At 42.1% G+C, this 144179-nt stretch overlaps 1 protein-coding gene across 1 annotated transcript; it reads left to right on the plus strand.

The window, feature by feature from the left end:
• The first annotated feature begins 29466 nt into the window (after positions 1–29466).
• On the plus strand, positions 29467–106069 carry OTOP1 (otopetrin 1). Its single transcript, XM_075194659.1, has 6 exons — positions 29467–29806; positions 34284–34420; positions 88487–88545; positions 95414–95544; positions 98366–99297; positions 105517–106069. The coding sequence occupies exons 1-6, from the start codon at positions 29467–29469 to the stop codon at positions 105685–105687; spliced, it is 1770 nt and encodes a 589-aa protein (XP_075050760.1). The 3' UTR covers positions 105688–106069.
• Positions 106070–144179: the final 38110 nt, after the last annotated feature.

The following is a 144179-nucleotide window of genomic DNA, read 5'->3' on the forward strand; positions in this document are numbered from 1 at the left end:
AGGATTGGAAAACTTGGCATAATGGATGGTGCAAGATACAGACAATTTTTATTCCAATAGGAGAATGACATAAAACATATAGCAACTGCTACAGAAAAATGTTTTATATCCAAAAAATAATGTCCTGGAGTGGCTCAGTTAAGCCCCAAACCTCAAGCCCATCAAATATTGTGGAAGGGTTTGAAAATTGCTTTTCACCACAGTCCACATTCAGCCTTATGGATCTCTAGCAGTATTACAAAGAAGAATGGCCAACTAAAAATTACAGTATTAAGGTGTGCAAAGCTACTAGAGACTATCCACAGGGACCCACAACTGTTATTTTATTTCTAATTAAGAATAAGTTTTAGAGTTTTTATTTGATTATTTTGTATTATTTGGTGGGAACCTTCCCGAATAAATCCAATTTGATTCCATGATGTAAGAAAACAAAATAAGGAAATTGCCAAGGTGTGAATAACTTTATAGACACTGTATCTCATGTACATTTATGGTTTACACTAGCATATGCTGTTAGACCATGAACACCACGAAAGTTGTGTTTTTATTTGACATTACAGAGTATTTTGTGTTGGTGAATGGTAAGAATTCCCCAAATAAATCCATTTTAATTCCATGATATGCGAAAATAAAATGTGGAACAAATACCAAAGGTTTGAATACTTTTTATAGCCCTTGTACTTTTGTAAAACACACCATTACAATACTCTAGCTTTTATTTTTGTATAAAGAATCCCATTTAACAATTTATTCCTTCATTCTAAGTGGGATATAACCTATTGGCATATTATGAGCTCTCATCTATTCAGGAATAAAAATAAATATTGCAATATTACTGTTAGCGAAGTAATGGATTTGGACTGTCTTTCAATTTTAAACTTAATTCTATGTTATTGTTATGCAACTGGTCGCTTAAATGATAGTCGATCCAATGAGGCTATTGGCTACCTGATAATATTGTGACAAGAGACAGACAGATACGATTTAGTTCTATCTAATGCAAGCAACTAATTCTGCAGAGCTGTACAGAGAATACACTCACATGAGTCCCTGCGCCAATGAAGTTTACAGTCTAAATTCCCTAATATACACACAGACTGATGTCAATTTGATAGCAGTCAATCAACCTACCGGTTTTTGGAGTGTTGGCGGAAACTCACGCAAACACAGGGAGAACATACAAACTCCACACAGCTAAGGGCATGATTGGGAATTGAACTCATGACTCCAGGGCCGTGAGGCAGAAGTGCTAACCACTAAACCACCGTGCTGCCCACAGACATTCTCCAGACATAACGAGCTTGATGTACTATAACAACCAAGATTAGGACTTGGATGTAAAGTCTTTCAGCTTGTGGTCTGTCCCTGAATAATTCGATAATTCGACTATATGATATCTCTTGGTAATGTTGTTATGAAGGTATACTCGAAAATTGGTATTAGTCTTATTGTGTTTTCAGAACCACATTATAGTTAAATGAATTAATCAGAAGTTGAAATTCATATTTATTTCTAAAATGTGGGTGCAACAAATTTTGCAAATTGGACCTGATTCAAGAAAAAGTTGATGGATAAAAAAGCCTCCTGAAAATCTCTGGATCAGGGACAACTGAAAAGGATTGTTCACATCACAGTGCAATGGTCACTAATACATCCAATGATTGTAGAAAAGACTGTTAAATGCTGGAAACCATGACTGCGCTTCACTATTATTAAATGAACATCCTTCCTTTTCTGTTTCTGAAGAAGGCTTTGTATTGGATCCCTCTTAAATTTGTTTTCAAATGCCGAGCGATTGACTGTATGGCTATTAATGTGTCCCTGACCATTAGTCGTACACTTCGTGATTATCACTAACTCAGAATAGCTTTGTGAGTGGTTGTTTTTGGCATCTTGCTCGCTGCAAGACACAGAGACACTTGTTCCCCATGTTCGCAGATAAGTGAATCCTCGGAAAAAAACCAAAAAACAAACAAACATGTTTTTGCTCTAGAAATCTGAAGAAGTCCATTGTGCAAAAGTGAAAACATCACATCTAGGTCTAAGAGCCTACTACCCTTTTCATAAAATAAAATGTTTCATTACTACTCAATTTAGTCTCATTCATGGTTTAAATTAATCATGAGAGAGAAGCTATTATTTTTTATTTATGAGGCGCCGCAAAGCCATACAGATTAGAACAATGGGTATAGATTAACAGAATGATAAATGCATGGATGCAGTTAACAGAACAAATTGAATGGCGTACAAAAAAACTATTCTGCGTACTACCAAATGGACAGAGAGAGGATGACTGAGAGTTTGGAGACATGAAACATTATAGAACTATGCTTTTGAGAGCTTACATTCTAACGGGAGGGGTAATAAGAGACAACAGGAGGAAATAGGAACGATGGGCATGCTGGGGTTCATTATGGTGCAGAGGTCTATAAGATACTGAGGCCATGATGGAGCAGGGGAGTAAGTGGTAGAGGTCCTGGAGGTCCAGATGGTGCAGAAGGCTGTTTGGGCAACATCCAGGATGGTGCAGGGGCCTAGAAGGTGCGCTCAAATACTTTGCTGTCTACAAAGCTCACTGGGCTTGATTCATTAAGGAAAGTAAAGCAAACAAATGAGTAACTTTTCACCTTGGCAAAACCATGTTGCTTTGGAGGGGGAGTTAAATTTAAAATGTGATGGCAGATCTATAGTTGGTGTAGAGCATGTCCTAGATCAACTTTAAATGTCAGTGTAATAATAAAGCTATCAAGTATTTGTGTCCTACATGAAAAAACAGCCAGTATTTAACTTATGTGCAAAATAATAAACTAATTTGCACCCCTCAAATTGCAACATTTTTTTGCCAAGGTGCAAGTTAATGAATCAGGCCCACTGTGTATAACATTGTGTACATTTGTCACTTTACACAGAGTTTCGATTGTTTACATCTTGAAATATTTGTCCTAAGCAGGTTAATTGCAATGAATAGTTTTGGAGATGAACACATTGTTTTAAATTTGTCTTAAGCTGGGTACACACTACAGAAATTGCGACCAACTTTTTATGCCAAACGATTTTACATGCGATCGATGTTCCGATCGCTCGGGCCATGGACTGCATACACACTAGCCTTGTTTTGGACAATAAAGGGAAGAGTGGACGTCCCTTTAGCGACTTTTTACAGCCATGTTGTCGTGAGCAATGACTGTAATTTCGTACTCACTGTTGTGGATCGGTCGGAAGTTTATACACACTACACAGCGGAAACGAGATTGGAACGAAAATATTAAACGGTACGACCAACCAAATGAGGCGACAATCATCCATTTGGGCAGACTTTCCACCATCGTGTCACTACACACACTGACCCGACTTTTGAACGAGCGGTCGTATGTCGGCTGGTTGAGCCGATTATTGGACGAAAACCGTGTAGTGTGTACCCAGCTTTACAGCTCACACAGGCTTTCAGCTGTCTGTTTTTCACTGAAATAATGACGACAGTAGGTGTGGTTCCAGATTATCAGAATCCACTTTATCCTTATTGAGGGAGCAAATTGCCAGCCATAAATGCTTCCTTTTTACTTAAAAGAATGAATTGCCACAGAAGTCGTGGTTCCCAACTATCGAAATATACTTTATCTTAATAGAGAGAAAAATTTACAGTGTCAGAAATGCCTGTATTTTCACTGAAATAAATTATAACAGTAAGTGTGGCTATAAATGATCTGACAGTTTTCTGTTTATCAACTCTTAACTCTTAAAAATGTCTTTTTACGAGGTCACCTCATGTCTACGATTCCAGCAGATGGATTTCTATATTTTGCACAGAGTGTATTTCACCCCGGATAGATTACACAAGTAGGGGTGCCATAATCGCTCCCACTGTCCTAAATGTAATGCCCCCTCTGGCATATGCTTTGGTTATGTCCTGTAGTGCACGCCTTTTGGAGATCAGTATGGTGTTGCATCGCCTCTGATTACCACTGCTTTGTGTCCACGGACCTGTTTCTTTGGGCTTACGCTGGAGGAACACTTTAGTAAACAACTGTTTAAGTTTGTATTCAAGTTAACCTCACTGGCCAAGGTGATTATAGCACAGGGGTGGATGGGGCCAGAACCTCCTGGTGTACACACCTGGATTGTCCTAGTAAGTGACGTCTGGAATATCATAGGGTTTGGCATCCATCCCTGGTACAAGTCTAATTTTGTCATTCATCCCTATTAAGATAATGCTGACTTTAGGGTGAGAGTGGGAGTTCTATGGGATGCCCCCACTGATATTTCCCCTGCCTGCTTCAGAGACGTTCTCCAGTCCTACGCAGCGCTACTATGTTATATAGGAGGCAAACTGCTTAGTTGACTGATACGACCTATGAGATACCACGTTTGGCTCTATGGTTGTTGTTCAAGATATTGGTTTGGAATTTTGATCTGATTTAAAGTCAATGGACCTGATTCAGTATGCAAAGTAAGGCAAACAAGTTTTCTCCATGTTACAGTGCAAGGGGTGCAGATTAGTTTATTATTTTGCACATAAGATAAATACTGGCTGTTTTTTCATGTAACACACAAATACTTGATAGCTTTATTTGTACACTGAAATTTTAAGTTGATCTAGGACATGCCCTACCCTAACTATAAACCTGCCATTATTTTTTAAATTTACCTCCCCATGGTTTTGCATTCGTTATTCTATGTTCACTCGGTTTAGGATATAGATAGGTTACCTAACTAACTAAACAAGATCAACCTTAGTGTTTGTATGTTTGTGTCTGTAACAAAAAAATCAATAACAATACTTTACTTATTTTTTTCTTTATAATTTTTTAAAAAATGCCTTTTTACTCTGAAAACTCACAATATATGGTTTACTACTGCTGACGGGAAAATACTTGAAATTGGATGAAACACTACAATAAGAAACCTTCTAAGTCAGAATAGAGTTTTGATAGATATGAATCAAAAACAAGGAAGCATGGCCCGGTTCTATCATGTTCTGAAGACCAGTGCATTGGGCACTTTATCTTTACCTATGTTATATTATGACACTATCACTACTTTTTGTTAAGTGCATGGCAAGAAGAATAGGGCAAGTCTTAATGTCACCACTGTATGTTGCGTACTTGCCTCTTGTTGTTCAACCCGCTAAGCCAGGTGAAGAAGAAGATCCCGGGCAGATGGTTCCCCAGATTCCTTCATAGTCATGGCCAGAGTATATTGTCACAACTGTATGTTGCAGACCTGCTAGTGTTGACGCTACTTGGAGGAAGGTGCGGAATCTAACGTGCCCCTGGTATTCACCAGGGACCCCCAAGGAGGTATGGACTTAGCCGCAGGAGACACATCATCATCATCATCATCAACATTTATTTATATAGCGCCAGCAAATTCCGTAGCGCTTTACAATTGGGAACAAACATTGATAAAACAATACTGGGTAATACATACAGACAGAGAGGTAAGAGAACCCTGCTCGCAAGCTTACAATCTATAGGACAGTGGGAGTTAGAAACACATGGGCATGTGCTACATCATCTTGCACAATGGACCAGCTAGAACGCAAAGGTAAAAGTATCGAGTGGACTGTGTGTGTTGCAATGTTGGTCAGAGGGTTGTTGTCTTGCGTTAGCTGTGTAGAGGATGGTAATAGGGTAATCTAGGGAAATTAAGATGGTGGTTGAGGAATATCATAACCTTGTCTGAAGAGGTGGGTTTTCAGTGAACGCTTGAAGGTTTGAAGACTAGAGGAAAGTCTTACTGTGCAAGGGAGGGAATTCCACAAAGTGGGTGCAGACCGGAAAAATCCTGTAACCGAGAATGGGAGGATGTGATGAGAGTGGAGGAGAGACTTAGATCTTGTGCAGAACGGAAGTGTCGAGTGGGGAGATATTTCGAGACCAGTGAGGAAATGTATGTCGGTGCAATTTTGTTGATGGCCTTGTATGTTGTTAGAATAATTTTATATTGGATTCGTTGAAATACAGGTCGTGGTCCTTCTCCAAGTCAGATAGCGAGGCACGAGGAGAGAGTGGACAAACAAGCCAGGTCGGTAACGGTGCTGGCAATCAAAGTACACAAGGAGTATCCAGAGGAATAGTAAGACAAGCCGGATCGGTAACAGTCTGGCAATGGGGTACAATAGGGAAATCCAAAGGGGTAATCAAACGGTCAAGGTATAAAGTGCACAGGCAGAAGGCAGAAGAGTCAAGACAAGGCAAAAGATACTGGAACACTGGAGGCAGGAATAGACCTGATACTCTGGCACTGGGAGACAGTCAGGATATGCCTCATAAAGACTGAGCAGCCAATGGGGAGAGAGTGGGCGGCGTCGTTGTCATCTGCCACCTTCGGAGGTTGAGAGTAGGGATGTGCACCGGCCACTTTTGGTGTCTCGTGTTTTGTGTTTTGTATTCGGATTTGCTTGAGGTTTTGGGTTCGGATTTGTTTTGCAAAACACCTGACGAAAGGTTTTGGTTCGGATTTATTTTGAAAAAAACATAAAAAGTGCTAAAAACCAGTTTTGTGGGTTTTTTTTCACTCCTACGCTATTATTAACCTCAATAACACTCAATAACAATCATTTCCACTAATTTCCAGTCTATTCTGAACACCTCACAATATTGTTTTTAGGCCAAAAGGTTGCACCGAGGTAGCTTGAGCACATAATGCCAAAAAAAAGAGGTACAAGATGGAATTGTTCTGGGCCCTCCCTCCCACCCCTCGCGAGATTCGATGCGAGACTTGGACGACAGAGACTCGTTTTCATTTTTTTGTCCGCCGGAAATATCCGAACAGTGCTCGGATCCCGTTCGGATCCGCACTGTTCGGGTGGGCTCGGATTAGCGGAATCCGAGCCCGCTCATCTCTAGTTGAGAGTAGCGTCCCGTTGCCTGGCAATGGGACGCGCATGCGCAGCTGGCCGGGCAGCCGGAAGTGCTGCGTCTGGTTGCCTGGCAACCAGACGCATGGGGAGACAGAGCAGGCGACTGTCTCGGAGAGACCGCGGGACGGCGCCTGACATTTAACAGCGGTTAAATAATGTAAGTTTTAATTAGAGATGAACAAAATTTCCAAAACTATTTTACAAAATATTTCCCTCGTTCCACATTTCCTGCAGAGTTTTGCTTGTGGCATTTGGCAGTAAGTGCTCCTATCCCTATCCCAAACATACCACGCACACAGCAGAATGAATTTATCATCATCTTCCTTCATTCATTCATTCATAAAAGAATAAAGACAGACAACACTGCATCACTTCATACAAAGATTGTGTGATAATACTCAGAAGATTAAGTCATATTCTACAACCTTTTAAAAAATCTCCAGGAACACAAAGAAGAGGAGAGAGGAGCATCATCCAGGAGGCCAGCTGCCATTGTTATTTTAAAATTAATACTAGCCTGGTTAATGTCAATGGCCAAGTGCAAAATGTGTGCAAAGCGTTTATGTAAGGTTGTCATGGAACAAACGTGAGAACGTCTCCTGATACAGCACATGAAACAACATCATATTCTAAGTTGGGAGAGAGATACTGGTGGAATACCTTCATTGAATGAAAAGGATATCAGTTCAGATGTCAGGGCAAAAAAATAGAGAAATAAATTGCAAGTCTCCATCATTTGTTATAGATGCAAAAATTACACCAATACACACCTAACTCTACCACCTTTGAATACCCAATTAGCCAAACCATTCATGGTTGCTGTATCTTTTTCATTTTCTGTATTGAATCAGTGCTCAAATTGGGGCGATATGTTCCGTTATGCCATACCAGTACTTCTTCGCCCAACTTCCTTATACCACCAGTCCTGTAAAGAAACATTTGGTGCCGCAGCCGCAGCAGAGCCCACCTCTCTTCTCACTGACTGCCGGGCGTCACGTCATCACGGCACAGAGAGGAGCCAGAAGACTGAAGAAGAGGAAGAGAAGAAGACAGGAGAAAATACGGTCATAGAAAGGTAGGTAAAGAATTAAAAAGGAGCAGCAGTGTAATGAAGGAGGGCATGCAGGTGGATGAAAGAAGGGTTCATAGTGTAATAAAGTGGGCAGTGATAAAGTGCAAACGTGTGATGAAGGAGGGGGCAGTGTGATGAAAGAGGAGGCACAATGTGATGAAGGAGGGGGTGTAGTGATGATTGAGGGAGCACAGTGTAATAAATGAGGAGCACAGTGATAAAGGGGCAAATGTTGATGAAGGAGGGGGCATAGTGTGATGAAAGAGGGGCAAAAGTGTGAATTCACTATTGAGAGGTAATAATAGGAGCAGGAACAGGAATAGATAGAGAGGATCAGGAGCTAGAGAAGCAGGATGTAAGACACAGGGGAGAACAGGGAGGGGAATGCCAGCACTGAAGATAGGGGCACTTAGGAGCAGAGAAAGGATACAGATAAGGGAAAGATAAAAGGTAACATGTAAGATATAATGGAGATATTTAGGATAGTTTTATCATAATACGGAGATATGGAGTAAAATGTACGTATACAAAGGAGCCTGGAGGGACACAGAGAAAAGGTAATTTGACACAGGAGAGGTGGAGGACACAGGGTGGACAGTCTTTCATAATTTAAAATGTTTTTATGTTATATAGTGTTAAAATGCATCTAAAATTAATTTCACTCTATTAAAACCCTGAAACCTTTGGTGGGCCAATGCGGCCCCCAGACTCCCAGACGTTCATTTCATGTGAAAGTTCCATCCCAGCACTTCTAAATTTCCACTTTGACCAATGGTATTGATGGCATCTGATGAGCTGGGATCGAAAAAACTTAGTTGACATTATTTTTCCAGTAAAGCAGTACCCTCTTTGTATTCTGATACTACTAACTCACACCAAAGTCTTAAAATGTATTGCAATTTGTGGCACTAGCATTCCTGGTTTGTAATATAGAATATAGCTTTAATACAGAGTACAACTTAAATAGCATTAATAATGTATTTTAGTTTATTGTATTATATTATATTATATTATATTATATTATAGCATAACAATTTTATGTTTAGTAGAATAAGATAATATATAATATTCTATAGTAAAAATAAAATATGATGTATAATAATACAAAATGGTATATAATAGTATAAAAATATCACTGTATAATATTTATAGCGGCATAGGTAGAGATAGGTGTAAATTAGGATGTTAGATATGTTATTTACATGATGTAACCAAAAAAAATCTCAATAGTTCATACAATGTGGTCACATCCAAATTTTCAGTTCTTAATAAGAACTTCTTATACACTTATTTAATATTTGTGGTAGATCACAATACTTTATAGTTCTTTTTGTTAAAAAAAAGGGTCTTGTGGAGAAACTTCTATTGTAGCTCCCCTTCTCTTCTAATTATCCAAGTTATGTCAGGTGATTGTCTAGGTGTCTAACTGCTATTGCTTGTGGTGCAATTACCTTTAATAGCTGTGTGCAGGTAAGACTTAATCCAAATAAAAAACATAGTAATCATCATGTTACTTTTTATAGCATAGCGTGCAATTTATGTTCCTTGTATCATTGGCCAGAAGGGGAAGGCTTTGGTGTGAGTTGGTCAGCTTAGCATGTATTGCAATATCTGGAGCGTAAGCCATTGTCTCTACAACTATAGAATTGTAAACTATCCATGATAGTGATATGCATGTTTCCTTCCAAAATGATGCCAGATATGTTTGTGAAGCTGTTTCTCTATTGCTAAATAAATGTTTCCTTACAGTATACAAAGTAAAATACCATAAGAGGATTAAGATTGCATTGATTATGAGCAAACAACTACCCAGACAAAATTACAACATGTGCTGTAGACGATTTAATATCAATAGCAATTTGTAGTCAGAATCAAGGTAAGTAAAGGAATTCTAGCATAGCAAATTACTATATTTCCTGTGTTAAGCAATACATTCCTGTTGACTCCCCACCCTCCTTATTGGACCATGTCTCTAGCTGCTGGTGTGACTAATATGAATTTGATCTAGTAAGGTTGTTTGTTATTGCTAGGATCATTTTTTAAAAGTTTTTTTTGTAAAAAACTTTTAAATTCTTTATTTGCATATTTCACAATCTTAAGCACCCCTCCTGCTGTTAATGTATTATTGTAGTCACTCCTGCTGATTTTACAACTTAACACCCCCCCCCGCACTATCTTTTTAAGTTCTGATTTTGGTAATAAACAAAATAATCAGTCCTGTCACTAGTACAAATAGAGCCCAGAGCCCAAAAACTCATACTTGCCAACTCTCCCGGATTGTCCGGCAGACTCCCGAAATTCGGGTCGGTCTCACGGACTCCCGGGAGAGCAGGCAAGTATCCCGCATCCCGCAACTACCTAGCCTAAATGATGCGATTCGCAGTGAATCGTGTCATTTTGGCCCCGCCCCCCTGCGACAAAACAGCATTTTCATCGAAGGGGTGACAATGACGCGTTTGGCCGTGCCCCACCCTCTAGCCACGCCCTGTCCTGGACTACACTTGCTGAAAGTAGGCAAGTATGCAATAACTTTATCAAAGTATAGAATATTTGACATAATCTTTTCTGAGAATCACCTTGCTGGCGGACAAGCATGTATAGCCACCAGAATTTGAAGCTAGCCACCTGGCTATGAAATGCAGCACAACTACTGGCTAAGAATTGTAGCAAAAACTAGTTTCCCAATCAGTCAAGGTTTTAAGGATATATGTTCTTGAGTACAGGTGAGATATTCAGTGCACGAGTCAACTTGATGGCTCACGCCACCTAATCACAACCATAATAGCTAACTTTCTTTGAGGGGGTGGGGGGGAGTTTAACTTTTGAAATAAAGAAAAAGTTTAATTTTGTCTTGATTAGTAGTACACGATAAGAAATTGACCAAAAAACAAAAATATACTAAAGAAAAAAATATCACAATAAAAATAAGAAAAAGGAAATTTGTGCCGTCATTGAACAGATGCCCACATGCTGCTGGCTGCAGGGTCTGTAACAGGAAAGCCAAAACCAGGTGGTACATACATCAGTGCATTAAGCCTCATATGAATGAGTCAATATTACTTCTCTGTGTTAGCTGTTCAGAGACTCTGTATTCACAAACCCTATTAAGCTATTTATTTTGGCATCAGCAATGCACGAGAGTCCTTCTAAACGATCCTTAGAGGTTTATATGATAGATTTGTTCATTTTCTATGCTTGGGCTATCTTATTTAATAGTTTACTTTGACCCTTCCTTCTACAACCTGAAAAGGACCCAGCTTGCAGGCCAAAATCTTCCTTTCTCAAGGTTGGGAAAAGTATCATTGCTCTGTCTTTTGTTAGGAAGCATAACTTACAGTTTTCCTATTATAATGTGATCAGTGTTGGACTGGGGCATGAAGGGCCCACCGGGGGACTGCAACGCTAGGGGCCCACCAGTGGGGGTGTAGCCGGCCATCATAGAGGCGGGACCAGACACTAGAGGGGGAGTGGTCAGCTCACGAAGGACAGCTAGTACCATAGTGTAGTATATAAAGAATGCAGTGTGTATATAGAGTACACAGTCTTGACCTGCCCCTTAGATTGGGTAGAACAGTCACCAAAAATTGGGATTGTTCCAGTAAATTAGGCTTGGCTAACCTGTGGCACTCCAGGTGTTGTGAAACTACAAGCCCCAGCATGCTTTGCCAATATATAGCAGCTTATTGCTGGAAGGGTATGCTGGAACTTGTAGTTTCACAACACTTGGAGTGTCACAGGTTAGCTAAGCTTGCACTAGACTCAGAACATTTGACAGACTGTCCTACCTGTTGTTGTCACTTTTACCACCTGTGGCTTCTGGTTTCTTTAGTTGCGGCTTGTCTGTATCCTGGAATGTTGAGGGTCCTATTTGGAAAAAATAATGGATAGATTTAGAAAACACCAACCATCCCCGCTATTAAATCAACAGCACCCACATTTAATAAATAGGCCTCTCTCCAGCCCCAACATTAAAGTAATAGTACTCACATTTGATAAATAGATCTATTTCCCTCCAACCGACCCCAACATTAAATTAATACTATTCCCATTTAATAAATAAACCTATTACCCTCCCTCCAAACAGCCCCAGCAAAAAATTAATAGCATTTACATTTAATACATCTATTTTCCACATTAAATATTAATATTCACATTTAATAGATAGTCCTCCTCCCCACACTCAGCCCTACATTCAATTATAGACCCAAACCACCCCAGCATTAAATTAAAGGTCCCATCACCCCCTCCCTATAGTGTTCTCTGTACAGCCCCCCTCCCTATAGTTTAGCAAAGGCATCCTCCTCTAATTATAGTTTAGCATAGGCAGCCCCCTCCTCACTATAGTTTAGTATAGATAGGCAGCCCCCCTATGCCACATAGTAGTGCCCCTAAAACAATATTATGCCACACAGTAGTGCCCCAAACAATGTTACTCCACACAATAGTGCCCCAAATAATGTTATGCCACACAGTAGTACCCGAAATTCATATATGCCACGTAATACTGTCCCCAATTCATATTATGCCCACAATAGTGTCCCCAATTCAAATTATACCCTCAATAGTGCCCCCCAATTCACATATGCCATGGAATAGTGCTCTCTCAATTCGCGCACACACTAATATATATATATATATATATATCTATATTCTCTGCAGTAAGCCTCTGCTTACCCAGTAGCTAGAGAACAGATGGAGGATATATATATAAGAAAAATTCTGTGTCAAGTGAAAGTCCTGGAATTTGGAGGATATTAAAAGACATATCCAATAATATTAAATAAAAATAAGAAAATCTACTTACCCATATTTTGATTGATGCAGCCTCTGCTCTTTAGTCCTTCAGCGGCGGCGGGAGCATAAGACAGTCAGCTGACAGGAGGAGGAGAGGGCAGGTCACATGATCGCAGCTGCGATCGCATTTGAAAGATGACTGCAGCCAGTCATCTGTAGCAGCAGGGACGCCGATCACCAGGTGAGCTGACCTCCCCCTTTGATCCAGAACGTGGCTGCCGGCTGGATGACAGGATACGTATGTTCAGCAGCCATTCATTAATTCCTGGTTTAAGTTAAATATTCTACGAGTATTTATTATTCCGCTCACGCTCAGACAGTTTGTGTGTAACACACTTACTGACAAGAAGTCTGATTTGCGTAGGGGGAACTGTTCCCTGTGGTCAAACCTTATCTGGAAATAGCTGACAAGAATCCCTGGACCTGGTCTCCCAGCAGGCACACGCTCCTCTGTCTAACACGCTGGCAGGATCTGGGCACACGTACTGCGTGTAACACGGGTGATATCAGGATGGTGATTGGGGAACTCTCCACACCAGGCCGGCAGTGAGAATGATTACAAAGGTTTATAACAAGCAGACGAGATGAACTCTGTACACACAGCAGCAGGGACGCCGGGGAGAGCAGCAGGGATACCGAACATGTGAGCTGAATGGGCTCCGCCCACTTCTAGAAGGGGGTGTGGCCGTAAGGCAGAGGGGCCTACCGGTAATTTTTCCAGTAGTCCTGTGGGCCAGTCCGACACTGAATGTGATTACTGGGCAGCATTGACCTTGTCCATATGCCCTCTCAAAATCAGAATCATGTAATTCATTCTATTTCTAGGTCTGATTAAATCTCCAAATTAGACCATCTTTTTGTTGGTGAAGTGCAGCTCTGCACACACCTTTCAAGTCTATACACTCCCCACATTACTTTTGGAAGCCAACAATGAATTTTTTTCTGGAATGCCATCTATTAAAACAAATTGATTAACTCTCTAACAATTGCTTTATTGGAAATATTTCTCCAGGGACAGGCCTCTGGGTATTTGATAGTGTAGTCAAATACAACTAGTACATACTGGAATACTAGCGTAGACCTTTGTAAAGACCCAACCAAATACCTTTCTTTGCAAAAAGTCTGATCAATGATAAATAGTGGTGTTTGTTTTCTCTCTACTTGTACTCCATTCACAACTGCAACCTCAGCATAAGCCTCCTGAAACTGGTTCATTTGCCCGTGTATATGCACAATTTCTTGCCGACACCTTAAGATCAAGGAAGTAACCGCATCATTATGTTTCTTGCTGTAGGTTATGTTCCTGACTCGGAAACTAACTGCTTACAATGATTGTATAGTAGCTTGGTTGTTTGTTCTTGCATTCCTTGTAACAAATAACCCTGGGACATCACTTTTTAATATTCATGTTTGCTTATCGAACCTCTTTAGCCTGCAGCTGTTACAGGATTTTATCAGGAAGCTCAAAAATGAATATAACTGGAAATGTTTCAATTAGCTCATTGCTATAAATTTTTTGTCACAGTATTGGCAATATCAGTTTTATATCAGAGTGGGTGGATAGTAACTAGAGATGCTCAGGCTCGGTTTACCGAGAACCAAATATACCCGAACTTAGCAGATCCGAGTACCGAGCCGAGCCGCTCGGTACCTTCGCGTTTTTTCGGATTTGAAAACAAGGCAAAATGTCATTGTGACATCGTCAGATCTCGGATCTCGCGATTTTTGGATTCTATTTTAAGATCCACAATTACGGTGGGTGGGAGGGAGGGCGGGCCCCCATTTTTCTTTTCTGCCACTGCTGGGTGCCAATGTGTCCTAGATGTGCCGTGTGTTTGTGTCATTGCTCTGTCGCTTACCATCCAGCCAGGTCGCTGCAGTATTTGTCCGAAAGTGTATGAAGATAATATTGTGACCTGTGAGGTGGTCAAAATTGACTGCAAATGACTTAAAATTAGTATTATTGAGGTTAATAATAATGTAGGAACAAAAAAAGAGCAACATTATGTGATTTTAGCATATTTTATGATTTTTTCTAAAAAATCCAAAACCAAAATACACTAGGACGGTTTTACCAAAACCAAAACACGAAGCTAATCCAGATCCAAAACCAAAACCAGTTCACGCGGGTCAGTGAGCAGCTCTAATAATAACCCACTTTTACTTGTACAAACATCAGACCTACTTTTCCTTACCGTATCATATTCTCAGAATTTTAGTTTTTTTTGTCAGTAAAGATAGTTGTACTACTTGTGTAAATAAAAACTTTTACACTTTTACCATAAACCACAAAATCTATGACATATATATATTAATTCACAAGTCTTGTTAATCAGTCTTAAACACCAAGGGGTAAATGTATCAAGCTGAGAGTCTTACGGCGGGACTGAAAAGTGGAGATGTTGCCTATAGCAACCAATCAGATTCTAGCTATCATTTTGTAGAATGTCCTAAATAAATGATAACTAGAACCTGATTGGTTTTTCAAACCCGCTGGAAAACTCTCAGCTTGATACATTTACCCCCAGGTATCATAAATACTCCTGAGTGTGTTCTCATGGAGGTGCCTGTGAGGGGACGAATTCTAAAACCTTATGGATACACAAGATTGTAACCAACACTGTAGGTCTGTTTTCAGGGATCTTACATGTGATGTTTCTTAGATACTGTATTATAATTTTCACTTTAATTTTAAGATTTTATGCCACAGGTTTTATACTGCCAGTACAGGTGCACATATATACTTACCAAATTTTCTTAGTGAAAGAATTATGATAAACTAACAGCATCACACAAATACCAGGCCTGATCCATCAAGGCACCTATCTCATACTTGCCAACTCTCCCGGAAAGTCCGGGAGACTCTCGAAATTCGGGTCAGTCTCCCGGGCTCCCGTGAGAGCTGGCATTTCTCCCACATCCCAGAATTCCCTTGTTAAAATGACGCGATTCACAGAGAATCGCGATTCAAGGCGCCCCGCCCCTTCCCGTCCACTAGTTACTCCCCTCTCCCGGACGTCGCCTACTGAAAGTAGGCAAGTATGACCTATCTGCAGGTTTTGAGCATGTCCGAAACCGGAACATACACCAGTAAACGCAGCCCTGTCCACTCTGTCTTCTAACACAAAGGACACAAAGGACTTTAGCCTATGATTTCAGGCAGTGAACGGGGTGGGGAAAGGGCATTTTGCCATAGTCAATGTACAGTAAGTGCGTGCCAAACTCAAGTGCACACAGCAATGTCTGAATCAAGCTCTGAGCGTCTTAAAGTTACTTGTTTTTCTGCCGTATCTCTTGCTCCAGTTACAGGGCCAGTCTAAGTTTAGTTCAATAGTGATGACAGTCTCATGTGCATGCTATAACATGTGTTTGCAATAAGAAGCAACAGCATACTAATAAATGTCGGCGCAAGGGGAAGGGTTTGGAGACAGAGGGAGACAAACAATATACAAATGTTGTATTTCCAAACTAAATAAGTCCTACCCCACTTCTTATGGGGAATGTTTCTGACGTTACCAGTTCAAAATCACAGTTCTATCAGGGTGTATGATGGTGCCCTTGATCACTTCTTAAGAAATGTTGTAGTTCCTCCTCAACCCGATTAGCATATATGCGGGGAAAGAAGAGAAAAAAATCCGCTCATAGCGTAAAAACGTATTCTACATTTATTAAAATAACATTAAAAACACTCACATTGAGCAGCGATATCTGTTCCCATAAAGGTATCTTTGTATATCAACCCTCAGAGTCCCACAGGAGAACGCGATTAAACAGTTCCTCGTGTCTTGAGTAACTCCAGCCGTCCTTAGTCTCAGAGTGCCGTAAAGAACCCTGTGACGTCCGGAGGGCGTGGTTACTCCGTGGATGTTTCCAATTGTCCCAACGCGTTTCGTCACAGATTGTGACTTCATCAGGGGTGTGTCTAGGGTCAGACTTTCCTCCTTTAAATACTGCTAGTCTTCCAATGGGGATGCCGTTCAGAGATGCAGAACGGTTACAATGATATCCGCTATGCCGGTTTCTGATGTTGTAATCAATGGAAAGGCAGACTTCACAGGACTATCAGCATGATTTTACAAAGCGGGCAGTTCCACGGTTTGCATACTCCAAATGCATGATGTACGATATTCAGACACTGTTCTTGGATATAATGAAATGCACATAAACATTTGAAGCCCATTTTGCCCTTATTAAAGCTGAGTATGTCACAATTGTTTTCAGTCCCCCACAACCTAAGTCTAAATGTATACAGTGTGAGTGAATGAACTTAAATTTAACCTTTTATTCCTTACTAGAGGAAAGAGGCAAGCTCAAAATCAATATTTAATCCTGAAGGTGTCAATGTCTTCAATCTGTATATCCACTTCGCTTCCTCACAATTAATTCTCTTGATAGAATCCCCTCCCCTCCAGTCCTCCTTTACCTCACAAATAGCAACAAATGTGATGCCTGATGGATTTTGTCCATGTTTTTCTTTGAAGTGTTTTGATAGGCTGTGTGTTTCTATACCCAACTTGATGTTACGAATGTGTTCTGTAATCCTGACCTTGAGTTGTCTCACCGTCCGCCCCACGTACTGTAACCCACACGGGCAGGTAATCAAATACACTATTCCCTTTGAGTCGCAGGTAAGTTTACTTTTAATATGGAACATTTCATGAGTGGTATTAGATTTAAATGTTTGTATACCTTTAGTGGTCTTGATTTTTGCAGTTCTACATGGGAGACATCTAGTACAGTAATAGAAATTGTTTTTTGTAGTTTCTTTCGTAAGCCAGTTTGCCTTCCTTTCTAATTTTTGAGGTAAATAACTATGTACTAGCTTGTTTTTGAGATTTGGTGCTCTCCTAAACGTAATCTGTGGATTTTTTGGTAGTAATTTACCTAGGATCTCATCCTGCAGGAGCAAGTGCCAATGTTTCCTCAGTAATCTCCTGACTTGCGGAGCAGAGTCCGAGTATTGAGTGATAAATGAGAAGTTTCTCACTTTGGATTCATCCTGTGGTTTATTTTTATATACAAGGAGTTCTCCTCTATTTTTACTACTGGTGTTTTCTATGATCTTGTCTATTCCACTTAGATCGTATCCCCTTTCTATGAACCTAGTTTTCAAGATTTCGCTTTGATCTTTAAAAGTCTCTAAACTAGAACAATTTCTTCTTAGCCTAAGAAATTGGCCGGACGGAATATTTTGTAACCATTTACAATAATGGTTGCTGGTTATGTCAATGAAACTGTTGCAGTCCACTAGTTTAAAATGTGTGCTTGTTACTATCCTGTTTTCTTTAATGGATATGTCCAAATCAAGAAAAGTTACTTGGTTTTTGCTTATACTAGTGGTGAATGACAGGTTGCGGTTGTTATCATTCATGTCCGAAATAAATTTACGTAGAGACTCTTCACTTCCCCTCCAAATGAAGAGGATATCATCTATGAACCTCCGCCACAGGACCAAGTTCGCCACCAGAGTTGGATTCGCCCATACACATTCCTCCTCCCACCTGCTCATGAATATGTTGGCATAACTGGGTGCGAACTTGGTTCCCATGGCGGTGCCCCTAACCTGTAAATAGTGTTCATTCTCGAACCAAAAATGGTTATGAGTTAGAATGAAATAGATACTTTGGATCATGAATTCAATTTGTTTGGATGTCATGGATCCCTCCTCCTCCAGGGCAATTCTAATGCTCTCTATTCCTTGATCATGATCTATGCAAGTGTATAGGGTCTTTACATCACTAGTTACTAACCAGAATTTGTCTTCCCAAATGATTCCATCCAATATATTTAGAATCTCCATGGTATCCCTAATGTAGGATTTTTGCTTTTGTACTATGCTTTGTAGAAAAGAGTCTATGTATTCAGACAGTGATGATGTGAGTGAATTGATTCCCGAAATAATAGGGCGGCCTGGTGGTTTACTAGCATTTTTGTGTATCTTGGGAAGATAATAGAACAGAGGAAGTTTGGGATGGGTAATGTTGATATACTTAAACTCATCCCCATTTAGTATGCCATCATCAAATCCTGATTTTAGGATCTGAATGAATTCTTTCTGAAATTTATGAATAGGGTTGCTCTCCAGCTTCCTATACGTAGTGGTGTCCTCAAGGAGGTGGTATGATTCCTCCAAATAGTCCTCTTTATTCAGAACAACCAACCCACCTCCTTTATCCGCTGGCTTGATTACAATAGATGGGTCTTGAGTAAGTGCATCTAATGATCTTCTCTCTCTAAAGGTTAGATTGCTTTTATTCCCCCTCTTATTAATTTCTACCTTCCTCAAATCTTCCTCAATGTTTTTCTGAAAAGTGGTGATATAATTGCCCTTGATGTAGGATGGGTAAAATGTGGATTTTGGTTTTAATCCTGAATGTTTAAAAATATCCCCATTGACTTTCGGTTCATACGAAACACCCTCTCTCATGAAGAATTTTTTCAAAGTTATTTTTCGTATATATTTTTGTAAATCAATATATGTATTGAACTTATCCATCCTATTGGAGGGTGCAAATTTTAAACCCTTCCGTAAGAGGGTGAGATCACTAACTGATAGATGTTTATTGCTTAAATTGAAGATTCCTGCTGGGGAATCCTCTTTTTGATTAGTCAGATCTGATTTCTGATTCTTTTTAGATGTCCCTCCCCCTCTCCTTCCTCTTCTGACGAGGACCCCCTTCTTCTTTTCATTATTGTTGTGACTTGTGGTGATGTATTTTCTATCTCTTCCACCTCTAAAAAATGTTGTGTAGTGGGGGGTGTATCATTAATATCTTGAACATTCCCTTCTAGATTCATTTGATTATTTCCCGCATCTTCCAGATCTGGAGTGCCACTATTTTGTCCTTCTTCATGTACTGGTGCTCCAGTTGATTGTTCTATCCCTGATCTACTAATACCTAATTGTTCCGATACTACAAGTATTTTCTCCATATCCTCTCTCCCTCTATCAAAAGATTCTTTTGCTATTTGTGAATATTCCTCCATCTGTATATCAATGGCTGTCAGGGATCCTTTGTTACTCTGTGAATGTGTATTCTCCTCATGTAGAAGCTTCATATATTGTTGATATGTGAGGTCCAGTTGTTCATAGACCTTCCTATATTCCCCTTGATTGGGAGCTAACACGAGATTTAATGTTTTATTAGATCTAATTCCTTGTGAGTGATCGAATTGATCCCTTTTCACTTTCCTTGTTTTGACTGTAATAATGTCTGACTCAATTTTCATCAGTCTTTGACTTGCTACTTACTCAAGCTTTATAAAGTGTGGATGATTTTTGTATTCCTCCATCTTCCCATAGAGATCTTTGATTTGAGTATCTAATGTATCTAGCTCTTCCCTCCTCTTCTCAATTATCAATTCCATAAGTAAATGTGAACAGTTATCTAATATACTGTTCCATTTCTCCATGAATTCATGGTTGTCTGTGTTATGTGTCGGTTTTTTTAAAATCCTCAGACCTCTTGGGATGATGTTTCTATTCCTATATACCTGTAATGTGTTTGCGTCCCACCATGTTTTTGCTTCTTTATATAAAATTTTCTCTAATTGTAAAAAGTTCTCACAAAAAGACATCTCATCCATACCCAGTACTTGTGTGCTTGAAATCTTATTGAACACTGAATGGGCTAACGTGCTCCTTCTTTCCCTAATACTTGATATGCTTTCTGACATGGTGACTATGTATGGGAGACAATACAAATTGTAGATAGGGGCTGCAAGACCAAATAGAGGCTAAAACAATAAAACCAAACACATACGTTATGATCTGCGCACTCCAAGGATTGGGGGAAAGGGGAAAGGGATGCTGCCACTACTCCAAGTGAAGAATAGCCTCTACTTCACAATACAATGCAATTTCAATATAGACAGAATTCATGATCCAAAGTATCTATTTCATTCTAACTCATAACCATTTTTGGTTCGAGAATGAACACTATTTACAGGTTAGGGGCACCGCCATGGGAACCAAGTTCGCACCCAGTTATGCCAACATATTCATGAGCAGGTGGGAGGAGGAATGTGTATGGGCGAATCCAACTCTGGTGGCGAACTTGGTCCTGTGGCGGAGGTTCATAGATGATATCCTCTTCATTTGGAGGGGAAGTGAAGAGTCTCTACGTAAATTTATTTCGGACATAAATGATAACAACCGCAACCTGTCATTCACCACTAGTATAAGCAAAAACCAAGTAACTTTTCTTGATTTGGACATATCCATTAAAGAAAACAGGATAGTAACAAGCACACATTTTAAACTAGTGGACTGCAACAGTTTCATTGACATAACCAGCAACCATTATTGTAAATGGTTACAAAATATTCCGTCCGGCCAATTTCTTAGGCTAAGAAGAAATTGTTCTAGTTTAGAGACTTTTAAAGATCAAAGCGAAATCTTGAAAACTAGGTTCATAGAAAGGGGATACGATCTAAGTGGAATAGACAAGATCATAGAAAACACCAGTAGTAAAAATAGAGGAGAACTCCTTGTATATAAAAATAAACCACAGGATGAATCCAAAGTGAGAAACTTCTCATTTATCACTCAATACTCGGACTCTGCTCCGCAAGTCAGGAGATTACTGAGGAAACATTGGCACTTGCTCCTGCAGGATGAGATCCTAGGTAAATTACTACCAAAAAATCCACAGATTACGTTTAGGAGAGCACCAAATCTCAAAAACAAGCTAGTACATAGTTATTTACCTCAAAAATTAGAAAGGAAGGCAAACTGGCTTACGAAAGAAACTACAAAAAACAATTTCTATTACTGTACTAGATGTCTCCCATGTAGAACTGCAAAAATCAAGACCACTAAAGGTATACAAACATTTAAATCTAATACCACTCATGAAATGTTCCATATTAAAAGTAAACTTACCTGCGACTCAAAGGGAATAGTGTATTTGATTACCTGCCCGTGTGGGTTACAGTACGTGGGGCGGACGGTGAGACAACTCAAGGTCAGGATTACAGAACACATTCGTAACATCAAGTTGGGTATAGAAACACACAGCCTATCAAAACACTTCAAAGAAAAACATGGACAAAATCCATCAGGCATCACATTTGTTGCTATTTGTGAGGTAAAGGAGGACTGGAGGGGAGGGGATTCTATCAAGAGAATTAATTGTGAGGAAGCGAAGTGGATATACAGATTGAAGACATTGACACCTTCAGGATTAAATATTGATTTTGAGCTTGCCTCTTTCCTCTAGTAAGGAATAAAAGGTTAAATTTAAGTTCATTCACTCACACTGTATACATTTAGACTTAGGTTGTGGGGGACTGAAAACAATTGTGACATACTCAGCTTTAATAAGGGCAAAATGGGCTTCAAATGTTTATGTGCATTTCATTATATCCAAGAACAGTGTCTGAATATCGTACATCATGCATTTGGAGTATGCAAACCGTGGAACTGCCCGCTTTGTAAAATCATGCTGATAGTCCTGTTAAGTCTGCCTTTCCATTGATTACAACATCAGAAACCGGCATAGCGGATATCATTGTAACCGTTCTGCATCTCTGAACGGCATCCCCATTGGAAGACTAGCAGTATTTAAAGGAGGAAAGTCTGACCCTAGACACACCCCTGATGAAGTCACAATCTGTGACGAAACGCGTTGGGACAATTGGAAACATCCACGGAGTAACCACGCCCTCCGGACGTCACAGGGTTCTTTACGGCACTCTGAGACTAAGGACGGCTGGAGTTACTCAAGACACGAGGAACTGTTTAATCGCGTTCTCCTGTGGGACTCTGAGGGTTGATATACAAAGATACCTTTATGGGAACAGATATCGCTGCTCAATGTGAGTGTTTTTAATGTTATTTTAATAAATGTAGAATACGTTTTTACGCTATGAGCGGATTTTTTTCTCTTCTTTCCCCGCATATATGCTAATCGGGTTGAGGAGGAACTACAACATTTCTTAAGAAGTGATCAAGGGCACCATCATACACCCTGATAGAACTGTGATTTTGAACTGGTAACGTCAGAAACATTCCCCATAAGAAGTGGGGTAGGACTTATTTAGTTTGGAAATACAACATTTGTATATTGTTTGTCTCCCTCTGTCTCCAAACCCTTCCCCTTGCGCCGACTTCTGTCTATATTGAAATTGCATTGTATTGTGAAGTAGAGGCTATTCTTCACTTGGAGTAGTGGCAGCATCCCTTTCCCCTTTCCCCCAATCCTTGGAGTGCGCAGATCATAACGTATGTGTTTGATACTAATAAATGTATTTCATGAGAAAGAAAATGTTTACTGTTTGATCCAATTGAATTAACTTCCGATCTTTTCCAGAAGATGGCTAGGAAAGCTTCAATATTCCATATCAATTAAAAGGGCAGAGTCCGGAATTGGACAATGTACTCTCCTACTGTGGAAGATCCTGGGTGGAGCCGTAAAATGGAGGATGCCGCTGATGCAACATCTTTCCTCTTCATCAAGGCATTGATAAATGCTGTAGAGTCTTGGGGGAGAGGGCCGCATTGCTCTCAGGGCCTAACCAAAAAGGAGCGAGATGATATACTCTACCGTGGTCCTCCCAGAAAAAAATCGCCAGGGAATAGTTCAAAGTGAATAGAGACCTAATCGAGGAATTTCTGGCAGCCACTGTGGTCCCCTCCATATACTATAGGGTTGGCGATTTGTAAGTGTCTGGACCCTTTCCTGGGCACCAGAGGCGTAGGGGTGGCAGGTGAGACTATGATATTGCCAGAGGGTATGGAAAGGAACTAGTGGAATTAATGTATGCAATGCGACAAATCCTGCAGATGTAGCACTATCTGCGTTTGGTTATTTGTTTGGTTGTCCACCTTCTATTGAGATCTTGCAGGAGATCCATTGTGGATGGAGTTCCCGTCGTAGTCATGGCCTGAGTATTCTGTGGGAACTTGAGCTTTTGTATCTACAGAGGAACCACACCAGAGGATGTATGATTACAATACAAAGAGAGTTTGTCCCACCAGAATACAGTAAGGTGTATTCTGGCGGGACATGCAAAATGTACCCTAAGCAAAATGCTTAGGGTACAGGTGAGTGTACGAAGTGTGGAGGTTTGGTGACGTACAACGGATTACACAGAGTTTGTAGACACTGCCTGGGCAATGAAAAGCGCACACTAAGGTGCACAAAGGGGTTGCCACTGCCTGAACAGCACATAGTGTGCAATAAGGTACACAAATGTGTTGGCACTGTTAAGGCAGTAAACCAATGAATACAGTGGAGTATAATGCAGTGACATGGTAGACCAGAGATAGACAGCAAGTCTAGTGTAGGACACACACAGATGACAATGACTAGCAGGCGGGATTGTCACAAGCAAATACACTGGTGCAGAGTCTAAGACCCTCACCAGACTTCACCAGGGATCACCACCAGAGCATATGGACTTCGTTCAGTGAGGACCCAGGTCGTGGCCCAGTGTAGTTGGTTCCCTCCGTGAAAGCAGCAGAGCTAAAACAATGCAGATGGAAATGAAGGTATTTGTGTAATGCTGTCAGGGAGACTGGACCTAGGAGATGAAGAAACATGAAGACCTGCTATATTTCCAAGTATAGTCCTAGAACGGGAGTATCAATGTTGCACACAATTAATACTCAGGCACTAAGGAGTGCACTGAGCAAGTTCTTTTGATTGATGGTTCCCTGCATGTGTCATCAGTACTGGAGGTTAGTGTTAACACCTCAGATAGCTGTTATGTCATTTGTAGTCTGAACTTGATCCCAGCTGTTTGGTTAAGGATTCTAACTGGGAAGGCCAGCAATCAGTGCTCTGAGTGTTGGGAGCCAGTGATGTCTAAAACTGCTGGTATTGACACCTAGTCATTCACTCTCTTTGCTCTTCCGCACGTTTCCTGACTCCTTCGCTACTTTATGAGTTTCAGCTCTTGTGAGTGACAGGAGGATCGCCCCACCATGTGACACAGGGCCCACAATGGAAGGGGAGAGCACACTGCACTCTCACCTCCTCTGTTGTGCTGCGTGACCTCTGGTGTTGTGCAGAGGAGGTCATGTGACATGAAAGTTGACTGTTCCATCTATTGTGGCAGAGCTATGGTTTTGTTTATGTTATTAAAAATATTAGCCGTTCTGGGTGTAATCAATTTACCAATCTACTAGATATATATCTCTTGCTCCCAGCTCATTGAGCAGTCTGGTATGGGACCCAGGCTTCATTATGTTGTGTATCCTGAGGCTCCACAGATATTAGTTATTCAACTAACAACGGAGTATAAAATAAGTGCAGGATATTCATATTAACCATTGTGTTTAGCCTATTTTGGCACTTTTTGGGCTGGTCACTTTCGAACATTACCCACACAAATTATAGCTTGTTTTTTTCGAAAGACGTATTGTCTCCTATAAAGGAAAGGGAACAGTTATTAGTAATGAGTAACTAAACATACAAACAATTAGGGAGATCTTTTAACATTATATGGTGCTATTGTAATACTACAATATTTGAACATTTATTCTACAAGTACACCATAGTGCAAAGAGTGTGAAGATTTTGCAAAGGTGGTAGATCTACCATTTATGACTACAGTGTAAACCAATGTATTTGGGACAGCAAAGGGTTACTTGTAAATAATGATGTGATAGAAAATAGTACCTAATAGCAGCGTGTCACCATGTCGCCTTGCACTTCCTTGTCTCTTGCACAATCTACACCACATGCCTTGCAGATTTTGTACTTTCCTTGTACATTATACTTACAACTAGCATAGATCTATTAATACTCATCCCCAAGTTTCTGTAAAATGGTACAAAAATATATGAAAGTAAGCATGACATGAAATTTAAGAAACATTAAATGATAAAAAAAAAAAAACATTACAAATGTATGACACTACATAGGCATACATAATATTCGACATAGACAAGACTTTTAAAAGCTTTTAAAGCACACAACCCAATGCAAATGTATGCAGGAATATACAACATGCACGTAATATTTAAAAACAGACAAACATTGTTCATACTCATGAGTTATAAATGGTAAAAATATATGAAAATAATTTGAAAAGCAAAGACAATTCCAACATTCACACAAGTATACAGTGCTTGTAAAATATCCAAGAATTCACCTACCTCTTTGGCATATAACACAGTGGTGCACACAGGGGGGGTTTCTGAGTCTCCAGAAACCCCCCCCCCCTGCGCTAACTAAGTGGCCACCATATCGGCACTGTCCTATACAGCAGCCGCGGCGCTGTCAAAGAAGCGTCCGCGGCAGTGCTGTATTGTATACAGCACCGCCGTGGGCGCTTCTTTGACAGCGCCGCGGCTGCTGTATAGGACAGCGCTGCCGAAACGGAGCCCGTGCATGCGCAGCAGCTCTCTCTCGTGTTTTGTTTTTTGTTTTTTTTTGGGTCAGGGGGGGAACCCCCCCCCCCCCCCTGACAATCCTGCGTGCGCCCCTGTAACAATTCTATAATCCTCCACAAACAATGATATAAACAATCCGTTTGGTGAAATGGCACCATACTAATCTCACTCTGGCAGTCTTGTTGTACAGCTAGATGAGTGTGTGCAGGCGTGCAGGTGAATAGTTCATTCTCCCATTAGATGGCGAGGATGTGAATGCTGTGTTTGGTCATCGCTATCATCCGTGAGTTAGACTTGACCTTGAGCAGGTGCAAACCTTAACGTCTGAAAAGCAGCATACTTCTGTGGGCATGGCGGCCGCACAACCAATCGCGGCTCCCGGGCCGCGAGCCAATCACGGCTCCCGGGCCGCGAGCCAATCACGGCTCCCGGCCGGGATGACGTCATCGGGGACGCGACCCGCCGGAGGATATAGGAAGCGCCCACGTGGGTGCAAGGAGATTCGGTGGTCGGCAGAGCTGCTGAGAGAAAGCCCTGCAGCGGCTAGGACAGAATCCAGCAGAGCAGCGGTAGAAGTAGCAGCAGGATCAGCAGCCACAGCGCCAGCCGGAATAGCAGCAGCAGCAGACATCTCCAGCAGGAGTCCAGACAGAGAGCCTTTGTCAGGGCTATGAGCTAACCTGTCTGGGGAAGGTGGAGCAGCACAGAGCACAAAGGACCAGGGAAACAGCGGTGAGTCCGGGGGCGGCCAGCAGTAGGAGGACCGAAGAGGAGCTACGCTGACGTCGCGAGTGGAGGATCCAGACCAGGTAAGACCCCAGTGGGGACCACCTCTTCCGGGCCCACGCCCACATTCTATCACTCTCTCTTCACCCGGGCCCAAGGCCTTCTCCCTTCGGGCATTAGGTCCGCCCTCCAACTAGGTAACCCTCAGTAGGGGAAGATAGCCAAGCTGGGTGTCCCCATCAAGGCCCTAGGTCCCCTCAGGTGTTAGGCCTTAAAAGGTGAAAGCCTGCCTTCCTTCCCCCCCCTCCCCCCTTGCTCAGTACCCTCCGTTTGGTAGAGTAGGGTAGGACCTTCCACGTGGTGTACCTGTTAGTTTGATATTGGACATTGTATGGTTGCATTGAGGAATTGTACACTGCATTGATATTGTTTTGTTGTGTTGGGGGAATTGTACACTGCATTGATATTGTATTGTTGTATTGGGGAATTACACTGTTGTGTTCGGGAGTGCATGGTGAAGTAGGTGGCGCCTCCGTCCGTACACTGGCCCGTGGGTTGTAGGAGTGTGTTGTGTTCTTTCCGTAGGGGTCGGAAGGCGGTGTGTCGGAATTAATCGCTGGGTGGCGCTTGACTCATCTCCTGGCCGTGCATACGGCTTGGAAGGGGCAATTGGGGCGAGTCTCGTACCACTCCAGGGAGACGGACTGCGTAGGGTCTCCCAAGCCGGTAAGTACTGTCTACCCCCTTCCCATCCCCCCTCCGTGTAGACTCGAGGTAGGACGGGCCCTTGGGTGGCGGTGTGGCACGACTCCTTCGCGGGCTGAGGGAGATCAGGATTTCCCTCAGCGCCTTGGGAGTAGTGTAGCACAGCCCTTCTGAGTTCCGGGGGCGGTCAGGGCATTCCGCGGTTCCACTGGGGCAGTACAGCCCTGCCCCTGTGAGTTCCGGGGTCTGTCACAGTCGTCCACGGTTCCATTGGGGTGTCTGGTCTGGGCTCCGGCAAGGTTGCCGTGCGGTCCCAGAGCAGACGGTGTCTCGGGAGGTAAGACGGAGTCCGCCCGCATGCCGGCAGGATACTGACGGTTCCGGGTGGGGACTGTGATACCCCGCGGCGCACTGCCGGCAGAGTGAGTCTTGTTCCTACGGTCGGGTGGCCCTCCCCAGTAGTGAGTAGGGAGTTCGGGCGAGAACGTTCTCTACCCCGAACTCTTGTAGCCCGCGTGGCTTGGCCAGAATAAAACGGGGGGTCGCCAAGCGGGACTGAGCAACCCTTGGTTCCGGGGCGACATTCCGGACAGCCCCTTCCTTCACCCGTTGTATTCGTGCCTCTGTTCCTCTCACCTTGCAGGGGACCGTGACTGTCACGGAAGTCTCCACCCCTTGATGGGCCCCGCCCATATCGACCCTCAGGATCAGGTGAGAACCTTTCCTCTTGTTTCAGGGGACTCTCCGAGGCGTTCCTCAGGAGTGTCGCCCTCACATTTCTGCGTGCGCCATGAATCGAGCGTATCTGCGTGGGAATGTTTTTACTGTAAATTGACTTCGTGCCTCCGCCCCTTACCCTCCCTGTTCCGCCCCTGAAATTGCAAGCTGCCCTAAGTGTCCTTTGTGCTGGAAGCTGAATCGGACATTGCTGCGTTCTCTGCGGCGTATGGTGCGGTTCTGTGCATGTGCAGAGGATTTTGAGCATAATACGCAACGCATCGCCATGTACGCTCCTTAATGAATCAGTTCCGCAGTGTTTATCTGTGTGTTTTTTTTCTCGTTTTTTTTTTGCAAATTTACCTTTCATAATGATCTTGTCATTCAACACTTGACGGCGTCTGTTTTAGCTGGTAAATGTGTGAATTGTCTCCCTACTAATTGATGTCATCATCCTGCTACTTATGGGCTCACAGTGACAGTGACAAGTTCTTCCAAGACTGTGAGGTCCTGCAGCTCAGCTGGGAGAGACTACTTCCTTGACTCACTGCACTGAGGTGTTGCTGTGGAAATTCTATCCACCTGCAGGCTGGATCTCTCTGACGTCTACAACAAAACCATCCCTATAAGAGCGATCAAAGACGGAGCCTGGGACAAAAAAAATCCCGTCTGAGAAAATTAGACACACCACTCGTGCTTCAAGTTGCACAGAGATCAGTCATTGTTCAGGGAGAACTTGTGGATGTGGTAAGGCACTAGTCAATGCATTGATGTTAGATTTCTGCCTGAAAAGAGATGTGAGGATTTTCTTATTACTGCATTTCACTTGTTAAATCTTTGTAAGAATATTTTTATTAGTGTGTAACACATTTAATTCAAAATAACAGTACTGTTGGTTTACTATAGTGAATGATTTATTTTTCCTTGCATTAATGCGTGAAAGTAATTTTCCAAGTAAAACTTCAGCAATTTAAACGTGATAACAGTTGTATCGGAAATCATTGCAAACTGTCAAAGTTCTGAGGTCCTTTGAATTTATTTGCTAGTTTTATTTAAACAGTATAACTTTCTCTCATCTGCTATATGGATAAGAAGGCACCAGCTGAATCCTCCTATTTGTCATAGCACAAACATATTTAAGTATCTTAATGGAGGAACAATAACGCAAAATATTTATAGTAGTGGCTACATGACCTTTGCTAATTTTCTTCAATATTTTTTATTTATTGTATTCCAGAAAAAGAAAATATGGCTGATGAAAACAAATTAGATATACTGTCTTCATCAGATGAAATGCAAAAACCGGAAGGGAAGAAAATCCATCTCAATTTAATTCACAACTATCCTCAGAAAAACGCAGAGATTCTCAGCAGCCAGTATGGGTTCAATATCTTCCTGGCTGGGCTGTTGCTGATGTTTGCTTGGGCGATCCACGCTGTTGGGATTACAGACAGAGACCTGCTCTCCTATCTGATCACACTGATGCTCATTCAGTTGGTGTGGATGCTTTGGTACATTTTTGGGAGTTACACACAGAGAAGGACCATCATAGACAAAGATACCGATGCTGGGGCCAGATGGCTCAGATGTAAGTACGTTAACGCGTCTCATTACAATGTACTGATAGTTGTTCCAAGGCTCATCCTCATACACACAGCTAAAGTGGTCTTATTTTACTTTGCGTAGAATGTTGATGGCAACTTTTACAAAATACATTGTTCTAGCCTTAGGACTTCCCGCTGTGCTTTTCAGCCATATATTTATATCATTAGAGTGATTTATTTTGCTTGTCCCTGTATTGTATCCCCTTGGATACAAAACTTTGGGCTAGATTTACTAAGCTGCGGGTTTGAAAAAGTGGGGATGTTGCCTACAGCAACCAATCAGATTCTAGCTCTCATTTATTTAGTACCTTCTACAAAATGGCAGCTAGAATCTGATTGGTTGTTATAGGCAACATCCCCACTTTTTCAAACCCGCAGCTTAGTAAATCTAGCCCTTTGTGTCTTATTCAAGGGCTGTGCGAATAAATATTTCTTCCTGATGACAAAGACGGGTTTGATAGGCACAAGAGAAAGCCATAGCTATAAAGCAATGTATTTTGTGAAAGCTGGACGAGGAGATGTATAATAAACCAATACACTAAAGTAATCTGAAAATTACCAAGCACATGTAAAGGTTTATTTTCATGGCAGACCTGTGTACCTTCTAAGCTCGCTGACATTACTTTCAATTGCATCTGCATTGCTAAACAATGATCCAAACATCTATTCAATAAAATCATTACTTTATTTTGGAAGCTGCTCCTTTCTGACGTTTGTTGATCCTCTTTTTGCACTTTCATTAAACCCTTGTCCTTCTCTTCTATCGTGTAAACTGTGCCTATTAGCCTCTGTGAGTCTTTCATGTTAAGATCTATGTTTAAGACTGTACAGGATTTCTATATGATTTTCCAAATGTTATATATAGTTAGATCTCTATTACCTCCCTTAGCTTTCCATTGCTATGAGCTGGATGTTGCCATGGTCTACGTAATGCCCATCAGGGGAAGGCTGACAAAATTTAGCCCAGGGGGCAAGAGTCGACTCAGCAGCCTATTTTAAAGGGGAACAAATGCCCAGTGACCGAGCCCAAGGTAGTCCATTTTATCCGCGTGGGAATGTCTTTATTGTACATTGACTAGTTTCTAATATTGATTTAGGAGGATCATCCCTGCTGGAAGCAAAATCTGAAGGTTAATAAATAACTGGCCCACAAAATTAACTGGAAAGTACAGTTGTACTTTTGATAATAGATCTGTCGTTTATACAGTGCAGTATTTTGTTATAGCGTCTTCATTGTATTGCTTCAAGTGGTAATATATTTATAAACTCACTGTAAAGATTTAGTTTTTTCTGTGTTCATTAGATTTTGGTTGGCACGTTTGGAAAAAAAATTGTTAAATAAAATCCTATTGGGGACCACAGCTTACTGTCTCTGGTGCCCCGGATGAGAATGGGCAGAGAATATTCATGCATTACTGCCCTCGCCCCGCCTACCGAATTCTTGCTTATGACAGAAAGTGTCAGCTGACTCACACATACAATTCTGTTCTCGCGAGAGAGCAGAAGAGTTTGTCTCAGCTAGCGGTGTCAATCATTATGACACCGATTATTTCGACCCAGGAAAGCAGGGGGTAAATGTATGAATCTCCGGATTCTTCATCTCCGGCGTGTTCAGCCACTTCAGCGCTTAAATTTAAAGCGGAAGTTTCCCTTTACAATGCAGCGCCGCTTTAAATTTAAGCGCTGAAGAGGCTGAACACGCCGGAGATGAAGAATCCGGAGATTCATACATTTACCCCCAGATGTTATTAATAGAAGACAATTAGATTTTTAAATGTCTGATGGAGAGGTGGGAGGCGGCGTTCTTTCTATAAATAATGAGGCTTTTAGATACCAAAAATGAAAGAAATGCAGCATAAATATTGAGAGGTGACCACTGATGTCAAGACAAATATAGAGATGTGAGAGGTGCTCTTTAAAATGATTTATCTTCTGTGGAATGCTTATAATAGAAGTAGCAGCTTTGGGTAATCACTGTACAGTGACGTACCTATAAACATTAAGCAGGTTGTATCCAATGACACGTCGTCTGCTCTGCATTAGAAGTCTTACACAGTCTTAATAAAACCCGTCCACACCTTGCAAAGGATCATGTTTTTTGTTTTTCTGCATTTTACATGCCCTTATACACATATGTACACTTAGCTTTTTCAATATCAGTTAGTGAGCTATTATACTCACTCAGGGTGCATAAATTCATAAACTGGTTTGCAGTAGTAAATGAAATTCAAAATGGCAAACAATTCTTGTGACTTTAACATGACATGTTTATATTCTTGTTTTTTTTTTAAAATAAAACATGATCTTTCCTGTGCTGTTTCTTTTGCAACACAACATAAAATCTAGTAGTCTAGAATTCATAGAAACAAATTTTTTAATTTGCTACCTTGCTACAAAAATAAGCTTATCGATTTCTCAATGTTATTGCTCTAGAACTTTACCGTTCATAAAGGTTAACAGAATTCTGGAGAATGTTGTGACTTATATAAATGTTGGTTAAACTAGTGTTTTCTTGTATAAATGATACTGTATAGAACTAGAAATGCAGGACTATGATTGGACCTCAGAAAATCACATTTTATACTGTTTTAATTTTGTTTGAACGTAAAGCTATTATCTAATATTTAAAATTGAACTGAAATATTTCACAGAACACCAATAGGTCAGCTTAGAATTCAAAAGTTTGAACAGTACCCACCTGATGGGCAGGTTAGTTTCTCCTTGTGGTCTCCTTGTGTTTGTGCAGGTTAAAGTAGTTGTCTAAGTGGCTTATATAATTATAATATTTTACTTATACACCTAAATCACAAACATCAGTGTGTTTTTTTAGGAACATTCATAAATATTTAATTAAGGTTTCAGGAACTTGTCAGAATTGAAGGTACTTGTAAAGTTTATACCATAAGACAAATACTTTTTGTGTATTTACACCTATCTATGGGATTGATGAACCCTCTTACTGACTTCCCACATAAAACAATGGCTTAACCTCTCCAAGCAACCTATATTACATACAATTCATTACAAATATATTGAAGTACAGACATTTTACATATGTATTTATAACGATCACAAGATCCCTTTCATATTGGGTCAATTGCATCTTAGTTTTAGTGATATTTTGAAACATGATCCTTCAAAATTTAGGTGACTTGGTTTTGTTTCCTATATGTCTTCTTTGCTCACACTATGGGTTAGACCTTCTAAACCTTCTAAAAATAAAACATTGATGTGTTGCTCATAACAAGCAATCAGATGCTAGCTATCATTTATCTGGTACAGTGATGGGCAATAGGCAGCCCTAGTGCCACATTCGGCCCTCCGAGCCTTCACCTGCGGCCCCCAGCTCCTTCCTTCTTGGTTGTAATAGCTTGTAACACTTGTTTAAGATGCCTGCTGATATTATTACTTATGTTTTAACTTATTACTGACATTAAGGGTAATGTGCGGTCCTTTAGGCATTTAGAAGGCCGCACCGAAGTGTATCAGGTTGTCCATCACTGATCTAGTACATTCTAGAAAATGATAGCTAAAACCTGATTGGTTGCTATCTGCAACACCTCCCGTTTTACTCTTTATTATGTTTGATAAATGTATCCCTAGGTCACTATGTTATGAAGTTTTAGATTATGCACATTTACACCAGTCCAAAAGCTGTGATGTTTTAAGCATGAAGCAGAGTGTAATCAGAACTGGTAATATAAATTGTTATAGCAGCGGTAGGCAACAGGCGGCACGGCGAGCCTTCACCTGCGGCCGCCCCCAGACGGCTGCTCCCCAACTAATCAGAGCAGGTGAAGCGGAATTCTGCATCACATGACCTCTTCTGCACAGTGCAGAGAGGTCACTCGGCCAATCCGTAGGAGGAGACAGGAGTGTACTGTACTCTCTCTACAACCTCTGTGTGGCTCCATTGAAAGTTATGTCACGTTGCCCCTTATTGGGTTATGGTTAGATTATATGTAGCAGCTATTTAAAAATCATATAACATGGTATCCAGACTATCCATTTATTACCATTTTGTTGTATTTATATTAACCAAGGGTTCTTGATTTTTTTTCTATCCTATGCCACAGATCAATTGAAAGATTCTTGTTTGGGACATCTGTTTCAGCTTTAGAAAATAGCATATTTCAATTAAAAATAAATAAATTATTTATATATATATATATATATATATATATATATATATATATATATATATATATATATATTATGGCTTTCCTACTTTGTCAGTTATATCAGTCCCAGCAATAGCCGCTATTTACTCATCCAAGCAGTAGTGTTGCCACCTGCTGGCCCAGTGACCCATCCCAGGGTAGCCCACTACGGGCTACCTTGAAAATAGAAATGTTGCATAAAAAAAATGCACTTTATTTATACGCAATAATATACAATATACAGCTGGGAAGTAGAGTGTTTTGGGGGATGTAACTTAAAATATTTTTCTTTCTTTTATAGGTGGTATCACCCTCTTCGCTGTAATTACTCTTATTTTGGATTCTTTCAAAATCGGCTACTACATCGGATTTTCTGAGTGTCTATCGATAACAGAGGGGATATTTCCTGTGACTCACACCATCCACACACTTCTACAGGTGAATTTTAACAATTATCATGAAAGCTGCTAAAAATCATTTATTCTTTTTATGTATTTATGTATCTTTTTTAATCTTTAGATAAGTACCATAATTGCTTGTCTCCACTCTGCACAATGAAATGCTTATTGTTCTTTTAAATATACCTTAATTATTAGGTAGTGAATATTCCTATGACATTCTCCTGTCATTAGGCCTTCTTATCTCAACATGTCATTACTGTGTAGCAGGTACTTGTATTGAATAATTACTTGTTCTAATCTTCTACAATGAATCTGAAGAACCAGCCGCAGGTTCAAGTCACAAAGTGCAAATCATTGTTGTGTTTAGTCAGTTCCTGTAGCCCAGCCTCGTGGGTGATGAGGACGTTTCTTTATATCAAAAACCATATTGTGTCCAACACATTTGTAACCAGCATATAGTTGTACCATCTCTAATATTGTATATGTGGAGTTGGAAAAATATTGTGTGAGAAAATACCATAATCTATATAGATTATTGCGGAAGGCAAATGCTGCAATTAAACAGATTACTTTATGGCATTGACCTTAAGCTCACTCTCCAATATGTAGTAGAACTGCTTATGTGTTCTTATGTTTTGCACCTCATATGACGCACTTTGTCTGTATGGGTGAAGGGGTGCAAATGAGAAGAGATTTCACAATACTGCCTATTTTACTAACCTCCACAGGGGCAAACGCAGGAGTTGCAGAGGGGGATTTCCACACCACGCCGCGAGTGGACCTAACCAGCATGCATGGGGGCGTAGCTATAATTTAAGAGAGTGCTTGGCTGATCTCCAACTCTTCCTATCCCCATAACATACATGGGCAATGCTGCGTGCACTACTGCTAGGTGCACGCAGCTCTCTCTTTTCAAGCAGAGCCGTGTGAAGCAGGGCCAGGGTCCAACCACCTCAATTATACAGTGCCCCAGGCTTTGAGGGGGGTTTCCAGGCACTGGTACCCCCCCCTACCCTCGGTTTGCATATGCTCCACTCCCATTAAAGTTTTCTGGAATTATTTACAAGAACTGGTTGTTTGACCCTCAGGGTTCTATTTACTAAGGTGCGATAAGCCATAAAAATGGAGAAAACTACTAAATGGACATCACATAATTTATAAAGGGTTCAACACTTGTGAAATAATAGATTTCTCCTGCCATAACCCATGTAACATTTGTTATCACAGATCCCCATATATCTGCGACAAGCTTTGCATTCCGCGGTAAGGTAACGCCAAGTCAAGATGGCGCTACCTGTTATTGTTTCCCCAGCATTGCTGGATCCTACACCCGTTGAAGTGCTATGCGCATTCACCGTCAGCTTTAGGCAAATACTAAAAAGAGTTTGTGGAGGAGGGGGGCTTTACCGGGGCTCCCAGAGCAGCCCCGACAGGTTAAATTACAGCGGTGCGATTTGCAGTGAGGCATATCGAATGACACTGCACTTGATAAATAGACCCCTATGTTATTGAAGTGGATGAGTCACCTCAGGGGCAGGAGTGTGATGGTAAGAGAGGGAAATACAGATTTCATGCTTGCGATTCCAATCTGAGTCACAAAATTTGCACATTTCTCATAATAAATGCAAAGCTATTCACATAAAACACATAATAACAGCACAAATATCTTGGATTCATTTTAGATTTGGAATAAATGTCAGCCTTTAAATACTTGTGTGAAGTTAAGAATTTAATCCTGAAAAGTAAAGTTCTTTTTCGTAATGCTACTCTTTTTTATTTATTTTTATATAAAAAAATAAGATATACAAGGTATCCGTCAAACTTTTTTTTTTAAAAAAGGTTTTAATATATATCTTTGGTATTGTTCCTTTAGACTACTCTTAAAATATAGTACTGTATTGGCTGAAAGTTCTGAAAAAGAATTGGTCCATTAAACTGCATATATAGTTAACAAAACACAGAAAATAAATGCAGCACAACACGAAAACAAAAACTAAATTACTACGTAGAACAATAACAAATTTAAACCATCTACTTCACTTGTCATCATCCTATGTGAAAAGTTGTTAACAAACCAATTCCTTTACTGAGGTATCATGGTGAGGAAGGAAGGAGGAATCAAGGAGAGAGGCCAAGAGAAGAGGGGCAGAAATAATAGAAGCTTAGCAATGGGTAGACAAAATCACGCTGTGCAAACATTCCGTTTACTCAAATAATTTCAGAATGTTAGCTCGTACAGTGTCATCCAGAGGGATTCCCCCATATCAAAATAAATATAGAGTACCTGTAATTTCTGCCATATTTTTGATTTATTTAAATCCAAGCTTTATAGGTATTTTTACAAAAGATGTTTTGGTGAAACTGTTTCGGAGTAAGAGACCTTGGGTGATGTAAGGGGAATAGAGGTGAAATAGTTCACATTCTAGCCAGTGGTTTGTGAAGTCTTCCTGATTCAAGACCCAGTCTGAAATATACCTAAATAAGGCTGCACAAGTGAAGAATAGTATTTCAGGAAGACCTGTACTCCCTTGCTTTTTACCAAGTATCAACTTGCTTCTAGCTATCCAAGGTTTTTTGTTTTGCCAAATAAAGTGGGAAAATAACGTGGTACATGTATGAAGGTCTGTCTTGCTCAGGCTAAGCGTAAAGCATTTGAAGCAAGTAGGATAATTTAGGGAAAAATGACACTTTTTGGTCTAGAAGTGATAAAGGTAAATTTTTCCAGTAAGTTAATAGATTTGAAAGTTTTTCTACAACCTGGGAGAAATTATATTTGTTAAGATTTCGGCCATTAAGGAGACGTAAATACTGATACATACCATATGTTGCGTAAAATTTCTCTGCACATGCCCAGAAATAAACCATATGCTAAAGAACTCAGCATCGTCCAATTCATCTCCAAGCGCAAAAGACTCTTACTACAGCCAACAAGTAAGGGCGTACCAAGCTTGAGCTCACACAGCAACCTCCAAATCAAGCTTTGGGTATCTCTAAGGTACGTATATTTCTGTCATATCACTTGCACCATGTAAAGGTCTGCTGTAAGTTACTAGTGATGGAGGCTGTGTATGTATGCTAGAACATGTGTTTGCAATCAAAAGGAATTGTAAAAATGTATTTTATGTACAGTACACATTCATAATATCCTAATTAATGTATTTTATGGGTAGGGGAGGATTAATTTTTTTTTTTTTTTTTTACAAATGTTTTATGCTATCCTCAGGTGACATTAATTGAATAGTTTTTTTTACTGTGCGTTCTTTTGGGACTTGATATTCCACATATGTATTGAACTTATCCTGCAGTGTATTGTCTGTTAGTATTATTATTATCGTAGATTTGTAAGGCCCCACAGTGCTCCGCAGCGCCGCACAGTAGGGAAAACAGTACATACATAAAATATGGATATACAAGGTAGACAATATAAACGCAGTCATTAAAACAAGGGTATGAAGGACCCTGCTCATTAGAGAGCTTACATTCTAAGTGGAAAAGGGCACAGCTGAAACAAGAGGAGCAAATGTGCCTCAGAGTCGAGATTGGGATACTTGTGAGGGTACATTAGTGTGAATAGTGTTATCAAGGATAAGGTCACCTCTAAAAAAGAGATGGGTTTTTTAAAGAGCATCTAAAGATTTGAAGGCTGTGGGAAAGTTTGATTGAGCGTGGTAGGGAATTCCAGAAGTGGGGAGCAGCACATGAGAAGTCTTGTAGGCGGGAGCGAGAGGTGGTTATTAGAGATGAGACAAGGCGCAGGTCATAAGTAAGCGGGAGGGAGAGTATTTTGATATGAGTTTTTCTATGTATTCAGGCGTAGTGTTGTTGAGTTCTTTGTAGGTGAGGGTGAGTAATTTGAATTTGATACTAGAGGACACAGGATTGGCAAAGTGGTGCAGTAGATGTGGAGTGGTGAGAGAGGAAGATCAGTCTTGCAGCAGCATTCAGGATGGATTTGTTAGGAACTCCCCAGCCGGTACCACAAAACTCGGAGTCTACTCTTGAAAGCCTGGTGTTCGCTGGAGCCCCTAGCGGTGGGGACAGACTTGGCCGCAGGCTGACAGAGGGTCGAGAATTGTATACCGGCTAAGGAGAACCCAGGGATGGAGTGATTGGCGGACAGCAGCGTGGGGTTCAGGCAGAGTAGATACCGGCAGCAGACAGCGTAAAGTACAGAGGAAACCAAGGTCAGAGGTCACAGGCACAGGTTCGGAATCCAGGGACAGGCGAAAGGTCAGGGGCACTGGCAGAGAAGCAGAATCCGGGTTCAGGCAAATGGTCAGGGTCAGAAGCATAGGTTCAAGGTCCAGGAACAAGCGAGGGTCATACACGGGAAGTCTATCATAGGTTTAACACCAAGCACAGAGAGAACAAGCAGGCAGCAGAACTGTAAACAGGACGCTATAACCGGCAGTGAGGCTCAGTCCTCACTGCCTTAAATAGTCCAAGCAGCCAATCAGGGAAGAGCCCTAGAAGTGTCCAGACTAGTGGCCAAATAGATAGTGTACCTGATGGCCAATAGTAAATGCAGTGTCAGCTGCATAATAAACAGACCACCCAAACACACTGTCTCCTGAACATCTAGATAGCCATGATTGGCTATCTCCTAAGTAGCCCTGCGCGCGCACGCCCGCCCGCCTATTGGCCAGCTGGCGGGGCGCCGCGACAGGGAGCTTGGAGCGTTCCGGTTGTTGCTCAGGCAACCGGGACGCGGAAACTGGAAGTGACGTCCCGGTCGTCATAGCGACGGCCGGGACGCCAGCAGGGGGCCTCAGAGAGTCGCGGTGGCAGCGGGCACCGCCGCAACTACTAACAGGAATGAAGTGTGGTTATATTCCTGGTGAATGCCAGATAGCAGAAAGTTGTAATAGTCAAGACGGGAGATGTTGAGAGAATGGATAAGAGTTTTGGTACCACGTTGAGTAAGAAAAGGGCATATTCTGGCAATGTTTTTAAGGTGGAGTCGGCAGGACTGGGAGTGAGACTGGATGTGAGTAATAAAGCAGAGGGTGACTGAGGAAATTGTGGTGTTATTGACAGCGAGGAAGATTTGAGGGCAGGTGGTACCTCTGGCAGGAGGGAAGATAATAAGCTCTGTTTTGGACATGTTGAACCTTAGGTAGAGTTGGGACATCCATGTGGAGATAGCAGAAAGACAGTTGGTTACATGAGATAGTACAGAAGGAGAGAGGTCAGGGGAAGAGATATAGATTTGGGTGTCATCAGTGTGGAGGTGTTATTGGAGGTCGAATGAGCAAATTAGTGCCCCAAGAGAAGAGGTGTACAATGAAAAAAGTAAAGGGCCAAGAACAGAACCTTGTGGGACCCCAACAGATAGTGGGAGTGAAAGGGAGAATGTGCCAGAGGGAGAAACGCTAAAGGAGCGGTTCGATAGGTAGGATGTGAACCAGAAAAAACTGTGTCATAAAGGCCAATGGAGTGAAGGGTATGTAGTAGAAGAGGATGATCAACAGTGTCAAAAGCTGTAGAGAGGTCCAGGAGAAAGAATATGGAAAAATGACCCTTAGACTTTGCAGTAAGTAGATCATCGATCACTTTTGTGAGAGCAGTTTCAGTGGAATGTTGGGGGCAGAAGCCTGATTGCAGTGAGTTGAGAATGGAATGAGAGGAGAGAAAGTGAGACAGGTGTTTATACACTAATCGCTCAAGTAGTTTGTCAGACAAAGGGGAGGAGAAAAATAGGGTGGTAGTTGTAGACAGCGGCTGGATCGAGAGATGGTTTCTTTAGAATAGGTGAGATGAGCGTTTGTTTAAAGGACAATGGAAATGTGCCAGTTGAGAGAGACAGGCTGAAGAGGTGAGCTAGAGGTGGGCATCCATAGGAGTGCGGAGAATTTGGGAGGGAATAGGGTTCAGGGGAAAAGTTGTAGGGTGAAATGATGAGACGAGTGCAGAGACTTCGTCTTCAGTTACTGGTGAGAATAAATTAAGGGTGGATTGGGGAGTGTAGGTAAAGGTGGGTTGAGAGGGTGAAGTGAGTGGAATTTGGAATGAGGAAATGTCTTGTCGAATGGTGTCGATTTTGTTTTTGAAATAGATGGTAAAATCATGGGCAGTGAGGAGGAAGGCAGAGGAGGTGCAGGTGGGCAGAGAAGTGAGTTGAAGGTGGCAAAGAGGCGACATGGGTTAGAAGACTGGCTGGATATTAAAGATTTGAAGAATGTTTGTTTGGCAATTGAAAGGGCCGTGCTGTAAGATGAAAGGATGAATTTATAGTGGAGGAAGTCGGGATAGGAATGAGATTTCCTCCAGTGGAGCTCTGCAGTGCGGGAGAACTTTTGCAGGTAGCGGGTCTGTTTGTCTGTTAGAGCATTGCACACCTAGACCCGTATTCAACAACAGATGTATCTTTACATCTAATCTATGTTGTATATGGACGTGCCTATACCCGATTTATGTGCGCCTTTAAAGAAAAACGCACAATACGTTCATTTGCATGCCTTAATGAATCAGACCCTTTGTGTTCTGGCTGGGATGTAAACTACTAAGTATTTCAATTTAGTTAAGGACTATTTAAACTGAGATGTGCTTTCTCAATTATTCAGAATATGATCAGCTCCATCAACAGCATTAATTCAGACTTATTAATATTAACTCTGTACACAGCAAAAGAGCTAAATAAATTGATAGTTTTAAAATATTCGGAATTAAGTTCTTTGGCTCAGAAACTATCAGGAGCATGTCATCTGCGAACAGTGCTAATATAATTTTTGTAATGCTGTAATGTACCAGGTTAGACACACACAATTATGTTGAGTAATTATAAACATGGAACAAATAAACAGTTATTATGTGAAAGCATAATTGCATAAAATAAAAATATGACATTTAGGGGTAGAGTCAATTAGCCACGATGTTCTAAAGGCTGCATTTATATCATTTGGGAAGCGCGGTTTGTCCCCTATCTATATATCTATATTAACCATCTTGGAACCTCGTCTATGTTACGCCATTTAACGAGAGTTCATGGCAAAGTGTTGGGAAAAGCTGAAAGTTCTTCCAAAAATATTACAAGCACTCCATCATCAGCTAGGACCTTCCGGTTACCGACATCCCGACGCCTACAAAATCACCCACCACACCATCCTCATCAATATCCTCAGTAGCGCTCGGAGTTAGCCCTGCATCCCACTTATTAAGGCTGGATGACTGCTGCACTATAATTGATTCCTCTGAAGAAAGCATTAGTCCCACTGCTGCTGCTGTTGCTGCTGGGGGTGAATCATCAGCCCACAGGAAAGCCAAGAAAATGAGCAGTCCTACATTTCAACAATTAACTGTGAAACAATCATTTGCGAGGGGAAGCAAATATGACAGCAGTCGCCAAGCGTATCACAAACGCCATGGCTGCCATGTTAGTGTTAGATCTGCGTTCAATATCCACAATAAACGCAGCTGGTTTTTCACAGTTAATTGAGGTATTGTGTCCGCGTTACAGAATTCCATTGCGACACCATTTTTCCCGTAAAGCTATTCCACAACTATACCAAAAAGTGTGTAAAAATGTAGAGATTGCGCTGAAAAATGCCATTCTGCCCCCTGTCCACTTAACCACAGATATGTGGACAAGTGGAAGTGGTCAAACCAAAGACTATATGACTGTGACAGCCCACTGGGTTGGTCATTCACCTTCACCAGCAGGAACAGCAGCAGCATGTACACCACTACGTAACATTTGTCACAGGCAGGCCACTCTTTGTATCAACGGCTTCACTAACAGGCATACAGCTGACAATTTGTTACGCAAACTAAGAGATGTGATTGATACATGACTTATACCACTTGGACTCTCCCCAGGATATGTCATTTCTGATAACGCCAACAATATAGTGCGAGCATTACAGCTGGGTGATTTCCAGCACATTCTCTGTTTTGCTCACACCATCAACTTGGTGGTGCAGAGCTTCTACGAAATAATCGTGAGGTGCAGGAGATGCTTTGGGTGGCCCGTAAAATTTCAGGCCATTTCAGGCATTATGCCACAGCATGTAGGAGATTGCAGCAGCTCCAAGAGCAGTTTAACTTGCCCTGCCACCAACTTAAGCAAGAGGTGGTAACTAGGTGGAATTCCACCCTGTACATGCTTCAGAGGATGGAGGAACAGCGCAAAGCCATCCAAGCGTATTGCACAAGCCATGACATTGGGAAAGGAGGGGGGATGTATTTCACTCTGGCACAGTGCTGTGCAAGGTGCTGAAACCATTTGAAGTTGTGACGTGTGAAGTGAATGCAGACTCTGCTAGTTTGAGCCAAGTCATTCCTTTAATTAGACTATTGGAAAAGAAGCTTGAGAAACTGAAGGAGGAGATGAAAGCCAGCAATTCAGCAAAGTATGTTGGCCTTTTCGATCAAGTACTTAATTCGCTTCACAATGATCCTCGAGTTATTAAGATCTTGAACTAGAATCACTACATTTTGGCCACTGTGCTTGATCCAAGGTTTAAGACCTACATTGAGTCTTTGCTTCAAAATGACCGAGATGTGAACTTTTGCAAGGAGCTATTGCTCAGCAAGTTGTCCGCTGAACTGGGACTTGGCTTGACTACGTGTCATCCTTCAGTTTCTCAAGCAGCTGCTGCTCGTGACAAATTAAATTTTCCAAAAAGAAGCAGGGAAGACGCAGAGGGTAGACCGGAACAGTTTAACATCTGGGGGTAAATGTATGAACATGCGGGTTCTTAAACACCCACGTGTTCAGTGGGTTTGGCGATTAAATTTCAAGCGGCGCTGCATTGTAAAGGGAAACCTCCCTTTACAATGCAGCGCCGCTTGAAATGTAATCGCCGAACACGCTGAACACGCGGGTGTTTAAGAACCCGCATGTTCATACATTTACACCCTGGGCTGCTTTGAAGGATTTTTTCAAAAAATGTGTGACCTTGCTCATAACTGCATCTAATATGAGTATTAACATGCAAAGGATGGTGGATGATTATTTTCAAGAGGTAACTAGACATTTTAGTGCCCTGGGTGAGAGAGACCACTTGCAACCCCCCCCCCCTTTCCCTAAAATAAAATCTTTTTGAGTGTAGACGCTTCCTCCCAACGGCAGTGCACTTTACCGGAGGAAACGTAGCCATCCTACTATGGGTGTGTGCCTAGCTATTTAGAGGTGCTAGACCGCTCTCCAATGCCTGGCTGTACTCTGCTACTTGTTCTTGTAGTTTTGACTACCTGGTGCTGCTGTTGGTGGTGTGTTAAGTTCAGTTGCTGCTTCACCAGATCCTGGAATGTTGGGGTCCTGTTTGGAAAGAAATAGTAACTATTCAGCTCCTGGAAAGCTGAGCAGTAAGTAGTCCACCCTACCCCCAACCAGTCCTAAAATTTTATTAATAACATTTACATTTAATAAATATGCCTTTTTCCCTGCACTCAGCCCTGATATGAAATTAATAGCGCCCAAATTTATTAATTAGTGAGTTAATACTTGCGGCCACCCTACATTCAATCAGTACTAAAATTGATAGAATAGCATTCACAGTTAATAAATATGCATATTTTGAGCACAGCAGGTAATCAAATCCCCTTCCCCCGCTCCCCCTCTCCTCCTCTCCCCCTCTCCTCCGCTCGTTGCACTTAGACCTTAGGTCTATTCTCAGCTTCCCTCATTGCTGGCTACTCTTCGCTAACAGCATTGTGACATCATCAGCTATGATTCAATGAGCAGGGAGCCGGGTGCTTTTCTTCACAGTTCTGGGCCCTCATTACACCCGTGGTATGATTGTTCAGTCAAGTAATATATAATTATGTAAAATGTTATAAGGTTACACAGCTCCTAGTAAGTATGTAGTATCTATTGTGAAATCATGTGATGAAAAAGTACATATAATCCCAAAGTGAATAATAACATCATATCCTGATGACAGTATAATAATTATACAGAAGAGATATGCACCCACCTGCTTGGGATTTGGTGGCTGTGACACAGGGAAGAGATTAGGGCTCCCCTTACTGCAGGTCAGTGTGTGAAATATTCTGTGTTTATGGTGGAGGGAAAGGGGTCAGGTATCAGCTACATGGAATTAGGGAGTGGTCTATATAAGACATAAGGAAGGCGAAGGGTACCTGCAGTAGTGATTGAGAGTATGCACAGGTTACAGCTGTATTTCGGGGGTCCAGGAGCCAGAATTGACAAGTGTGAGGGATCAGGAGGAAGGGAAACATATCTGGATAGAAACAGAGGAACTGATATGCAGGGCAAGGAAAGATCAATGATGAGGGTTCTGTACCGTACAGTGCACTGAGAGGTGGGAGGGGGCACTGGAGTGATAGCTATCAGGAGCAGAGGTGACAGGTTGGCACCTGAGGGTGTTGGTGGAACGCAGTGTTGTCAGGAGGAGCTGGGGATGCTGGGAGGAGCAGTCCTGAAAGCAGAGAGCTGCTAACACACAGCAAGGGATTTAACAGACGAGTGTTTAGTGAGAGAACAACTAATGGAGCTGACAGATCCCCTCCTCAGCTCCCCCTCACTTACTTAAGGTCTGTTCTCAGCTTCCCGCAGTGTTGGCTCTTATGCACTGACAGCATCGTGACATCATCAGCGTTTTTTTCATAGTTCTGTTCTCTTAATAAATTCCAGGGGCGGTGAGATTGGGGCAAATAGCGGGCGGCCGTGGCGTCCCCTTGGCCTTGCGCCCTGGGCGGTCGCACTTGCGGCACCGCCCTCGTTACCGCTCTCTGTATTGGTATAGAAAGTGTAATTAATTGCATACCTAAATTAGATTAATCAAATTTTCTATACCAATACACCTTTTATTAATTCTTCCAAGTCTTGACTAAAAAGCTTTTAATTTCTATCCATAAAATAATACCCTCCCTTAGTATTTTCTGCTCACACTTAATAGTTACTGATTTTTAGGGGGTCCACACTTTAAATTGGAACCTCTTCATAATGCACCCTTTTCTCAGCCCATAGACATTGCTTTTGGGTGACAACCTAGTTTTTTAAAAAACATATAGGCAAAAGTCATTTACATGAGGCCATGCAGGGATGGCAACCTGGCACCAATTTACAAAAGTCTGAAAGACAATCCAAAGTCAGATTTGTACATACTTATAAAGTGACATGCCTGATAATACAAACTGCAGTATTACACGTAGCATACTTAAAATTCATTATGCACTGCAATATTTCAATTTATGAAGGTGGAAGCATGTTAACATTAAATAACGTGTTAAAAGACCACCCTCCCTCCCTCCCCCTCTCTATTCTTTCTCAAGCTAATTACCTTTACTGCTTTTAGCTTCTTTTCGGTTTCTATTCTGTATTCTTCTGACTTATCCTTCTTCACTGTCTTTATTCACTGGCAATTACTGCTGCCTTTTTCTTCAACATCTAACTTCTATATTACTTTTATTTCTTACTGTCCAGCCGCCTGGTATTCTGCATGCACCTGGCTCTTCTCTGCTGCTCTGCTCCCTAGCAGCGTCATGACATCAGACGCTGCAGGGACACAGGGGAAAGAGTTTAGATGGAAGGCACGAGGTTGCGGGCTCCAACTTGGATGCACCGGACGGCCAGCAGTCTGAATCTAAGGTCTATCACTGTTAGTCGCAGAGGCAGGTAGCGGGGCCCCTTAGGTCTGCGCCCTGGGCAGGCACCTCTCGCACTTGCCTAGTTACGGCTCTGACAACATCTAGTGATAAAACTGTGTACTGTTCAATTTAATATCATGCACACTCATCAGCACAAGGTGTTACACTGCGTCTTATATGGTGATGCTTCCAATATACATGAAAAAAGAGACAAAGAACCACAAATAGTGTGACTAGTTCAAGAGCCACAAATAGGTACTAACAAGCTCAAGCGGACTATAACCCAATTAAATTGCGAGTGCACTAATATATACTATACTGCATTATATACACACACATACACAACATTGCCCTACTCATGTTTTTCCCATTGCCCCCTCGTATCACTTTTATCGACACCCTTGTATGTCTCCCATTGCCATCCTCAAATTTCACTCATCGCTTCCTCATATCTCTCCCTTTGCCACTCTCATATCTCTCTCATTGCCCCCTCCATATCTTTCTCATTGCCCCTTCATATCTCTCTCATTGTCACCCTCATATCTCTCCCATTGTCACCCTCATATCTCTCCCGTTGTCACCCACATATCTCTCTCATTGTCATCCTCATATCTCTCCCATTGTCACCGTCATATCTCTCCTGTTGTCACCCTCATATCTCTCTCATTGTCACCCTCATATCTCTCCCTTTGTCATCCTCATATCTCTCCCGTTATCACCCTCATATCTCTCTCATTGTCACCCTCATATCTCTCTCATTGTCATCCTCATATCTCTCCCATTGTCACCCTCATATCTCTCCCGTTGTCACCCTCATATCTCTCTCATTGTCACCCTCATATCACTCCCGTTGTAACCCTCATATCTCTCCCTTTGCCACCCTCATATCTTTCTCATTGCTTCATCATATCTCTCCCTTTGCCACCCTCACATCTCTCATTACCACCCTCATATCTCTCTCATTGACACCTTCATATCTTTCCCTTTACCACTTTCATATCTCTTCCGTTGTCACCCTCATATCTCTCCTGTTGTCACCCTCATATCTCTCTTATTGTCATCCATATATCTCTCCCATTGTCACCCTCATATCTTTCTCATTGCTTTCTCATATCTCTCCCTTTGCCACCCTCATATCTCTCATTACCACCCTCATATCTCTCTCATTGACACCTTCATATCTTTCCCTTTACCACTTTCATATCTCTCTCATTGCCCCCTCCATATCTCTCTCATTGTCACCCTCATGTCTCTCCCGTTGTCACCCTCATATCTCTTTCATTGTCACCCTCACATCTCTCCCGTTGTAACCCTCATATCTCTCCCTTTGCCACCCTCATATCTTTCTCATTGCTTCCTCATATCTCTCCCTTTGCCACCCTCATATCTCTCATTACCACCCTCATATCTCTCTCATTGACACCTTCATATCTTTCCCTTTACCACGTTCATATCTCTCTCATTGCCCCCTCCATATCTCTCTCATTGCCCCTTCATATCATTCTCATTACCACCCTCATATCTCTCTCATTAACACCTTCATATCTTTCCCTTTACCACTTTCATATCTCTCTCATTGCCCCTTTATATATCTCTCTTTGTCACCCTCATATCTCTCCCGTTGTCACCCTCATATCTCTCTCGTTGTCACCCTCATATCTCTCCCGTTGTCACCCTCATATCTCTCCCATTGTCACCCTAATATCTCTCTCATTGTCACCCTCATATCTCTCCCGTTGTCACCCTCATATCTCTCTCATTGCTCCCTCATATCTCTCCCTTTGCCACCCTCATATCTCTCTCATTGCCCCCAACCATACCCTCTAATTGCCCCCTCATATCTCTCTCATTGCCACCCTCATATCTCTCCCGTTGTCACCCTCATATCTCTCCCTTTGCCACCCTCATATCTTTCTCATTGCTTCCTCATATCTCTCATTACCACTCTCATCTCTATCTCATTACCACCTTCATATCTCTCTCATTGCTCCCTCATATATCTCACTTTGCCACCCTCATATCTCTCTCATTGCCTCTCCATATCCCTCTACTTGCCCCCTCATATCTCTCTCATTGTCATCCTCATATCTCTCCCGTTGTCACCCTCATATCTCTCTCATTGTCACCCTCATATCTCTCCCGTTGTAACCCTCATATCTCTCCTGTTGTCACCCTCATATCTCTCTTATTGTCATCCATATATCTCTCCCATTGTCACCCTCATATCTTTCTCATTGCTTTCTCATATCTCTCCCTTTGCCACCCTCATATCTCTCATTACCACCCTCATATCTCTCTCATTGACACCTTCATATCTTTCCCTTTACCACTTTCATATCTCTCTCATTGCCCCCTCCATATCTCTCTCATTGCCCCTTCATATCTCTCTCATTGTCACCCTCATGTCTCTCCCGTTGTCACCCTCATATCTCTTTCATTGTCACCCTCACATCTCTCCCGTTGTAACCCTCATATCTCTCACTTTGCCACCCTCATATCTTTCTCATTGCTTCCTCATATCTCTCCCTTTGCCACCCTCATATCTCTCATTACCACCCTCATATCTCTCTCATTGACACCTTCATATCTTTCCCTTTACCACTTTCATATCTCTCTCATTGCCCCCTCCATATCTCTCTCATTGCCCCTTCATATCTTTCTCATTACCACCCTCATATCTCTCTCATTAACACCTTCATATCTTTCCCTTTACCACTTTCATATCTCTCTCATTGCCCCTTTATATATCTCTCTTTGTCACCCTCATATCTCTCCCGTTGTCACCCTCATATCTCTCTCCTTGTCACCCTCATATCTCTCCCGTTGTCACCCTCATATCTCTCCCGTTGTCACCCTTATATCTCTCTCATTGTCATCCTCATATCTCTCCCATTGTCACCCTCATATCTCTCTCATTGTCATCCTCATATCTCTCCCATTGTCACCCTCATATCTCTCCCATTGTCACCCTCATATCTCTCTCACTGTCACCCTCATATCTCTCCCGTTGTCATCCTCATATCTCTCTCATTGCTCCCTCATATCTCTCCCTTTGCCACCCTCATATCTCTCTCATTGCCCCCCCCATACCCTCTAATTGCCCCCTCATATCTCTCTCATTGCCACCCTCATATCTCTCCCGTTGTCACCCTCATATCTCTCCCTTGGCCACCCTCATATCTTTCTCATTGCTTCCTCATATCTCTCATTACCACTCTCATCTCTATCTCATTACCACCTTCATATCTCTCTCATTGCTCCCTCATATATCTCACTTTGCCACCCTCATATCTCTCTCATTGCCTCTCCATATCCCTCTACTTGCCCCCTCATATCTCTCTCATTGTCATCCTCATATCTCTCCCGTTGTCACCCTCATATCTCTCTCATTGTCACCCTCATATCTCTCCCGTTGTAACCCTCATATCTCTCCTGTTGTCACCCTCATATCTCTCTTATTGTCATCCATATATCTCTCCCATTGTCACCCTCAAATCTTTCTCATTGCTTTCTCATATCTCTCCCTTTGCCACCCTCATATCTCTCATTACCACCCTCATATCTCTCTCATTGACACCTTCATATCTTTCCCTTTACCACTTTCATATCTCTCTCATTGCCCCCTCCATATCTCTCTCATTGCCCCTTCATATCTCTCTCATTGTCATCCTCATATCTCTCCCGTTGTCACCCTCATATCTCTCTCATTGTCACCCTCATATCTCTACCGTTGTCACCCTCATATCTCTCCTGTTGTCACCCTCATATCTCTCTTATTGTCATCCATATATCTCTCCCATTGTCACCCTCATATCTCTCCCGTTGTCACCCTCATATCTCTCTCATTGTCACCCTCATATCTCTCCCATTGTCACCCTCATATCTCTCTCATTGCTCCCTTATATCTCTCTTTTTGCCACCCTCATATCTCTCTCATTGCCCCCCCATATCCCTCTAATTGCCCCCTCATATCTCTCTCATTGCCACCCTCATATCTCTCCCGTTGTCACCCTCATATCTTTGTCATTGCTTCCTCATATCTCTCCCTTTTCCACTCTCATATCTCTCATTACCACTCTCCTCTCTATCTCATTACCACCCTCATATCTCTCTCATTGCTCCCTCATATATCTCCCTTTGCCACCCTCATATCTCTCTCATTGCCCCTCCATATCCCTCTAATTGCCCCCTCATATCTCTCTCATTGCCACCATCATGTCTCTCTCATTGCCACCCTCATATCTCTCCCTTTGCCATCCTCATATCTTTCCCGTTGTCACCCTCATATCTCTCCCTTTGCCACCCACATATCTCTCTCATTGCTCCCTCATATCTCTCCCGTTGTCACCCTCATATCTCTCTCATTGTCATCCTCATATCTCTCTGGAAATATCTCTCTCATTGTCATACTCATATCTCTCCCGTTGTCACCCTCATATCTCTCCCTTTGCTACCCTCATATCTTTCTCATTGCTTCCTCATATCTCTCCCTTTGCCACCCTCATATCTTTCTCATTGCTTCCTCATATCTCTCCCTTTGCCACTCTCATATCTCTCTCATTGCCCCCTACATATCTCTCTCATTGCCCCTTCATATCTGTCACGGGCACTAGGAGTCTTTGCCCAGGATATCACCAGATGATGGACTTACCAGAGTAATATAGCTGGTATTATGGTTCTCTGGTAGCAGGGTGACAACGGAACAGGAGAAACAGATGGTGAGAGAATGCTCAAGGAAAGTATATGACTAGCGGCAACTGGTAATGAGTATATGAATGTACACGAGGATCCAGATGGACAAGGAAACGTGAGGAGAGTCAGTGGTCTGCGTATAGCAAGTTGTACCAATGCTATAGTGAGGAGGAATGTCCAGGAGTAGCGAGGAGGTAGTGAGAGTCAGCGGTCTGCGTATAGCAAGTTGTACCGCTGTCTATAGTGAAGGAATGGAATCCAGGTGAAGGTAGGTAACGGGGAAGTCAGTGGTCTGGGTGTAGCAAGTTGTACCACTGCTATGTGAGAGGATACTTGAAACTGGTGTCACAGGGAACAGGAGTCAGTGGTCTGCGTCAGCAAGTTGTACCACTGCTATATATATGTGAGGAGGGGCACGAGGAGATGAATGTAAAGCAGAGTATACACGGGGCACACAGAACTTGATCCCACGATGATATCCACAATACAGCAATACAACAATAACTGACCAGCGCTGCTAGAAGTATACAAAGTCTCAATAGCAATCCAGGCAATAGAAAACAAAGTCAATGGTAACAATAGCTTCAGTGGATAGGAGGCTCCGGAGAAGAACACAACTCAGTCCAGATGGATATGCAATACAAAAGCAAAGTCAATGGAAAGTATGCATACCGCAGTTCAGGAGAGCAGGCTGTCAGAGCGACGTGCAGGGATACCTGAAGGCTGAAGGCCGGCAGGAGGAGAGACCACTGGAGGGTGGAAGGGGTAATCAGCTTGGTGCAGCGCACGGCAGGTAATCCAGAATCAAAGAAGCAATACTCAGGAAGCAGTAGTAAGTGAAACTGGAAACATGATGAATACAGGAGAGTTGAGGCGGTCTGGTATCCAGTAGTAGTGGTGGTAACGGAGGCAGCGGAGAGCTGACATGATAAACACAGGAGAGTAGAGACAATCAGGAACACTGAAGTAGTAACGGAGACAGCGAATAGGAATCAGCTGAGTGCAGGCACGATGAACACAGGAGAGTTGAAGTGAGCAGGAACTCTGTAGTAGTAATGGAGGCAGCGGATGGGAATCAGCTGAGTGCAGGCACGATGAACACAGGAGAGTTGAAGTGAGCAGGAACTCTGTAGTAGTAACGGAGGCAGCGGATAGGAATCAGCTGAGTGCAGGCACGATGAACACAGGAGAGTTGAAGTGGTCTGGCAACCACAAAAGCAGTAAACAGGAATCAGCAGAAGCTGAATACACGAGGAACACAGGAACACCTTCAGAGGCTCATGGGGAATGAGACTCCAAGATCAGGCAACCAGGTAATGATCATAGGTGGTTTAAATAGGGAGGGTTGCCTGATCATCCAATCAATTAAAAGCAACAGGTATTGAAGGCTTGATAAGGGCTGCACATGCGCAGACCCTCAGGATGGCGGACGGCCACGGTTCCTGAACACACGGGAAATGGCACTCACAGTCCGGTGAGTGACAGTACCCCCCCTTTTAAAGGTGGGCACAGAACACCTGGAACCGAGTTTGTCCGGAAACTTGGAATAAAACTTCTTAAGAAGAGCTGGAGCGTTGAGATCTTCAGCTTTGATCCATGACCGCTCTTCAGGACCAAAGCCCTTCCAATGAACGAGGAAACGAAGAACTCCTCGCGAAATTTTTGCATCCAATATGTGAGTAATCTCAAAGTCCTCCTCTTGATGAATTTGAACTGGCCGAGGTGCTGAAGGAGGGACCGAGAAACGGTTGATGATAAGAGGTTTGAGCAAAGACACATGGAAGGCATTGGAAATACGAAGGTTCTTAGGTAGTAGAAGTTTGAAACAAACTGGATTTATCACTTGAATGATCTTATACGGACCAATAAAACGAGGAGCGAACTTCATAGATGGGACCTTCAAATGAATATTTTTGGTTGATAACCAAACACGATCTCCGATTTTCAGTGGTGGAATAGCCCGTCTCTTTTTATCTGCAAAAGACTTATATCTGGCAGATGTTTTCTTTAAACAGGTTTTGACCTGAGACCAAATATTTTTGAAGGTCTGACAAACAGTCTCTACAGCAGGAACTTGGGTGGGAGGGAGGGCAGGAAATTCCGGAAAAGACGGATGGTGACCTGAAACCACAAAGAATGGAGTTTTAGAAGATGACACATGATACATGTTGTTATGAGCGAATTCAGCCCATGGAAGCAAATCTACCCAGTTGTCTTGGTTGGCTGAAGAGAACATCCTTATAAAAGTCTCAAGATTTTGATTGACCCTTTCGGTTTGTCCGTTTGATTGAGGATGGTAGGAGGATGAGAGTGATAATCGGATACCCAAGGTCTTACAGAGGGCCCGCCAGAATCTGGAAACGAATTGTACTCCTCTATCTGAAACAATCTCGGAAGGACATCCATGAATACGGAAGATTTCTTTGATGAAATAATCAGCCAGAGTAGATGAAGAAGGTAAACCGGTCAAAGGAACGAAATGTGCCATCTTCGAAAATCTGTCCACCACTACCCAAATAGTATTGCAGTTTTTACTAGGAGGAAGATCAGTAACAAAGTGCATACTAATATGGGTCCACGGCTTGGAAGGAATGGGTAGTGGTTGAAGCAAACCCGCTGGAGTTCTGCGGGGAGTCTTAAACTGGGAACACAAATCACACGCAGCCACAAAATCTTTGACATCTTTCCTCATAGAAGGCCACCAGTAACTTCGAGAAAGAATTTCAAAGGTCTTGCGTTCACCAGAGTGTCCAGAAAAACGAGAAGAGTGAAACCACGAAAGGATTTTCTTCCTAAGAGCAGGAGGCACGAGGGTTCTCCCAAATGGTAGCAACTTAGTGGAAGAAGCAGCCAGAGAAACACATTTGGGGTCTAATATAGAGTGGTTGGGACCATCTTCAACGTCTGAGGACGTCACAAAAGCTCGAGATAGGGCGTCTGCTTTTTTATTTTTTGCAGCTGGTTTGAAGGTTATGATTAGTTCAAAACCAGAAAAGAAAAGAGACCATCTTGCTTGACGAGGATTCAAACATTGAGCAGACTGTAAATATGACAAATTTTTATGATCAGTAAAAATTGTCACAGGATGACGAGCTCCCTCCAACAAATATCTCCATTCCTCTAATGGTACTTTTATAGCCAGCAACTCCTTGTCCCCAATGGTATAATTCTTCTCCGCAGGCAGAAGACCCCGAGAGTAAAAGGCACAAGGATGGAATTTTTGTTGCTCCGATCTTTGGGAGAGAATGGCTCCTAAACCAACATTAGAGGCATCTACCTATAGGAAGAAGGGAAGCGTCACATCAGGCTGTCGAAGAACAGGAGCAGAGGAGAAGGACTCTTTGAGAAACTGGAAAGCTTGAAGAGCCTCAGAGGACCATTGTTTAGTATTGGCCCCTTTACGAGTTAGGGCCACAATAGGAGATGCAATCGAGGAAAAATCTTGAATGAAGCGTCTATAGTATTTGGCAAAAACTAAAAAACGCTGAATTGCACGAAGAGTAGTTGGCTGAGGCCAATGTAACACAGCATTCACCTTTTCTGGATCCATCTGAAGACCAACTCCGGAGACAATATATCCCAGAAATGGAATCTGGGGCAACTCGAATGAACATTTTTCTAACTTGCAGAATAATGAATTTTTCCGGAGTCTGGAAAGGACCTCTGCCACATGTTGATGATGAGAAGGCAGGTCCTGCGAAAAGATCAATATGTCGTCCAGATAGACGACGACCCAAACATATAACAAGTCCCGGAAGATCTCATTAATGAAACCCTGGAAAACAGCGGGGGCATTACATAACCCGAAGGGCATTACTAAATATTCATAATGCCCGTCTCTGGTGTTGAAAGCTGTCTTCCATTCGTCACCGGACCTGATTCGAATTAAATTGTAGGCACCACGAAGATCCAACTTGGTAAAGATCCGGGCTCCCTTGATACGATCAAATAACTCAGTAATTAATGGAATGGGATACCGATTTTTGATAGATATGGCGTTAAGTCCACGAAAATCTATGCAGGGGCGTAATGACCCATCCTTCTTTTTTACGAAGAAAAAGCCTGCTCCAGTGGGAGAGGTAGAAGGTCGAATAAATCCTCGCTGGAGATTCTCCTTGATGTATTCAGATTATTAAAGTATTTTTATCGTTTTAAAGTAAGCATTGCCCAATCAATTGAATGTGTGTCCAAAGCACAAAGTGATTTATTTTTAACAGATGTAAATAGTCAACAATTCAATACATTATTATATAATGATAAAGTACAGTACAGCACAGCCAATACCAAAAGATAAGTACATACCAACACAATTGCTTGCGCACGCTGCGCACCCTCGGGACCCGATGGACAATATTCTGTATAGAATATTGTGTCAGAGTTGACTGAGGCCCCAGTGAGATGCATCTAATATATATATACAGTCAGTGTTTCATTGTGAACAATAGAGATGACGTAGATTGTTTCTATAGGTCCAGACGTTGGGTGGGTCCAGGCCAGACAGGTAATAGGTTGATTCAATCTAAGGAATCCAAAGGTGGGGGTCTTCTCTCCAGGGGGTCTGCTCCTTTTCATAGCCAGTATCATACAAAGGTTTACTCTCTAATATCAATAACTAAAGTATGCAATGTGCGATCTCTTCGCCGACTGCACCGGACAGCTGCTGATGATTAGGGCTTCAATATGATATCAGGCATGACACCTTTCCTATTACCTAAACCTTTAATAACACTACAATGTACATATAATCACTATATATATATATATATATATATAGACTAATAATAAACCGAATACTATCTGCTCCTGAATTACAGTGTAACAGAACCAATATGAAATTATATAAATAACTAACTGTTGTAATGCGAGTGTGTGCGTGCGTATTTTACCGTGCGAACGCACCACGTCACGTAACATGTGGCGTACACTTCGCAATACGCACGGCAAACCAATATTAAACCAATATGTTTCGTTCATCCAATTATACGACTTTGACAGTCCACCCTTTGATAGTACAATAAACTATCACCTTAAAGATGTTATATGCAGGATCTCAGTACCACGTTTCATTGTTATGTAATACAAATCCCCCTTGGTGTATGTCCACGCTGTTTGTAGATCTAAACAAGTTATCATAAGAGAGAGTCTTGATCCTCTAAACGACTTCTTCTTTTACTATAAACCGTACACTTCTGGAGCTTGGAGATAAGCTTTTGTATGCCCTTCAAGGGTGCAATAAAACACTTAATACATTATTTAGAAAGGTACACGGTACAGTAGAACGTGTATTAGCTATACAGAATTCTCTACTACAGTTCTTCAAGTTTAACAGGTTCTTCTGTCCAACGCATGTCTTTAAGCTCAGAATACATTTAAACACTTCATGTTCATCAATAGCATCATCCTATGTCTATCAATAATGTCATATGCAATCTCCTTCAGCTTGCGTTAATATACACACATCTAATAATGTCACCAGTTCTTTTCATCAACACTTGTGGGCGGGCTATTGTCTGTTCGTTCTTCCCAGTCTCTCAATACTCAGATTTAACAGTGATCGGTTTGCAAAGCATTGGGAGACTTCCGACTAAGGGACCTAGGTGTCCTACTTTTTTCCCTAGTGACCTCCCACCCATAGTTCGGGTACCTCAAGAATATTTAGTGGAAAGAGAACTAATCCTACTTGATATAATCACTGAGGCACGTGTGAGCACGCCCAGCACTTTGTTTGGTCTAAAACCTTACCCTCCCAAGAATGATAATCATTCTCAAGGATGCCTGCTCAAGTCCGAATATTACTGGACTGGCATCGCTGGGTGTATCTCTTTTCTAACCATGGGGTCGCTGTACTTACGGACGTAATGCTACTCAGACAATAGCCCCTCGCACTTTCTCCAAGCTCCAAGGTTTCCAAATTTTCCTTTACCCCTGAATTGAATAGAGTAATTGACTGGACCGATTATGCTACTAACTTCTTCCTCCCCAATACCTCCTTATCATTACCTGAACCAGTCTCTGTCACCTGTTAATAATCAAAAGAATTAACCGTCCCGAGAAGAGAGTGAAATGAGAGAACACAAAAGAGGAAAAACTACAACTTCATGCTGGACACCAGTCTTAGCCTTTGGCTCAGGTGCTACTAACTGCATTCGAGGCCTTTCAGCACAGACTCATGAGTGCCCTTGGACCCTTCTCTGAGTGTTGGCCCCTCTGCAGTGGGTGGTATGGGCACCAGTGTGTCTCTGCTACCCTTGAAGCCGTGAGGCTGGTAGCCTACACCTGGTACCTGTCTGGCAAATAACCTAAGTTTAAGAAATTACTGCTCCACACCTTACTCTCCTGATCCAACATCCTGACAGTTAGTGTGACCTTTCAGGAAACAGTGTTTTGGACTTTCTTGGTTACTGTCTCACTATTTACCTTCTCTCAAGGTCTAACCTAGCCTCCCAGTTACAATCTCATCTCACGAGGGGTCAAGAACATTTCAAAAAATGACAGGTTAGGAGTCTGCCCAGGGGTGATCTCTTGGTAGCGGGAAAGGATTAGTGGCACTTCAATCAAGTTCCAACTCTTATTCTATTCAATTCATTCTACCGAGTACCACTACTTTATGTTCACACTGGTTTATAGTTAATTGAAAGTATGTGATTTGTTACCACTACTCATACATTATACCTCTATTATCAATAACATGAATACCCCTATCATCTACTATAACTCTAGGACTATCACATTGAATAACAAAAGCTTTGAGTATGATACAGTAATACATTAGACACATTTCAATACACCTTTACCCAGACATTTTTCATTGGTACACCTGTGTATACTTGAGGATCCTGCATGGTGGTAATTGGATGACGTGTATTTGTTTTACCTGGAGGAAAACCCATCAGCAGGAGGGATATGGGATGGCTCTCTTGGTTTACCTTGTTCATCTCTCCAGAGTCCACCAGACTCCTCACCACATCTCTTCACCTTCCAGACAGTTTATCCCTCGGGTAACACAAATCTTCCTATAATTAACCAATATGTGTATGCGTGCATGTGTGTGTGTTCACATTTTAAAACTAAAACAATACAACGAAAAACAAAACAAAACATAGATTTGTTAGCTGTCACATAAAACCCTGCTGTCTATTTGACAGCTATGTTCTCCCTGGTGTGACAGCCCTGTATGGTTGTGCGTGTAAGTGTGGACCTTACTAGCAGCTACTTCAGTTGGTAACTGTGTCACTGTCTAAAGTCCTCTATGTAGTGTCCTAATCATGTGCTGGTATTGCTATAAAATGATTTCTCAGTCACCTCAACATCGCCCTCTAGACTAGAAAAATGCTAAAGACCAATGTATATCAATCGATTTTCCCTCTGCCAACTCACATGTCATTCTCAGTACCTCATATTCAGCTACTTGACTAGGTGGGAAAGGCAAAGGGATCTATTTCTATAACACTTTCTTCAAATATAACAGTATCCAGTACATGTCTGTCTAACAGGGAAAAATATAAAACATGAAAATTCTAAATTTTCTAGGGTTTCACATTATGTTGTATCTTGTGGTAAAAATCCTACTCCAATGTTCTATACAGAGATGCATATCTGTATGCCTAACCTCTAGCATTCTTCTGTCCTCCTGTCCTGCCCACCCTTTGTGCATCCATATAAAGGCACATTTTTGTACAGGAGCCACGTCCCAAAACAAAAAACAAAACAGATATGCAATCTATAAAACATGAATTGTATTTCCACAACAGAACCTTTCTGCTTAAAATCAGCAGTTTCTATACACATGAAAACAAAACCCCTGACTGTTTCTGTAACTCATGTCAATCTAGTGTGTGTATCTCTGAATTTGTCTTATGTAAAAAAAAAAAAATATGTTTTAGCCCCATTGTTGAGACTGTGTCTGATTTTATCTCTACCAGAGCAGAGAGAGAGAGAGTAGAGAGAGGGAGAGAGAGAGAGAGAGAGGGTAGAGAGAGAGAGAGAGAGAGAGAGAGAGAGAGAGGGTAGAGAGAGGGAGAGAGACTAGCATTTGTGTAAAGAATGGGAAATAGAAAAGCAATGAATGATGGGAATACAAAGGTTTGAATACAAACATACATGTAGAAAGGGAGATTTTTACAACAAAATGACAGCTGGATTGGACTCTGACTCTATGGGGAAATGGCTGTATTCATTCCACTGTTCCCCTTAGCTATTTGCTAACTATGACCCCTCCCCATACTTGACTAGGGGGTCTTAACAGTGCAATCCAGTGTTGTCCGTCATTTGTTCATTAAGAACTCGGTATCTCATTGACTACATACCTTTTCAACGGACTTTTCTAACTTATGATAGAGAAATGTAAAAATGTACTCTTAGTGACTCATATTTTCTCTGAAATACATAAAACGATATTTTGGAGCAAAGTATGTACATGCTTCATTGTTGGATAATGATTCTCAGCCAAACAAATTATCATGAGACACTGCAGCCTGAAACAAAAGAGTGTTCCAATTGTCTATTGTTAATTTGTCTTTCAAGAGTGATTCTTCTATTTCTCTATCTCCCCTTTTGATCACTTAAGTCTATACTCCTTTTGTGTCCCCTTTACCTGTGAGAAGAAAAACAAGATAGTTATCTTAAAACAGCAAACACAACAAACATTTCTATTCTTTGCCGTTGGCTAGCAATTTAGGAAAACAAACATTTCACAACATAAACGAACAAACAAAATCAACAAAGATTACCTTTTTAAATCTGTTCCCTGCACACTAATACTTACCACAGTTTAACTCTGAGTCGGATATATTTCTCCCCCCAGGCATTGGCTGCTATGAGGTGCACAGGAAACTGTTGAGAAGTCTCCGAGACTTGTGTGCGCCGTCTCTGTGGGTGTCTATGTGATTCCCCCTTAGATGGGCCAAGTCTCTTTGCTTCCGCTCTTGTCATTGTACAGTCCTGTGCTTGGTGTCCCATTTTAGTGCATCTAAAACACTTTCTCAACTCATGTTGTTTCTCTTCTTTTTTACAATCTCTCCTAATGTGTCCTTCTTCTCTGCAATTGTAACATCTCACTATTCTGGGTTTCCTGTTATGTGGGTTGTATGCTGGTGGTCAGGTGTGCAGTCCCTCTAGTGCTGGGATACTTACTATCATTACCCTATCACTTAGTGTCTCTTTCTGTTTGTTTATACTTTTATCATGTTCTATAGCTGACTCCCTGAGAGCACTTACAGTGGTTCCTTTCCAGTATGGTAATGAAGTTTGCACCCTTCTTTTCAAGTTTTCCCTGGGGCCATCCATTAGAACTTTAACAGCAACCTCTCTGTAATATGGATTATCTTTTATGTCTGGTACCCCAGTATATTTGCCCATTGCTATCAGAGCTCTGCAAAAATAGTCTGTTGCATTTTCACTATCTTTTTGCCGGATACTAAAAATTTTACTCCAGTCCACTATCACTGGGAAATATATGGCCAACTGTGTGATTATATGTCTAATATTGTCCTGATTATCATCCTCGGTTAAGGATTCATCCTCCTCCAACATACAATCATTAATGAACTTTTGTATATCAGTATTGAGAGGAAGACAGGCCTTCAATAATACTCGCCAATCTTTATTAGTTGGCTCATACACATTACCATAATATCTAATAAACTGCTGACATTTGGTCAAATCTTTCCTAGGATCAGGGAAATCAGACAAAATTGAAAATGTTTCAGACCTAGTGCATGGATCATGCTTTGCTACATGTTTTAAGAGAACATCATTATTCCTGTCTGCTTTCCCATTGGGAACCGCTGCTGTGCAGACAGGATGTAAGTCTACCAAATCACTAAAACTAGTTGCTGAAATTGCTGCTGCAGTACAATGGATGTCTCCCCCTGTGTTAACCTTTTCATTATTCTCCCCACTTTCAGCAGCTGCCCCTGTTGGTGGGACCGTTCCTCTTCTTTTTCCTGAAACATTACCTTTAACGTTACTTAAAACAACATACAACTTACTAGTTACAGTTTTTACATTTTTGGTATTGGCTGTACTATCCGCCCCAACCGAATTTATCGGGGGCGTGTTTGCACTCAGTTCGCCACGCTTTGCAACGCACACTTCCGGAATGCTTGTTTCCGGTACGCTTACTTCCGCTGAACACGTGTTTTTTCTTACACTCACTTCCGCTGTGCGTTCGCTGCTCTGCCACGTGCTACCTTCCATTTGCCACAATTTTAAACAATGATTATGTGCATTTCTCACTTTCGTTGACTTAATCAACCGTACTTTATCTTTTACGGTATTTAGTACCTCTGCATTAAAACTCCCTGTTGTTGGGAAAGGCCTATCACAATCTTTGGTCATTTCGACCCACGTGTCACAATACATAGTTGCGTATGCACCATATTTTGCACACATGAGAAATCTCGCTGACTCAATAAGACCTTCCTTAGGCAGTAAATTGGCAATCTCTAGCGTATGCCTAGCACCCATGTTGAACAATATACTTTCTACCCAGAACACAGACACACCTCAATGCTCTGTTACTTCCGGCCAAATGTGAAATACAGACACACCGCAATGCTCTGTTCTTTCCACCAAATAATTTCAACTCTGTTGCTATACTCACCGCTAGAGATCTATAATGCTCGGTGAACGTATTTCCTTTAGCCGCGTTCACTCGCTTTGCTCGCACCAGGCGAGGATCCCTAATACAGAAATATCACTGTGGGCCCCAAGGGCTATCAGCTCCTCGATAGCCTGGCTCAACCACAAAAATCTGCTGAGTTTATTATCGCTGGGAGCGCAAAGTGGATACAATCAACCTGCCTTTCCAGTATAATTCCTCCTAGCTGCTTCACCAATTCGCACTAACGGTGCGATCGGATCGCACTGCCTACCAATACTAATTATTAGCAAACCTTGCGATCTATTGGTAGCGCTTTTGCGAAAACTTCATTTTCGCATTCGGTATACCTGCCCTGTATACCGTCCTTCAGTTGGGCAATCCACCTCGTCAGACAGCAACTGAGCACCTCAACAATAAACAGTGTATCTACGTTACAAAATCGCACACTATACACCTTTTCTGCGCAGAAAATTGAAGGTTCCCAACAACCGTAATAATGTCTCAGAGGCTTTCACAAGTAATTATACTATGCATGTATAATAACTATCAAAACGATTGTTTAACCACGTGGCAAATCTACCGGAAGTTCGCGTACGCACTGCAGGAAGTACACATACGCTCAGCAATGCAATACACTTTAAAACGTAAAACGACAATAAAAAGAAACATTTTTCTTTCTTGTCCCTAGATTCTAATTAGCGTTCCTTCAGTCTATGCAACAACGGACATTCGGTTTCGCAACACACAGTGAACCACAGGTATTAGACGCATTACGTTCTTTCCTGCTTTATGCGATGCGTCCGTCAATCCACCCTTTGTTGAGGAATTGAATATCGTAAGCGTTGCATACCTGCCGGTAACGTAACTCCTAACTCACGAGTCCCCAAATTATTAAAGTATTTTTATCGTTTTAAAGTAAGCATTGCCCAATCAATTGAATGTGTGTCCAAAGCACAAAGTGATTTATTTTTAACAGATGTAAATAGTCAACAATTCAATACATTATTATATAATGATAAAGTACAGTACAGCACAGCCAATACCAAAAGATAAGTACATACCAACGCAATCGCTTGCGCACGCTGCGCACCCTCGGGACCCGATGGACAATATTCTGTATAGAATATTGTGTCAGAGTTGACTGAGGCCCCAGTGAAATGCAGCTAATATATATACAGTCAGTGTTTCATTGTAAACAATAGAGATGACGTAGATTGTTTCTATAGGTCCAGACGTTGGGTGGGTCCAGGCCAGACAGGTAATAGGTTGATTCAATCTAAGGAATCCAAAGGTGGGGGTCTTCTCTCCAGGGGGTCTGCTCCTTTTCATAGCCAGTATCATACAAAGGTTTACTCTCTAATATCAATAACTAAAGTATGCAATGTGCGATCTCTTCGCCGACTGCACCGGACAGCTGCTGATGATTAGGGCTTCAATATGATATCAGGCATGACACCTTTCCTATTACCTAAACCTTTAATAACACTACAATGTACATATAATCACATATATATATATATATATATATATATATATATATATATATATATATATATATATAGACTAATAATAAACCGAATACTATCTGCTCCTGAATTACAGTGTAACAGAACCAATATGAAATTATATAAATAACTAACTGTTGTAATGCGAGTGTTTGCGTGCGTATTTTACCGTGCGAACGCACCACGTCACGTAACACGTGGCGTACGCTTTGCAATACGCACGGCAAACCAATATTAAACCAATATACTTTCGTTCATCCAATTATACGACTTTGACAAGATGTAGCTTGAGTTTCAGGTAACGAAAGTGGATACACACGTCCCCTGGGAGGAGTCTTGCCAGGTTGAAGATCAATCGGACAGTCCCATGAACGTTGAGGAGGAAGACGTTCAGACTGAGTTTTATCAAATACATCGGCAAAAGAAGCATACTGAGGAGGAAGTCCCGGTGAACAAGGTGAAATGGAGGATTGCTGTATTTTGAGAGGAACGACTTGAGAGAGGCAACGATGATGACATTCAGGCCCCCAAGACGTAACTTGAGGAGTGTGCCAGTCAATCTGAGGAGAGTAACGTTGAAGCCATGGAAGGCCTAATACAATCGGACTGGTAGTAACAAGGAGAATTAAAAATGAAATTTCTTCCTGGTGTAATACACCAATTTGAAGGGTTACTGGAGACGTACTCTGGGTGATGAGACCATTAATAATGCGTGATCCATCGATAGCAGTCACAGTAATAGGTATTTTCAAAGTAATCACTGGTAGGGACCATTGATTCACGAGGGATTTAGAAATAAAATTTCCTGCAGCTCCAGAGTCAATAAGTGCTTGGGACTTAAAGGATTTGGTAGCAAAGGAAACTGTAACATCAAAAGCACAAACTTTTAATTTCGTAGAACATGGAGAGGACTCCAGGGACCCTAACTTCACCTCTCCAGAACTGGTTAGGGCCTGGCATTTCCCGATTTTTTTAGGGCATGAATTGAGCATATGAGTAGAATCAGCACAATAGATACAAAGTCTATTTTTTACTCTTCGGTCCCTCTCCTCTGAAGTTAATTTGGAGCGACCTATCTCCATGGGTATCGCCGGAGATGAAACTGGGCGAACTTGAGGGCTTGAACGAAGAGGTGCTTTAAATGAAGTTGTTTTTTCAGACTCTCTTTCACAAAATCTCATGTCTACACGGTGGCAAAGAGAAATCAAATCTTCTAGAGAAGTAGGTAATTCTTGAGTAGTCAGTGCATCTTTAATTTTATCAGAAAGCCCCTGCCAGAAGGTGGCAATTAACACTTCAGTGTTCCACTAAAGTTCAGAGGCTAATATCCGAAATTCAATGACGTACTGGCCTACAGTACGAGAACCCTGACGTAGACGGAGGATGCTGGATGCAGCGGAAATAACACGACCAGGTTCATCAAATACACTTCGAAACTTGGAAATAAATTTGGCACTATCCTGTAATAATGGATCATTTCTTTCCCATAGAGGGGAAGCCCATGCGAGAGCTTGTCCGGAAAATGAGGAAATGAGATAGGCCACTCTGGAACGATGAGTAGAGAAATTGTGAGGTTGAAGCTCAAAATGAACTGAACATTGATTTAGAAAACCCCTGCATGTTTTGGGGTCTCCATCATATTTTGAGGGAGTAGGCAGGTGTAGCGTGGAAGCAGTAGACACCTGGGATGGCACTGGGGAAACGGAGGAAGGCACAGGAGCATCAACAGTAGCTGTGATATTTTGCACAGATGTTCTTTGGGAGGCTTCGCCTGGCAAAATTGCAGCAAATGTTGTTGGCGAACATCCTGTTGTTCAATACGGGTAACCAGATACTGCAGCATCTCTTTAGCTGTAGGTTCCGCACATGGGTCTGTCATGGCCTGATCTTACTGTCACGGGCACTAGGAGTCTTTGCCCAGGATATCACCAGATGATGGACTTACCAGAGTAATATAGCTGGTATTATGGTTCTCTGGTAGCAGGGTGACAACGGAACAGGAGAAACAGCAGATGGTGAGAGAATGCTCAAGGAAAGTCTATGACTAGCAGCAACTGGTAATGAGTATATGAATGTACACGAGGATCCAGATGGACAAGGAAACGTGAGGAGAGTCAGTGGTCTGCGTATAGCAAGTTGTACCACTGCTATAGTGAGGAGGAATGTCCAGGAGTAGCGAGGAGGTAGTGAGAGTCAGCGGTCTGCGTATAGCAAGTTGTACCGCTGTCTATAGTGAAGGAATGGAATCCAGGTGAAGGTAGGTAACGGAGAAGTCAGTGGTCTGCGTGTAGCAAGTTGTACCACTGCTATGCGAGAGGATACTTGAAACTGGTGTAACAGGGAACAGGAGTCAGTGGTCTGCGTCAGCAAGTTGTACCACTGCTATATATATGTGAGGAGGGGCACGAGGAGATGAATGTAAAGCAGAGTATACACGGGGCACACAGAACTTGATCCCACGATGATATCCACAATACAACAATAACTGACCAGCGCTGCTAGAAGTATACAAAGACTCAATAGCAATCCAGGCAATCGAAAACAAAGTCAATGGTAACAATAGCTTCAGTGGATAGGAGGCTCCGGAGAAGAACACAACTCAGTCCAGATGGATATGCAATACAAAAGCAAAGTCAATGGAAAGTATGCATACCGCGGTTCAGGAGAGCAGGCTGTCAGAGAGACGTGCAGGGATACCTGAAGGCTGAAGGCCGGCAGGAGGAGAGACCACTGGAGGGTGGAAGGGGTAATCAGGTTGGTGCAGCGCACGGCAGGTAATCCAGAATCAAAGAAGCAATACTCAGGAAGCAGTAGTAAGTGAAACTGGAAACATGATGAACACGGGAGAGTTGAGGCGGTCTGGTATCCAGTAGTGGTGGTAACGGAGGCAGCGGAGAGCTGACAAGATAAACACAGGAGAGTAGAGACAATCAGGAACACTGAAGTAGTAACGGAGACAGCGGATAGGAATCAGCTGAGTGCAGGCACGATGAACACAGGAGAGTTGAAGTGAGCAGGAACTCTGTAGTAGTAACGGAGGCAGCGGATAGGAATCAGCTGAGTGCAGGCACGATGAACACAGGAGAGTTGCAGTGAGCAGGAACTCTGTAGTAGTAACGGAGGCAGCGGATAGGAATCAGCTGAGTACAGGCACGATGAACACAGGAGAGTTGAAGTGAGCAGCAACTCTGTAGTAGTAACAGAGGCAGCGGATAGGAATCAGCTTAGTGCAGGCACGATGAACACAGGAGAGTTGAAGTGGTCTGGAAACCACAATAGCAGTAAACAGGAATCAGCAGGAGCTGAATACACGAGGAACACAGGAACACCTTCAGAGACTCATGGGGAATGAGACTCCAAGATCAGGCAACCAGGTAATGATCATAGGTGGTTTAAATAGGGAGGGTTGCCTGATCATCCAATCAATTAAAAGCAACAGGTATTGAAGGCTTGATAAGGGCTGGACATGCGCAGACCCTCAGGATGGCGGACGGCCACGGTTCCTGAACACACGGGAAATGGCATTCACAGTCCGGTGAGTGACAATATCTCTCTTATTGTCACCCTCATATCTTTCCCTTTACCACTTTCATATCTCTCTCATTGCCCCCTCCATATCTCTCTCATTGCCTCTTCATATATCTTTTTTTGTCACCCTCATATCTCTCCTGTTGTCAACCTCATATCTCTCCCATTGTCACCCTCATATCTCTCTCATTGTCACCCTCATATCTCTCTCATTGTCATCCTCATATCTCTCCCATTGTCACCCTCATATACCTCCCGTTGTCACCCTCATATCTCTCTCATTGTCACCCTCATATCTCTCCCTTTGCCACCCTCATATCTCTCTCATTGCCCCTCAATATCCCTCTAATTGCCCTCTCATATCTCTCTCATTGCCACCATCATGTCTCTCTCATTGCCACCCTCATATCTCTCCCTATGTCACCCTCATATCTCTCTCATTGTCACCCTCATATCTCTCCCGTTGTAACCCTCATATCTCTCTCATTGTCACCCTCATATCTCTCCCGTTGTAACCCTCATATCTCTCCCTTTTCCACTCTCATATCTCTCATTACCACTCTCATCTCTATCTCATTACGACCCTCATATCTCTCTCATTGCTCCCTCATATATCTCCCATTGTCACCCTCATATATCTTCCATTGTCACCCTCATATCTCTCTCATTGTCATCCTCATATCTCTCCCGTTGTCAATCTCATATCTCTCCCATTGTCACCCTCATATCTCTCTCATTGTCATCCTCATATCTCTCTCACTGTCATCCTCATATATCTCCCATTGTCACCCTCATATATCTTCCATTGTCACCCTCATATCTCTCTCATTGTCATCCTCATATCTCTCCCGTTGTCAACCTCATATCTCTCCCATTGTCACCCTCATATCTCTCCCGTTGTCACCCTCATATCTCTCTCATTGCCCCCTCCATATCTTTCTCATTGCCCCTTCATATCTCTCTCATTGTCACCCTCATATCTCTCCCATTGTCACCCTCATATCTCTCCCGTTGTCACCCACATATCTCGCTCATTGTCATCCTCATATCTCTCCCATTGTCACCGTCATATCTCTCCCGTTGTCACCCTCATATCTCTCTCATTGTCATCCTCATATCTCTCCCATTGTCACCCTCATATATCTCCCATTGTCACCCTCATATCTCTCTCATTGTCACCCTCATATCTCTCCCTTTGCCACCCTCATATCTCTCTCATTGCCCCTCAATATCCCTCTAATTGCCCCCTCATATCTCTCCCATTGCCACCCTCATATCTCTCTCATTTCAACCCTCATATCTCTCCCTTTGCCACCCTCATATATCTGTCATTGCCCCCTCCATATCCCTCTAATTACCCCCTGTCACGGGCACTAGGAGTCTTTACCCAGGGATCACCAGGTGATAGGCTTACCAGAGCAGTATAGGTGGTAATATGGTACTCTGGTAGCAGGGTGATCACGGAACAGGAAATAGCAGATGATGAGATGCTCAGGAAAGTCTATGACTAGCAGCACTGGCAATATGGAGGTAATAATACACGAGGAACTGTATGGACAAAGGACACGTGAAGGTAGTCAGTGGTCTGCGGTAGCAAGTTGTACCACTGCTATAGTGAGGAGGAATGTCCAACAGAAACGAGGAGGTGATGAGAGTCAGCGGTCTGCGGATAGCAAGTTGTACCGCTGTCTGAGTGAATTAATGGAATCCAAGTGGAGGTATCCGGGGAGTCAGTGGTCTGCGTTAGCAAGTTGTACCACTGCTATGTGAGAGGATACTGGAACAGGTGAAACTGGAAACAGGGGTCAGTGGTCTGCCACTAGCAAGTTGTACCACTGAATATATATGTGAGGAGGTGCATGGGGAGAGACTGCAACACAAGATATACACGGGCACCTTAACTTTGATCCACAGTAATATGCACAATATAGATGTATATATGACTGAACAACACTGCCAATATAGAAAGTCTCTTGAAGTAATCCAGCACGAGATAACACAGTCAATGATGGCAATAGACTCAGCGGATAGCAAACTCCAGAGGAGAACCAACACAGTCCAGCAAGGTATGCAATACACAGCACAGTCAATGAGAAGTATGCATACCGTGGTTCAGAAGCAGGCAGTCAGACAGGAGTGCAGAGATACCTGAACGGCAGGAGGCCGGCAGGATGCAAAGTCCCTGGATGGGTGAAGCGGTGGTCTAGTAGGTGCAGCGCACAGGTAGGTCGACCAGCAGGGAACACAGGAAAGCGTGGAGAGCGGATCAGCAGTAGATGGATGAGTAGCGCTGAGGAGTAGCAGCAGCGGGTCTCTGTGGAAACACGGAGGTAGCCAATAGCAACCAGCAGGTGCAATAACGATGGGACACGGGAGAGCAGAGTTGAACTGGAACTGTTGATCACGGAGAGTAGCGGGTAGCAATAGTGGCAGCAGACTCAAGGAAACACGGGAGGGTTGACAAGAACTGAAGACTGAAGCGCACAGAGGCAGCGGATAGGAATCAGCCAAACAGTCACGATGAAACACAGACGGGTTGCATGTTGAAGACTGTAGTGCACGGAGGCAGCGGATAGGAATCAGCTAACAGTCACGATGATGAAACACAGACGAGTTGCAGGTTGAAGACTGTAGTGCACGGTGGCAGCGGATAGGAATCAGCTAACAGTCACGATGATGAAACACAGACGAGTTGTAGGTTGAAGACTGTAGTGCACGGTGGCAGCAGATAGGAATCAGCTAACAGTCACGATGATGAAACACAGACGAGTTGCAGGTTGAAGACTGTAGTGCACGGAGGCAGCGGATAGGAATCAGCTAACAGTCACGATGATGAACAGGTGAGTGGATGTGGATGGAAGACTGTAGTGCACGGAGGCAGCGGATAGGCATCAGCTAACAGTCCCAATAATACACGGTAGAGTTGAAGTGGTTAGAAGGCTGTAGTGCACGGAGGCAGCGGATAGGAATCAGCTCACAGTCACGATGATACACAGAGGGGTAGCTGTGGTATGGGAACCACAGCAGAAGAAGTGGTTTGGAAACCACAGAGGTAGAAGTGGTTTGGAAACCACAGGAATCAGCTGGGCTGAATAAACGAGGAAACACAGGAACACCTTCAGAGACTCATGGGGAATGAGACTCCAAGATCAGGCAACGTGGTGTTGACCACAGGTGCTTAATATAGGGAGTGTTGCCTGATCTGCCAATTAAGTTAAAGGAACATACACTGAAGGTTTAGAAAGGGCTGCGCATGCGCATTCCCTCAGGATGGAGGACGGCCACGGTTCCTAAATGTCCGGGAAGAAGCACTCACAGTCCGGTGAGTGACAGTACCCCCCCTTTTAAAGGTGGGCACAGAACGCCTGGAACCGGGCTTGTCCGGATTTTTGGAATAAAACTTCTTCAGAAGGGCAGGAGCATTAAGATCTTCAGCTTTGATCCATGAACGCTCTTCAGGACCAAAGCCCTTCCAATGAACGAGGAAACGGAGAACTCCTCGCGAAATTTTTGCATCCAATACCTCAGTAATCTCGAAATCCTCCTCCTGATGAACTTGAACTGGCTGCGGTGCTGAGGGAGGAGTCGAGAAACGGTTGATGATGAGAGGTTTGAGCAAGGACACATGGAAGGCATTGGAAATCCGAAGATTCTTAGGAAGAAGAAGTTTAACACATACTGGATTGATAACTTGAATGATCCTATATGGACCAATAAAACGAGGGGCGAATTTCATAGATGGAACCTTCAAACGAATATTTTTGGTAGATAACCAGACACGATCTCCAATTTTTAGTGGTGGAATAGCCCGCCTCTTTTTATCTGCGAAAGACTTATATTTGTTAGATGTCTTCTTTAAACAGGTTTTGACCTGAGACCAGATATTTTTGAAGGTCTGACAAGCAGTCTCCACAGCAGGAACTTGGGTGGGCGGGAGGGCAGGAAATTCCGGAAAAGACGGATGGTGACCGTAGACCACAAAGAATGGAGTTTTGGATGATGACTCATGGTAAATGTTGTTATGGGCGAATTCAGCCCAAGGAAGCAATTCTACCCAGTTGTCTTGGTTGGCTGAAGAGAACATCCTTATAAAAGTCTCAAGATCTTGATTGACTCGTTCCGTTTGTCCGTTAGATTGCGGATGGTAAGACGATGAGAGTGCTAATCGTATGCCCAAGGTTTTACAAAGGGCCCGCCAGAATCTGGAAACGAATTGTACTCCTCTATCTGACACAATCTCAGACGGACATCCATGGATGCGGAAGATTTCTTTAATGAAATGTTCAGCCAGAGTAGACGAGGAAGGTAAACCGGACAGAGGGACGAAATGAGCCATCTTCGAAAATCTGTCTACCACTACCCAAATAGTATTGTGATTCTTACTTGGTGGCAAATCAGTAATGAAATCCATACTAATATGGGTCCAAGGCTTGGACGGAATGGGTAGTGGTCGCAGCAACCCTGCTGGAGTTCTGCGGGAGGATTTGAACTGAGAACATAAATCACAGGAAGCAATAAACTCTTTGACGTCTCTCCTCATTGAAGGCCACCAGTAACTTCGAGAGAGAATCTCAAAGGTCTTGTGTTCACCGGCGTGTCCAGAAAAACGAGAGGCATGGAACCACGAAAGGATTTTCCTCCTCAGAGTAGGAGGCACGAGGGTCTTCCCAAATGGTAGCATCTTGGTGGATGAAGCAGCCAGAGAAATACATTTGGGGTCTAGAATAGCATGGTTGGGAACCTCTTCTACATCAGAGGACGTCACAAAAGCTCGAGATAGAGCGTCAGCTTTCTTGTTCTTAGCGGCTGGTTTGAAGGTTATAATTAATTCAAAACGGGAAAAGAAAAGAGACCATCTTGCTTGACGAGGGTTCAAGCATTGGGCAGATTGCAAATATGACAAGTTCTTATGATCCGTGAAGATCGTCACCGGATGGCGAGCTCCTTCCAACAAGTATCTCCATTCCTCTAATGCAGCTTTGATGGCCAGCAACTCCTTGTCCCCGATAGTATAATTTTTCTCTGCGGGCAGAAGACCCCGAGAGTAGAAGGCACAAGGATGTAATTTTTGTTGCTCCGAGCGTTGGGAGAGAATGGCTCCTAAGCCCACATTAGAGGCATCTACTTCTAGGAAGAAGGGGAGTGTCACATCAGGCTGTCGAAGAATGGGAGCAGACGAGAAGGACTCTTTGAGAATTTGAAAGGCTTGGAGAGCCTCAGATGACCATTGCTTAGTATTAGCCCCTTTCCGAGTCAGGGCCACAATAGGAGATGCAATGGATGAAAAGTCTTGAATGAAGCGTCTATAGTAATTGGCAAAACCTAAAAAACGCTGGATGGCACGAAGAGTAGTTGGCTGAGGCCAATGTAATACAGCATTTACTTTGTCTGGATCCATCTTCAGGCCAACTCCGGAAACTATATACCCCAAGAATGGAATCTGGGGTAACTCGAATGAACATTTTTCCAATTTACAGAACAATGAATTTTTCCGTAGTCTGGAGAGGACCTCTGCCACATGTTGGTGATGAGAAGGCAGGTCCTGTGAGAAGATCACTATGTCGTCCAGGTAGACAACGACACATACATATAATAAGTCCCGAAAGATCTCATTGATGAAGCCTTGGAAAACAGCGGGGGCATTACACAGCCCGAAGGGCATTACTAAATATTCGTAATGCCCATCTCTGGTGTTGAACGCGGTCTTCCATTCGTCACCGGAACGGATTCTAATTAAATTGTAGGCACCACGAAGATCCAACTTAGTAAATATCCGAGCTCCCTTGATGCGATCGAATAGCTCAGTGATCAGCGGAATGGGATAGCGATTCTTGATAGTAATGGCGTTGAGTCCACGAAAATCTATACAAGGGCGTAATGATCCATCCTTCTTTTTGACGAAGAAGAACCCAGCTCCAGCGGGAGAGGTGGAAGGTCGAATAAACCCACGCTGGAGATTCTCCTGTATGTACTCAGATGTGGCTTGAGTCTCAGGTAACGAGAGAGGATAGACCCGACCCCTGGGAGGAGTCTTGCCAGGTAGAAGGTCGATCGGACAATCCCAAGAACGATGAGGAGGAAGACGTTCAGACTGAGCTTTATCAAACACATCGGCAAATGAAGCATACTGAGGAGGGAGTCCCGGGGAGGAAGATGAGATGGAAGATTGCTGTACTTTAAGAGGAATAACTTGGGAAAGGCAACGATGGTGACATTCAGACCCCCAAGACGTAACTTGGGGGGTGCGCCAGTCAATCTGGGGAGAGTGACACTGAAGCCATGGAAGGCCTAAGACAATCGGACTTATCGTAACTGGAAGAATTAAAAACGAAATTTCTTCATGGTGTAGTACACCAATCTGAAGAATTACTGGAGACGTACTCTGGGTGATGAGACCATTGATGAGACGTGATCCATCTATAGCCGTCACAGTAATGGGTGTTTTTAAAGTAATCACTGGTAGGGACCATTGATTCACTAGTGATTTAGAAATGAAATTTCCTGCTGCTCCGGAATCAATCAATGCCTGTGACTCAAAGGATTTGGTAGCAAAGGAAATCGTAACATCAAAAGCGCAGACTTTAGATTTCATAGACGATGGAGAGGACTCCAGGGACCCTAACTTCACCTCTCCAGAACTAGTTAGGGCCTGGCATTTCCCGATCTCTTAGGGCAAGAGCTGAGCATATGCGTGGAATCAGCACAATAGATACAGAGTCTATTCTTTACTCTTCGTTTCCTCTCCTCTGAAGATAATTTGGAACGTCCTATCTCCATGGGAATCACAGAGGGTGGAGCTGGACGAAATTGAGGGGTTGAACGAAGAGGTGCTTTGACAGCCGTTGTTTTCTCAGACTCTCTTTCACGAAATCTCATATCTACACGATGGCAAAGAGAGATCAAATCTTCTAGTGACGAAGGAAGCTCTTGGGTAGTCAGTGCATCTTTAATTTTATCGGAGAGCCCCTGCCAGAAGGCGGCAACTAATGCTTCAGTGTTCCACTGAAGTTCAGAGGCTAAGATCCTAAATTGAATGACATACTGGCCTACTGTATGGGAGCCTTGTCGCAAACGAAGAATGCTGGAAGCAGCGGAGGTCACACGACCTGGTTCATCGAACACACTTCGGAACGTGGAAATGAATTTGGCACTATCTTGTAGAATTGGATCGTTTCTTTCCCACAGAGGGGAGGCCCAAGCCAGGGCTTGTCCAGAAAACAATGAGATAAGATAGGCCACTCTGGAACGATGGGTAGAAAAATTTTGAGGTTGGAGTTCAAAATGGACTGAACATTGGTTAAGGAAACCTCTACAAGTTTTGGGGTCCCCGTCATATTTTGACGGAGTAGGCAGGTGAAGCGTAGGAGCTGTAGACACCTGGGATGGCACTGGGGAAACGGAGGAAAGCACAGGAGCTTCAATATTAGCTGTAACAGTCTGTCCAGATGTTCCTTGGGAGGTTAACGATTGGTAACATTGAAGTAACAGCTGTTGGCGAGCATCCTGTTGCTCCACACGGCTGACCAGATGCTGCAGCATCTCTTTAGCGGTAGGTTCCGTATCTGGGTCTGTCATGGCCTGATCTTACTGTCACGGGCACTAGGAGTCTTTACCCAGGGATCACCAGGTGATAGGCTTACCAGAGCAGTATAGGTGGTAATATGGTACTCTGGTAGCAGGGTGATCACGGAACAGGAAATAGCAGATGATGAGATGCTCAGGAAAGTCTATGACTAGCAGCACTAGCAATATGGAGGTAATAATACACGAGGAACTGTATGGACAAAGGACACGTGAAGGTAGTCAGTGGTCTGCGGTAGCAAGTTGTACCACTGCTATAGTGAGGAGGAATGTCCAACAGAAACGAGGAGGTGATGAGAGTCAGCGGTCTGCGGATAGCAAGTTGTACCGCTGTCTGAGTGAAGGAATGGAATCCAAGTGGAGGTATCCGGGGAGTCAGTGGTCTGCGTTAGCAAGTTGTACCACTGCTATGTGAGAGGATACTGGAACAGGTGAAACTGGAAACAGGGGTCAGTGGTCTGCCACTAGCAAGTTGTACCACTGAATATATATGTGAGGAGGTGCACGGGGAGAGACTGCAACACAAGATATACACGGGCACCTTAACTTTGATCCACAGTAATATGCACAATATAGATGTATATATGACTGAACAACACTGCCAATATAGAAAGTCTCTTGAAGTAATCCAGCACGAGATAACACAGTCAATGATGGCAATAGACTCAGCGGATAGCAAACTCCAGAGGAGAACCAACACAGTCCAGCAAGGTATGCAATACACAGCACAGTCAATGAGAAGTATGCATACCGTGGTTCAGAAGCAGGCAGTCAGACAGGAGTGCAGAGATACCTGAACGGCAGGAGGCCGGCAGGATGCAAAGTCCCTGGATGGGTGAAGCGGTGGTCTAGTAGGTGCAGCGCACAGGTAGGTCGACCAGCAGGGAACACAGGAAAGCGTGGAGAGCGGATCAGCAGTAGATGGATGAGTAGCGCTGAGGAGTAGCAGCAGCGGGTCTCTGCGGAAACACGGAGATAGCCAATAGCAACCAGCAGGTGCAATAACGATGGGACACGGGAGAGCAGAGTTGAACTGGAACTGTTGATCACGGAGAGTAGCGGGTAGCAATAGTGGCAGCAGACTCAAGGAAACACGGGAGGGTTGACAAGAACTGAAGACTGAAGCGCACAGAGGCAGCAGATAGGAATCAGCCAAACAGTCACGATGAAACACAGACGGGTTGCATGTTGAAGACTGTAGTGCACGGAGGCAGCGGATAGGAATCAGCTAACAGTCACGATGATGAAACACAGACGAGTTGCAGGTTGAAGACTGTAGTGCACGGTGGCAGCGGATAGGAATCAGCTAACAGTCACGATGATGAAACACAGACGAGTTGTAGGTTGAAGACTGTAGTGCACGGTGGCAGCAGATAGGAATCAGCTAACAGTCACGATGATGAAACACAGACGAGTTGCAGGTTGAAGACTGTAGTGCACGGAGGCAGCGGATAGGAATCAGCTAACAGTCACGATGATGAACAGGTGAGTGGATGTGGATGGAAGACTGTAGTGCACGGAGGCAGCGGATAGGCATCAGCTAACAGTCCCAATAATACACGGTAGAGTTGAAGTGGTTAGAAGGCTGTAGTGCACGGAGGCAGCGGATAGGAATCAGCTCACAGTCACGATGATACACAGAGGGGTAGCTGTGGTATGGGAACCACAGCAGAAGAAGTGGTTTGGAAACCACAGAGGTAGAAGTGGTTTGGAAACCACAGGAATCAGCTGGGCTGAATAAACGAGGAAACACAGGAACACCTTCAGAGACTCATGGGGAATGAGACTCCAAGATCAGGCAACGTGGTGTTGACCACAGGTGCTTAATATAGGGAGTGTTGCCTGATCTGCCAATTAAGTTAAAGGAACATACACTGAAGGTTTAGAAAGGGCTGCGCATGCGCAGTCCCTCAGGATGGAGGACGGCCACGGTTCCTAAATGTCCGGGAAGAAGCACTCACAGTCCGGTGAGTGACACCCCCCTCATATCTCTCTCATTGCCACTCTCATATCTCTCGTATTGTCACCCTCATATCTCTCTCATTGCCCCCTCCATATCTCTGTCATTGCCACCCTCATATATCTCCTGTTGCCACCTTAATATCTCTCTCATTGCCTCCTCCATATCCCTCTAATTGCCCTCTCCATATCCCTCTAATTGCCCCCTCCATATCCTCTAATTGCCCCCTCCATATCCCTCTAATTGCCCCCTCCATATCCCTCTAATTGCCCCCTCCATATTCCTCTAATTGCCCCCTCCATATCTTACAGACAAAGCAAATACTGAAGCCATAAAACATATAATAAAAAACTCCAGAGTTATAGTGAGACTCTGAACCGGAATTGAAACTTATATTCGCTGTGAAACAAAGTCTGTGACTGCATAGTTCCAGGGAACAGCCCTAAGTTTTCGCACTTAATCTGTCAATAGCTTGGTAGGTCACTTGTACCCCAGCTGACCTCCACCACACTTAAAAACACTTATGTGGTAAATTTCAGTATTATTCAAAGAATCACTTTAATCCAAAATTATTATTGGGGCCCTTAAGATGCAATATACCTAATATATAGATCCATTTAATATCAGTTTTGACCCGTTCAACACTGGTATCTTTCTTCCTCCAAAGCCCTCTTATGATGTTAATGTCACAAAATCTATTTAGGGAACTCACTGAGCAATTATGTATGGTTTTATATGTTGTTCATATCCCTATTTAATATGTTCTGATGTCTTTCTTTCAGCATCCTTGAAGCCCTTCTTACATATTGGTTTCCGCACTTACATTCAATTAAATAAACATCTTTAATTTGATATTTGTTCCCGTGGCTAAAGATGTAAACTCTGTTATTTTCGTCTCTTTGCTACGGAAAACCCACACATCTATAGAAAACAACTAATTTTTATATGGTTTGCTTAAGTCGAGCAGAAACAGTAGTTTTAACTAATTTCTTTTTTAAATTCATAACTCTTTGGTAAATAAATATTGGTCTGCGGGAGAATGATGATAGTCAGGGCAGAATCTTTGCTTAGTAAGTCCCAAAGTCTTCTAATTCTCTTTTCTACCTGTTTATATTGCTGTCCATATTGAGTAGTAAAATATATTTCCATCATCATCTTATCCTCTATCCTTCTGTTCTGCTTGAGAAATAGCCTTATCTGCCGTCTCTAATTTGTATCCCTTGATTAAAAATGATTGTTTCATTTTTTCTCTGTAGTTTGAAAGGCCTCTATATTAGAACAATTTCTTAACATTCTTCTTATGATATTAGGGATACTTTTTAGCCAATTGGAATGGCGATTACTGGTAGATTGTTTGTAAGATTTGCAATCGGTTTCCAGTACTCTCTCAATTTTCAATATATACAGCTGTATCTAAAATATTATTAACCTTCTCACTTACATTGAAGTTGAGTTGTATATTTGACTGATTTTATTGTTCAAATAAGAAACAAATCACTTAAGGGTCTCATTTATCCCCTTCAAAATAATTAGAATACCATGGCTCTTTCCATGCTCATGACTTCCCCTATGAACATGTTGGCATAGCTTGTGACGAACCAGCTGCCCATTGCAGTTCCATTTATTTGTAGGTAAAACAAATCATTGAGCCAAAAGGAATTATTTTCCAGTATGAACTCTATTCCTTCTAAGAAGCAGGATTTAAGGTCCTTCGACATTTGGTCTTGGTCTAAATAATATTTAACCACTTGTAATACTACAGGTAGATTGTTAGAATTCTACCATTCCTGAGTAAAACCGAGGCAAATACTTTTCAAGAAAGATACTTTGTTTGAAATACTTTATGGATTTCCTTTCATTACCATATTTGTCTGCTCATCTTTCAGTTGTCTTATAATTTTATTATTATAATCTTCTATAACCTCTCACCTTTATCTGCTGGTTTAATTACAATTTTTTTTATTTGTTTCCAAATGTTTAAAGCTCTCCTTTTTTTGGACATTGGAATATTTTTTTAAATGAATTTTGAAATTTCCATTATCTACCTTAACTAGTTTTTCGAAAGTTTCAACACGATTGTGGATTGGGATTAATAATGGATTTGTTATTTAAGTTTATAAATTGTTTTTGACAGTGCTTTAGTTTTCGTCTAAGGAATTTTTGTTAGTCAATCATCAATAAATGTATCAAACAAATTTATATTACTGGTAAGCCTGAGGAAAGAATCTTTCTCAACTGTCAATATATATGATCTTAAATTGTAGATTGTAGTATCATCTGAAGTGTCATTATTTTTTCTTTTTTAACTATAAACTTAATTTTTTCCCTCATCTTTTTTCTCTTGTTTTTTTCCTAGTGAGAACTTCACCCTTCCCTCTATTGTACTGGTGATGGTTTATAAAAAGATCCTGTTTTTTTTCAATTTCTTATATCCATTATAGATGGAAAGTTTAAAATGTACAATAATCAACATACTTCTTACTCTGGAAACCTAGATCTAAGTAACACTTGTTTCCAATTATTCTTAAATGGTTCAGTTTTACTTTCTTGCAAGGAATCCTTATATCTGTATTGAAAATTTCTATTTTCTACCTGGGTTTTATTTACGATAGGAGACTTAAAGCTTCCACGTGGAGATCTTCTCGGGATCTGTTTTCTGAAGTCATATTCTCTTGATTATTTAATCCTCTTTCAAATCTAGTCCCAGGTGAATTGATATTTACATTTGTTTACCATGTATTGGGCAGAAAATCTGTTTTATCCTTGGTGTACTTTCTTTGTTTTTTTTATTCATAATTTCTATTGAATTTTTAATATATGTTTAATATGCTTCTCCATATGACGATAATCATCAAAATCAGAGAAGGAAGTATAGTGAACCATTCTTTACTACACTTCTCAGATTCCATGTTGAATGTAGGTTCTATACTTATCATAAGATCTCGAGGGATATTTTGAGCTGCCATATATCTTTCTAATATATTGTTCTCCCACTGAATCATAGTTGATGAAGTTGAAAAAAGACACCAGTACATCAAGTTCAACCTATTTTGGATCTCCTGCTATCCCTCACTTATATTTGTGATTGATCCATTGTAAGCAACCACCAATCTGTTTCAATTGTGAAAATCCCCCCCAGACCCAATATTGCAGTCCTATTTTTACCCTATATCCACTACTATCCTTCATTTTAATTACCGGTCGTATCCCTGGATACACTTTTCCGCAAGAAATCTGTCTAACCCTTTCTTAAAAATATCTATTGAATTTACCATCACAACATTCCATAGCAGTGAATTCCATATCTTGACTCCCCTTACTGTAAAGAACCCCTTCCTTTGCTGGTTGTGAAATTTTCTCTCCTTTAACCTTATGGGGTGACCGCGTGTCCTTTGTATAGTCCTTGGGGTAAAAAGTTCCCATGAAAGTCGTCTGTAATTCCTTTCTTTTAGTAAGGACATTTCTAATTTTCACAATTTTCTCAATCTTCCTCCATTAAATCTATGTTTTCTCTACTGTTATTAAAAACTTCTCCTGTTAGTTCTCTTCTTTTGTCTTTGTGAAAACATGTTTGAGCTGCTTGATTGAAAGAACGTATATGACGGTTAAAAGTAAACACTAAAAAACAATGCAATTTCCTAAGCGCTCCTTAATAGAAGCTACCTGACTAAACTCAGTCCACCATCAAATTCCCAAACTAAATTGAAAAACTAAGTTAGATTAGGCAATGGTGCTGCTATTACTGCCTCTAATATACAAATATAATCAATTACAAGTGAATAAAAACATTATAAATTCATCTAATTTTCATAATATCTTCGAAAACTTGGTCATGAAATAGAATTTTAATTCTTCTTCAGTAATAATCCAAGATTACATTTTAGTATTTCAGTAGTGAAAACATTCCCTCTTTCCATGCAAAAACTGTGAAAAAAATTGTAAATACATATGTCTGTATATACAACACGCAGTGATAAAACTGTGTAGTGGGCACTTTAATTTTAAGCACAATTACATTAACAGTCTGATATACTGCTTCTTATATGGGGATGCTTCGATGATACTTGAAAAAAAGAGAAAAAAAATCTCAAATGGTATAGACCAGTGGTTCTTCAAGGCACCCCTCCAAAATAATTACTGAGCAATCCTGTTTTAGAAGTAGTTGGGTCAAAAAATTGTAATAAGTATTTAGGCCACGACAGAAATACTTATTTAGTTGTATGCAAATATGCCCCTCTGCATCCAGACACTCTGCCCCCTCTGCATGCAGGCACACTGCCCCCTCTGCATGCAGGCACACTGCCCCCTCTGCAACCAGGCACACTGCCCCCTCTGCATCCAGGCACACTGCCCCCTCTGCATCCAGGCACACTGCCCTCTCTCACGTTGCCCCCTCTGTCACGCTGGCCCCCTCCTCTGCCCTCTCTCCCCCTCCTCTACCCTCTGTCCCCCTCCTCTGCTCTCTGTCCCCCTCCTCTGCCCTCTGTCCCCCTCCTCTGCTCTCTGTCCCCCTCCTCTGCTCTCTGTCCTCCTCCTCCTCCTCCTCTGCTCTCTGTCCTCCTCCTCCTCCTCTGCCCTCTGTCCTCCTCCTCTGCTCTCTGGCCCCCTCCTCTGCCATCTGTCCCCCTCCTCTGCTCTCTGTCCTCCTCCTCTGCCCTCTGTCCCCCTCCTCTGCTCTTTGTCCCCCTCCTCTGCCCTCTGTCCCACCCCTCCGCTCTCTGTCCTCCTCCTCTGCTCTCTGTCCTTCTCCTCTGCCTTCTGTCCTCCTCCTCTGCCCTCTGTCCCCCTCCTCTGCCCTCTGTCCCCCTCTTCTGCCCTCTGTCCACCTCCTCTACTCTCTGTCCTCCTCCTCTGCCATCTGTCCCCCTCCTCTGCTCTCTGTCCTCCTCCTCTGTCCCCCTCCTCTGCTCTCTGTCCTCCTCCTCTGCCATCTGTCCCCCTCCTCTGCTCTCTGTCCTCCTCCTCTGCCATCTGTCCCCCTCCTCTGCTCTCTGTCCTCCTCCTCTGCTCTCTGTCCCCCTCCTCTGCTCTCTGTCCTCCTCCTCTGCCATCTGTCCCCCTCCTCTGCTCTCTGTCCTCCTCCTCTGCTCTCTGTCCTCCTCCTCTGCTACAATCCCTCTCACTCTGCCCCGCGCCAGGCGCCAGCCATAGAAAAAAGAAAGAAAACAGAAACTTACCAATTCGCACGGTGCCGGGACCCAGCAGCCTCCTCTCTCCCGCAGCTGTCACTGACGTCATTCAGTGACAGCTGCGGGAGAGAGGAGGCTGCTGGGTCCCGGCGCCGCGCGGATTGGTAAGTTTCTGTTTTCTTTCTTTTTTCTATGGCTGGCCCGCGGCACCCCAGTGTCAGCACCGCGGCACCCCTGGGAGCCGCGGCACATAATTTGGGAACTGCCGGTATAGACCAGTTGACGAGTTTCCTTGATGATACTATGGTATTATACTCATTTTATAGAGAAATTAAACACCTTTAGAGACTTCCTTATTGGATGAATCCCGGTATTTCTAGGACCCTGTGGAGACTTGGTAGTTTCTCCCTTCTCCAATTATTATTCTATAGTGAAACTCAAAGAAACAACAAGGAGAAAACAACAGAGGGATCCTCCAGTGTGTTACCTTTTTAAAAGATAAACCATTTAATTTACAAATAAAGCATGTATTGAAGCCATAAAACATATAATAAAAAAACCCATAGGTGTAGCAAATCTCCTACCCAGAAAAGGAACTTATATTCGTTGTGAAACAAAATCTGGGGATGACTCAATTCCTGGGAACAGTCCAAAGTTTTCACACTCAGTCCTCCAGTAATGTGGTTGGTCACTTGTACCCCCTCCAACATCCACTAACGTGTTTCGAACTGGAGGTCTGTTTCAAGGTGGTGAGGGATGCAGCAAATGCTGTGATGTTTAAATTCTTCTCTCCCAATGAGGAACAAGAGCCAATTAACTTCAGCAATGTGTATCACAGAAACATACCCGGTAATAAACTTTCAAGATAGCATTAATAATTCTATCCAGTAACAATTCGGCAATGAGTTGATCATATCGGGCCTGATACATTAAGGAAAGTAAGGCAAAAAAGGAGTAAGTTTTCTCAAGGTCAAACCCATGTTACAATGCAAGAGGTGCAAATTAGTTTATTATTTAGCACATAAGATAAATACTGTCTGTTTTGTCATGTAGGACACAAATACTTGATAGCTTTATTTTTACACTGAAACTTAAAGTTGATCTAGAACATACTCTACCCCAATTATTAATCTGACATCACATTTTAAATTTACATCCCTCTCCAATGCAGCATGGTTTTGCCAAGGTGCAAAGTTAATATTTTTTTTTGTTTTACTTTCCTTAATGAATCAGGCCCAGTGTATATTAGGGCACATACATTATACCTTTGTGGAGTATTAATAAACTTCATTGTATAAATGTCTGCAATTATTTTGTCTACTTTGTATGTCCCTGTTTTATGTTTGTCCTTTTTACCCCACTGTTTGGCGCAGCAGACCACTGTGGCGGCATACAAATCAATGATAATATTATTATTACTATTAACAATAATAATAATAATAATAATAATAATAATAATAATAATAATACTAAGCAGAAGAATAATATAAAAAAATAAGAATAATTCAGAAAATGTACCAATGGAAACTAAATCAAATGTAAATTGCTGGAAGCATTTAGCTATCACATTAAAGCATAAACATATTTTAAAGCACTGTACAACTGTTGAATAGTAATAAGCAAATAGGCATGGCAAAAAATATGCAAGAAATGTAAATAACCAGATTTGAGGCTCAGTTATGGGCAGATTCAATTGTGAAAATATCTGCGCGAGGTGCCTACGGAGCGTCCGCGAGACACTTCTCATTTTTGCTCACACCCCATAGAGGTGCAGGCATAAATGAGCGTTATTTTTTACCGTAGTAACGGTTCTGAGGAAAATCAAGGCCAATTGATTCTGCCTCATAGAGTTTAAATAACTACATTTTATAGTATATATGTATATATATATATATATATATATATATATAGTTTTTAACAAATGTTTAATTCAAATATTACTGTATTCTATTTCACAGTTCCAACTCGTTATATTTTGCTCATTTTGTGTTTGAGGTTTGCAATTGAAAACTGTTAAAATGTAGCAATTCAACTTGAATATGGTTGAGCTGATCAAGCAATTTCAAACCAACTTGTTCATATTTGAACCCGCTTTTCTTTGCTTGAATTTAGCTACACTCTTTCAACCTATCTAATTTTTTTAACTTTACAGCCCAGTGGTGGTTGATTTCCTGGTAGTAACAATTAAATTACAATAGGGTCCTTGAAAACCAATGCTTTTTAAACAATGGTGCAACACCAAATAGAAAAAAAAGTTTTCGAGAACCACGTTTAAACAATTTTTGAGCATCTCTATGAGAAAATCTTTATTTGAAAGGAAACTCGATACTAACAACTCACAACATGATTTTGGACTATCAGTTCCTTGTTTCTCTGTCTTTTGCAGTCTTCAAATTAAAAAACAATCCTCCAATCCCTCCCAGTACAATGACCAGATCTCAGAGCATAGTCTATAATGTAGACTTGCTCTGATCTGGTATTGACTAGTGTTAACAACCAATCAGATGTTAAGGAAATACGTAAACCTGAAATTATACTGTGTCTGTTAATGTGAAACAGATAGTACTTCAGTATCTTCTGTTTATGACATTCCGAGTTGTAATCACTGCATTATTTGCGGAGCAAGCGACCAAATAGGTGGAAACAGAAAAAGAAAGAGAGGATGGATAGAAAAAGGAAGACTGGAAGGTGGGCAGCTCATGTTCAATAATCTGTTTTTCTTTCTTTGACAGTAGGTGTTGAGTTTTTTTTCTTTGACTTTACACCACTGTGTAAAGAGCATGGGTCTTTAAGGACTCATGTTCATTGTAGTTGTTGGGAATCCAGCCACCACAGACATTCTCAGAGATGGTATAGGTTGCAGTTAATAGAGGTTACCAACGCTAACGTGTCTGCACTATAATTAAATAGTAGGGATGAGATCCTAAAACTGACTTGATGCACTTGGCACAAGAGCTAGATTTTGTTTGGCTTTTATGGGCTTTAAAATCTAAAAAGTATAATGTGTTTAAGTTAAAAATTATTCAAGTTCCTATATCTGTCAGCAGAACTTCAAGGCAACGACTAGCCATCATTGTTGGACATGCTGGTACTCACGATCCAGCACTCACCTGAGCATGCGTGATGTGTGTGTGACAAAGGGTTAAACAAAAACAACCACCTGGTCTGTTTAAAATTATTAAAACTTTCCCTGTCTATGCCACACACTAACCTTGCCATACCAATTATGCCAACACTATGGTTTTTTGTGAAGAGCCAACACACTTACTCAGGAAGAAATCTATCACAATGTACTCTCATCAGTTATCATAAACCAAATGTCCTCCCCTGACCCAGAGATATCATAAACCAAATGATCTCCGCTATTTCCACTATGTAGCATTTTAAAAGCAAGCTAAGTCTGACATGTGAAGTCATAAGAACACAGAGACCTGAACTTATTAAATGTAAATTAAAAAGGAAAATAAATCCACAATGCTTAAGATTAAAACAATTAACAAAATGACATACAAAGATATAATGCAATAGTTTCTTGTAAAATGAAAATGAATAAAACACAGATATGATAAACTTACTCGTAATCTGTTTTCTGTTTTACTGGGAGAAGCATAATAAAAGGACACTTCGCAATATGAAATTGTCTCCCACAAAGTGTCAATTTGGTTACAATTACAGAACATTTTAACCCTGCAGCAGGTAGTACATAGCACCCATTCCTGAGAGGTCAGCATTAAAAGTCAGTGTAAATGTAAATTAGTCATTTATGATGTGTGTTCAAAACAGCTTTTAAGTCAGGTTTTCTTACCACGTGCCTAGCTTCTCACCAGAATCAACAGGTGATAAGTTTTCCTTCATTTGCAAACCACACATGACTCCTGTAAGTATGATATTTGAGAAAATATGATATGACATTTTCCTGTATCCTTATCTCCCTTTTCACACTTAGCCCGCCTGCTCCGACCTGCAGTCGAGATAGCTGTTGGTCGCATATCACTGTCCTTAGATATCACAGAAGTTATTGATATGATCTTAAAGAGAGATTTCAAAGGCCTCAGCGTCTATGAACCGTCATAAATTGGTACAGGACGCATATCTGTAACCACTGTCGGGAGTTCTCTATCCATAAATACTCCCTGGATAGAAGAAAAGTTTAGAAACAATCAAAGAAATGCACTATTACTATGAATTAATTCACAGACACTTATTTGCAGTTTTATACGGCTAGTAATTAACTTGCATATGAGATTATTTGGGTTGCAGTTATTAGAGGTTACCTACTCTGACATGTCTACATTATAATAAAGGGCTCACTGTGTATGTTCCAACAAACTTCACATCAACCTTAAAATTCTTAAACATTTATATCAAATAAACACACGGAGTCATGTATAATTTTGCTAAAAAATGGAGGATATTTATTTTTTTAGTATTAAACTAAACCTATGGTGGCGGAGAAAGGGCACTGCGATACAGCTCCCAAGCTGATACAACTAGATAACGAGGGAACTGGCGCAAACCGCCATAAGTCCACAAACCATGGGGAACACATCCCAAACTATCATACACTGAATTGGCGTCAGAGTGACTGCCCCTTCTAAACTCACGCTGCCCTCCCTCACCGAGCCGGACAGGGACCCTCCTCACCGAAGGACCAAAAAATTAGTTACTGGTGCCTCTATGGGGACAGTGACCTGCGGCCAACTACCTTTGCGCCCACTAATCAGCCGCTGAACGCAGTGCCTTCCTACCGCAAAAAACCTTGTCACATAAAATACTTTAACTAAGGAGTGGGTGGGTGGGATCTCGTGCTGCAGAGTGAGACAAACCAGGAAGTGCCACCTGCTATATTCAATCCAGGACCCTCCCACGGGAGCTACCATTGGTCGGGCCCCACCCAACGTTAACCCCTTCAGGTAGGTGTTCAGCCTGTTACAAAAAACCCTGTCGCCCTTTAAGTGCGTTCATCCTAAAAGCCTCACTTGTCATTAACGGACAAGATCCTGTAACTGAATTACTGCATTTGGCACAAGAGGTAGACTTAGTGTGGTTTTTATGGTCTTTACAATCTTCATAGTACACAAGTAGAATTTTTCAAATTGTAAAAACATGTTAGACCCTTTTATCTATCAACAGAACATCTCTGAGAAGTACTTACACTGAAACAGGCATCATCCAACAAGCTCTGTAAGGGAATCACTTTGTCATCGGAGCCACTAGAATCTAGGGGGAACTGAAAGCCTCCATGCCACTTGTTAGCTATGATAACTTTATTGCTGTACAATACATAGGGCCTACTTGCCAACTTTTCCTCGTTGGCTTCAGGGAGATCCCGGGGGAGGCGGGTGGGCGGGCGCGAGGTGTGATGAATTGCATCATTTTGGCACCGCCCCCTAAACGATTGTCACAATTTTGGCCAATCACAGAGACTTATCTATTGCGGGGGCGAGAACCGGGAGGTTGCTCTGCTCTCCCGGGAGCCCGGGAGGTCTCCCAGAAATGCATGAGTCTCCCGGACATTCTGGGAGAGTAGGCAACTATGCGTTAAAGAAAAGCAGCTAATGAATCTCTAGAGACTGAAGTGTCTTTTACATTTCTGTCTCCATTACTGAAGTCATGTTGTCTTACCTGTCAGTCTTTGATTAAATCTTGGTCTCCATGAAAATGGCCACATCCATAGGCATCAATACATGGACATAAGACACAATTTCTGAACTGTGTCATCATGCCACAGATGGTGAAGCCAACCACCTCTTGTACTGGCTCAGCATCAGGGAGAATGCCAGACTCTTCAGGGAGTGAGGGAGATCACCCCTATTTTAGGGAGTCTGCCTGACATTCAGGGAGAGTTGGCAAGTATGACATAGGGCCTGATGTTGAATTGGCTGCAAAACTGCGTAATTTACCAATACAAAATAGTTGCAAGCAGGTGTAAATGTGTAAGTATGAGTACAGAGTGATTATGTACTATTAAGTGTACCATCATGCCGTTGAAATGCCAGTCATCATCATCTTGATGATGATGACTGGTTTTAAATGTTGTTTTTAAAAAATAATAAATAATAAAAAAAAACTTGTCACCCAAATGTGTTGCCAGCTGGTGTCACTATAACAGAAAAACCCACAGCATGGGGTCCTCTGTCATATTTTGACACCTAGCCTGTTCAGCATGGAGATGAATTCCCTAGGGAATTAGCCCACACCCACCGCACCAGGGGCGTGGTAGGATCCCTTGTGCTTTCAGATCAGAGATAGGGTGGTGTACAATTTTTTTTCAATCCTAATTTTCCCCATGCTAAACAACTGCTTTAAAATGTCATAATGGACGATCTCATACTGCGGAATTCCCAGCTGTAGGGGCACCAGCTCAGCCTGTCTAGAGCTGGTAGTGTTTTTTTTGGGTTGGGGGTCCACACTGTTTGTCCCTCCAATTTTGGTGCTATTAGTCTATGCTGTGAGTGCTGGCCAAACTTTTATTTTGGAGGGGAGGTCAGCACAGTTTAAAAAAAAAAAAAAAAAAAAAAAAAAGATTTTTTAAACACTCTCAGGAACTGATATGCCTTCTGATAGGTGTATCTGGCTCTGCAGGTCTGCAGGTCTGCATGAGCCGCATTTTCGTGAACGTGCCCTACCTCTAATCAGACTACATCAGATCGCCTCTCCCAACCCTGTTCTGCCTCTCTAGGCATAACGATGGCTTAGTGTCAGATGTGAGTCACTAACATTGAATGACTTAATTGCCGAATATACTTGCAGACTCTTTGTGGCCATGTGCAGTGCAAATTTGTGCAATTTTACAATTTTATGCGGAAGTCTAAATCTGCATCAGCCCGATTATGGAATGTAATTAAGTAAATACATAAAAACAGAGGTCCAAGTTTAAACTTTACATATAGTAAATGATACACTAATATTTTGTAGGACCCTGACTTGGTTTAACTATACTCTATTATTATTTATTCGGGTGGGATGCGGCTTAACGGTGCTGACTACACCGACAACACTTACCCCGACATCTTCAGTCCGGACGGCTGCTTCACCGACGAGGACTCATGACGCCTCTTCTGTGAAGCGACTTCAACCAAGCTTCATCGTGATTGGCTGAAGCCGCTTCACAGAAGAGTCGTTATGGATTGTCGTTGGTGAAGCAGCCGTCCGGACTGACTACCACCGATTTATTCTGACTAGCACAGTATTTGTATGCAGTGGAATCTGTGGAGGACATTGGGGAGTCTGCGAGCCAATAAAAATATCTTAAGTATCTGATAGTGGGTTGCAAGAAATTCTTAATAAACTGTAACGGGGGGATTTCAATGATTGAGACAAGAGTGTTCATGTCCGGCCTATAGCTGTTTTACATTTTCCAACAAAATAATCATATTTTCTGTTAAACTATTTTGGATAAACTTGATTTTTTTCCCCAAATGTTTGCCCTGTACAGTGGTAATCAGTTACAATGTTTATTTCATATGGGTATTTTTTGTATTCCTGTGCTCTCATATATTTGATATCTAAGGGGTATCTGTTATAAACACAGTATTCTGCTTTCTCCTAGGTCTACTTTTTATGGTTCCATGCCAAAGATATCATCCAGTCCTTTAAAACACTTGAAAGGTAAACTATCTCTTTCTATAAACATTTCCTGTATTTCCATTTTATTGTATAATACAACAATTCCCAAACCAGTGGGTGAAGACACATTTATGTGCCATGGTGCCAGCCTGAGTTTAGGGATAACAGAAAAAATTCTATTAAAATGTTAAATATAAGCAATTGAGATTATGGGGTAGAATTATCAAACTTTCTAAAAAGAAAAATAGGAGATGCTGCTCATAGCAGCCATTCAGATTCTAGCTAACATTTATGTAGTCCACTCTACAAATTACAAAGCTGCAAGAATGCATAGTCATACCTCCCAAAATTTAGAATCCCGAAAGTCGGACAAAATGAGCCCTACCCTCGTTCTGCCAAACTTCGCCCACATCAGTAAATTTGGTTAAAGGCCCTACCCTTTTTGCGGTCCATGAATCACAATTGTTCCGCCAAAATCTGGACAGTTGGGAGGTATGAAAATGTGTTGTTGTAATAAAAATGCTGCTTTTTAATGCCATCATCATCATCATCTATTTTTATAGCGCCACTAATTCCGCAGCGCGGTACAGAGAACTCACTCACATCAGTCCCTGCTCCATTGGGTCTTACAGTCTAAATTCCCTAACACACACACAGACAGAGAGAGAGACTAGTGTCAATTTGATAGCAGCCAATTAACCTACCAGTATGTTTTTGAAGTGTGGGAGGAAACCGGAGCACCCGGAGGAAACCCACGCAAACACAGGGAGAACATACAAACTCCACACAGATAAGGCCATGGTCAGGAATCAAACTCATGAACCCAGTGCTGTGAGGCAGAAGTGCTAACCATGAAAAACTAAAACAACTTGAGCGCACCACAAAGATGTTAGATAAAATTAAAAATAAAATATGAAAATTTGGTGGTATGTCACAACCCCCCTCAAGGGTGCCAAACCTTGTACGGAACAAAAATGAAAAAAACAAAACAAAAACAAATGGGGTGCGCCAAGTTAACAAACCAAAAAAATATATTTTCAAAAAATAATAGTGACAGCTGGCAAACTTCGTTATAAATGCATAAATTTATTCCAATACATTAAGAACAAAAATTAGTAGTAACCCACATACATGGTTGTAATAACGTATATAACCTCTAAATGGAGGATAACCATCCAAATAAGCAGAGAAACATGTAATAAAAAATGTATAAAAACATATAAAAATATATCCTCACTAAGGAATATAAAGCAGCACAGTGTGTGGCCAGTACACTTTGTATTGAATGCTTTAAATCCAGGATTCACATGGTTAAATCAGAGTCTGGAATGTTCAAAGTAGCAGTAAATACAGAAATGATCTCACCTGACAGCTTGCACTTATTGCTGGTGCTGTTCACAAATCTGCAGACAAAGATCCCAAGTGAACCATAAGATATCACATGGACGCTGTGTGTCCTAAGTATTCAGCTATCTTGATGTTATATAGTGGAAACTCCGGCTGTTTAGGGAGAGACACCTCCTCTGTTGTTTTCTTTCAGCCTGAGGAGGGATTTAGATTTAGATAGTCTCCATTTATAAGGGTAAAGATTGTGTAAGGTATCCGCTTGTGACATTGTCACTATTAGTTTTTGAATATATATTTTTTGGGTTTGTTAACTTGGCGCACCCAATTTGTTTTTTTCAGAAGTGCTAACCACCAAGCCACCGTGCTGCCACACCCACTTTATGGTATACGCATACCTTAGGATCTCAGGTTGACTGCAGGAATGTAGAAATTTTGCTTTTCCCAATGTGAATGTCTGAGCAAATAGGGGCATTCCTTGCAGAACATAGACTAGCTGCAGTAATGCAACTTATCCTGTGCTTACATGCAACATTCTGCATCCATGTTGTGGGGTATTTAACTGAGCATCAAGGCGTGGAGTGTTATTGGAGCCCACTTTTAAAAATGATTTTTGGCGCTCAAGTTAACACAACCACCACCACTTTGCAATAAGCCACCAGCTTTTCAAATTCACAATTTGAAACATGTAAAAAAAATCAAAATCCCCCCCCCCCCCCCACCTCAGAGCCAGACCTGGTTTCACAAGGTTAGAGCTGTTTAAAGTAATAAATAAACTATAAAAGCTATTTTGTTTTTAACCCCTATCTCTCATGCCTCATTTTAAATCCTCCACCCCACATGCCTCCATCTTTAACTCTCAAACTCCTAATGAATCTGTTTTTAACCTCCCGCACCTCAGCCCTCCGTTCTTAACCTCATCCCACCTCAGTACTTAATTTCTGACTGGCCAGATTGGACCACACATGCTCAGCAGAGGCCCTCCGCTCTGTTCTACTGAGTGCATAGCTGGGGTACCTCGAAGCGAGAACGGCATTGCCAATTTTTGCTATGGGTCTCAGCGATGCACTCTTCTGCCCCGGCACACAGAAACACATGCACCTACCTCAAAGCTGTCAGCAGGTAGAGCTGGATTTCAACAAAATGGGGTCTAACTTAAAAATCACCACTTGTACTGTAAATGTGCAACTAGTATAAATATTCGTATTATATGCGCAATGTTCTGCCTAATAGAATATTATGCAGTATAATAGTGGAATGTGGGCACAATTGTTCCATAGTATTATGACAGCCCTATATAAAGCACATGAGAACATGGGAGTCCCAATGACCAGCATTATAGCATTATAGCCACATGACAACAGCCTCAATGTTCTGCTTAATAGACTAATATGGAGAATAATAGTTCAATGACAACACAAGCTAGTGTCCAGCAACTATACAGCTTTTTAGCAAAAATGCCCAATGTCCAGCATAATAGACAGATGAGCAGCAGAGTTTGAGGAGAGATCGAGGAAATGAAGAATGCCAGAAACAAATGTTGGCAATGAGGATTACCTCCCTTCCCATTCTTCTGGAAGTGGGTAAGGGAAATAAATCTCCTGCTTATGTAAAAATTCTTTTGATCTGATTCATATCGGTTGTTATATGCTCATGACCATCCACTTGAAAACATCCCGTATAAGCAGAAGTTGAGAATTGAAAACAATAAAATTATCAGACTCTTGTCAGAAGCACCTTAAATGATTAAAATAAGATCTTGGGCTAGATTTACTAAGCTGCCGGTTTGAAAAAGTGGGGATGTTGCCTATAGCAACCAATCAGATTCTAGCTGTCATTTTGTAGAAGGTACTAAATAAATGAAAGCTAGAATCTGATTGGTTGCTATAGGCAACATCCCCACTTTTTCAAACCCGCAGCTTAGTAAATCTAGCCCCTTGAATCTATATATTACTACATGAACCTTGTTCTTTAGGCATTACAGCAGTATCAGCAAAATATATTATTAAAATAAACCTGTGTGACTTATTCATTACAAAGCTTTAAATTCTAATTCTAGCAACTGATGATTCATACTCAATGTATTTTATTAGCATTACTATGTAAAGTACATAATACAGGCAGATTAAATCATAATTTCCAAAACTGGTTCAGTAAGAGATGAGTGTATTTCATAGCAGAGCCTATATCCTAACCCACGTGGCAGATCAGTATAATAGCAGCACGCTGACAAACTCTTCGGAGAATATGTAGAACAGTATAGTAAAACTTAAAGTCAACCTATCAAACGGGGTTGGGTACCATATGGCGACATTCAGAATATCGACATGTTCATTATGTCTCTGACAATAAACAATAATAAACAATAACTAATAAACAATAAATAAAACACATCACAATATTACACAACACAAATACGTGCCACCCCCAAACAGATTAAGACCACCTTATAAAAAAGAACAGAACACAATGTAAAAAAAAAAGTGTGCTCCCCTCCTCCCCAAACAGCTTAATCCTAGTGCTGCCAGCAGGGGCGGATTGGGAACTTAAAGTGGCCCTGGAAATAATGATTGAAGTGGCCTCATGTCGGCGGGACCAAAATAACTGTAGGTGGGGCCAACACAAAAGTAGGCGGGATTTAGAACTACAGGAATTTGGTTGTAGTAACATTTAGGAAAACCTAGATGTGATGACTTTACACACAGTGGGTCATCTCTAAAGCCATGCAGGGCAAATGTATAGTATACTATAGGCAGCCCCCTCTTAGTATAGTATAGTATAGGTAGCCCCCCAATAGTATAATATAGGTAGCTCCCCTTAGTATAGTATAGTATACTAAGCCCCCCTCACTTACCTCCAGTTGCTCTGAGCAGCGTCTCTTCTCACATCAGGTAGACAGGAAGTGAAGTCAGACTTCCTGTCTGCCGAACAGCACCATGGGAGCCTAGCAATTGGCTGCCTGTTGCTGCCCACTGAACACCAATATTTTAGATTGCTTTCCTGTACGTGCCTCCCCCCGCCACATCTAAACGCGCCCCCCGGGAAAATCTGAGGTGGCCTCCAGGTGGCCTCGTTAGGCATCGGCCTACCGGGAAACTTCCCTGTAAGGTCTATGGCCAATCAGCCCCTGGCTGCCAGCCTAGTCTGGTACTAACAAAATTGGGGGTAAACCCGCAGTATGGGGTCCCCCTGTTATAATGCCAAACCAGCCCCAGATTGGTCAGTATGGTGCTGGATTCTCTATAAAGATCGGATCTGCAAAAAATGCAGACACTTCCGCCCCAGGGGTACCCAGCTGAAAGCACTAGAGCTTTCCCCACACCCCTAGGGCGGTAGATATAGCGTAATAATAAAAATGTACTAGCAATAAAGCATTATGTCCCTGGTGCACAACAAGTCCCAGTGTGCCCGGCTACCATTAATTGTTTGGGCATGCTAGCACTTGTAGTACTAGAAGCACCAGCATACTAATGGCTGCCAGGGCATGCTGTCACTTGGGGAACCACAACTGCCAGCATAACCTTGTAACCCAAGGCTCTCTGGGGCATGTAGTGCATCAAGAAAATATGTAAATAAAACACACACACATTTTAAAATGATTTAATTTGAAACAAATAAGAAAAACCTCTGTACTCACCTACATCCAGGGTCTTCATCTGTAAGCCTTCAAAGTATCCCTGCTTGACTTCCAGCTTTGAAAAAACCCCAACAATGTCCACAAAATACACCAATATAATTCCAAGGTCTTGCAGCTTTGAAAATACCCCCCCTCTACAAAAACACATCCGCAGAATCAATGCTTGCCAAAATAATAAACCATAACGACGCTAACTAGCTCTTCACAGGAAGAGCTCCCGGCATATAATCACTTAATTACCTTGCTATGGCTATTAATAATATGGGGATTTTCCCACAACATTAGCGACCCCATGAGTGTTTTTTAACATTGTGTTCGTTTGTATTGTTCTTTTTTTTGTACTGTATTTTACTGGCGCGCATATGTCGACAAAATACATTTTGTCGACATAATGAAGGTCAACATTTTAACCCTGTCAACAGTCACAATGTTGACATCTTAACTGTGGCAACATAATGAACATGTTGACATTCTGAATGTCGACTTTTTAACTGTGTTGACATTCTGATTGTCGCTGGTATGTTGTCAGCAATGTGATTGTTGACACTTTCATTGTTGCCATTTCGACTACATCCCCATCAAAGCACCACTGCCACATATGCACAGACCTCTTGGCACATTGTACAGCCTCCTTTTCATAGCCCCTTTGTCACTTCCACAGGTTTTGGCACAGCCACCTTGGCACATTGCCCATCCTCATTTGCACAGACCCCCAGCACATTGCACACATTCATTGTGCAATGCACAATCTTGGCCCACTGTACAGAGGCAGTCACAGCTTCACCCTTAATTGTGATTCAACAGGTGGAGAGAAAGATGCATCTATATATTCCCATGCAAATAGGGTAGTTCATAGGCGGAATGGAATTTGGGCACTGTGTGCAAATGAGGTTGTGCAATATGAATAGGGCTGTTCAATGTCCCTACCAATAATGTCTTATAATATTTACAGGCAACCTTTTAAAGTGTTTGTTGTTTTGTAATTTTTGTATTATTTTTATTTATTTTAGTTAAGATTTCCTATTTACATTTATAAAAAAGCAATATGATTGCCCCATGCATCCTCTAATTATTTTGCCTTTTGAATTCTCACCATAACTGCTGGGAGACTGTTCCATGGACCTATCACCATTCTGTTAAACAGTTTTTCTTTCTGTTGCCTTTTAGTCTTCATTCCTTGAATTTGAAAGTGGTCTACAAATTATCTTATTTTTAAAATACTACATTCCTGAACTATATACATGATACTATGTAGGAGGTTAAGAGATTAGGTGAGCACCTACTAGAATCATTAATCTCCCAAATTGTCATGGAGAATCCATACCACACAGTTTGCTCTTCTGCTGGCTATCGTAAGTGTCTTAGATGCTTATTTACCAACAAAGTGCAAATTAGCTGTAACTCATAGCACAGTTACAGTACCTTTTGAACGATCCAACTGTTGTTATAGAAAGAAAGATACTGTCTGGTTGCTATGAGTATTTTAACATTTACACTTTGAGGAAATAACATACAACCATAATTCACTGTTCCACATACAAAATTTAGTCCCTTCACTTCAACATTAGATACACAGACTTACGCTAAACAAGCCTAAACAACAGAAACATCAACTTACCCCATTTCCTCCAGAAGGTGTTTATATCCTCCTGAACTTAGCAATGACTTTCTCACTGAATTAGCCTGGGCTCATTTAATTATTGATGTACAATCTTGTTTTATGTCCATTTGTGCATTGAGGCCAGTCTAAATCAGTGAGAAAATCAATGCTGAGTTCGGGCTCATGCAAATATTTCTCAGATGAAATAGGTGAAGTTGATGTTTCTGATTCAACCTACGGACCTCTAGATTAATTATTAGGCAATTCCAATGTGAATAGCTTTTGCATATCTTGCTGGTTAATGTGTTTGTCTGTGATATATGTTCTAGGTTTGGTTTGATCCATGCTGTGTTTACAAACCTCCTGCTCTGGGCTAATGGCATATTAACAGAGTCCAAGCACCAGCTGAATGAACACAAGGAAAGACTCATTACTCTTGGTTTTTCTAACATAACAATGGGTAAGACAATTATTATTTAGCAAAGTCATGTAAAAGTGTTAATAAACCTCAAACATGAAAGCCATTGTTTTAACACATGAAAAGGTGACCATTTCTATGTCAAGAGTTTAAATGGGTAACTATCCATTTTTAAATATTCTAGACAATATTCTAGATCATTTTGTTGTTCTTGTTTAGTAATTCTTTACATCACTTCTAAAGACTTAGGACATCAATTAGAGTAAATCCAACTAAAGGGTACAAATTTGCACTGAGAAAACCATGCTAGGATGCTCCCGCTCCCAACCCCACATCTGTCCGCATATTTTATATTCAACTCCCCTGTAGTGGAGCAAGGTTTTGCCAAGGCAAAAAAATGTCACCTTAGTTTTTAAGCATATATACTTAAACAAGTTAACCAGTGCATGATACTCATGCATTCTAGTCAAATCAAGCTACTTAAGGTGTTAAAAAGGTTCTTGTCATGCATTTGGGCCTAGCCCAGGCCTCCTCAGGGGAAGAGCGTTACTTCCCGACGCAAGCGCCCTTTTTTAACGTGGTTTTGTCCACATGTCACCACCTCATAATTTTTCTCCATCACTTCATCCTTCATCTTCATCGCCACATCCTTCATCAAGCTACTTAAAGTGTTAAAAACTCCCCACTGTCACCCCTGGCAACCACCAACCACTCCCAACTGTCACTTCTCCTTCAAGAAATATATAGGTCAGTGTATAACTCTGCCCAGCAGGTGGCGCTGCAGTTTTTTTTTTTTTCACACACGCCACTAGGCATTTATATAGTAGATATATGGAAGCAATACTGCAGAAAGCATTGCACTTTGAAAGTTTAGAGCACTGAAAGGTTCCCCAGGCTGCAATAGTCAATCAGGTAATAGGATGCAAAAATACCTATCTATAGAACTGATCTATAAATATAATTTGTTTGTGTTTGTTGTCATAATTATATGTTAGTGATAGAAAACCTTTAGAAAGAAGAAGTTATTTAATAGAAGAACGATATCACAGCCTCCCTTACTGAAGGTTGCCATGTTTGAGCATTCTCAGAGCGGACACAGTATTGTGATATATGCAGAGAGAGAGAAAAAAACAAAATACTATGACAATGACAATGCCTCCCATGCGTGAAGGAATAATAGCAAAACAGACAGTCCAGCTCCAGCACAGGTGATTTTAAAAGGCACGTTTATCCATCCAGAAAATTGTGTTTTGAAGATTTCAGAAGCTCCTTTCGTCACATATATTTTTTAAATGAGAAACACTATTTCTGTTTCACACAGTAGTGCTCGTGTGACCCTACATAAGCGCACTTTCTCTGTGCCTATTTTACTTTGTACTTAGGTGCATTCTGCAGCAGCAATTTGTATATAAATGCACTGTAAAGAAAAGAACATTGTTTCTTATTGAGTTAAGCTGGTTTGTACACACCAGTTATCTGCTCCCATGCCGTATGGCAGATCAACGTAGGAAAAAAGTGCATGCACCATTTTCCTGTGTTGATCTGTCACTTGTCTTTGGCACTGAAAGCTGGTGTGTACAGGGGGGATGAGAGTTAGGGGGCAGACACAAAGTACCTGAGCGGTGACAATTATGGTAATGGCAGATGGAGCTCCAACTCCATATGTCCATCCACACCCCCAGCTGAGCCGGATTATGGTGTGGGAAAGTGAATGCGCAGACAAGTAGCTCCCCTTTGGTCTAGAAGTACACACCTCTGTCTACACGCAGGGCCGGTGCTAGGGTTCTCGGCACCCTAGGCAAAATTTCAAAATTCCACCCCCCGATCTCAATGCCTCCGCCCCTCAGCACACTGCCGCCTCCCCCCTGAGCCTCAATGTCCCCCCCTCCCTGGATCTCAATGTCCCCCCCTGTAGCATACCAGTGTCCCCCTCCCCTCTCTTTCCTTACCTTAAACTTGACTCCGTAAAGATGCACCTCTGTGCCGGGTCCCGTCCCTCACTGACACTGTCGGACCGTGATGATGATGTCACGCCTGACAGTCAGTGAGGGGAGGGGGAGTGGAGAGGAGGAGACGGAGGGATGGTGCGCCCCATCAGCTGTTGGAGGGGAGGGCGGTGGTGGCGATCCATAGCCCCACCTCCCTACCCTTGGGAACTATCTGAAGCTGTGCGGCGGCCATGGAAGGTATGCTCAGCGGTCGCAACGAAATTAAAGTACAATACTAACTGCATTTTACTTCTGTGGCGCCCACCAGAGCCCGGCGCCCTAGGCAACTGCCTAACGTTGCCTACCGGGAGGGCCGGGCCTGTCTACACGTACACAAACTGTGTGCGCAGCATTATGGGGGGGGGGCAGGCAGGTACTACAGTGACCACACCTGGGCCTGAGATTCCTCTTGGCGGCCCTGGGTGTGTTCAGCCCAGCTTATCTTCCTATTTTGAGATATATTCTGGCTGCATTTTGATGTAATTGAGTACACAACACATCATCGGAATACAGGCATGCAGAAACCACTTGTGTTACTGCTGAGGGTGCGTTTACATTGCAGTTGTGTCCACTGGGATATTAACTGAGGTCTTGTGACTTAGGATCACTTGTAAACGTAGTTGTTAAAGGGATTATCGATCAGAAGACAGTTGTGGTTTATGTAGATGTTGGAATAGATTGAGTTAAAGATAGGCATAGACATTTTTTTTCTTTTGCCCTGGAATGTTTTTAGTGGCGTTTAAGAAAAAAAAAAAAAAAGAGTACTAATAACTATGTTATTAGTCAATGATTCTATCTTATCAATGTGGGTCCCTGACTAGAGGACAGAATAAGTGCTACCACAGCTAACATTTAAACCTTTACTTGCTTTATAGATCACCATACACCAGAATGCAACTGTACATCAAATGTCTGTTCCATATTTTCACAAGGAATATACTATCTATATCCATTCACTATCGAGTACCATATATTAGCCTCCACAATGCTGTATGTCCTATGGAAGAATATTGGACGCACTGTAAAACACCATCAACAGCAGAAGATTCATTTCAAGTTCCACGGTATAACAGCTGGCACAATTTTAGGGCTGATTGTGCTTACAACCACCATTGCTGTCCTGGTTGTTTATCTGATCCAAATTGGTCGTTCAAAGAGCAAAAGTGAGCTGTCCCTCAAAATGTTTTACTTATTTGCTATTACAGTGTTGACACTTATGTGTACAGCAGGAGTTATAGGTCTTATCATATACCGATTGGAAAATAAGTTGTTGGATGACAGTGAAAGTCCAGCCAAGAAACTGGACTCGGATCTTCTCGTTGGTTCGGCATGTGGTTCTTGGCTTATCTCTTGGGGTTCTATCTTGGCTATCATTTGCGCAGAGACCCACCCTGAATATGCATGGTATAATTTACCGTATTCCATCTTGGTTATTATTGAAAAGTATATACAGAACCTGTTTATAATTGAGTGCATACATCGCAAAGAAGAGGAGCCCATGGACGGTCAAACTATTGAAAGGATCTTCTCAATGTCTGGTAGAAGTACTTTGTCCCTTACACCTTCATATGAAGTTTTCAATGAAGCTGTCACTATTTGCAACAAGGAGTTTCCTTACTTGTCAAACTCAGATATCTCCCTAGGAGAAGCCTGTGTTGAGGAGGACAAGAAGAACCAAGAAAACAATAACTCCATTAGACTTGCACAATCGGTTATTGCTATTCAGGCAACCAGATCGGCAAAACTCAACAAAAAAAGGAGAATACTTAAAAACATTGCAGCATTTCTCTTCCTTTGCAATATTTCGGTAAGACAGTTTTATGTTTTTCTTTATTTCCCTTGTGATGTCTATTTAGGTCTCCTATATGTTTCTCCTTATCTGGGACAGTCTCTATTTTTATCAATATCTTTGATTTAGGATAATGTCATACAGGAGCTTTGTGCACCTACATATTCTAGCGGAACTCAGTCTTTATAAGCTTTGTTTCTTTACATAGAGTCTACACAAAGGAGTAATTGTATCAAACTGCGAGTTTCTGGCATAGTGATGTTGCCTATAGCAACCAATCATATTCTAATTTATCATTTATTTAGTACATTCTACAAAATGATAGCTAAAATCTGATTGGTTGCTATAGGCAACATCTCCACTTTTCAAACCCGTCGGAAACTCACAGCTTGATACTTTTACCCCTAAAACTGTTTACTAATGCTGCAGGCACCTGTCATAGGGAGCATCAGTGATCATATGGAGCATCAGTGATCATAGGGAGCATCATTGATCATAGTCAGCATTAGTGATCATAGGGAGTATCCATGATCATAGGGAGCATTAGTGATCATAGGGAGCATCAGTGATCATAGGGAGCATCAGCCATCATAGGGAGCATCAGTGATCATAGGGAGCACCAGCAAGTGTATGTCAGGAACTCTGCACTTACACTGACTGTTATGGGCAGGCAAATACAAAAAAAGAACTAGCAAAAAATAAGAAAAAATACTGATAAAATGCAGAGTGCAGAAGGAAGCAGTAAGAAATAAATAAGGGCTAAGAGTAATAGATAGGGGCTGATTTTCTGAAGGTTGACCTTTAATTTGTATATAAAGTTATAAGAAAGTACAGTTCTCATAATTAGCACTGGTACACAGTGAAACCACTATGTATGTGCACTTCATTTAATACAATAATCAAAGTGAATTCACAGCTGAAGCTGCTAGGTGCATTTTTCATTGATTGTGTGTATATTATAGGATTTTCTGTGCGTATTTAAAAGAATATTTTTTTGCTACTTTCATGCATATGCGAGAATCCAGGTTATTACTACTGTACTATATGAAGCCTAATAGTGAATGTGTTTTCCGCTATGAAAGCAAGTGTTTACAATGTTCTATTGCGACCTGGTATGCGTATGTGGGTGCAAGCAGGGCTGCCAAGAGGAATTCAGGGCCCCGGTACAACAAATTCATGGGGCCCCCCTTATAGTCGAGCATTCAATTTTTTTTCCGGAGTTGTGGTCATGCATTTGGGGGCGTGGCAAATGCGCCATTGGGGAGTGGCTAACATCAAAATCACTAGGCTCTCAATTCGCCGGATTGTCACATATGTCCAAGCACTCCTGACTTTCAGGACATCTAGCACCACAGTGTAGTATAGAAACAATGCAGTTTGTACACCGAGAGTTCAGTCTTGGCCTGCACCTTACATTGGGCACAACACTACTAGAATCACAACATTTCACACACTGTGCTGCTCTCTCCTACCTGTTCTTCTCACTTTCTCCACCTGTGGCTTTCTTTAGTTGCGGCTTGTCCGGATCCTGGAATGTTGAAGGACCTATTTGGGGAAAAAAATGGCTACATTTAGAAAATTACAGCCAGCCCCGGCGTTAAATCAATAGCACCCACGATTAATAATTAGGCCTTCCTCCAGCCCCAACATTAAAATAATAGTATTCACATTTAATAAATAAACCTATTCCCTTCCTGCAAACAGCAATACCTATTTCCCGCAATCATCACTGCCATTAAATAACTCATAGTCATATTCAATAAATTCTCCCTAAACTCACCCCCATATTCAATAGCCCCCAAACCACCCCATCTTAAATTAATAGTCCCCACTATTAAATTGCCTCACCATCACCCTACAAACAAAATAGCACCCATTAATTAGCCACCACCTACCTCACACACACTACATTGCAACAAGCCCCCTGTGCCATCACACACACAATACTGTGCCCCTTCATCACAACTACACTGTGCCCCCTTATGCTCACACTGCGCCCTCCATGCTGCCTTCCCTCCTTTTTCCCTCTGTGCCTCTCCCCTTTTTTTTTAATCAGTGCTTCTCTCCCCTTTTTTTAATTAGTGCTTCTCTCCCCTTTTTTTTTAATTAGTGCTTCTCTCTCCTTTTTTTTTAATTAGTGCTTCTCTTCCCTTTTTTTTAAATTAGTGCTTCTCTCCCCTTTTTTTTTAAATAGTGCTTCTCTCCCCCTTTTTTTTTTAATTAGTGCTTCTCTCCCCTTTTTTTTTAATTAGTGCTTCTCTCTCCTTTTTTTAATTAGTGCTTCTCTCCCCTTTTTTTTTTAATTAGTGCTTCTCTCCCCTTTTTTTTTAATTAGTGCTTCTCTCCCCTTTTTTTTAATTAGTGCTTCTCTCTCCTTTTTTTTTAATTAGTGCTTCTCTCTCCTTTTTTTTTAAATTAGTGATTCTCTTTCCTTTTTTTTAAATTAGTGCTTCTCTCCCCTTTTTTTTTAAATAGTGCTTCTCTCCCCTTTTTTTTTAATTAGTGCTTCTCTCCCCTTTTTTTTTTAAATAGTGCTTCTCTCTCTTTTTTTTAAATTAGTGCTTCTCTCCCCCTTTTTTTTTAATTAGTGCTTCTCTTCCCTTTTTTTTTTTTACTCTCAGCCTCTCCCCTGTTTTTTTACTCCCTCTTCTTTATAGCACTGTCCCTTTCTGTTTTCCTCCCCTTGCCTCTCCGTTTCTTTACTTACCTTTTGTTAGCCTCTTTCTTTTCTCCTCTTCTTTCTTCTGTCTTCTCTTCTTTCTTCTGGTCTTGTCTGGCTGCGGTGCTCCTCACTGACTGACGGGCGTGACTTGGTGACGTCACGCCCGGCAGTCAGTGTGAATGGAGAAGAGAGGAAGGAGGGACTCGGCGCCGATCACGTGAGTATGATTCTCTTTTTTTTTTTCGTTCCAGCTCCCCCCACCAACGACGGACCTTATCCCCCACCCCCCGCGGAAAAAGAAAATAAAAAAAAATCAACAAATAGAAAAAAAAATAAAAAATTAGCAAGTGAGGGCCCGGCCCGGGCCCCCTGGCAAGCCCGGGCCCGGGTAAAATGTACCTGCTCCCCCCCCTCTCGGCGGCCCTGGGTGCAAGTACTCCTACCGCAAACCTGGCGCACATGTTACAAATGCAGAGCGGGATTTGAGATGTGTGTGGCTCAGCATATTGACTGATATACATTATTTTTCTGTTCACATTTTTGGGTTGTAAATAACACCCAAGTTGCATTTAACTCTGCAACAGGCCCACAGCTTCTAACTTTCCTTTTTATGTACTTTAATCCGTGTTTCTCTTTCCCTTCTGTATATACACTCATCTGTCTTTAACATAGAGCTCATTGTTGATCTGTATCTTTCCTTCTTTCCCAGCGTGACTGCATATCTGATAAGCACAGCATAATAACTCAGCCACGTGTACTAGAGCTGTGTAGTATAAGTGACTTTGCACAGTAAGCTATGTTTTATGCTTATGTCCATACACAACTTGAAGAGCACCATCAACCAATACACAGGAGGGGCAGCTGTTTTCTGTACATATATAAACAAGTCATTGTGAACCAGTGACATGTCACTGCTTCCAATCCTACTAAACTGATAGGCTGCATTCTAAAGTATAATGGTAGCTTCCATTCTATGTAGGCAACAGGTGCACTTTAAGTGATTGTACAGTTTACTAACTTGTCAGTAAGCATTCCATACATACCAACTTTGTAGTCTTTTCCTCCAGGAGATCCCGGAGGGACAGTGTTGTGTGAGGACGGAGGGAGGCTCAGAGTGGCGAATCGCGTCATGTCACTCCTATGAGTCCCAGAAATATAGGGGGCTTGGAACATGTGCCTCTGGTCATTGTCAATCTATTTGTGTGAAGATACTGGGTTTTCTGGCCCAATTCTACCCACTTCACTCTGGCTGGCCACCTACGGGTGCCTTTCTAAGCCAGGGAAGCCTACCCCATACCTTCTAAGCTTCTTATTAGTCACTCAGGCAAATGCAGTTAGAAAAGTACAACACTGCATTTATTGTAATAAAAACAACACAAACGGCCTGATTCATTAGTGAGCTTATCTGCCATTTTTTGCTTATCTTAAGCAAATCCACTCTGTGCATTCTCAGAAAAGGGAGATAAGAAGCAAAATCCACTGTGTAGGTGAAGAATTTCTTAAGTAAAGATGAAGATCCATCTTAACTTCACTCATCTCCCCGTTTCTTCTTAAAATAAGCATCTTAACTTTTGCACAAGATAAGATCTCTAATGAATCAGGCGCTGGAAAATTATGTACTCACCATAAATAAATGCCAGGCAGGTTTTCCACATCATCTCTCCCTTACCCCACTAGCTTAAGGAGCTACAGTCACCTGGCTGTCCTGACTTAAAGACCCATGGAGTTCTTCTCTTAGCTGCAGCTGTAGTCCATTGATAGAGAGCGAAAACTCAATACCAGCTACAATGTACCTTCCATGAATCAATTCTCAGATTGAATCTCGCCTCTACCCCTGGAGTGGCTCTTTATATCTAGGGTCTAAATTCCACAGAAACTCCCCTGCCAGATTGTAGACCAAACATCTGGAGAAGTCTGGTGAGAACGATGGATACTAATTAGCCTTATCCCTCACCAGTATCTTACAACCTGATTCCTACCCATAACCCCCCTAGCTTCCCTTTAAGGACAATGAATAACAAGCTCACCACCACATCAACAATATACAATAAACAATATACATATTTGCAATGAGCTACAATGTCCCCTTATCCACATGTAATTAGACACTGCAGTTGTACTCTGTTGAGCTGGGGAACAAAAACAAGGGCTATAAAAAGTACTTGCTATAATCCATATTATGTGAGAAACGAGGGACAGGCGGGTTAAAGTGTTATCAAACTCCTTTTGTCAAAATTATGCATAATGATTCTGGGAACAATTGCATTTTCCTGCTACTGAAATTTTAGGTAACTGTCAAATTGGTAAAGATGTAGTTCCTATTTTGCATATTATTCATACTTGGCCACTTTTGAGAGTTCTGGAGGGGAGGTCCAAATAGCTAGTGTGGGGGCATGACGGCATGATTTCCATCACCACGGCTCCTCCCCCCGCTGCAAAATGACACAGTAGAGTTGTCATGCAGCGGGTGATCAGAAGTCACATCATCAAAACCTGCCTGGGACCTTTATAGGAAGTAAAATTGGAATCATGGAGAGTGGCAAGTATGATAATATTTTGAAGTGAAGGAGAACTTGGTTGGTAGGTGTGACTTGAAACATATTAGAAGAGTGTCTCAGAGGTATATTGGCCCAACAAACTTTTGCTATGGGGCCTGGGTGGGGAATGAAAAACATTTGTGACAGATCATCATCAGCTATTTATATGGCGCCACTAATTCCATAGCGTTGTACAGAGAACTCACTCACATCAGTCCCTACTCCATTGGAGCTTACAATCTAAATTTTCTAATAATCACACACACACAGACAGAGAGAGAATAGGGTCAATTTGATAGCAGCCAATTAACCTTCTAGTATATTTTTGGGAGGAAACCCACGCAAACATGGGGAGAACATACAAACTCCACACAGAAAAGGCCATGGTTGGGAATTGAACTCATGACCTTAGTGCTGTGAAGCAGAAGTGCTAACCACTATGCCACAATGCTTAGTGGCAATATCATTTGTCCAATTCTTCATAAGACACACAAACTCACGCAGATAGGGTCAGGGTTGGAATCAAAACCTTGAACTCAGCTCAGTGAATTAGCAATGCTAACCACTGTGCCTCCATGCTGCCCATATAGTTGCTCTATTGTGACTTTTCTAACCACTAGAAATAATTCTAGAATTGTTCTTCCTAGAGTGCTTTCATTATTAGTTCTGGCTGCCTATAAGAGCCAGGGGATCCACAGAGAGTCCAGAAGCAGCTCTATGAAATTCAGTTTATACTCGATACATTAGTGCTGGCAAAAAAGGGAGACCAATAAAACAAACCAAGGTTTCCCCAAGTTAAATATCAGGAAAAAACCCACTGAAAATAAAAATAGAAAAGTGGGGAAAAAATAAATAAGGGTAATGTTATATCTAAATGGGTAGCAGTGCTGATAAAGTAGGCAGGGCTAGTATGGATAAGGCTTTTCTGTAAACATAGACTTTGATGTGTTTATTGTTAAATCCAACCCTAACGCCATCATATTTTTATACTTGTCTGTATTTCTATATATAATTATTACTATTTGTTTTATATCACAGCTTTGGATCCCACCAGCATTCGGCTGCCGTCCTCAGTATGACAATGGCTTAGAAGAAGTCGTGTTTGGTTTCGAACCCTGGATTACAGTGGTCAATCTTGCGATGCCTTTCTCCATCTTCTACCGCATGCATTCAGCTTCTTCATTGTTTGAAGTTTATTGTAAAACATAGGACACCAATAATAAGCAAAGAATGACTAAAAGTAGCGGAACACTCGGTTTTCAGGCCGTACTATCTTATCTTGGCGGTGCTTACCCAGGTCGCTTAAATACTTCAGAATGGGATGGATGTTAATTCTGATTGTTCCTGGAAACATAAAGCCACGTGACATAATATTTTGCACAATGTATTAAACCAGAATTTAGTTGAATAAAATGTGTAGAGGATAGCGCTTGTTTTTACATGGAGAAGTACCATCATATGCCTTATGAATTTGCAACATATATTGAAGAAGAGAGACTATAAATCTATGCAATAGAAAATGGCTGTGGATATTGCATGAAGAACAAATTCATCATATCGTAAGAAGCATCATTTACAGACCGTTATTAAAGAGAAGGCGTCATGTTATAAAATAGCTCTTTTCCTCCAATTGTTGTAATTACACCTTCAGATATTATAGATTAGCACTTGCATAGAAACGATGTCAAAATTGAATTTTCCTATACTCTGGAAGTGTCTTGGCTTTTGGGATAAAGTATACTAAACTCTCGATATGTCCTTGTAGTATACAGTTATTGTACACTGTAGGTGAAAGCACAGGAAGTAGTATCTTGGTTGCCAAGTACCAATGTAAGTTTGTTTTATTTTTTTTCCCAACAATTTTGCCAGTTGTCCTTCTCTTTCCCTCTATGTCATCACTAATCTGTCACTGCAGTCATCTCTGGGTCCAGTAGAAGTGACGTCCACAAGTCTACTAATATAGAGCACATATACATGCTCAGGGACGCTTCTCTGTCATCCCAAAGTCAAATCTTTTAATATTGAATGGTAAGATGATGTTCTAAAGCCAAGGATCAATGGTGCTCTGATGTAGTGTACTATATCAATTCAGTAACAGGTTTCTCTTGTAGAAACGAAAGGTGGAGAAGTCCGCACTTCCCTCTAGAATAATTATACTGCAATATTATATATTGTATTGTACTGCTTATGGGAACAGAGCGGGTGTAGGTGGGCCCCAATGCCTCAAGGGTATATGCAAAAAGGTATTCTCCCTGGTGCAGTAAATATAGAGGTTGCCCCTGGTGCAGTAAATATTGTGGTTGCCCCTGGCGCAGTATATATATAGTTTACATTATTATTGAACTATAAAGCACCAAGCTCCCTTGCTATTCAACCATGTTTGACATGTTTTATGCTTCCTGATGAACATTGTTGACCATGCAAGTCCCTGGCAGCGGACAAGGGGAGTGGCCACGTCTCGATGTGGCACGTCCACATGATGGAGAAGGCCATGTCTCAATGGGTTTGGCCCCCAGAAGACTGCCTAGCACTGTAAAGCGCAAGGCTGCCCATAGATCTCTCCATTATCTCCAACATTCCTACCCGCGGGACAAACAAGTCCCCGAATGGGACAGAGCTCTAAATTCGGGACTGTCCTGCTGAAATCTGTGTATTTGGGAGGTATGGTTAAAGCCTTGTATGGAAAGGGACAGGGCAACAGTTTAGATCATTATTTTCCAGTATTACTTCCTAAGAATGATATTCACTGCTTCTTATTGTCCTTCAATGACCACTAATCTTTGTAGGTGAAAAAACCCCAAAACTTTCTGACCTGTTGAACTCAATTTTTCAATACTCCTCATTCTTGTGAGAAGCCACTGGCAACAAAACTAATCATGTAGAAACACATATCAAAGAATCAGTTATTACTGCCGTTCCTAATACACATGTCACAGGGAGCTGGGTACAAAAAGGTCCAGAAACATATTTTTACTGACACCATTGAAAGGTAATCTCAACATAGCACATGGAGACCAGTAGGTTCAAGAAATGTCTAGCTGTTTACTCTACATGAGAGTAGAGATGCTCAGACTCGGTTCCCAGAGAACTGAACATACCCGAACGTAGCAGATCCTAGTACCGAGCCGGGTCGGCTCGGTACTTTTGTGCTTTTTCGGATTTGAAAACGAGGCAAAATGCCATCATTACGTCGTTGGATCTCGCGATTTTTGGATTCCTTTTTAAGATCCAACATAACGGGGGGTGGGAGGTAGTGTGGACCCCTATTTTTCTTTTCTGACACTGCTGTGTGCCAATGTGTCCTAGATGTGCTAGGAACTGCCGTGTGTTTGAGTCATTGCTCTGTCGCTTACCATCCAGCCAGGTCGCTGCAGTATTTGTCCGAAAGTGTATGAAAATAATATTGTGACCTGTAAGGTGGTCAAAATTGACTGCAAATGTCTTGAAATTAGTGTTATTGAGGTTAATAATAATAATGTAGGGAAAAAAAGAGCAAAATTATGTGATTTTAGCATATTTTAGGATTTTTTCTAAAAAATCCCAAACCAAAACACACGAGGGCGGTTTTGCCAAAACCAAAACACGAACCTAATCCAGATCCAAAACCAAAACCAGTTCACGGGGGTCAGTGAGCATCTCTACATGAAAGTGAGAAGACCTCCCAACTTCAAGCACTTTTAATATTCTGTACATAGAAGCAGACAGTACTAGTATCATGGTGGGTCTTGGTGGAGATCCTCTCTACTACTCACGCGGGTCTTCTTTGGATTTGTTAAAGCCCCTCCCCTGTACTTCTTACTTGCCTGGAATGTAGACAGGGGCAGGCTGGGCTGATGGGCATCTGCCCCCCGGGCCGGTCCCATAGTGGACTACCGTGGGCTGGGTCACAGGGCCACCTGCATTTTCTTACCCTTTAAAGTGTGCCTAATAGGCTGATGAGTCGAGTCTTGCCCCCCGGGCTAAAATTTGCCAGCTCTCCCCTGAATGTAGGGGCTTGATTATCCCACTGGCTGAGCAGAGGGTCTTCTTCATTTCACATATTATTCTGCTTCAATGCATTCCACCCATAACTAAATGTTTTTGTTTTATGTAGTATTAGCCAGTAGGTACATTAAAGCTTTGATAACTTTTTGACTGCCTCTTCTCCTTTGCATCCTTATAGTTTTTTTTATACTTATCAGAAAACTAAAATTCATGGCCTTGGAGGTTGCTGAAAATAATAAGTCATGGTCACATTGGTTCTTTTTTAAAATTCATATCCTTCAGTTCATAATATTTTAAAATTGGTTTATTTACTTTTCTGCTCTCTTGTAGGGGAAAAATTTAAGGGTACATTTATAATTGTTTCTAACCTACCAATCGCTGACATGTATCAAGTTAATTTGAAAAGATAGTAGTCTGAGCTCAGTCGTTATACTCCGTTCCCTACTCACTACAATACAACTTGACCAGCAGTTAAATCTTCTGTTAGTTTTTTCTGTTGCTGTTTTCTGCTGTGTAAAGTGTTAACTTAAATGATGTCTGTGAAGCAAAAGGCTGCATAACAAAATCTGCTTTGAAGCAACCTTATCATGTAGTTTTGAAAAACTTAACATAGACAGCCTTAACAAAACGTTAATTACAAGGTTGATTTACTTAATACACATACCATTGTTGAAGTAAAATCATCTATAATCTATGCTTCTCTCTCTCTTTGTGTCATTAATGCCTCAGGCTTTATTAAACTTTGCCCAGGTGTCAGTGTGGGCAAAACTTTGTGACATGTGATTACTCAGAGCCAATGTACTGAATGCTGACAACTTGATGATGTCACACCATATTTCTCAGGTGCACAGTGATCATGCTCCTGCCAGTACTTGGAGGTATTCACACTCTCCTTAATCTACTCGGTGCTGAGGCTCCTTTTTCAAACCTGAGCTCTGCCGGTCTTTGTACTTTTTGGGCTGGTCCATTTCCAGCATCAATAATAGTAATTTCTCTGTGCACTAGCCACACTAATCATATCCTGATTTTACAGAAGGCTTTGCATTTCCCAAAAATGCCATTTGTTTCTTTATAGCCCAAGACTAGAATGCACCTATGATTTTATTACGCATGTACATGATGACATTGTTGGCCCCACCCCCTTCATCTAATGGCAGAGGAAGGAAATAATCACCGATCCGGTGCTGTGTATTCAACGAGTATTTACTTTCTCCCCCGAACTCTATATGCTGCTTTGGACTCTCCCTCCGTTGTCATGGGGTATATCTGCAGGGTGCCTCCCACTCACCCTTAGCAGTGAAGAGGTTAAAGGCTAACACTACTTTGTGGAATTCTTTTTATTAAAAAAATTTAAGATTAAGCCTATATAATATGGGGGCTTGTTACAGCTGGCTCACTAAATATGGTAGGAGCTGCGCTCTACTAGGGAGTGCATATAGAAAATGTTTATGCAAAGGTTAAGAGTTATTTTTGCAAAACACACCCTTAGGTCTATTTTGCTCATTTATCTCTTAGGAGAATAGTCCATAGTCAGAACAGTCCATTAAAGTGGAGTTTGCCTGTAATACTGAATAAGTATTTCTAGATTCCCAGTGGCTAACCTCATGCAGGAAATATAAGTTATGTATTGCCTATATATATATATATATATTTGTGGGAGTTCTGTGTAGGTGACAGCTCTGAATTATATATATATATATATATATATATATATATATATTTATATATATATATATATATATATATATATATATATAATTTTACAGTTCCTAAAGGGGGATTATAATGTCACTTTATGACATTTGGCAAAAATAGTTTTGGTAGAATTATTTGTTTCTTAATGAGCTTTGAATAATTATTTATTTTCTTCCTGCATTAGTGTTCTGTGTGAAAATCTTAAAAATGTTTCCACCTAAATAATTTCTTATTTTCAGATAAAACTATCTTAGTAATAAGTTCACTTCCCCCCAGGATAAAACTACCCCAAGTCAAACATATATGACACTTCCCTGCAAGTGGAAAATTCATCAACTGAAATTATTTTGTTTGAAGGACCCTAAACTCAAAATGTTGTGTTGTGTGCAGGAAAATATTTTTGTATTCTCTACTGTGGGTGAAAGTGAGTTTCTTTTGCGCACAGCTGGCAGCCATGACAGATCCACAGAAGTTCCTTCTGCTGCTTCCCCCTCTCCCCTGGCTCCCTCCCACAAAGAGCCGGTGTGTGCTCCCTGGGTGCCCTAGGCAGTCACCCTCATGCCGCTCTGTGCCACCACCCCGTAGCACAGCCCTTCTTGCACCCTGTTTATTACCTTGGGTTATGCAATGGTCGAGCGGCATCTTTTCCTCTTGGAGATGGTCTGTGACATCATAGGCCAGCCCATTGCTAACATAGAGGAGCAGAATGAGTGACATTATGCTACTCATTCAGTCATTATCACTGTTTATATAGCACCAGTAATTCCACAGCGCTGTACAGAGAATATTTGTCATTCACATCAGTCCCTGCCCCATTCGAGTTTACAGTCTAAATTCTCTAGCATACACACAGACTAGTGTTAATTTTGTCAGCAGCCAATTAGCCTACAAGTATGTTTTTTGCAGTGTGGGAAGAAACCAGTGCAAGCATAAGGAAACCCACGCAAACACAGGGAGAACATACAAACTCCACACATATAAGGCCATGGTCAGGAATGGAACTCAAGACCCCAGTGCTGTGAGGCAGAAGTGCTAATCACTAAGCCACTGACCACCCAAGGTTCACCTAGTGGTAGTCCAGGCCCTGCTCCTACTCTCTAAACAAATCTGAGAACTAAAATTAACTATATTTTCACACACCTACTGTATATAGGAGAAGGTGTTACTTGGACAGACAGCAAGAACAGTGGTGGTGCTTCAGATAGGCTGTTTTACAGATATTTGTAGAGGAAACTCACACAGAATATATGGAAACCATTTCTGAACAAAATAGGTAAATGTTTCTTGATCATTGTTCTTTATAGAGCACTGGTGTCTCTGTTCTATTTACTGGAAGATAAACGGTCAGAATTTTTTTATTTTTTATTCAGGACAATGCAAGAGCAAACTCAGACTAAAGGGTAAATATAAATTCCCATATAAGTCTACTTGTAAAAATGAGAGCACTATTAATATTCTAAAAATGTTACTACACGCTAAGTAGATATCGAGAAATCAAATTCCAAGAATAAAAATTCTAGAATTATTTGAATTATTTCTTCATGTAATATAGTAAATTTTATTCTAATAGTGTACCGTGATACTATATTTTAGTTGACAGTCATCACTAGTAATAGTACTATTAAACAAAATATGATAATATAAAGTCTGGAGTCTTATAAGCTCTATCATAAGATGGAACAATTGATAGAGCCTTGTTACCTACAGGCAGGCACTAGACTGCATTGGCTACCACGCTCCTCTTCTTCCAATTGACCACAGAGTCCTAGATCCCAGCATCCTTTACTCCCCATCAGTAAAAAATAAAGTACTTCTTCTAGCAGTGATAACACTAGTCATTGATTGTTTATGCTGGCAGGCTTATATGTGAAACAAGTGTGATAAGGTGGTGACAACAGGAGGCAGTGTTTGTCCTCTCAATCTGTGGTCATTAGACTTTCATGATTGCCAGTCATGATCTTAACTAGTGGCACCTTCATAGGCACCTTCTGGATGTGCACAAGGCACATAGCTGCAATGCCACGCTGATGCTTGCCTAGGAAAAAGACTGAAGCTTCTGCTTTTGTCCTAAATTGAGGCAGAGCTTATTGTGTCCCTATTGCATCTGTCTAAATTTTGTTAGGTATGGAAAAGGTAAGTTATTTATACATCATTTGTCTGCCATTGCCATCAACACCACTCTTTAATTGTTTTATTATTATAATTCATTTATATAGCAGCAATCATATTATGCAGTGTTGTACAGAGAATCAGTGTTTGCCACGTTGAAGCATTCTTTACATTACATTTACATTCGTTACATTCTCAATTCCCTACAACACACACACACACATACAATAGGCTCAATTTTGTCAGCAGACGATTAACCTACCAGTATGTTTTTGGACTGTGGGAGGGCAGAATTTGTAACAGACATATATAGGAGAAGGTATTACTTGGACAGACAACAAGAATAGTGGTGGCGGGCGCTCCGCCTCCCACACTCCAAAAACATACTGGTAGGTTAATTGGCTTCTATCAAATTGACCCTATTCTCTCTCTCTGTCTGTCTGTCTGTGTGTGTATATTAGGGAATTTAGACTGTAAGCTCCAATGGGGCAGGGACAAATGTGAGTGAGTTCTCTGTACAGCGCTGCGGAATTAGTGGTGCTATATAAATAAATGATGATGATAATGTTTCAAATAGGCTGTTTTACTGATATTTGTAGAGGAGACATGCTAACCACTGTGCAACCAAGCTGTCGCAGTACTTAGTCGAAAACAGATTTAGTCACTTGAAATGAATGTCAACATAAAAATACATTTTGAAATATTTTGTGTAAAATTAAGTCTAACTAAACATTTCAGTTGCTTTATTAACAAAATGCAGATTGTAATACACATATTATATTGCTGTGAGATTTATGATGTTGTCCATTATGTACTTTTTTCTATACCAACCAATGAGATTCTAGCGGTTCTTTTTCTAGTGCAGTTTAGAAAATGAAACCAAACATAATTGGTTGCTGTGGGTTACAGCACATCTATGCACACTGCATATTGTTATTAAACCAACCCTGGCCCTTGTACATATGTATGGAATATATAACAGTCACAATATATTTCATTTATACAACATATTTTAAAGCTCAATTTTGCTTTATGTGACTCTCTTTCTTGAAATAGGATTTTGTTTTTAATATACACACTTAATTGATGTACACTTATTTTAAATATCCAAATGAAAAATGTGCATAATTTATTGTACAATTATGTCATACAAAATAAATCAGTGTCACACTTGTCTTGAAAAGAAGACTATTTTGTGCATGAATAATGTTTGTTTTGCAAGCTTTAGATGACATTGTTGATACAATATAATCATCTTTATCTTTATTGATTAAATTAATTTGTTTTGCAATTTACAAATTATTCTTGCGTTTCATAAACTGTATTTTTTACTATTTTGCATTTATTAAACATGTGCATACATATTAATATGTTACTGTGCCTTTCTGTAGACTATGTATTGTATTGCTTAATCAACGTAGATGGTAAAATCATGCACACAACAAATACATGCACAGAGCACACATGCCATAGACAAGCAATGCTCCCTTATAAAATATCCTGCAAAGCACATTGTTCTACAAAGAAGAGCCCTTGGTGGGGCAACAGCTGTAGTTCTTCATCAACATTTGAATAACTATATTAATACTTACATTAATATTGTTATTATTATTACTAATATTTTATATGGTTCCTCCCAGACATGCATCCACAAGCACTTAAGGCATGGTGCACTGAACACCCACTTAGGATCAGTCAGCTGGTTAACTCAACTGGTGCGGGCATCTTCCCAGCTATTCAACAATCTCTCTCTCTTCCCCTCATCAAACAGTGGTCATACTTGCAAACAAACCCCTTCTTGCAGGAGCTTGGTAGGGAGTATAACTTCCATATATGAAACTCCACCTATGAAGACGTGTGCATTAGCCTCTTTTCCCCTAAGCACTCTATTTCATAAATATACCAGAACACCCACACCTTCCTACCCAAATATAGCCAGGCCTGGTAAAGAGATCTAAACATAACCCTAAACAAAGCACAATGGCTAAAGATGGTTAAATGAACAAATATGTGCTCTGTTATAGAAATACAGTTGCAAATCTTGAGCGGACGGTATAGATGCCCGCTCAATTACTCCATAAGCCCTCCCCAAACCAGGGGCTGGCTGGGCTGAAGGGCAAGGGGGCATCTGCCCCTCGGGCCGGTACCATAGTGGGCTATATTGGGCTGGGTCACTGGACCACCTGCTTTTTTTCCCATTAAAATAGGCTGATGAGTCAAGTATTGCCAAAATTTGCCAGCCCTCCCCTGCCCCAAATTATCTCTCCACCTGTGGGAGATGTAACTCAGCATTAGGCACCCCAATTCATATCTGATGGGATTGCCTACAGACTTTGTCCCTTTCCAACAGGAGGTTTTACAGGATGGGACAGGATTTTACAGTAGATCTAGCACATCAATACCTCTTGTCAGGGGCGGATTGGCCATAGACCTTACAGGGAAGTTTCCCGGTAGGCCGATGCCTAACGAGGCCACCTGGGGGGTGCGTTTAGATGCGGCAGGGGGAGGCACGTACAGGAAAGCAATCTAAAATATTGGTGTTCAGTGGGCAGCAACAGGCAGCCAATTGCTTGGCTCCCACGGTGCTGTTCGGCAGACAGGAAGTCTGACTTCACTTCCTGTCTACCTGATGTGAGAAGAGACGCTGCTCAGAGCAACTGAAGGTAAGTGAGGGGGGCTTAGTATACTATACTATACTAAGGGGGGCTACCTATACTATTGGGGGGCTACATATACTATGCTATACTAAGGGGGGCTACCTATACTATACTATTGGGGGCTACCTATACTATGCTATACTAAGGGGGGCTGCCTATACTATACTATACTAAGAGAGGGCTGCCTATAGTATACTATACATTTGCCCTGCATGGCTTTAGATATGACCCACTGTGTGTAAAGTCATCACATCTAGGTTTTCCTAAATGTTACTACAACCAAATTCCTGTAGTTCTAAATCCCGCCTACTTTTGTGTTGGCCCCACCTACAGTTATTTTGGTCCCGCCGACATGAGGCCACTTCAATAATTTTTTCCAGGGCCACTTTAAGTTCCCAATCCGCCCCTGCCTCTTGTTTTTGATTATGACAGGGCATTTTACTTTTGGTTTAATTTGTTGAATTTGTTTTAATTTTGTTTTACTTTGTGCTCATGGCAAACGACTGTTGAATGGTCACATAATGGCAAAAAAAGAGTTGCAAGATGGAATTGTCCTTGGGCCCTCCCACCCACCCTTATGTTGTTGAAATAGGACATGCACACTTTAACAAACCAATCATTTCAGCGACAGGGCCTACCAAACAACTTTGGCTGAAATGATTGGTTTGTTTGGGCCCCCACACCAAAAAAACAATTCATCTCTCCCTGTACAAACTAAACAGGCTCTACTGAGGCAAGATGTCGTCCTCATCCTCAACCTCTGATTCCTCTCCCCCTACAGTGTGTACTTCCTCCTCCTCACACATTATTAATTTGTCCCCGCTGGACTCCAAAACCACAGGTCCCTCTGTACTATCTGGAGGGCAGTGCTGTACTTGATTGAGGAATTGATAATTCATTTTTATGAAGATCATTTTTTCAACGTTCTGAGTAGGGATGAGCGCACTCGGATTTCTGAAATCCGAGCCCACCCGAACGTTGCGGATCCGAGTCGGATCCGAGACAGATCCGGGTATTGGCGCCAAATTCAAAAGTGAAACTGAGGCTCTGACTCATAATCCCGTTGTCGGATCTCGCGATACTCGGATCCTATAAATTCCCCGCTAGTCGCCGCCATCTTCACTCGGGCATTGATCAGGGTAGAGGGAGGGTGTGTTAGGTGGTCCTCTGTGCTGTTTAGTTCTGTGCTGTTTAGTTCTGTGCTGTTTAGTTCTGTGCTGTTTAGTTCTGTGCTGTTTAGTTCTGTGCTGTTTAGTTCTGTGCTGTTTAGTGCTGTGCTGTGCTGTGCTGTGCTGTTTAGTGCTGTGCTGTGCTCTGCAGTATCAGTCCAGTGGTGCTGTGTGCTGTGCTCTGTCCTTCTGAGGTCAGTGGTGCTGCTGGGTCCTGTGCTGTGTCCTGTTCAGTCCAGTGGTGCTGTGTCCTGTGCTCTGTGCTTCTAAGGGCATAGTTATTTCCCCAATATTCCCCTGTGTTTAAAAAAATAAAAAAAAGTTTTTTTAAAAAATACCAAAAACTACTTTAATATTTTTTAATTACCACAAAATTTGCACAACCAATCCTGCAGTATAAGCCCATTGGTACTGCAATATTACCAAGTTCACACATTCAGCAGTAAAAGTCCAGTGGTACTGCAATATTACAAAGTTTACACATTCTGCAGTATCAGTCCAGTGGTGCTGTGTCCTGTGCTCTGTCCTGCTGAGTTCCGTAGTGCTGCTGGGTCCTGTGCCGTGTCCTGTTCAGTCCAGTGGTGCTGTGTCCTGTGCTCTGTGCTTCTAAGGGCATAGTTATTTCCCCATTATTCCCAAGTTTTTAAAAAATAAAAAAAAAGTTAAAAAAAATAAAAAATTTAAAAAAAAAAAAAATATATAATAATTATAACCAAATTTGCAAAACCAATCCAGCAGTATAAGTCCATTGGTACTGCAATATTACCAAGTTCACACATTCTGCAGTATCAGTCCAGTGGTGCTGTGTCCTGTGCTCTGTCCTGCTGAGTTCCGTAGTGCTGCTGGGTCCTGTGCCGTGTCCTGTTCAGTCCAGTGGTGCTGTGTCCTGTGCTCTGTGCTTCTAAGGGCATAGTTATTTCCCCACTATTCCCAAGTTTTTTAAAAATAAAAAAAAAGTAAAAAAAAATGAAAAAAAAAAAAAATATATAATAATTATAACCAAATTTGCAAAACCAATCCAGCATTATAAGTCCATTGGTACTGCAATATTACCAAGTTCACACATTCTGCAGTATCAGTCCAGTGGTGCTGTGTCCTGTGCTCTGTCCTGCTGAGTTCCGTAGTGCTGCTGTGTCCTGTGCCGTGTCCTGTTCAGTCCAGTGGTGCTGTGTCCTGTGCTCTGTGCTTCTAAGGGCATAGTTATTTCCCCACTATTCCCAAGTTTTTTAAAAATAAGAAAAAAGTAAAAAAAAATAAAAAATTTAAAAAAATAAATAAATATAATAATTATAACCAAATTTGCAAAACCAATCCAGCAGTATAAGTCCATTGGTACTGCAATATTACCAAGTTCACACATTCTGCAGTATCTTGTGCTACATATAATGGAGACCAAAAATTTGGAGGATAAAGTAGGGAAAGATCAAGACCCACTTCCTCCTAATGCTGAAGCTGCTGCCACTAGTCATGACATAGACGATGAAATGCCATCAACGTCGTCTTCCAAGCCCGATGCCCAATCTCGTAGTACCGGGCATGTTAAATCCAAAAAGCCCAAGTTAAGAAAAAGTAGCAAAAAGAGAAACTTAAAAACTTCTGAGGAGAAACGTAAAGTTGCCAATATGCCATTTACGACACGGAGTGGCAAGGAACGGCTTAGGCCCTGGCCCGTGTTCATGACTAGTGGTTCAGCTTCACCCACGGATCTTAGCCCTCCTCCTCCTCCCCCCCCCTACAAAAAATTGAAGAGAGTTATGCTGTCAGCAACAAAACAGCAAACAACTCTGCCTTCTAAAGAGAAATTATCACAAATCCCCAAGGCGAGTCCAAGGGTGTTGGTGGTTGTCAAGCCTGACCTTCCCATCACTGTACGGGAAGAGGTGGCTCGGGAGGAGGCTATTGATGATGTAGCTGGCGCTGTGGAGGAACTTGATGATGAGGATGGTGATGTGGTTATTGTAAATGAGGCACCAGGGGGGGAAACAGCTGATGTCCATGGGATGAAAAAGCCCATCGTCATGCCTGGTCAGAAGACCAAAAAATGCACCTCTTCGGTCTGGAGTTATTTTTATCCAAATCCAGACAACCAATGTATGGCAATATGTAGCTTATGTAAAGCTCAAATAAGCAGGGGTAAGGATCTTGCCCACCTAGGAACATCCTCCCTTATACGTCACCTGAATAACCTTCATAGTTCAGTGGTTAGTTCAGGAACTGGGGCTAGGACCCTCATCGGTACAGGGACACCTAAATCCCGTGGTCCAGTTGGATACACACCAGCAACACCCTCCTCGTCAACTTCCTCCACAATCTCCATCAGATTCAGTCCTGCAGCCCAAGTCAGCAGCCAGACTGAGTCCTCCTCAATACGGGATTCATCCGAGGAATCCTGCAGCGGTACGCCTACTACTGCCACTGCTGCTGTTGCTGCTGTTAGTCGGTCATCTTCCCAGAGGGGAAGTCGTAAGACCGCTAAGTCTTTCACCAAACAATTGACCGTCCAACAGTCGTTTGCCATGACCACCAAATACGATAGTAGTCACCCTATTGCAAAGCGTATAACTGCGGCTGTAACTGCAATGTTGGTGTTAGACGTGCGCCCGGTGTCCGCCATCAGTGGAGTGGGATTTAGAGGGTTGATGGAGGTATTGTGTCCCCGGTACCAAATCCCCTCGAGATTCCACTTCACTAGGCAGGCGATACCAAAAATGTACAGAGAAGTACGATCAAGTGTCCTCAGTGCTCTTAAAAATGCGGTTGTACCCACTGTCCACTTAACCACGGACATGTGGACAAGTGGTTCTGGGCAAACGAAGGACTATATGACTGTGACAGCCCACTGGGTAGATGCATCCCCTTCCGCAGCAACAGCAACAGCTGCATCAGTAGCAGCATCTACAAAATGGCTGCTCATGCAAAGGCAGGCAACATTGTGCATTACAGGCTTTAATAAGAGGCACAACGCTGACAACATATTAGAGAAAATGAGGGAAATTATCTCCCAGTGGCTTACCCCACTTAGACTCTCATGGGGATTTGTGGTGTCAGACAATGCCAGTAACATTGTGCGGGCATTAAATATGGGCAATTTCCAGCACGTCCCATGTTTTGCCCACACCATTAATTTGGTGGTGCAGCATTACCTCAAGAGTGACAGGGGTGTGCAGGAGATGCTTGCGGTGGCCCGCAAAATTGCTGGACACTTTCGGCATTCAGCCAGTGCCTACCGCAGACTAGAGGCACATCAAAAAAGCTTGAACCTGCCCTGCCATCACCTCAAACAAGAGGTTGTGACGCGCTGGAACTCCACCCTCTATATGCTGCAGAGGATGGAGGAGCAGCAAAAGGCCATTCAGGCCTACACAGCCACCTACGACATAGGCAAAGGAGTGGGGATGCGCCTCAGTCAAGCGCAGTGGAGACTGATTTCCGTGTTGTGCAAGGTTCTGCAGCCATTTGAACTTGCCACACGAGAAGTCAGTTCCGACACTGCCAGCTTGAGTCAGGTCATTCCCCTGATCAGGCTGTTGCAGAAGCAGCTGGAGAAAGTGAGGGAGGAGCTGGTAAGCCATTGCGATTACAGCAAGCATGTAGCTCTTGTGGATGTAGCCCTTCGTACGCTTTGCCAGGATCCGAGGGTGGTCACTCTTTTAAAGTCAGAGGAATACATTCTGGCCACCGTGCTCGATCCTCGGTTTAAAGCGTATGTTGTGTCTCTGTTTCCGGCGGACACAAGTCTACAGCGGTGCAAAGACCTGCTGGTCAGGAGATTGTCCTCTGAAGAGGACCGTGACATGCCAACAGCTCCACCCTCATTTTCTTCCACATCTATGGCTGCGAGGAAAAAGCTCAGTTTTCCCAAAAGAGGCACTGGCGGGGATGCTGATAACATCTGGTCCGGACTGAAGGACCTGCCAACCATTGCAGACATGTCTACTCTCGCTGCATTGGATGCTGTGACAATAGAAAAAATTGTGGATGATTACTTTGCTGACACCATCCAAGTAGACATGTCAGACAGTCCATATTGTTACTGGCAGGAAAAAAAGGCAGTTTGGAAGCCCCTGTACAAACTGGCTCTATTTTACCTGAGTTGTCCCCCCTCCAGTGTGTACTCGGAAAGAGTTTTTAGTGCAGCGGGGAACCTGGTCAGTGAGCGGCGAAGGAGGTTGCTTCCTCACAACGTTGAAAAAATGATGTTTATAAAAATGAATAATCAATTCCTCAATGAAGTACAGCACTGCCCTCCAGATACTACAGAGGGACCTGTGGTTGTGGAGTCCAGCGGGGACGAATTGATAATGTGTGATGAGGAGGAAGTACACACTGTAGGGGGAGAGGAATCAGAGGTTGAGGATGAGGACGACATCTTGCCTCAGTAGAGCCTGTTTAGTCTGTACAGGGAGAGATGAATAGCTTTTTTGGTGTGGGGGCCCAAACAAACCAATCATTTCAGTCAAAGTTGTTTGGTAGGCCCTGTCGCTGAAATGATTGGTTTGTTAAAGTGTGCATGTCCTATTTCAACAACATACCTCTCAACTGCAGCTCATCCCTCCTCTGCGGGGATAATGTCTCCTGTGCTCTGACACGTCACTCTGTGTACTCTCAGCCTCAGGATCTGACACTACAGCTACCATGCCTCTTGTAGCAGCCCTCACTCCAGGGCCTCTTCCATGTGCAGTGTTTCCCTCTCTCTTGGGTTCACTATAGTGGCATGGAGTTCTCCCCCTCATCCAGGGCACACATTCCTTGCCCTGGCTCAGTCACCACGCTCAGACTTCCAGGCAATGCTGGGGGAGCCTGGGAGCTTCCACCCCAGGTCCCCAGCTACAACTCTCCTCTCCTGTGTCTTCTCTCTCTTTCTGACACTTTAAAGATCGTGCCTTTAAATGAAAAAGTCAGTCTTCATTGCACGACTATGTGCAAGTGCAACAGGGACATTTTTTTGGGTTTACAAAGTCAAACAATAACACTTCGACCCTGTCTGTCTGGGGTCTCTCAATGACGAATTGTCTGTAGCATGTTTGGAGGAGGTATTGTGGCCCCGGTATCAAATTGGGTACCGGGGCCACCCCACTATGCAGTCCAGATACTTGTTTGGTGGAATTCCGACACGTGGAGGGTTTTTTAATTATATTGTGGCCTCGGTACCAAATTGTGTACCGGGGCCACCACACTACGCAGTCAAGATACTTGTTTGGTGGAATTCAGACCAGTTGAGGGTTTTATTATTATATTGTGTGGACCACTCTATCTATACCACAGTACAACTCTATACCACTCTATTTCCTACTTTAATTCTATTTAATTCTATTTCCTACTTTAATTCTATTACTAATTAATTACCATAAAGAGGAACAAAATAAACCAATTTTACCAAAAGTATAATATGACTTAGACTTACAAACACTACACTTTAAAGATCGTGCCTTTAAATGAAAAAGTCAGTCTTCATTGCACGACTATGTGCAACAGGGACATTTTTTTGGGTTTACAAAGTCAAACAATAACACTTCGACCCTGTCTGTCTGGGGTCTCTCAATGACGAATTGTCTGTAGCATGTTTGGAGGAGGTATTGTGGCCCCGGTACCAAATTGTGTACCGGGGCCACCACACTACGCAGTCAAGATACTTGTTTGGTGGAATTCAGACCAGTTGAGGGTTTTATTATTATATTGTGTGGACCACTCTATCTATACCACACTACAACTCTATACCACTCTATTTCCTACTTTAATTCTATTTAATTCTATTTCCTACTTTAATTCTATTACTAATTAATTACCATAAAGAGGAACAAAATAAACCAATTTTACCAAAAGTATAATATGACTTAGACTTACAAACACTACACTTTAAAGATCGTGCCTTTAAATGAAAAAGTCAGTCTTCATTGCACGACTATGTGCAACAGGGACATTTTTTTGGGTTTACAAAGTCAAACAATAACACTTCGACCCTGTCTGTCTGGGGTCTCTCAATGACGAATTGTCTGTAGCATGTTTGGAGGAGGTATTGTGGCCCCGGTATCAAATTGGGTACCGGGGCCACCCCACTATGCAGTCCAGATACTTGTTTGGTGGAATTCAGACACGTGGAGGGTTTTTTAATTATATTGTGGCCTCGGTACCAAATTGTGTACCGGGGCCACCACACTACGCAGTCAAGATAGATAGATGCGTATTGCGTATCATAGATAAAGTACATTCAGTGGTGTGGGGCAAATTGAAAAATATTCCAAATGCACTGACATTATCAAAAACAAGAGGTTGTCACACGCTAAAACTCCAACATGTATATGATGGAGAGGATGGAGGAGCAGCCGTATGTGTAGTGTAATGCAGATCTGTTGAAGGTTTTTTATATATTTTATTGTGGTGCCCAGTGCCCACTCCTCTACGCAGTCCAGGTACAATTATTGGTGCGAATCATAAAAGTTCAGGGTTTTTAAGATATTGTGGTGACCCACTCCTCTACGCAGTCCAGGTACAATTATTGGTGCGAATCATAAAAGTTCAGGGTTTTTAATATATTGTGGTGACCCACTCCTCTACGCAGTCCAGGTACAATTATTGGTGCGAATCATAAAAGTTCAGGGTTTTTAAGATATTGTGGTGACCCACTCCTCTACGCAGTCCAGGTACAATTATTGGTGCGAATCATAAAAGTTCAGGGTTTTTAAGATATTGTGGTGACCCACTCCTCTACGCAGTCCAGAAAGATACCTTGTTGCAACGTTTTGGACTAATAACTATATTGTGAGGTGTTCACAATACACTGTAAATTAGTGGAAATGCTTGTTATTGAATGTTATTGAGGTTAATAATAGCCTAGGAGTGAAAATAAGCCCAAAAACTTGATTTTTAAACTTTTTATGTTTTTTTCCAAAAAAATCCGAATCCAATACCTTAAATCCGAACCGAGACCTTTCGTCAAGTGTTTTGCGAGACAAATCCGAACCTCAAAAATAACGAAAATCCGGATCCAAAACACAAAACACGAGACCTCAAAAGTCGCCGGTGCACATCCCTAGTTCTGAGGAAGCAACCTCCTTCGCTGCTCACTGACCAGGTTCCCCGCTGCACTAAAAACTCTTTCCGAGTACACACTGGAGGGGGACAACTCAGGTAAAATAGAGCCAGTTTGTACAGGGGCTTCCAAACTGCCTTTTTTTCCTGCCAGTAACAATATGGACTGTCTGACATGTCTATTTGGATGGTGTCAGCAAAATAATCCTAATAATACTAATATAGCAGTACCAATGGACTTATACTGCAGAATCAGTGAACTTTGTAATATTGCAGTACCACTGGACTTATACTGCTGAATCAGTGAACTTTGTAATATTGCAGTACCACTGGACTTATACTGCTGAATCAGTGAACTTTGTAATATAGCAGTACCAATGGACTTATACTGCAGAATCAGTGAACTTTGTAATATAGCAGTACCAATGGACTTATACTGCAGAATCAGTGAACTTTGTAATATTGCAGTACCACTGGACTTATACTGCAGAATCAGTGAACTTTGTAATATAGCAGTACCACTGGACTTATACTGCAGAATCAGTGAACTTTGTAATATTGCAGTACCAATGGACTTATACTGCAGAATCAGTGAACTTTGTAATATTGCAGTACCACTGGACTTATACTGCAGAATCAGTGAACTTTGTAATATTGCAGTACCAATGGACTTATACTGCAGAATCAGTGAACTTTGTAATATTGCAGTACCAATAGACCTATACTGCAGGATTGTTTTTGGATATTTTTTTTTAATTTCTTTTTTTTATAATTATTTTTATTTCTTTTTTTTATAACTTTTTTAAAATTTTTTTATAACTTGGGAATAATGGGGAAATAACAATGCCCTTAGAAGGACAGAGCACAGGACACAGCACCACTGGACTGAACAGGACACAGCACAGGACCCAGCAGCACCACTGAACTCAGAAGGACAGAGCACAGGACACAGCACCACTGGACTGAGCAGAGCACAGCACAGCACAGCACGAGATCTACCAGAACAGAGGACCACCTAACACACCCTCCCTCTACCCTGATCAATGCCCGAGTGAAGATGGCGGCGGCTAGTGGTGAATTTATAGAATACGAGTATGGCGAGATCCGACAGTGGGATTATGACTCAGAGCCTCGGTTTCAGTTTTGCAATTGGCGGGAATACCCGGATCTGTCTCGGATCCGGCTCGGATCGGCAACGTTCGGGTGGGCTCGGATTTCAGATATCCGAGCCCGCTCATCTCTACATGAAAGTGCTTTTATTTTTCTGATACCACTTTTTACATATGTGGCGTGAGCAGGACTACTTTGGCTATTTCAGTCCTTGGTGCGGCCACTTTTTGGGCCTCCCCATAGGCTGCATCTTGGCAAAGCCAATGCAAAAGCCTAGGAGGGTATGACAGCATGGACCTGCCCCCTAGGAAGCCCGGTCAGCTTTGGCAAAAGCTGGTGCTGCGTGCTCAGCCTATGTGGTGTGTGACCTCATGGACCAATAGGAAGCTATTGATCAGTGCAGCCTTTATCTTCTGCCCTCAGTACAACTCAGATGAGACCCCATCCACACACACCATGATCGCTGCTGCTGGGCCCCCTTGTCAGGCCTAGGCCTAAGTACTTTGTATCCTTCCTCCCACCTTCTTGGAGCCCCTGGCAGTGCAGTCTAGAGTAAAGAGAAGTTCATCTCCTATAAACCTCTGAATGCAAGTAGCCACAAAACCTACTCAAGTGAAGAGTGAACCTTGTCCTGCGCAATAATAGGGACAACTGAACTTTGCATAAAAGATCTATTAATAAGACCAGGGGCGCTTCTTTGACAGCGCCGCGGCTGCTGTATAGGACAGTGGCCACTTAGTTAGCGCAAGGGGGGTTTCTAGAGACTCAGAAACCCCCCCTGCGTGCGCCACTGAAGACATACTATAATATAATATAAATTAGAGATGTGCGCTGACCCTCGTGTTTTAGTTTCGGAACCGGTGTCGGTTCTAAACCAACTTTGGGTTTCGACTTTGCTAACGGTTTTGTCGAACAAACTCAAAAGGTTTTGGATCTGGATTGAATTAAAAATTGTGAAAAAAAGGTTAAATAATGTCATCCTGAGCTGTTTTTGCTCCTATATTACTATTTATAACATTAACATTAATTTCCAGTCTGTTTTCTAATGATCCCTTCACAACGGTCACAGTCTGCATGTTCTGGCTGGCTAACATCAGTGACAGAGCAGTGGCACAAATATATTGCACAAATACATGGCAATTTAATAAAAGATACAATCCCTAGACTAGGGGACACAATAGATGATCTGGCAGCCTCTCAAAAAATGCACTTTAGAGATCATAAGTACCTTCATTAAAAGTGGATTACTTTTATGATACCTCTTTACTCTCTGCTCTACTTCATAATCAAGAAAGAACTTTTACTACTTTCACTAAAGTGCTTTTTATGGTATGAGTAAGGTAGATCTGGCTGAAAGGTCTTCAAGATAACTTTCCCTGCATTCTCTCCCAAATTAAATTGGACCTTACCATGTGGTCATATCACTATATCCCCTGGATAGTCTGTATCAATGCTGTCAAAATGAATATCCTCCCCAGTCTTTTATGTGCACTTATCAATGGGTAGAGTATTCACCGGGAGCCAAGAGTCAAGCTTTCAAATATCTTGTTTTACTATAAGTGCTTTTTTTTTTTTTAAACTCTTTATTTGTAGAGGAAACAACAGGAACAGTACAGATAACATTTTGGACAAGAAAAATATTAATAATCAAAGTGTTTCCTCTGTGTTTTATACTTTTATATCGGTGGGGGAAAGAGAAGGGAAGGGAGGGTGGGGGGTAGAAAGGCACAAATATTGTCAACAATATAACTAATAAACCAATAGGCACGCAAACTTGGAACATTGCTAGGAAAAGCTAGGGCACACAGTTACAATGACTGCACGAGAGAGGGGTAGCATACAGACATTACTCACCATCCGCGCACCAATTCCAGCCTGGGGGGTCCAGAGGCGGCCCAAGAGCTATGTTCCATCTGCAGGAGGAGGAGCCGTACTGGAAAGGCAGCTACGGCTTTCTAGAAAGTACCACGGGGCCCACACCTTATCAAAGTTATATGATTTATCATGAAGGTAGCACGTTATACTTTCCATGCTTGCGACATGTCCTATGTACGACCGTAACTCCTGCATAGAGGGAGCCCTAGGGTCTTTCCAGTGCTTTGCTATTAGGGATTTAGCGGCTGCCAGAAAATGAGAGATAAGCTTGTTAGAGGGCGCGCTCTCATCAGGTATAGGGCGAGAGAGAAGGAATGACCAGGGATCCTTACTTATCTGTTGTTCTGACACAGAGTTTATGAGTGTAAGAACCATGTTCCAGAAAGGAACTATGCGAGGGCAGGTCCACCATATGTGTAGCATCGTACCTCTCTGGCCACATTCCCGCCAGCAGCTCGGAGTGGCCGTAGAAAACATTCGAGACAACTTATCAGGAGTATAGTACCACCTATAGTACACTTTATAGGCAGTTTCCTTAATTAATGTAGAGATCGAGCTCTTGGCAATCCCCTCCCTGACCTCCTCCCAGCATAAGTCGTCTGGAGGAGGACCCAAGTCATTTTCCCATTCCCGCTCATGTCGGCCTGGAGTATCGAAGGTATAATCTATGAGCCAATTATAGATCTGGGAGATCATCCCCTTAGTGAGAGGTGAATGTAAACACATGTACTCGAAGGAGGTCGGGGCCCAAAGAGCCTCCTGGGGGGGCAAAGACATGGCGTAGTGTCGGACCTGGAAGTACTCAAAAAAGAGCGGACATAACGGTTCAAATTTATGATGAAGTTCAGACATAGAAGCCCAAGTTTGATTAACCACCAAGTCCGAGACCACCCGTAATCCCGCCTTTATCCAGTTTTTAAATTGTTGGGTTGAGTTGCCAGGAGGGAAGTGTGGGTTGCCCCAAAGGGGAGTCAGAGGTGAAATAGGGGAGGATAATTTATATTTGACCCGACATGAGTCCCAGAGGGATAAGCAGAATTTAAGAGATTGGAGAGAGGAAGCTGCTGGTGGCCTATCTATATTAGCCAAACCCCAGAGTGATGCCATGGAGGGGACCCCAACATAGTGGGTCTCCAGGTCCACCCAGGCTATGGACTGATAAGGCGCATAAGTTACCGCCACCTGGGTCAAGTGGGATGCCAAATAATAAAATTTAATGTCTGGAAATCCCCTGCCTCCTCGGGCCCTGGGCTTCTTAAGCACTGCTATCGAAATTCTAGGGGGCTTGGCACGCCATATAAACTTTAGAAAGGAGGAATGCAAATCCCTAAACACAGAGTCGGGAACCCTCACTGGAAGAGTCTGGAAAAGATACAGAAGCTTAGGGACCAAGTTCATCTTAATAGCAATAATCCTCCCCAGCCACGATATGATGTAGCTCTTCCAAGTCTCTAAGTCCTGTTTGATTTTTGACAGAAGGGGGGGGAAATTTTCCAGATACAATTTCTCATAGGATGAGGTGATATAAACTCCAAGATATTTGATCTTATTGACCTGCCAGCGTAATGCAAAATTAGTCTGTAAACTGGACCTAAGGGAAGGGGAAGCATGGAGGAGCATGGCCTCGGATTTAACAAAATTAATTTTATAGCCAGACAGGAGGCCATATTCATCCATAAGTTTATATAGGGCGGGTAAAGACTCCTGAGGATTTGTCAGAGAGAGAAGTATGTCATCCGCGAAGAGAGATACCTTGAATTCCCGCGGTCCCACTGTCACACCTGAGATTGACGTCGACTGTCTGATCATCGCCGCCAAGGGTTCTATCACTAGGGCAAAAATTAAGGGCGAAAGGGGGCAGCCCTGCCTCGTCCCGTTGGAGAGGGAAAGAGGGTCGGAAAGAGACCCATTAACCAGAACCCTAGCTGAGGGAGAGTTATAGAGGGCCGATACCCCGGTCAGGAATTCAGCCGTGAAGCCGTACGCCTTCAAAGCTAGGGTCATAAAATCCCAAGAGATTCGATCGAACGCCTTCTCGGCATCCAGTGAGAGCATCATGGCCGGGAGGCGCCTTTGATTGATGATTTGAACAAGGTCAATCGCACGGCGAGTATTATCCCTGGCCTGGCGACCTGGGATGAAACCCACTTGATCATAGTGGATTAGACCCGGAAGGACTCCATTCAGACGGGTAGCCAGGATCTTTGCATATAACTTAATGTCGACATTGAGAAGGGAAATGGGACGGTAGCTTGCACAGTCACTAGGGTCTTTTCCCTCCTTATGTATAACTACAATACGCGCCTCTAACATTGATTTCGGGAAAGGTTCGCCATGTAAGACCGCATTGAACAGGGAGCGGAGGTGAGGAACCAAGGTCTGGGAAAATCTTTTATAGTAGGCTGCTGAAAAGCCATCAGGTCCTGGGGCCTTGGAGGTCTTTTGGGCCTTGATAACTGCCAGTATTTCCTCCGAAGTAATCTCCTCATTTAGTTGTTGGATTAGGCTGCTGGAAAGGGTAGGGAGGTTCGCTTGCCTCAAGAAAGCTGCTATTGTATCCGCAGGAGGGGCTCTCCCGGGATTCTGAGCATCCAGGTTATACAGTGAAGAATAAAATTTCTGCAACTCTCGCCCTATCTGGTCGGGACGGTAAATAGGTAAGCCGGAGGGAGACTTCACGGCCATGACGTTGTTTTGAGATCTCTGGGCCCTCAGACGGGACGCTAGTATTCTGTCAGCTTTATCTCCCTTTTCGTAGAACGTCTGCCTTAGCCGTTTCAAGGCCGAGGCAGTGGATTCAGAGAGAAGGAGGTTTAGATCAGGTCTCACCTTTAGAAGTTTGGTCAATACCTCTTTATTGGGGGAGAGTTTATGCTGTCTCTCCAGAGACTGGAGTTGAATAGTTAATGACGCACGGTTAGAGGTGGCCAGCTTCTTACGGCGCGAGGCCATGCTGATAAGGTGGCCTCGAACCACTGCCTTATGGGCTTCCCAGAGGATCATGGGGGAAGTATCAGGAAGGTCATTAAAGAGAAAATACTCATCAAGAAGGGTCCGGAGCTCTAGGATAAGTGACTGATCATGGAGAATGGAGTCATTAATACGCCACGAGGCGGGGCGAGGACGGGGTACTATGTCTGATAGGTCAGCTGATATAGGAGAGTGGTCAGACCAAACCATCGGGTGTATGTGAGCCGCCCTGAGTTTTAAAGACAAATCGTGGCTGAGGAAGACCATGTCTATTCGTGAGTAGGTACCATGAACCGGGGAGTAAAATGTGTAATCTCGGGATGAGGGTTCCCTGAGCCTCCAGGAGTCAAAGAGGAGATGATGGGAAAGAAGGGATACCAAAGCCTTAGATTTACGAGACTCCGAGCTGCTGACGGGGGGGAGCAAAGTGGACGATCTATCTATGGTATCATCTACTACAACATTAAAGTCCCCTGCCATAATCACTTCTCCCTGGCGTACCTGAGAGAGCAAAGAGTCCAGGGCAGCCAGGAATGAACGCTGGTTTTGATTTGGGCCATATACATTAACTAGGGTGCATATAGTATTATTAAGTTTGCCCACTAGGATTAGAAATCGACCTTCAGGGTCAGAATGAGATGTCAAAAGCTCAAAGGTTACGTGGGATGCAATGAGTGTAGCTACTCCTCGCTTTTTTTGTCTGGGGTCACAAGCATGGAAAGCAGAAGGGTACCGTTTAGATTTCAGTTCTGGATGTAAGTGACGGGTAAAATGTGTTTCCTGAAGAAAAACTATATCTGCTCTATGTTGTTTAAGTGTAAGATAGAGTGTTGTACGCTTTTGTGGGCTGTTCAAACCTTTAACGTTCAATGAGAAGATCCTAAGAGCCATCGGGAGGTGAAGACAGGGCCGCCTCGGGTCCCCCAGCGAGGACCGGTTGCACTACAAAAGAAAAAAAGAACAGTCCCAAGTTAACACAAATGCAATAAAGACAAAAAGTATGAAGAAGTGCCTGAGGTAAAAAAGGAAAGGAAGGAAAGGTGGAGGAAAAGAGGGAGGAAGGGTAGTGGGCAGGGCCAGCGTGCGAGGGCACACCTGGTCCATGATGCCGGCCAGGGAAGATACGGGGCAGTGCCAGTGGCACAAAAGGGCCGGGCGAGGGCAATATACCCATTATGGGAACGTGGCCAGGGATACGAACACCTACAGGGCCTGGGAAACCAGCCGTGAAGTGTGGACGCCCACATTACCTCCCAGCCAGGGTCATGGAAGCAATATAGCAAGCTAGGTGAAACGGGAATGTCGTGAGGGAAGGAGATCAAATTCACTACTCACAATCAGTGAAGCAGCCAAACATAGATAAGGAAAATGATCCTAGGGCAGTAGATGAGTAGCATATTGAAACAGTTAGAGAACAAAACAATAAAGTAATCACACAGAAGGTTAGTAAGAAAACAGATTAACTCAACATCTGGAGCCAGTGGCCCCTACTTTCTTCTAATCTACATGAGAGGGACCGAAAACCAGCGATCAGTCATGTAGAGAGAAGGAACATGAAACAGGGTAGTTTCTGAAACAAATAGGAAAACAAGGAAATACAGTGAGCATTTATCAAGGCGGGGGGACAGCAACAGATGGTTTAGCGGTTTTCGTCACAGTCGTCCACTCTTTAGTTGGAAGCTTTCGGGAGGCCGATGTGGATCCCATAGAGCTGGGCTGCGATCCCGAAGCTACCGGATGGGAAAGAGAAGTCGGGGCCGGGAGACCCAGAGTCCCAAGGAGCTGGACCGCTTCCACCATTGAGCGAGCAGAATGAAGCTTGTTCTGATGCCAGACCAGGAGGCGGAAAGGGAAGCCCCATCGATAGCGAATGTTATTGTCCCTGAGAATAGATGTCACCGGCTTCAGTTCACGCCTCTTGAGGAGCGTAAGTGGAGCAATGTCCTGGAAAATTTGCAAGGAGGCATCCTCAAATGAAATTGAGTCAGTCTTACGAGACTCCCGCAGTATCGCTTCCTTAGTAGTATAATAGTGACAACGGAGGATGACATCCCGGGGTTGAGAGGACTCTTGAGAGCGAGGGCGAAGAGCTCTGTGGGCTCTGTCCAGGAGAAGCTGATCCTCTGGGGTAGCAGGAGCTAGGCCAGCAAAGAGTCTTTTAAGATATTGGTCTAGGAGGGATTGATCCACTTCCTCAGGGATACCTCTGATGCGTAGGTTGTTACGCCTGGCCCTGTTCTCTTGATCTTCTTGTTGTTCCTGCATATGAAGCATATCTTGCTTCAATTGTTGGATGTCAGTCACCGTGTCCCTGTGGGAAGAGGCAGCTTCATCCATTTTAGTTTCCAGGAGGTCTGTCCTATTCCCTAGATCCTGGACCTCCGCCCTTAGTGAGCCGATAGCTTTTTGAACTTCTGTTTGAACCGCCTGCACTGATTTCCTTGTCTCCTTAACCTCCCGAAACAAGGATTGTAGATCCTTGCGAGTCAATGGCGAGGAATCAGAGTCATCAGAGTCGGAGTGAGCTTCACGATGTGGAGAAGAGGTGCTTGGGGTCTTTGTCTCTGAAAACCCAAATTTCTTGAGGCCCTGAGAGAGATCCGGACCACCCGCCTTCCTGCCACCCTTCGGCATTGTGTACTCAGGGGGTCAGTCGCCAATATTTAAACCAGAGAGGGCTGTTGTGAATGTTTCTGTGTTTAGATTAGAGAAGAAGACATCCCCACGACTTTCCAAGCGAGAACCCTGGCACGGGGGCCATGCGGAGTGTCGTAGCTTACTCCATGTCGCGGTTTATATTAAAGCAGAACAATGTCCAGCCAGGTAGCAGTCCAGACCTCTTCGATTACGAATATGAGGAAAGATGACCGAGGAATGCTGCGACTTGAATGGAGCAATTACCCAGAGACAGGAAAAGAACGCTGTCCTGGAGATAGCCCCTCTTTGCGAAGAATCTCCGGGGAGAATGTTGGGAGATAAAAGAGGGCTGATATTATGGCTTCTGTTTAACTCCTGCAGCTTCAGAGCCACTGTATGTAGATAGAGATCTGCAGCTTTGGTAATAGAAATTGCAGTACCAGCAATCAGCCACTGGAGGGCAGCAGAGTAATATTGGACTCAGCTTGCGACCAGCTCTGTGTAAATGAGATTGGACCAAGATTGTAAGGCAGGTGCAACACACAGGGGAGCGTTCAGCACACTTCACAGGAGATCCAGAGTCCCTGCTGCATGTCAGATGTGGAAGCCTGCTGATGGGTGCTGCCTCCAACCAGGTAGGATCAGTTGCTCCCTGTAGAGCTTGGCCAGGGGGGAAATGCCAGGGAATCCGTGGGACTATTTCTGATGTTTAGGCACCAGGTCTGGGAGTCCACTTACCCCAGAGGAGGGATGGGCTGAATCTCCCTAGCGCCGCCTTGTCCTGTCCCCACCGGAAGTAGCGCACCGACGGGGCAGCAGTCACCCAGCCCCGAGGCCTCCGGACCGGAAGTAGGCCCTTCCTCCTTCAGGCCACGTCGGGATCAGCTTCCCCGGCGATGGGGTGTCTCCCAGGGTCCAGGAGCAGAGCGCGCAGTGGGACAGGCGGTAGCGGTCCTCCCCCAGGCAGCCTGAGATCGTCCGCAGCGGCAGTTCCCCCCACGGGGGTGAAAGACAGACCGGAGGTCCCTCCGGCAGCCACAGAGACTCCCCCGCCTCCCAGATGGAATAAGGGAGAGCGGGGATTTGAGTTTGGGGCAAAACCTTCTCTGCTGGGGTGTTTTTAGACGGTTTGTGCAGCGGAGCTCCTCAGAAACGTGCCCGCATAGTATGGCGTCCTGGCCACGCCCCCTATAAGTGCTTTTTATGGTTTGAGTAAGGTAGATCTGGCTGAATACAAATTAGTATGTGCTATAATGCTGCCCTTGTGAATCAAACAAGGGGACTCGTCACTTGTATATATTAGCAACTATATAAATATGTCATTTATAATATATGTTATGTATATCAACATGGAATGAATATAAAAATGTGGAATGTATAAATAATAAATATATGTTATATTATATGAAGTTAAAAAAATATGTAAATCAGACAGTTCAGATTGGGCAATAGTTGGCCTTCCCACACAAGTATGTATAACTCACATTGATGAAGATTTGGTTGCCAAACATCTGTCTTGACACGAAAATGCAATTGAATTTGAAAGTCCAAATTCTGAGAAATTAAGAGCCAGAATTTGGCATATTGGTCCAACCAGCAGTCAGTTGACAATTGGCAGTTGGCAGCACTAGTAACATCCTGAAAACAGTTAGGCATTACATTACAGTTAGTTACATTGGAGAGGGTCAGCAGCAATACAATTGAGAGGGGCAGTAGCAAATACATTGGAGAGGGGACAGCAGTGACAGTATCAGAGCTCATTAGACAGACAGCTGCGGTATTACTAGACATTATTTAACAGATGATGAGACAATAAGGGCTAAATTTTAAATGGTGCAAGATGACTTTCTACTTAGAGCCACCCACCCAGGTGTGATACATACATGTGTTCAAAAACTACAGGATTGACATAATATGATTGGTGGGTTGCAGAATAGGCAGGGTTATAAAGTTGACAATATAATGACATCGACAGTACTATTAGGATAACAATTGAAATGTAGACAGTATTTATTAGGTTGACAATTGAAATGTAGACAGTATTATCCCCAACTCTATCCATGTCCCTATCCCTATCCCTGTCCCTATAGTAACACTGTCTACATTTCAATTGTTTACCTAATCATACTGTCCACCATGTGGCTTGGTGACCTAATAATACTGTTGACACCTGAATTGTCGACTGTTACACAAGCTGATAGACCAAGGCCAAAATGGAAAATAGTGCAAGATAGAATTGTCCTTGGACAATGTAAGCTACTAATGGATATGTTTAATATTTTACTGATCCAGTTAGACATGGACATTGCTTTTATGTTCTTTTAATGTGCCTTTAATATTTTTAGATATTTGTATAGCTTTAATGGGACGAAACAGCTAGGTTAAGTTATACACCATCAGTTTGAGATGGTGGCAGTTTCCGAAAAAAATGTATGCAATATTTTTTAGGTGCTAATTATATTTAATTAGGAGTTTGGAACCTTAGTTTATCTGATGTTTAAGATGCATGGGATTCAGTTTCTAATTACTACTTTTTCTATGTTAAGTATGGTTCAAGTTACTGGCTTTACTCTTACTTCAATGGAGGAATATTGGATCAGAACTTTTCTGCAGATGTTCTTTCCCATAACATCTATCTACAAACATTATAATTTTCCTTCAGAGAGTGGGAAGTGGTGTCACTTTGACCAATAGTTGCCGTCAGCTCCACTGTTATATCCCTACAGTTATGTTGCCATAACTTTCATTTTTGGTTATTTTTAATCAGTTAGGTGGTTCTTGTGTTTAGTCTGTTAAGAATGAAATCTCTTCCAGTCCTCCCTCTCACATATTATACATTTTAATCTAGCAGTACACAGGTTACACTATCTTCAGTCTCTACTATATATTTCTTGGTCTCTATTTTTACACTTGGATATCGCTGATGGCTATCCTTACCCTGCTTGTAAGTTGTCTGTCTTGCTCCATCTGATTTTAATTATTTTACAGCATTTTAGGTGGAGTACAGATAAGTTAACCAATAATTCACAGTTGTTTATCAGTTTGAAGCTTTGCTCTTTATTTTGCAAAGGATGACTGACTTTAGGATATAACTCGTACAGCTACATTCACACCAATTTTGATGTTTTGGAGGTGTCAGTAACAGATGCACACTCTGAGCGATAATTTGGTGCAAGTGAAGTTGAGGAAGATGCACATCCGCGTTGGGCACTCTGTTTTGGAATGGCCATTGTAGTGCGTATACCAGTACCAGCAGTAGCAGGACCCCTACTAGCATAGTCTGAACATTGTCTTGCCACTATGAGTGGTATATGGAATGTTAGCTATTTTCCTTTTTTGTACAAATTATCACATTCATCAGAAAATTCCCTCTTAATCCTCATGCTTAACATTAAGAGCTGATGGTTTCTTTGAGATTGAATTTGACAAATAGTGTTTGGATTTTGAGGACGCTTTCGTCAACTTTCTTCCCACATTACCTTTTTTTTTTTACTACTAGAGGTTGTAACAGTAGTACTACTGCCAGTACTGGTACTGGGTGCTCCTGATCTGTACAGTAATCTAAGGTTGCCAAGAGAAGTAATGCTACTTGAACAGATTGGAGCTACTCATAGATGCCTGTCACCACACCAGGGGAACACCTAATGAGACAGGGAAAGGAGGGAATGTTCTCTTACAATTCTTATGACACTGCTCCACAATATACTTCTAACAAACAAGTCTTATATTTTATGTGAGGGTGGGGTGCTGCTCTTAGTCAAAGACAAGAACAACCCGTTTATTTTTTTGTAGTGTGTGTATGCTGATGACCCTCACACACAATTCTCTAATGTAGGTTTCACAGAATGACCCTTCCAAAATAGACAAGTATTGAAAGAATAGACAAGATTAGAATATATAGCTTTTGTTGGCGGGGTGCAGCTGCTGCTGAATCTCACATGCAAACACCCAGTTATTTTCAAAATGATTTTAGTTGTCACTGCCCATACAAGATCACTTTAACTAGAAAAACCTTCAGTTTTAAAAGAAAGAATAGATAAATAGATAGATAGATAGATATTTAGTTTCCTTATTCCATCTACAAAGTTTTAGAAATGATTCACTGCACTTGCTATATTCATTTTACTTACAAATCATTAATGGTGTAGAGTACAAAGAATTGTAGTCCACATGTGTTTCTTTCTGATGTAAAATGTAATACATAACAGGAAATAACTGTAACTTTTTGTTTTTGATATTATGAACCAGAAGAATGCAGGTTGCTATAAACACCACTTGGTGGCAGTATAGGCATTGGGACTGCAGAGTGAGACTATTTCATTTATATTTGAAAGCATCATCTAGAGCTGTTGGATGTAACAGAGATGTTCGATGGCAGAAAAGAACCTACAGGTCTGTCTAGTCTGCCCTTTGTATATACATATATATATATATATATATATATATATATATATATATATATATATATATATAAAATTTCTTTTGGGGGGGAGGGTGGATCAGTTTTTTGGTGGGATGGTTGTTTTTTTTTGTTTCTTATTTTATTATTCTCTAAGTTTTAACAATAGCAATATGTTTGTCCCATGTATTACTGCAGTTATTTTTTTTTCTGTATCTGTCCTTACTCAACCCCCAGAATCCTAATTCATGGCTCTATCGCCCGTTCTGTAAGACCGTTCTTCCTTATGTTACCCTTTCAGCCTTTGTAACACCCTCTTACCTGAGTCAAAGGGGTATATTTACTAAACTGCTGGTTTGAAAAAATAGAGAAGTTGCCTATAGCAACCAATCAGATGCTAGCTGTCATTTTGTAGAATGTACTAAATACGTGATAACTAGAATCTGATTGGTTGCTATAGGCAACAACTCCACTTTTTCAGATGCGCAGTTTAGTAAATATAGCCCAGAATGTTGAATGTAAAATGTGGGTAGATATTGGATGTTGACTTTTCTCATTTTTCTCTCCAGCTAAATCTTACTCTCAGTGACTTAGGATACAGGTACGAGGATACAGGTACGAGGGGTTGATTCTGAAAGTTCCCCCATCTCTCTACGTCTCTCTTCACTATAGCAAATCACGCTGTCAGAATGTATAATGAAATCTCATTAAGAATATTGGGGCAGTATCTACTCTTCCATATATGTGACTCATTTAATTATCCCTAATAAACTCTAACAGCATCTATATGTTATATCTAAACAGGATTTACTAAATAATGCAACAGTATATTAAAGTTCATATTATCTCATACTTTTCCACTCTCCCAGAATACCCAGTAGACTCCCAATTCCGGGTAGGTCTGTGAGGGTTTGCAAAATAAAAATGATATATCCATATAAGTAATCATTATGTTATAGCGTTAAAAGAAATTAGCAGATATTTTACTCAGGATGAGAAAAGACAAAGATTAAAGTTTTGAAAAATGTTGCAAAAGATGTTCTCAGAGAATATGGACAAGCCAAGGACGCACAGCTGAATGTTTTATGAAAAGTAACATTTAGACTGGTGAGAAAATGCCTGAGAAGATAAAAACATAAGAAAGACTTGTTTAAAACTTACAAATTGCAGAATACGCATAATGTATCATTAGCTTATTGTTTTCATAATTTACTGTTTTCTAATTGGTTGTTGCGCTGTTATACCTCTAAAACTTCTAATTGGTTGTCACATTACTATACCCCTAAAAACTGTTATGTATAATTATATGATTTATTTCTGGAGTAAAGCAGTTTCAGTTTGGAAACCAGACACTTGTGTGGTCTCTTATCCTGTGCTCCGATCGATCGTTACTATAGATATTTGATAAACTGCTGACTGACTTATTCAATTACAGGTGGTTATTCTGTTAACATAGGTAAAGAACCCCAACAGGTCCCCCAGACTCCCGGGAGAGCAGGCTATTCGCCCGCATCTTACCCACTTCCTAGCAATGTGGGCAGGATGGGGGCCTTCATGACACGATTCAACATGAACTGTGGCATTTTGGCCTCACCTTACACAACAAAATGATACATTTAAAGCAATGCATCATGGTGGTGGGTTCAAAATTATTATTATTATTATTATTATTATTATCTTTTATTTGTTAGGCGCCACAAGGTTTCCGCAGCGTCGCACATAGTACAAACAGTAGACTATACAGGGTAAAACAGTACAGGACAATAAACACAAAGTACCAGTACTTCAGAAACTCCAAGCAGGCAGATACAGTAGAGACGGAGCAGAAGAACAGGTATGGAGACAGGAGGGAAGAGGGCCCTGCTCATTCGAGCTTACATCCTAAGGGAGGGTAAACAAAGTCAGGCACAAAAGGGAGCCAGTGAAGCAACGGGGAGAGAGAAAGGGGGCAGGGCAGAAACAGAAGAGGTGAGAGGTTAAGTGGATGGTTGGTAGGCCATTACGTGGTATTCAACCCCATCACTAATATTTTATCTTCTCAGGTCAAGATAATAAATATTAATCTATGGGGTTATTATTTCTGTGGCAAATTTGTAGATATACGTCCTCTAACGTTATTCACTTCTTCGATAAACTGAGTACAAAGCACTCCAAGACCGTATCGCTGTTCTCTGTTAATTATATTGTGACTTACGGATCCAAACATTTGTACTGTTGTTTAAGTTAATAGTATATATTGCTATGATTTCACTATTTAGCGATAATTTTTACATTGTCTCCTTTATTGACACATTTAAACCGCACTTATCTGTAAGCAACAGTGGTGATAATGTATCGTCAAAGATTTCTGCAGAGTTTTTTGTTACTACTCAGAAGCCTCCAATAATTCTCCAGTTCATTCACTAACTGCAGTTATTTCACCCGTTCTTCCTCCCCTCTGTTTCTCCTTCTCTTATCACTGCGATTTGACATTTTTCTCCTTATCATCATCATCATCATCACCATTTATTTATATAGCCTCACGAGATCCACTGTACAGAGAATATTTGTCATTGACATCAGTCCCTGCCCCATTGGAGCTTACAGTCTAAATTCCCTAGCACACACACAGAGACTAGTGTAAATTTTGTCAGTAGCCAATTACACTATCAGTATGCTTTTTGGAATGTGGGAGGAAACCAGAGCACCCGGAAGAAACCCACAGAAACACGGGGAGAACAAACAAACTCCACACAGATAAGGCCATGGTTAGTGCCGTAACTAGACATTTTAGTGCCCTGGGCGAAACAGAATTTGGTGCCCCCCCCATGTACCTTATTGGAGTAGATGCCGCTTCTCAGCGGTTAAGCATCACCGGTGTCTTCTGTCTGCTGGTGTCTTATGCTCCGTTGTGCTTAAACGGACCCTGGAATATTGGGGGCCTGTTTGGAAAAGAGATTGTTATTACTGACCTCCTGGAAAGTTGAGCAGTGAGTGAACAATCTAGGTCTCCCTCCCCACTACCAGACAGACTTTAAGTCAGTAGCTTTTTCTGTTTAAAAACAAACCTCCTTCCACCCAATTAGCTCCAGAATCTAATTAATAGCATTTACAGTTAATGTCTATTTCCCTCCATATAGCCCCGACATCAAATTAACAGCACCCACGTTTCATAAATAAGCCTCCCCCAGTCCCGATATTAAATTAATAACATTCCCATTTAATAAACAGACATACCCCACGCATCAGCCCATACATTAAATTAGCAGCATTCCCATCTAATTAATAGACATACTTCACCCCTCACCAGCTCCCACCATTAAATTAATAGCGTCCCAATTTAATAAACCAAATTATTCCTCACCATACCCAACATTAAATTAAAAGCCTACATATGTAACTAACAGACTCTCACTATCCCTGACATAAAATTATTAACATTTCCATTTGAAACAAATCCTATTTTCCCCATCAGCCCCACAAATTATGGCTTCAACTTTCCCCATATTGAATAGTAATTATTATTATATAATTAATATATTCTCTTCTCTCCAGACCCCCCCCCCATTCACTCTAGACACCTTTTTCATCAGACCCCCCCATTCACTCCAGACACCCTCCTCTCCAGAACCCTCACTCCTTCTCCCCAGACACCCCCCACCAGACCTCCCCTGCCCATGCTCCTGTCCTCTCCAGCCCCTGTTACTGTCTTTTCCAGCCCATGCTCCTGCCCTCTCCAGCCCATGCTCCTGCCCTCTCCAGCCCCTGCTCCTGTCCTCTTTAGCCCTCGCTTCTGCTCCTGTTCAGCACTGCAGTATTTTACTCACATGAACGTGTCTTCTTCTGTCCTCTTCTAACTTCTGTGCCGGCTCCTCGTCGCCTGTGTTTTGACAGCGTCCTGACGTCATGATTTGCACATCAGAATGCTGCAAGGGCAGGAAGCCGGCACCCTCGCCCTGGCTGTCTTCAATGGGCAAAGTAGTCCTGCCGTGCTGACACCGCAGGACTATTTTGCCATTTAACTGGTGACATGTAAAGGCCCTGGGCGGTCACACCGCCCTCGTTACGGTTCTGGCCATCCTTCTTCCTCTTCATGTAATCTAAGACAGATTTGATGATGTTGAGATCATGGCTCTGGGGTGGCCATATCATCAATTCCAGGACTTCTTGTTCTACTGAAGATAGTTCTTAATGACATTAGCTGTATGTTTGGGGTCGTTGTCCTGTTGCAGAATAAAGTTGGGTAATGTAAGTATGAATAAAGTTGGGTAATGTAAGTATGCACCCATGTACAATGTAGAAGCCTTTGTAAACTACATTGTACATAGGTGCATACTTACATTACCCCTTTAACAACAGCGATAATCACGTCGGCATGGTCAATGACGTCATCAGGTGCAGCCGCCTTCTTACTTCATCGCCATTGGCTGAAGTTGGTGTGAAGAGGATTTGGCATCGGTGAAGGTCAGGAAGCAGGCCTTCGGAGTCCTCAGGTCAGGGTAAGTCTTGTCGGGCTTCTCGCCATTGATATGCTGTACCCCACCCATTTAAAATGGGGGGGGCTAAGGCTTGGTTTTCTGAAAACCGAGCCCCCCCCCCGAATATCCCAAATCTGGCTCGGTACTTTCCAGCGTCCTCAGAACTGAAATCAAGGCAAAACGTCATTGTCACGTCATCGGATTTCGCGAGTTTTGAGATCCGGCATCATTGCTCACACAGACACAGGAGGGGCAGCAACGTTCTTGACAGTCTCCAATGCCATTGCTCAGTGCCATTGCTCACACAGAAACAGGGGGGAGTGGCAGTGTTCTTGTCAGTCTCCAGTGACTTTGCTATGTGCCATTGCTCACACAGAAACAGGAGGGGTGGCAGTGTTCCTGTCACTCTCCAGTGCCATTGCTTTGTGCCATTGCTCACACAGAAACAGGAGGGGTGGCAGTGTTCCTGTCACTCTCCAGTGCCATTGCTCACACAGAAACAGGAGGGGTGGCAGTGTTCTTGTCACTCTCCAGTGCCATTGCTCGCACAGAAACAGGAGGGGTGACAGTGTTCTTGTCACTCTGAAGTGCCATTGCTCTGTGCCATTGTTCACACAGAAACAGGAGTGGTGGCGGTATTCTTGTCAGTCAACAGTGACATTGCTCTGTGCTATTGCTCACACAGATACAGAATTGGTAGCAGTATTATTAGATTGCCAATTCACATGGTGGACAGTATGATTAGTAGGTAGACTGTTTAAATGTGGACAGTATTAATATAGGGCTAGAGATATAGTTAAGGACAGGACTAGGGGCAGGGATAGGGATAGGGACAGGGTTAGTGTTCGGGATAATACTGTCTACATTTGAATTGTCAACCTAATATATACTGTCTACCTTTTAATTGTTGTCCTAATAATACTGTCAATGTCATTATATTGTCGATTTTATAACCTTGTCTAGACTGCTGCCCATCAATCATATTATGGCAATCCAACATAAGGGTGGGCGCGAGGGCCGAAGGACAATTCCATCTTGCACCACTTTTCTTTTCTGCCACTGCTGTGTGGCAATGTTTCCTAGATGTGATATAAACTGCCGTCTGTTTGTGTCATTGCTCTGTCGCTTAGTAACCAGCCAGCTTGCTGCAGTCTTTGGCCTAAACTGGATGAAAATAAGATTGTGACCTGTGAGGTGGTCAAAATTGACTGGAAATTATTGGAAATTAATGTTATTAAGGTTAATAATAATGTAGGAAAAAGAAAGAGCCAAATTATGTGATTTTAGCATTTTTTAGCAATCTTTGCAAAAACAATACAGATCCAAAATCAAAACCGAAACCTGTGAGGGTGGTTTGGCGAAACCAAAACACGAAGTTAATATATATCCAAAACCAAAAAACAGGGGTCAGGGAACACCCCTAATTTAAAGATCCACTTAACCCAAAATACAAGTTTATTAGAAAATATACACTGTGCATGTCAAAGTTTCAGGATCTTATCATTACTTAAGATATTTCAGATACACATGTGATTGTGGGGGAGTTATACAGTAAAGCTGGGTACACACTACATGGTTTTCATCCAATAATCGGCTCAATCAGCCGACATACGACCGCTCGTTCAAAAGTCGGGTCAGTGTGTGCAGTGACACGATGGTCGAAAGTCTGCCCAAATGGACGATTGTCGCCTCATTTGGTTGGTCGTACCGTTTAATATTTTCGTTCCAATCTCGTTTCCGTTGTGTAGTGTGTATAAACTTCCGACCGATCCACGACAATCCTCCGATACTTCCTCGACCTGGGGGCCGTGTGTATGTCAATTTTTTGATGTCTGTCCCAGTCCCACGTGGTGCGGTATCCGCACATCACTGACTTGTGTTTTGTATCGATGTGTATTGCACCTGTCTGGCTTCAGAATGTTACACGTGTATAAAGCACGTGCGTTATTACCCTTTGCATCTATGTTGGCAATCATTTCTCATTTAACCTTTATAAAGTTTAAAAACTATTAAAGTTCTAAAGTCATATTAACCTTTATTAAATAATATTTATAAAATACTCTGAATAAACCACACAGTATTAATGCAACAGTTTTATTGCAGGTAAAAAAAATAACAATATAAAATTTGTATAGTACAATATGAAATGTGAAAAAAAAAATAGTATTACACTGAAAGGGTGCTACTGGTTTGTGGCACAACAGTTGCAAACAGCATATACATGTCATCAAAAGTATTATCAAGGTTTTTAATTTTCTTGATGTTGCCATTATTTCCTTTCATTTCTTTAAAATAATCGCTGAGCTTGGCAATATTTTTTTCTTCTTCCGAACTTTCATTGGATATGACGATGGTATCTATGAAGCAAGAAAATAAAAACTGTTTACCATTACACTTCTATATCTGTAATAAAGTTAATAAAAGTCTTAATCTAACACCAGAAATGTGCTCACCTTGCACACTACTCGAGATCAGTTTGTGTTGTGGTCCCTCTGGCACATTTATTTTTTCTTGTTTTATAACAGGTGTTACATCAGTGGTATCTACAGTGGCCTTCTCACCGTTAATTCTTGCTTCTGACAAAACAATAATCATGCATTTGCATTGGTTTATGTGACAGTAGAATGAAATACATAAAGTCCTTCAAACAGGTACACTACACGACTACACGTGCTACTCACTTTTATTAATGTTTCTACGGATTTGCTTCAGTCTCCTAGCCTCTTTATTTTTAAGGTCCGACCACCTCTTCTGCACTTGGAATTTATTTATTTTCTTTACAAGTATTTCCTTCAGTAATCGCAGTAGTTTTTGCATTAGCAATTCCTTTCTATTATTAACTTCTCTGTACTTTCGCTTTTGACAGTTGTAGTCATACTGGTCCAGTACTTTTACCATCATCTCCATCTCTCTTGGGCTCATTGACTTTGCTCTTTTAACTGCAGTACATTCTTCTTGAGCATCTCCATCCCCCACCGTAACTTTTCCAACATTTGTTGGCCCTTCCAGCACCATTTGTGACTGCGTCTCCGTCTCCATTGCTTCAACCCCCACTAACACCTTCTCTTCATTCGCCATCTACTCACGTTCCTCGGCGCCAGACAGGCTCCTCTATAATTTTATACACTCAGACATGGGCGTTTGTTTATCTTGTGTACCAATCAGTGATGATACTCGCAGAGAATGGAGCATTGTGGGTGATGCCTATTCGTGTATAATAACCTCGTGTATGGATTCTTTTTTCTATAACTTTAACCTGTTCATGACCATTACATACGAAGGGATTTTACGATTCTTCTGACCTGATCATTCGTTCACATATATGGTAAGTTCTTTCTGATTGGTGCATACATGTGTACTTGCATTGGTTTATTGTACAGCACAGATGGGACATATGTTTCTTTTTATTATACCCAAACAGAACACAATGGCTTATGAAATGCTGACCTAATGAAGGATTTTATTGAGACCTACAGGCCTCACCCATGTTTGTGGAAAGCCAAATCCAAAGAGTATTCTAACAGAATGATGCGAAACATGGCGATGCAAGAGCTTGTAAAAGCATGTCTGCCATATCACCCTGGAGCAACTGTTGAATGGGCAAAAAGCA

Source organism: Mixophyes fleayi, chromosome 1 (genome assembly GCF_038048845.1).
Source record: "Mixophyes fleayi isolate aMixFle1 chromosome 1, aMixFle1.hap1, whole genome shotgun sequence".
Lineage (NCBI taxonomy): Eukaryota > Metazoa > Chordata > Amphibia > Anura > Limnodynastidae > Mixophyes > Mixophyes fleayi.

Coding starts and splice junctions, on each gene's coding strand:
- OTOP1 (XM_075194659.1), top strand. CDS start 29,467: ATGGCTGATGAAAACAAATTAGATATACTGTCTTCATCAGATGAAATG. Junction 95,545..98,365: donor TTTTTCTAACATAACAATGG/GTAAGACAATTA, acceptor CTTGCTTTATAG/ATCACCATACACCAGAATGC. Junction 99,298..105,516: donor TCTTCCTTTGCAATATTTCG/GTAAGACAGTTT, acceptor TTTATATCACAG/CTTTGGATCCCACCAGCATT.